We start from the raw sequence: 121,896 nt of genomic DNA, 5'->3' as shown, positions 1-121,896 counted from the left end.
ACATGGCTGGTTTTTCACCAATGATGCAATTTCTAGCTGAAGTGTGTTGGCCTTTATGGTTGGTGCATTTCAATCACACCCCTTTTCAGGAGCTGTACTGATAATTTACAAAAGTTGAGTAAAGAAAGAATTTCTAGATTTTTGAAAACATGCAGTGAAAGGCATAATGGCATTTCTGTACTACAACAGAGGGTAAATGTAGTAAAATTAAAAAAATTGATTCGTGATGAGCAGGGGGAGGCTTAAAATGCATTTAAATAATGGAAAAAGACTCAACTTATAAAAGAAATTTTTATTGGATAAATATAATTTCATAAACTTTAAAAAATTACTGAGAGCTGTACAATAGGTACACATTTACTGACAATGCAGATAATTTTTAAAGATTATATTAGACAGCCACAGTATCTGAGGTCCAAAATTTTAAACTGAGTGTTGCTACAGTATTTCCAGCTACTAATTTCTCATAAAAATCTAACAATCACCATTATTACAAACATATCATTAGTTATGATGTATTTTTTGCAGGAATATCATTCAGGTTATCTCACATAAATAGCATTTTAATAATGCTCTATTTTTGTGAAAACAGGTTACTCATTTCAGGATAGAAAAATATCTCTAAAGGGGGGACCAAAATTAACAGAACATGTTTTACATAACTCTTTGGTGTTTAAGTTTTATTAATACCTGCTTATAAGCGTATCCCAAATTGATCTTTACAGGAAAAACACAAACATGGATGAATTTTTTTTCCCTCAGCCCTCAATAACTTTCCAGAGAAGTGTATTTTTAAAAACTGTCGGTATTAATTGTAAATTTTTTAGTGGCCTTGACTCCTGCCTATCAGATAGGAGTCTCAAGCTTGTAAGTCCAATTTCACAATCTTATGCAGTAAAAATAACCCTGGTCTGAGTAAAGGTATTCCCTAACTGGGTGATTTGCCTCTGTTTAATCTCCTTCCTACTCAGGATAGTGCCAGAGTTTGAATCAGGTCTTTGAAGCCTTTGGCTATCAGGGAGAAGATGACCCAAAGAGGAGAGGCTAGTTAAGAGAAATTCAAACTAAATTCTCCCCTTTTTTCTTGTCAACTCCACAGCAAGCCTGGGGAGCTACAGTTCTTCTGGCCTACACCCTACTCCTCCTAGGGTGAGTTTACTAATGCTTGCTAAAGCTGAGGCAGGGTGCGGAGTCACCTAAAGTGGCTGATGGACGATTCTGAAAACTGACTTGGTGCTTGCTACTTACTATCTCCAAGGCTACAGCCTTCCGGCTAGGCAAAAGCAAGCAAGTGAGGCAAATAGATTTGAGATCACTAATTAACTAGCAATAACACATGTAGCATCGTACCCTGGTTTTGGCAGATAACAGTAAGTTCATTATCAACATCATACTTTCCAAAGAATTTTAAAGAAATACGCAAAGGGGAAAATTTCTGATTACTCATTAGGTAGTAATAGCTTTACAATAAGAATATTAACACTAGAAAATGATTGGAAACTTGAGGATAACACTGTCACTTTCTTAAATAAATAGAAAACCTCTTTCTTGAAATTACAAGATAATCTTCTAAATGGAGCAGGTTTTGAACAGAGTAGGATGAGCATATCAGGGGATGCTATTATCTTTCTTTCAGAGACAAAGTTCTTAAATAAATTCAAATAGTAAATGCAGAAAATTGCATCAATCACATCTTAAGCACCATATAAGCTAGCTGACCCCTCTGCCTTGCTGCAGTTGGTCAGAGACTGCTTGCAGTCCTCTCCTAGTGTTAGCAGTTTAGCTGATGGCAAATAAACACAAGGCAGATGTAATGCAAGGTACTTAATGTCACTTTGTTACATGAACATTTTATAAGACATTCTAAGAAAAAGCAAATTCTGTATTATTTTCCACTAACTACTCTACTGAGTATTTTCTGGAATACTTCCTCTTCTGGAACATGAATTGGTGAGGGTACACATGGTATATTTTATTATTCTGTTAATGTATTTCCAGAATAACAGTAACTTCCTAAACCCAATTTTGGAATGTCCAACTTAAAGAAGAGCTATTAATGAAAATTAGTATTTAGGATGACATTCATAACCTAACATCCTTGCATTATTGAAACATATAAATGTTATATTAGCAAGAAAATAGTTTACCAGTAGACAAAGGTAAGGTCTTAATTCTACCATTCTTTCCCTACCAGCCCAGTTCCAGAAGTCTTATATTCATGAAATGGGAAAGGGGTAGCGGGTTGTGCAATAAATTTACAAAAAGGAATCATATTCTGAAGGAAAAGTGTTGGCAAAACCTTACTGAGCCATTTTCATACAATTTTGAATGTATATGTACACAATTATTACATGCTTAGAGCTGGGTAATAGTTCTTAAACCAATAATCATTTTCAAATTTTAAAACATTACTTTTTATCAAAACAAATAAAAACACTAGATCTACATGATAAATTCAGGATGGAAATCAATTACTGAAGTGCAGTGAGTTAATGGCAGTAATGCATACCCCATTGTTTTTAGCATTTATATGTATTGCAGTCATTACCCATAAAATTTAGCATTTTGGACTTTGTTTCATTTACATTCTATACCCACATCTGAAAATGTACCTTATAATGAGACACTGGGCAGATTTCACTTTACTGTGGTAGTCTGCTATAACTTAGACAACATATACTAACCTAAAAATAACAGGATTCTCATCTGAAATCCTTTATTCTAAAAGCTAGCTTACTGAAAGGCAAGAGCAATTCTAAGCTAGCTATAGAAAGAGGCTCTTCTCAAATTTTACTTAGTTGCCCTAAACTTTTGATTTGTATAATTTAAAGTATTTGCAATATTTAAATACTGTCCAAACTTGCTTTTTATTGATATAGTTGAACTTAACAACAGTATCATAAAATACTATAAACAGAGTCTTCAGATAGAAGAAAAAAAGCAAATTTAAATATATTAACCAGATTAAAGCATGCAAAAGATCCAATAGATAAACACATGAAATAATAATAATAATAATTCACCCACTATAGGTTCTTTATACTGTCACAAAAATAGTAAACATCAATTTGAAATCTGGTGAATGGACTTGATTCCTGATTTATATGTAAGATATGATATATCCTTTGCATGTATATAGTTAGACTTTGTTTCATTTACATTCTATACCCACATCTGAAAACATACCTTATAATGAGACACCGGGCAGACTGTTACAGTACATTTAGAGAAATTTTGGTACCGGTATATACTTACTACCCATAATGCAGGAAATAATGGTTGGAAATGCATTCTCCTAATTTGCTCTGGGAACTTAGAAAGCATTAATGAATTAGCAACATGGGTCACTGAGGGACCAAAATTCCTTACTATTCACATTAACTTTTCCCATGAAAAGCTTCAAATATAACTCTAATAAAAAAATAGAGTTTTCAAGGCAAACTTCAGCATAATTTACAGAAGCAGATTTAAATAGAAGACTCAATAACCAAGCTAATACTAAAAAATACAATTAACCAGGAATTACCTCTTTTTTACCTTGATATTAAAATATAGTGGCCTTAGCAAGAGGCTGAAATGCCATTAGGAGTCCCATAAGCACATGAGACAATCCAGATAAAGAGATGAAAAATGTCTCTTTATTCACAAATTTTAACATGTTCAGATTTAAATTAAAGGGAGCTGAGAGGGGTGCATGTTAATGATTTTTGTTTGCTTGCCATTATAACTTTGAGTGGGTATGAACTATTCCAGAGATGTCAGAAACTAATTCTGCAGAGCTAGTGTGGCCATTACCAGGATGCTCACACTGAGTTTTAGGAAAGGAGTTGAAATGGCTCCCACAAAGTACTACTGCCCCTTTAACAAGTAGATGAGTCCATTGTGGAGAGAGTCAAGATGCTCCTGTCGTTGGTATAGAAAGGATCCGGTGCACTCCATGATCTAAAGTAACAATAAAAGAAAAGTTTGGCTCACCAGGACCTATGTTTTAATTCAGAAAAAAATTTACTGTAAAACTTAGGACCAAAATGCAATTTGAGTATTAAAAAATAATCACTGACTGATTCACTTTTAAATGTTAAAGTTGCATTTTTAAATGCTAGCAGTGAATGACCATTCTATTTATATTATACAAAAACTTGGGAAAAGTAATGCTCTAGTTATCATATGAAATTATTAGCCACAATTCAGACATTCATTAGCATTAAAACAACTTCTATAGATAGTAAAGCATGAGACAATTTTAAAATCTTAACAATTCAATAAGAAACAAGTATGTTATTAAGAGTTATGCACATTCAGTTTTACTGAAAAGCAACTAGGCTGTATTTTGACATTACAGAAGCAAACAAAATCACTTACCAAAAGCTTTGGAATGGAACAGTAGTATGTTCATATTACACTATTATTTCTTTTCAGTTATAAATTCTAAGGTTTTAGCATAATCAGCTTGAATGAAGTAAATGTTTTAATTCAACAGGTATCAAAGACACCTGTAAGTCACTAGGGTTTCCACTTAACTAAGAACAAATGATCCTCTACTGGTCTGGAAAAAGTTAACTACTGTCTTGTCTGAATGTTAAGGCCCATAAGCAATTCATTATACAATATTTTATTTGCAGCTGTATGAATTTCAGCCAAAGTAACTGAAGACTAAAAACAGCCTGTCATGCTTAAAATAGCTTAACCTATTCAAAGGACAGTATTAGGGTTACCAAGTCAAAGGTGGCTTTTTTTTTTTTTTTAGAAGACTAAAAGCACTTAACAATACATACATTTTATGTAACGTTCCCCATCTTTCGTTAAATAAAGATGTTAGAGGATGAGAGTAGCATTTAAAACAGCCTACATTCACTTTTATCAAAAACCTGTTTCCTAGAGACTGTAAAGTTTGTATGTAATTCAAGTTTAAATCGGTTTAAGTGAGCACAGTCACAATGAAGTTTGGAACCTAGAAACTTTACAAAGTTAGCTAAGAGGAAGACAAACAAGCAGAAACCATACCAGAGGTTTACAGGTTCTCTAATAATTTTACCAGTTTCCAAAAATCTTAAACAATATCTACCTTAGTTTAAGAAGGGCTTGTTCAATACCATCTCTCTAGCACCTAGAACTGTGCCTGGTACATAGTAGGCACTCAGTATTCGTAAACTAAATGAATGAAATGAGACTATGAACATTTCTTAGGGTTAAGTATTTATGCAAGGAAAAGTATGTTCAGAAACACACAACAAAACATAACTATAAATACACTAACTATCTGGAGTCAATTTTCCACTCCTCAACTGTCAATATTTATGTTATTTTTTCCTCTTTTCCAACCATTGCTTATGTAGAAGAATCTCATTAGGTAAAGTTTCTTTCATTTTTGATTTTTTCAAAGTACACATGTGCATTCATATTGTTAAATATAATAATTGACAGAAATATTAAACACCTGAACTACATGTGAACTAATAATTCTTACCTATTTAAAAGATAGTTTTGATTAAGATAAAGTAACTGTTGGTAAAATACATTAAAAAAAAAAAAACATTTATTGCTGAAGTACAGCCCTTTAGCATACAACATGGCATATCCCCTACATAATACCATGATGCTACCTTTGAAACTGAGCTTGCAATATGGCATAACCCCTTGACAACATCAATTGATAAAATATAAGTAGAATTTCTGTGCCTAGATGGTAAAACTTCATCAGTAATTTGTCATATGAAAGCATTAGCTATATTTCTCACATGATACCCATTATCTCTTATGTTTAATGTTAATGGAATAAATATTCAAGGGATTCTACATCATGTAATAGTGGTATTAGCCTTGTCTTACCTTTTAAATTAGACATGAAAGAGAAATGTAGAATAGGGGCTGCTCCAAAATCAAAACAGAAATGCCTAACATATTCCACTAATACAATTATATGTAAAAAACAAAAACAAAATTCAACATATCAAAAATGGCCTTTTCAAAGTTTAAATATAATGTTAATGAACTGATGGCAATTTTCATATAGCCCTTTGAAAAGCACTGAGTGGTTTTGCATACTGTATGATTTTATCCACTAAAAAAAGAAAAAAGAAAGAACAAAAGAACAAATCTCAAAAGACTTTTTAGATGATTCATTTGAAGAAAACAGGGAGGTCACGACAGTAGTAACCAATAATATAACCTAAACAATTTTAAGTGAAAAGAAGTGCAGATGAGAACAGACACCTTCAGTAGAACATGCAGAAATAAATCCTATAATTCCTGGGGCAGGTTCAAAAGGAATAATGTGGCATAAAAATGACTATGCAAATAATATTTGCATAATAATAATAAATAGGAATATATTTAAAGCAGAAAAATATTTTGGGCTCACTGAAAATTATTTCTAGTCTTTTTTTTTTAATAGGGAAGATTTATATCGTAACTAAAGAGAACTTCTTGTTGAAAAAGATATTTTAAAAATTCTCTAAAAGTTCTATAGTAGTCTCTTAATCTAACTCTCACCTTAGTTCTGTGCAGTGAAGCTTTCTTAATAAGTAAAAGAATGTTGTAAATTAGATCCTTGTGAACTTCCTTTGGGAAGTTCACTGGCCTGGGTGCATGACAGAACTGCTTTTCTGTAACACATTTTATAATACTATTGTCTAAGTCATAACATATAAGTCCCAATAAATTTAGCTGCTCATGGCAATTCTTATATATGCAATAAAATTACTATAAAATGATGACAACATTATGGAAATATTTTTGATTACATTATAATCAACAAATGGAGGCTGAAACCATAGAAGTTATATTGACATAAGGATGCTCTTTATAAATGCAAGTGTATGGTAAAGAAATGGCCATAAATAAAGGCAAAGTGGGAACTAACTAGTTCACCAGTAAAAGTTACCTGTACTCCATTATACATGAATGATATCATTCTTATCATTTTAAAAACATAAAGCCAACCAAGTATTAAAAATTTTTTTTATCAATAGATAAGAGAATAGTGTCTCCTCTACCCTTTACTCCTCTGGAGTCTTTCTTTCCAACATTTTCCAAGCGATGGAACATGTAGAAAATGATACTATTTACATGGCACACTGTGGACAATCGAAATCACCATCTATCCTTGCTCATCTGTAACCCTTCATGCACACCAGAGCCCTGCTGCTCTGATTTGTGGACTTTAATATCATCACCTAACGTACACCGAAGTATGAAAAAAGTTACTTCTATTCCTTAATATTTCCTAAATAATAATGTCTCTTGGATAACCACATAAAGAACTGAATCAATTTCATTTTTAAATACAATTTAAGTAGTATTTACCAAAAGATGGTATTTTTTTGTTATAATCCACAAAAGCAAATCTAGTTCAAGAAACACATTTGGGAGGGGATAGAAATGTTAAGATTCTTCTAAACCATAATTTAAAGAGCCTGTTCTAACTTACAAACTTTCAATTAGACCACAAATGCCAAGTAAAAAATTAAAAATCATAACTCATTTTAAAATATCATTACATAGATAAAAAGATATAGCAGAGCAGAAATGCAGCCTTATATGTTTATAAATACCTCAAAGTCTCAAATGACTGAGTAGTAAATACGCACAAAGAATAAGAAAAGCAAAAATCTTCTGATTTTACTATTATGTGTAGATTATTTTATAAATACAAAAAAGCAAAAAAATGCAGGAAATAAAACAACAGTATAGGTATAATCAAAAAAAGAAAGTTATAAATACCAACCAAGAGTACCATATACACACTCCTATATTCACATTTGAGAAAGACTGTAAAGCAAAATTTTTGTTCATTAGATGAAACGTCTCTTCAAAGGTGCTTTTTCTTCCTCTGTTAGTGAAAGAACCCTCTACCCTAAAGCCACACAGTGAAATACCGTCAAAGAGTGCTAATAAATGGCACACTTTCTGCTTCAGCTGATAAAACCAGCTGCTGATTTATTAGGTATCTAGAGATGCAGGTTCATCCTGTTCCAGTTTACAGGATACTCAACTGCAGCAAAGGCTACTTAGAGAAATTTCACACCTGCTGACATGGGTTGGACTACATCTTCCGATTACTCGTTCCAGCATTCTTCCAATAGACGCGCACGCTGTTTCTCCTTCTGAGAAACAGCACATGGAGTCCAAGCACTTGATACTTGAATTTGTTTCAGTAAGCTGGAGGAGTTGAAGCAGAAAAATATTATTTATAGGTTTGGAATTCCAGAAAGCATTAAAAAAATTACAACAAGCACTTTAAAAATCAAAAGTAATGTATATAAATGCATGTTTTCTACAATATGGAAGGCTTTAATTAAGAATAATCATACAAAAATATTTAAAAGACACTGTGTCCAAAATTAGAGGCTGACTGAAATAATTATATGAAAACAAATAGCTGAGTATTATATAAATCTGCAAAGATTTTGGATTTTAATATCTTAATAATATATTATGGTCAAAATGATTTACATCAATCACTTAGAATTTAATAAATTCTATTTTTTCTTTAAGCTTTTGTTTAGGTTAAATGCTCCTGCAATTTCAATTAAAAATACCTAGCAATTGAGAAAAGTAGACTGTAAGTTATTTTGAAGACTAGAAATAACCAGGCAGGACCACCTATCTCTAATCTTCAACAATAACAACAACAATAGTAGCAAACACCTTATGTAGTGTTTACCATATGCCAGGTTTTAAATACTATACACACACACACACACACACACACACACACACACATACATACATACACACACTCCATACATTATCCTTGAAAAAAGCATCATTTGCCTTAAATTGCTAAGAAACTATTAAGTGCTAACCATTCCCATAAGCTCATCTTGCTTTTAAAAAATTAACTGATTGTACATTATTAAAATCTATTAAAGTAGTGACTAAGTGACCAGATTAATTTCTGTAAGTATGCAAGACGTACACTGATTCAGGCATAAATAACCTGGCAAGATAACATAAAGCTATAGTACTACTAATTTTAATCCTGTTAAAATAGGGGGAAAAAATGGTATGACCACATAGCCCAATGAATCCCAACCCTGGTTTTGACACAGTCAAGGATACTCCTAAATTTCTCAAGGATTATCATTTTAAACAAACTTACTTTCATTCACTTTCCTTTACATATATAACATATTGCATAACAAATCTTTGAAAGTATGGAGGAAGGAGAACAACAAATACAGATTTTAGAGTGCTGCAATTCAAAGGTTGGGAATCACCAAGTGTCAAGTGTAAGCATGGCAACAGCGGACATTTGTGGAGACACTCACAATGGACAGAAGAGACGGATGTGATGAGACATAAGTAACCTGGCATTCTGAACCTAAGCAACTGGTGAGGTCCTGCAAAATTCCTGCATGGAGTAATTCTGCCAAAATCAAGAAGTGCAAGACAATGCGGTTCCTATTTGGCAACGAACTGATTGCACCTTATGTCCTAGGATCTGCTAAGCACTGAGAAATAGCCAAATTTTACTTGTGCTCTCATTATAATACTCTGGGTTTATGACTGTTTGCATTACTGTTTTTTTAAACTGTGTTTATGAGATATTTACAGATGTTGCATAAAAAAAGTTCTATGGCTAACTTTGAGAAATACTAGTTCAACGAAGGTCTACAAAGACTTCTTGAGTAAAGGACTGTCAATAATCAGGATGTATGGAAGTCTTCAGGGGGAGAGCTAGACAGTGCAATTCTCAAATTTGTTTTTTTGGTACACTCCCCTTCCTTCCATTCCCCCAGGGAACATTACTCAACACCACAAGGAATGTCAATATTCAGAGGGATAGTTTAGGAAATGCTGGTTTAGGTAACAGGATTTCACCAATTTCCCAGTTTTCTCCTTGGGTCACTAGGCTCCAGCTTCCTTTATCTCAAAAATCATCCTCTGTAGGAAGCGGGACTTTAGAGCTCCCACATGCTCAAAGGAGAAAGTACACCACCACAAGGTGGCCTTTAAAGCCCCTTTATAACCTGACCTCAGGCTGCCTTTCTTATTCTAAACGCTCCTAAGTAGTCTCCACACAGCCAACCAGGCAGTGTTCCCTGCCTGTGGGCACTGTCACCAATAAGGGGCAGAATGCTGACCCACAACATCAAGTTCAATTTAAATACCATCATCTCTATAAAACTTCTCTTACCTCTCCAGCTATCAGTAATCTCTCTCTGAATTCTATTCTACTGCTTGTTTGTATCATTTAAATGACAGAAGCACTTACATTCAACTGATGTTTATTGAGCAAGGCTGGTTTCTACTGGGACAGCAACCCTGCCTTTAATCTAGTGAGTTAAGGATAAAGGATGGGAGATAAGTTAGGAATAAATAATAATGGCAGTTATATTAATGGAATGCTTACTACACATGTGCCAGTTACAATGTAAGATGCTCCGCATAGGTTATCTAATTTCTAACCACCTTTTGGGATACACACCATACTCATGCATATTTTACAGATAAGGAAACAGAGAAGTTAAAAACATGTTCAAGCTCATCCAGTTAGGGCTTTAAGTCTTGGTTTTTTTGATTCCAGAGCCCAGACCTCTTTACCATGCCATTATACTGCCTTTTTATAATTATGGGAAGAGGCAGACTTCGAATATCAAAAAAGAGAAGGGAAAGCTCAAACCCAGCTGTTGTCGATATTGGTGGGAGGGCATGAGATATCTGATGAGAAAAATGGCATCTAAAATACATACTGAACACTAGATGGGATTTCAATAGCTGGAGATAGAGGAGAGAGCATTTTAGGCTAAGCAAAGAGAATGAGTAACTGTGGATGGGCAGAAAAGCATGTTGTGTATTCAGCACACGTTTAGCCTAAGTGTGAGAGAGAGTAGTTACTCCTACTCCCTTGCAAAAAGACCAATGCGACTCACAGTATGATCCCTGGATCAGTGTTGTTCCGAAGACACTGTTACTGGCCCATGAGGAGACAAGTATCTGGTCTGTGAGTTTAAGAGATTAGAAAATTTTATGGCAATTTGACAGAATACTTTTGTAACTGTTGAATCTAATAATAATTTTAAAATTAGGGTTTATTTTATGTATCTTTTAAATTTCATTTCCTAATAATTTTTACTTGTATTTTACAAAAGCATTGGTCCATGGTGAACTGGAACTAAAAAACAACAAAACCAGAAAACAACAAACTGGTCCTTCACCACATTCATCTGGGGAGCACTGAACTAGACCAGAAAGAGCAAGGAATTTGTCTGGTACTTCTTAGTTCAATGTGTGCTTTGCACTGGTACTAAACCAACTGACAGGGATTCACTAAAGATGACATCCATAAAATCAGCAGCATTTGAGTGTCCACAGATGTGCAGAACATTGCTTAGGTCTGGACCTGAAATTAGGTAATTACCTTGCTTTGCATTCATCACCTTTCACTTTAAAATCTAAGGACAGGTATTAAACTATGGGCAACTTAACACTGAGAGTAAACATCTTGAAATATCAAGAATATTATAAAGAACTGACTTCTTCAGATCACTTTTTGAACTAAGCAAAATACATTTCCTTTATTTCCCTAAGGAGGAAAAAACCCCATCTGCTTTGAAAATGCTGAATTCTGTTTAACTGTTTCTGTAAATCTATCTATAAAGAGTTCTCTAGCAAATCTCCAAGCTCCACCACTTTCCCATATACCCATCTTTGATCTCATATTTAGAACTAAGACCCCAGCCACAGTACATGTAGTCATAGCTTCTAGTAGAAGTGGGGGTGGAGCATTCAGATCTCATTTCATTTAATCTAAGGAAAGGGAGTCGTTATCTTTTCTTTTTTAAAGACAACTTATAAATACTTAGAAAAACAATACTAGAAAGAAAAAATAAAGTAAGACCCTACCTGGAAGCACCAAAAAGTAACTTCTGATTAATTAGAAATGTTGACTTACTGGTAAGACTCACTTTCTACCACACTTACTTCTCAGGAACAACCACGTAATTTAGAACTAAAAGGGCTGCCAAGCAAAACAACTATGAAGATTCAACATGACTGTGTACAGCTAATAAAAAATTTTCATCTTTACAGAACTTGCATTTTGAAATAAATTCTGGTTCACTGCTCTTACTATTTTCATATTGATGATGGTAAACATTTAGAAGTTTCTCCTGTTGCTTCTACAAAAATCTTCCATAAATCTTTTTTTTTTAAGAGCTAAGACTTTATTTATTTTGCTTTTTTGGGGGGGGGGAGGGTGTAGTTAGGTTTATTTATTTTTAATGGAGGTACTGGGAATTGAAACCAGGGCCTCATGCAAGCTAAGTGTGTGCTCCACCACTAAGCTATATACTCCACCCTCTTCCCCATAAATCTTCTTAGTGTTAGAAAACTGTCATACATTTCTACTTTTTAAAGTCATTCTTACGGCATTTTACCTATCAAATAAAGCTTCTTTAAGTTTAGATAAGAATTATCGAACTATTTTAAACCATATTTTTCTTTTGCACTTAAAACTGTTTTATATACTTGATAATCAAAGTGAGCACCTTGCTCAGCCTTAAAGAGATATTTGGAAATAAGTCTTAAACTATAATTATGAGGGGAAAAAAAAGGTTTGTGTTTAAGGAAATATCTTTCTTTTTAATGTGAGATCAATAGTCATCAAATATTACTGATTTTCAAATTTGGTTAATAACAAAAACCCTAAAACAAGCAATATCTTCATGTCATTATTCAGAACTGGAAGAGGTAGCTGTTTAGTGATGGCATTTAAATAACTGCTTCTCTTACCCAAGGCCTGTTTCTCCAAAACATGCCTCAAACTCACATTTACTGCCCTAGACTCCCTTCCCTCTTTACTTCTCCCCAAGTAAAATAAGCAATTTTGAAAGACAGTCATAATAAATAAAATACCTCTATACTGTCTTTTAGGGATTTCCAGAGAGAAGATTTCTGTACATGCTGCCTAAATTTAAGTATGAAAATAAGCATATAATATGAATTATATTAAAGCTTATTTTAATAAACTGGGCTTATTCTTTGTTTCAAAAAGACTGAAGCCCCTTTATTTTTATGTGGTTACATAAATAAAAACATATGACTAGGAACTTATAGTTTAGGTAAATGAGAGTATGAGTATCTGTGAAAAACAAAATCCCCAATTTTAACTGAGAGGGTAAATCAGACTAGCAATAATTAATTAACTAATCACAGCTGATATTAAGAAATCAGTTTTCTAAGTATCGATCATTCACAGCATGTCACAGGATAATTGTTAGGAATAAAGTCAATACTAGTATTTTCTTCCTTTTGACCTCCAGATGAAAACATTTAAGTCAGCATGGATTTGAAAATAACATAGTTTTGTAAAGTGTCATACTTACCAGATATGCATTCTGCCACTAATGGCAGCCTTATTATTATCAATTTATTAAATGTTTGATTCTATCTGTTTATAGAATTTCATTCATTCAGAAAAGTGTAGCTTTTGGTGGCAAATAACTGAATACAGGCCATTAAGGTTTTCTGTTCCTTTTGTAGTTCAATGCTTTGTTAAATGAGGCAATAGCTGTAAGTATCTTTGTCACACAAGGAGAGGTAGGTGACCTATAGTTGATTGAAATGGCTTCAAATGTTTTTTGTTGGTGGTGGTGGTAGATTTCAGGTCTGGGGCCTAAGCACCTTGATCCATAATGAGAAAGGTCAGTAGCCCTAGCATCCTGTTGGTATCACTACAGTTGCTAAGTACAGCTGCAAAGAGGGCATCCAGAGCAGGGCTAGGAATCCAGAGGGAAAAAAATGACTGAACAATGGAGGCCAAAGAAGCAGGCGCCAGTAGAGGGAGATGACTAGAAGAGCCTAGCCCATGGCCACAGCTAGGGCTCAGCGTAATAGTCCCCCGATTTTGGCAAGGCTGATCAAATTTTGACTAGAGAAACTACTGCTGCCACTTCAGTACAGAAAATATAGAAGATATTATTTAACACATTTTAAAAAAGTGATTTTTATCTCAAACTATATGCCAAAGGCAGAAATATATGAGAAGAGAAATATTCAAGACATATTTCACTGAACCACTTAAAATTCAGTGATAAGCAGGAAAAAAACTGCAGATCAGGGTAACATCCCCCAGCAAGTCTACTAAAATCATATTTTCAGTTTGAGAGTTCTTCTGCTTTCTTGTTTATAGAAAGACCATATGTCACAGGATGGTAAGAAAATTCACTTACCAATCCTTTGTAAAAGTAAGCATAACAAGGCCCCTACTATTTAATAGGAACATTCTAAGAACCCAATTCTCAACTGTACTATACATTTTAATCAACATATTAAAGTAGCACCAGATCCCTGTTTTATGAAATATTCACTTGAACCTTTGGGGAATTTTTATTGCAAAGGACATAATTTCACATTATTAGTAGAGTCAGGTCCCAAGTGGATTATCTGCTTTGTGGATTAACCAGGACATAATATAAATCCTGGCCAGCTACCCCTCTTTACCCAGTGAGCTTTTCAGCTCAATTTTCCTTGCAGCCCAATAAGGGCATGTTTCAAAAACTAAAAATCTGTCTATATTTATCAAAGCAAAATGTAAGATAAATATATTGTAAAGATAATCATATGAAGTAACTCAAAACAAAGTAAGAATTCAGATTCCTTTGAATTTCTTTTCAATTAGTAGTAATGCTGATTAACTTTCAACATTTTCCATTTTGGGCAATATTTTAAATTAGATTCCTATAGTATTAATTCACATAATAATTCACATTTTTTCAAACTATTGCATCTGTTCCATTGTCTGATTTATAGCAGAGTTAAGGGATTTATAATCTTCAAGTAGTTTTGTTTTAAAGTTTCACCATTTATGAGGGTTTACCCCAGATGAAACAGTAACACCTTCTTGACCAGTAATTATAATACACAAAATGGCAAATAGTCCAAGTAAAAATATAACTATTAGTGGTAAGAATTTTTATCCTCCATAATCACTACCAATTAAAATATTTTGTATATCCCAACTAGGTCTAGAAATGGTTGTTAGGGTTTAATTCTCAAGAGGGGAGTGAATCAAGTCCTTATCAATTCATACTTTCTCATTACAAAGATGTAACTGTGAAAGTTTATGAAAAATAAGAACTGAGAGTTCAGTGAATTATCAGTCAACAGGGAATTATTCAGTAACAGGTCCAAGCACCCCTACATTTGACCATTCAATTCAAGAGGTAGACTTAGATAAGTAATTCACTGTCTAACTATATTAACATATATAAAATGATATAAAACTATCAAGTAGGAAAACTGATTTCAGAAATAATAAATAGCACAACATATTTTGAAAAGTGAAAAAGAATAATTTCTTGAATGTAGGGCCACAGGTTTTGAGAATACCTTACTAGGTTAGAACCTGAGGTGATGTAAGATTTAACACTCTAACTCCAAAGGAAGACTAATGAAATATTCAGGTATGGACATATAAAAAAGTGTAAAGATCACAAAAAGGGAAAACAGGTAAACAAAAACAACATGTGAGAAACAGTGAAGGAATTAGTAAAGTAAAAATGGCAATGTCAGGCCAGTTCTCCCATAGCATGCCCCAAGTTTGAGAACTTAGCGGATATGTCCCCAGGAAGGTCCAGCGCAGTACTACCTAGTGCACGCAAGAACTGTCCTGCTGGCTGCAAGCCTCAGCTAGCAGGTGCCTACTGTCCTCCCCTCTGTGCTTGCTTTCAGCAAATTCATATGCTGAGCTGACTGAACCCTTATCTTCTTCCATCTGGAAGGACAGAAAAGCAGTAAGTCTCATATTACAGAACAATACTCTCACTGTATATAAGTTAACAATCAAAACAGCAAGTTGGGGTCCACAATCTATAAGGCACAACTGAATGTTCACACAACACCACATTCATTTACTGTCACAAAAGAGAGCTAATAGTAGCTTCTCAAGGAGCGCACAAAATAAAGCCATGATTTTCCAGTGTACAACATTATGTTAAAACCAGGTTTGTGTTAATAAAACTCAGTGTCTTCTATTAAACAAATTCCTTGTCACCAAGAATTAGGGTTTTTAGCATAAAGGTGTATCTCATTTCGCTTTTCTCATGCTCCCTTCTCAGAAGGCTTCTCTACTGAAACTGGTCTTCGGCAGAGTAGAAGGGTCAATCACATAGCCTCACAAATGTTAGACATATAGGTAAGGAGGGGGCTTTACTTGCCTAATTAAACAAATTATTCTAATCCTTAATTTGAAATATATATTTTTAATGAGTATTAACTAATTTATACAAATTTCTATTCTTTGCTTTTTCTATATCTGTAAGTATTAGAGACCTTCTGAGGAGTATGTGCCCACAGCTGAAGTAATTTTAACCTTTCTTAAATTATTAAAAAAAAAAAAAAGTCCTCAATAAACAGAAAGCAATTCCCCCCCCCCCCATTTCTATGCATTTTCTCAGCTGCAGGACTGATCAATAATTATTTCTATAAATAAATGCTATGATAAATTTCTTACATACATGAAAAATAAAGCAGAAAATTTCTTGGTTTCAAGAGTACAATAAATTTACATAAAGATAACTTATTATTATAGTTTTGCCTATAACAAAGGAGTATAAAATACTCAAAGTGAGTTTTCTTTTATTTAAAACTGTTATTAGTACTGTGTTAAGGGTTCTTAAGAAGTGCTAACCTGATTAACAATTTGTAAGTTCTTGAAGATATATGACATATGCACAGTTTTCCTCTCTGTCACAGCACTAAACAAGCTACTGTGGATCACACCAAGGAATACTGTTCAATGTAGTTCAAAAACAAGATGTACTCCAAATTCATAGGATGCATCAGCAGATGGATGTTTGTGGGCACTCGTTCTTCACGCAGCTATGAACAAATGCCCACCCAGTGGTCACTCACTGCTCACTTAGGCACTGTTATTTCTGCCTGGCCTTTGGTTGAGCATAGTATTTCTTCTTTCTGTTTCTCTCTGATGCTGACAGTAAGTAAACAGACCCCAGTGTGTAAAATGATCATCTGACAGGTGAAGAACCTGGAGGTTCAAAGACGTGAACTAATTTGGTTAGGACATACAGGCAGCAGTGCCAAGGACAGCACTACATTCATGCCCATGCCCACTGTCTCCACAACAGGGCTCTTCTCCCTTTGTTACACCACCTGACTGGGGAGTGACTTGCAGTGAAGATTATGTTACTAATGTATCCTGCTCTCATTGTGCTCTTTCACAGGTGAATACTATGAAATATTTACTCACTACTTAATTACATTATTACAGAATGTGAGATCTCCTTAATTTATGAACTCCTTGCCTGATTCTTTTTTAGTCTATTACTGCTCAAAAAATGTGCTTGATTTAAGCCACTATATGTGAAATTACGATATAATAAAAAAAATTGAGTTTATTCATAATGCAAGTAATCTTCACTTCACAAAAGTGCTAGCCAGAGTGTTCTTTTAAATAACGAGCTCTCCTATTGCCTTAAATAATTAGATGTTTGAAAATGTGATACCCATTGTTTTCAGAAAGGCACATACAGATAAAATGTGATATACATATTTGGCTCAACAAAAGGTGAAGGCAAATGTTCCAGGTTTGTTTTGATTTTAGATCTTGCTTTAAACATAAAATATAGTTGACTACCTCTCAAACACCTATTTGTATATTCATCTACAATTATTATACCTTTGTAATTCAAAGCACTTCAAAAATCCCAATGTTAATAGGAATAATAAAATTAAAAGGTTTGGTAAAACTTTAGAAAAGCTCAAAATTATGAACTCATAGGGTTACATAAGAGGTTATTTAAGCAGTGCTTGTCAAAGCCATTCATTTGATCAAGTGAACACAGGCAGATTAGAAACTCTGAGAATAAAAAAGAACTTAAAAAATATATATGATTAAGAATCCACAAGATACTGATAGGGTGAGAAGTTGAAGGGTGCCAAAACTAAAAAAAAAAAAAAAAAAGTTGTAATACTTTTTCTCTTCAAACCAGACTGGAGTTAAAGTTAATATATAGTTTCGGTATTTTAATATGAAAAGTTCTAGGATTTAAACTTTCATTCTCTCCCATCAAAAGACATCTCTAGACTACTGGTTATTTTTTGTGGAAAGAGAATGGATCTGTATGTGGAGATAAAGCTATATACAAGAAATACAAAATATTTGTTCAATTTATAGATGCACTAAACAGTGCAGGGTATGAAATGTTCCGGCAGTCATTATAGTGTACAAAGACAAATATGCACATGTATTTACAACACAGATTAAGGCAAGATAAAAGAAATGGGCAACTCTCACTTCCAAGTAACTGAAACTTAAAACTTTAAATTTTATGGTGAATTTTGTAGCTTAAATTACTCAACATGCAGGAGCATTCTTAAATATGAATAATATGACAAGCAGAAGCATAAGAATTGTGCTAGGAAAGGTAGTTAAGATGTAAAATATATAACAAGGTACAGATCTCTGTCCTGTTATGCTGAATTTTCATCTGAATTTTATTCTCAAAGAAGAAATGGATTTTTTTTAACATATATATTGATAGAGATCAAATTAGAGACAGAGCTATGCTAACAAAAATGCACCACTCTTAATCCATGCCTCTGCCCATCTTTTGAATATTTTTTAATTGACTTTCAGCATGCAGAAGAGTTAACGAGGTTCTACTCCTCCTACTCTACCTAAGTTTGCTCAGCTGATTCCTTGCCCTCGACAATGGCTGCAGTGCGATGAACTCATCACTTAAAGCGACTGTGTTGGAGTACATCTATAAGTGGACAGAAAAGGGATGGGACATACAAGTCAGTGAGCTGTATTCATCACTTAAGAGACAGACACAGGACAAGCTTTGTAAAGACATTTATTCCTACAAGAGTAGGAAATATACATGATATACATACATGACTGACGTTAGTAGGGCTGTTGGCTTTGCCATCAAAAGAATTTACTCTTAATACGACATTGTTATTCTGGAGAAAAACAAAGCTCAAAACAAATGCTGACCTGACAACTCTTCTTTTAATAGGATTTTTCTTGCTACTTTTGGTAAAAAATGAAGTAAACAGCTGACAACTTTCTAACAATTTTGTCATTTGAAATCAGAGGTGGCAGTCCAAGGCTGAAATAGTAAAGATTAGTGACTAAAGTAAAGGAATAATGTCACACATGGGATTTGAATGACCATACACTGTTTCAACAAAAACAAAACCAAAATCAAAAACCCCTAGCAGGCTAGAAGATCCCTGAGTGGAAGTGAGATTTCCTCTTTAGATTAGACCACAGTAGAACATCCAGTAAAGTAATTTAAAAGGAATTTAGTGGGGCAGAAAGGGAGCTTATGCTGGCTTTCACACACAGAAAAATGATTGATTTTTAATCAATTCCATTTTTTATCAACTTAACCAATGGTAAAAGAACCATAATATATATAAAGTACTTTTAACTTTTTCTTATCTAAGGGACCACCTTAAGGTATCCAATATTTCCTGTGTAATCCTTTAAAAGAGGCTATAAAAGCAGTAATAAGAACTAATATCACTTTTTCATTACCATTAAGAAATCTCTATGAAAATACTTAAGTTTGCAAATGCTCTGCCTAAAGAAGACTTTCTAAGGAAATGCAAACAAATCTGATTATTTACTTTTATAAAGAATTAAGCTTTTAAAGTGATGTCATTAATATATTTTGGTGAAATATAACTTTACATAGCCAAAAGGGCGAGACAAATATGTTCTCCATAATGGTCTAGAAGAAGTATAATAGACGATGTATTAAAAATGGCATTCTCTTACCATAAATATTTATCTCTGAAGATAAGAAAAAAGATAGGCAAATCTTTCTGATATATATTTAAGTAATATATTGCAGAGTGGAAAAGCTTGTCTATAGGCAGACAGAGTAATCAAGATTATGCAAATTTTTTCAACCCCATGTGGAGATCAGTATCACAGAACAACATGCTCATCGCCCTTAAAATTATGTTCTTACTGAGAACTTACTACACACGACCCACGATGAGTTTTTATATTCATTATTTCTAACAATCAGGTAAGGCAGTAATTATTATTCTGATTTTACAGAAGTGGAAATTGAGGTTTAGGGAAGTGACTTAATCAAGGACATACATTTTATAAATGGTTAAAACAGTATTTGAATTAAGTCTGTCAGGCTTCAGAGGCCTATGCTGTTTCTACGGTGTTAAAATGTATACTGACTAGGACTGAGTTATTAAAGCAAATAAATGTTAAAGAAATGTTGATATGATCAACTGAAATTAAAACCAATACACCATTTAGAAAGCCTAACTCAAATTACTAAATACCTGGGGAGCATTTATTCTATTTGTAGCATAAACATGCAACTAAACTTCCAAAATTTAAACAAAATTTGCTTGATGTGTAGCAAACATGCAAAAATAAAATAAAACAAAAAAACACAATCCAGGCAGAACCAAATGATTAATAAACTCTGTTTATAAAGGCTGAAATAAAAGTTGATTAGAATATATTTTTGAGGATATATATTCAATGCTATGGCACTGTTAATAGGACAAATTAAGATAGATTTCTAGTTTATGTACAAGTCAAATATACAAAAAAGACATTCAACGAAACAGCTACCATTTCTTGAGCATCTACTCTGTCTGAATATTATTTCATTCAATACTCATTACAAAGGTAATGAAGTAGACATTTTTGTCAAAATTTTACTCATGAGGAAATGGAGACTTAAAGTCACAGAGCTATCCAGTAGTAGAAGTGAATTTTAACTGACAACTACCAGGCCCTAAAGATCATATTCCTAAACACTACATAACATACTGATAATACCTATTATACTTTAATATTTATTAGTAAGTGTTTAGTGAGAGAATATTTTAAAAATCCATTCTGTAAAAATTAATTAGGTTAAAAAACTTATTTCATACTTTTGTTGAAAATAACATAACCTGAAGAAGTATTACTCAAATTCTAATATTTCTTTTTGTATGTTTGTTGTTTTTTTAAGGGTAGGGGAAATACTTAATATAGGAATAATTTCCTATCTTCTGATATAAGCAAATTATAATGACAGCTATTCATCATTAAAGACTCCTAGTTAAAAAGCTATTGTATATAAAAAGGTTACCTGTGCCTTTTCAATATTTGTAGGATGGACCTGTTGGTCAAATACTTTCTTCATAATATCAAGAAATAGACATGTAACAACCATGAGAATTATGGCAAACCAAGCTGAACCACTTGACAGGAGCTGAATAAATACAAAGTACATATTCTGGGACCCCAAAAATGGCCTGCAAAGAAAGAAAATGGGCTTAATAAAAGTAGAAACTGAAGACAGATTCTTAAGTCAAGATATCAAGTAAATCCAGTATATCTGAAGGTTACAATTTTAAAAATACACCATGAAAATGTACAAAATTTGGAATCACTGAAATTTAATTAATCAACTAACAAAACAAGACGAGATTTAATTGTTAAAAAATAAAATCCAATTTAATTAGTTTCAATGAAAACTGTAATTTTCACAATTAGGAAAAGGCAAGTAGTTGACTAGATCATTCTTAGTGGTACAATATCAAAAGAATTATGTAAAATACAGACTTAAGAGACGAAAATAAAAGCAATAAAAAGTATGTAACAAAATATTTTCTACTAGGCAACTACAAGCTTGATTACCCAAATTTTAGGCTGAAAAGGTCTTAGAAGTTCTTCTCTACAAATATATTTTAAAATAAATGCACTCACGAAAAATATTAGTTCTATATACAAGTAGGTATTGTCAGGATACTCTTTTTGGGGTTTTATACATATCACTTCAAAAGAATATAGGGAAATATATAAAGAAATGATGAGGATTAAAAACAAACATTACAAATGCTATGCATAAGAGTATCCTTATATGATCCTAAATGAAAGTTATTAATGTTTAGCCAACCCAAGTTTTTGCCTACCTTTAAGTTTTTGCCTTATACAGGGATCACAGGCACAGCATGTAAATGTAATATAAATTCTTCAACTGAGAGACTTTAGCTGCCCATCACGTACCAATGACTCTTAGAAGAGGTATTAATTTTTAATCTATCAGAGTAGCTGAATATCTGATTTTTACCAATGAAGATGCAGCATACTATTTACTTAAATTGAGAGAGGAGTTAATGCATTCATGAAAATTTAATGGTTCTGTGCAACTTATTTTATTACATACATTAATAATAATTTAAAGGTAATATTGGTAGTGTAAAGAACGCTACTGAGTAAATCCCAGCTTTGCTTACTTTTCAACCTTTGTGATCTTGGGATTCAGTTTCCAAATAGAAAAAATGGGGTAATAAGATTATGATGATGAATCAATGTCATATCTTAGGTAAAACACCTAGAATGTAGTAAGTATTAAGTAATTGTTAGTTTCTTTTTCCCTACATATCAGTAAGATCAACTGAAAGAACTATATTTTTTATCACAATAGGGTCTCAAAATTATTCTAAGCAGAATTTGTTCATAATTTATCACAATAAATATTTGTTAGAGTTGAATCAATATAATTAAAATATAATTTAGCCACTCACCAGAGAATCCCTCCATAAAACAAAGAAAATACAAAATAGAATAAAATAGATCCCCAGGTAACAAGATGATTGATCCAGGTCCAAAAATGAGTTTCCAAAGCCATCTAAAACAATAAATTGAAAAATCCTGAATATAAATTAATACATCTTTAACTTCTCAGATAAAACTCAAGAATAAAATGTATTAATTATAAGGGACTAAGGTTCCTATGGCGAAGTCCCTCAGAAGGTAAACATTAATGAAAGGATCCTAGAATGGAATTGAACAATTTCAAGTTTAGGTTAATTTTCTTCTGTGAGGAAGCAGCATTAAAATTTCATCAGTACTTTATTCTCAACTCCATGGCCTAACTCCAATTTGTGTTGTCTTACATTATATATAGAGAAGCAGAATTTCAGAGATGAGTATTGTTGGGTTAACCTTTATTTGACCATAAAAATCAGCTAAGGCTTCTTTCCAAAATACTGAATTTTAAAAAGGATTTTTTGACAGAAACTAAAATGAATTATTAAAATAGCGATTATTCATGACTGAAAAAGGAAAAGGGAAAACTATCTGTGGCTAAAAAAATCAAGAAAATTAACAATTACACAGATACAAAATGATCCCATGCTTCTAATTTCCATACCGTACCTTTACTGTGACTGTAATAACCATGACTGTGAAGACCAAGGTGCCAAATGTCCAGTTTCCAAACATCTAAAACAAAGAATAAACCATTATTGTATTATGTGTTAACATGATGCTAAATTAGATGTGAGGCAAAAAGTCACTTTATTTTTACTAAAAATGACTTGCATCATTTACACCAGTCACATTTGAAATCTGTGACTGCAAAGTTAAAGGATTATGAGAAGAAATACCATAAAGCATTATTATGTAAAATGATTCTTTGGATAATATTATCAGATTAGAAACCCAAAGATAGGTTTGGAATTGTGTGGCAAACATGGTTTTTAGTTAGAATGTTAAAATTGTTAGTAACTGCTTTATTCCTGTCACACAGTAAAAATGATAAACAAAACCCTGATCATTCATAATTATTTTCTGAAACCATTTCTAATCAGAAATCACATAGTAACTTATGGTTAAAAAGAATATGAAAACGAATATATGTATGTTCTTATATGACTGAAGTATTGTGCTGTACACCAGAAATTGACACAACATTGCAAACTGACTATACTTTAATAAAAAGATATATATATATGTATATATATAAAAAGAAATCACAGCAGATCAATTGCCACTGTATTTCTAGACACAGCAAAGACAAAGCACATAAAAAGAGATACATACAAAATCAATACCTGAAAGGAAAGATAATGGCCAGTGGAACTAATCCTCAAGTATTCCATGTAAAAATGAAGTTAATGCCAGTCAGATGCTAGTCCCATGGGCTTTACAGCCAAAACTTACTAAGGTTTACTAAAAGTGCGGTATCTCCAAATGTCAGGATTTTATTTCCACAAATAAGAGCACAATCAGAAGTGTATGTTCATTTACTTTACAAAGTAGTCACAGTCTTTACCGTCGGTTTTAAAAAAAATTTTAAAGACTTTTTTAATTACAGATTTCTAACAATTAGCATTTACTTGACAAATTACTTAACCTCTCGATAGCTCACCTTTTTCGTTTGTAAAATGGGGAAAAATCTTATAGGTACCTATAAGAATCAGGGTATGCAAAAAGGAAAAGGTGCCTGGTATACAATTATCAATCAATAAATAATAGCTACTATCATCAGCAATGAAACATCAATTAATATTCATATATTTGAGAGTATCTGGGGAAGTTTGTCATGAGGAGAACAGAAAGGTTGTATTAACTTTTCTTGCTTTTATCATCTCTAGAAATGACCTGAAAATACTGAAAAACCACCAGAGGTCTCACTCAACTCAGCTCTTAAGAGTGCCAGTCTCTTCTTTCAGGGATATGGGGACAGGTATTTGATGCTGTCAGGGAAACTGCCTGGAAGTGCGAACAACTACACACGTCTATCCCTCAGTTATCTGGTTTTACTGGGTGCAAACTGGAGCTAGTTACATGGTATCTTCCTTAGGCGCAGAGGACAATTTAGGGCTCTTTCTTGCATTCAGTGCCCTGGAGGGAGCTGTAGAAAACACATTCACATTGCACCCCCCGCCTTTTTTCTTTGTATAATTAGCAATGTATTTCAATTGTAATCAGTCAGTGAGGACTCCTTCCATTCTGATTTCCTCTTGAGCTAGCTGGTGATGAAGTAAGTGGCAGAGGGAATTTTGAGAATCTGGCTAAACAGAAGTCAAGTTGGACTCATTACATTGGCTTAGGTTAAGTGGGACCTATTTATGTCACTAACAGTCACTTTCACATATACTTAAGTTTGTATTTACAGTTGTATGGCCCTAAAAAAGGGCCTGCCAAAATGTGTAAGGTTTAGACTTGTGGATGAAAAATACTGCCTGCCATATGGGTAAACAAAGGATTTTGGGGCCATCCTTTGTTTGGGATGCAGTGGGGCAGCCACTGCAGCCACCCCCAACTGTTAGCCTGAGGGAAGCCAGGACGGAGAAAAGCAGGATACTGGCTCGAGACAGTTAAGGTGCATATCAAAGGAATGATCTGCCCAGACTCTTGCACCTTCCCATACAAAGAAAAATGCTAAATTCATTAACTTGATATATCTGATTTTCTTTAATTAATAGTAATCTTTTGATGTTCCAACTACCTGGTTTTTGCTGCAAAACTCCTATATAACCTGGCTTCCCTCACCTCTTCAGAGCAGTCCCTCAGAGCTATCTGAGCAGCTATCTTCTGGGCTTAAGTCCTCAGTTTTGTCCATCAAATAAAACATAACTCTCAACTTTAAGGTTGTGGCGGTTTTTTTAGTCGACAGACTACTAAACCTGGATCTGCCCCTGCTAAGAAGAGACAGATGCTCAAAACACTTTCTATTACAATCTGCCTATTTTCTGGATTACTTCTTCTAACTTATTTTGTTACCTAATTATTTAATAAAGCCAAGCGTGTATTCCAAACTAAAAAAGGATCAATCATTATCCATTTGTAATACTCAATAATAGTAACTGAGCACTGAGTCTATGCCAAGCACCATTCCAGGCCTTGGGGAATAAAGCAGTGATAAGTAAAGTTCCTGAGCTGACACACAGTAAGCTTACATGCAGAGGAGACAGAAAATAAATAAATCTAAAAATACATACTTTCAGGTAGAGATTAGTGCTATGAAGAAAAATAAATGTAGAGTAAGGGGTCAGGAAGCGATGGAAGGTGAGGGAGATGGGATTTTACTGGAGTGGGCTAGAAAGGCCTACTCAAGTCAGTGATATCTGAACAGACCTGAATGAATGAGGGAGTCAATTACATGACCATGTGAATAAAAAGCATTCAAGCAGAGAAACAGCAAGTGCAGAAGTCATAAGCCAGAAACAAATTGGACTGAAGAAGCAAGAAAACCAGTGTGGCTGGAGTAGAGTGAATAAAAGGGAGGGTGGTAGAAAATGCAGTCCAAGAGGTAGTCCAAGATCTTATTTTAAAAGATCACCTGGGCTGCTGTGTGGACAATGGATAACAGGAAAGGGAAGAACAGAAACAGAAGCAGGAAGGCAGTTACTATGGTCCCAGAAAGAGATGGTGATGATTTGCATGGTGTGGAGGAGGAAAGAAGTAGAAACGCTCGGGATATGAGCGACACTGAAATCAATGTGACTGCACATAGGCTGTGAGAGAAGTGAAATCAAGGATGATTCCTAGACTTCTGCTTGAGTAGTTGGGTAAAAGGTAGTTCCATTTATTAATACAGAAAGAACTGGAAGGGAAATGGGTTGGCAGAAGACACAAAAAAAGTATTTTTTAAGCAATATTAAGCTTGGGATTCATATGAGACCTAGAAGTAGAGAAAGCAGTTACTTGAATCATGGAGAGACTGCCAAAGATGTAAAATTGGAAGTTCAGCATAAAAGCAGTATTTAAACCATGAGAAGGATGAATTCACCTTGTGTACAGACAAAGGAAAGTTGGCACAGCACTGAGCTCTAGGCTACTTACTGCTCTGTGTAGAACAGTGGTTCTGAAGTTGGGTGGGGAGGGGGGGATTTTGCCTCCCAGGGAACAGCTGGCTGGGTCTGAAGACATTTTTGGTTGTCATAAGAAAAGGGAAAAACAATTAAAAATTAGTCACTAGTTCACAGTTCTCTTAATATATTTTGTTCTCCAGCAACTTGTTAAGGAGTGACAGTGAAGGAATGCTTTTTTTAAATGATGCTCTGAAGGTAAAGATCTGCCCATAGGAAAGCAGTTTATAGACACACACACATAAACAGGTACTCAGACATGTCATATACATTCTTACAGTCTTTTCAAATCTCAGAGAAATTTTCTCTGGATTCTTATATTTTACTATGGGAAAAGAAGACTATTAAAAAGATCTGAGAGGATTATACGAAGAATTAATAGTTCTTTCCTAAGTTAAAGAGAAATTAAGAATGAATGACTACTTTAAAAATTCTGTTGAAAATTAGTAGCTATAATATTCATGGTACTGCTAGGCCTTTACACAAAAGACAGGGATAGAATCTTAATTTTTCCTGAACTGTCCTACCCTGTGTGGACCCCAGACTACTGCAACTCTTTCTCCTGCTCTTCCCTCAGTACCACTTGTTTGTACTGACTTCACCTTTACCTCTAAGTCATTCTTCTTCCCAGTACCTCTCTCCCTAATGTTTTCTACTCTAGGTCCTCAATTGTTTGCGGACTTCTTGGGCATACAAGAATAATAACTGGAAAACAGAAAGCATTCAACCTATTCACGTCTGAACAATGGGAAAGGGACTAGATGTCTAAAAAGATTTTTAGTACAGGGAGATGTTAAGAGGGATCTGGAGCAAAAGGTCTGTGGGCTCAACCCTGAAAAATGGTCATAAGAAAGACTTTGGGAAAAAGAGGCAAGAGCACTCTAGAGATGAAAGAGCAATGGCTTGGAACTAGAAAGGAGCACTGCATGTTCTGAGAGAGACCTGAATGAATAAGGGAGTCAGTAAAAGCAGAGTTTCTGGGAGGAGCAGATCAGACAGGATCTTCAATATAATGATTTGACAGTAATAACAAGTAATATGGCTAGCATTTACTACATAAATATTTTTCCTATATAGTATTTCAAATTTACTATCATGGGCACGTTACCTTTAAAATCAGAAAAAAAAAAAAGTAGTAACTACAAACAAAAGATCTCTTTGACTTCCTTTTCATCTAACGACATCTTTCGCCTTTCTTAACTCTTTCCCCTTCTTTGCTCTTGTCCAGTTTTCAGCCCAATTATCTCAGATGGAAATGGGCACGCTCACTCATATGTCTATATATTTGAAAGTCCTTGTACAGGTGGCAATACTGCACGGAAGGACACTTTGCTAATACTTGCTTTTCAAAGAAATTTAGGATCATGGGTAGGCATATGGGCTTTGAAGTCATACAGATCTGAGTTTAAATACTACTCTAGTAATTTACTTACTGTGTTACCTAAGGCAAATTCCTTAACCTCTCTGAGGTTAATTTTCTAATATGTAAAAAGTAACATACTTTCTTCACCCAGATTGTTATAACGAGTTAATAAGCTAATATATGTAATATACCTGGCACAGAGAAAAAATTCAGTAAGTAGTTACTACTTGGGGAAGCACTGTATCCTTCATGCTACACAAACCAGATTCAAATATTTGGCCAACCCAGGCTAAATATGTCCTCAAAAGTGACATGGTAGTAACATGTATGTTCCTGTTTTACATCCTAAATGGATATGCATGGTTAAATCCTCTCTACAATTGAAACCAATTTCCTTCACTGCATTTGAATGTTTTGTTATTATTTTACTTGCTTATTTTCTGTATCTGTCACAAGACTCTAAGCTCCATGACTGTGTTAGTTATTCTCATATATTCAGAGCCTAGCATAGTTCACAGGAATGGTGGTCCTCAATAAATGTTTGTTGAATAGATAAAACTTCATATTCTCCCAACTTCATATCTTGTATCTCTATGTCTACAAATACATTATGGAATATTTAAGTACTGCCAATGGAAAAGGGAAACTAAAGGTGACAAGCATTTCCAGTCCACCACAAACAACTGCTGTCAATCCCTTTCCTCCTAACCCATCTAGCTAAGCCTAGAAAGAGGCCTAGTTCTGCCAAGAGTCTCTCAACATGAGCAATCCAGTCACGACACAGAAACAATGTACAGTGTGGTACTCTTTCCCAATTTCACGTTTCAGAAAAGTGGCCATTCTAAACAGTAACTTGACATTTTCAGAACTGCTGGTATGCCCTGAAGACTATGGCAACATTTCCTAAGCATACCCAAAAAATAATTCACGCAATTAAAAGCAAAAACCTAACCACTCAGTCCTGGTTTCTCATCTAAAAAGGCCGGGTCATAATCTCTCTCCAACAGTATTATGGTATAGTGAGCGTTAATGGAAATGGGCCATGTAAAGCACTTAGCACAACAGTAAGCACTAAATTAACAGTAGCTATTATTAAAACACAATCCTGAAGTGAACAGCAGGCAGGGGCATGAACATATCCTCTTGTGTGAATTAATCTTTTAACAGCAAAACTGCTTAGGTAACTTGAGTTTCATGTTAAGATTACATTGCATTGCCTTTTTGTTTTAATTTTCATTTGTATGAAATTTTATTAAGAAAAAAGTTCAAACCCTTTTTATACTTGCATTTTAATATCTGCAATTTTATAACTTAAATTGAATTTTACTTTTTATGACAGAAAGGTACAAGAAAAAACCAAACAAAATCAAATTATTAACAAATATTAAAAAAAAAACACTATATATTTTACCTGGCCATTTCCAAGCAGAGATGTATCTTTCCCAATTAGAAAATAGGATCCAAAAAAGAAAATAAAGGCATGACTGAAACCCAAGAGGGTCCAATAAAGAAATGTTTTAATGCTTAGTTGACGGTTTTTACTAATGTCTCTGCAAATTAAAAAGAGAAAGAGAAACACATTAGGACTTATATTTATTATTTACCTACTAAATAATTATTACAATTTGATAATTAAAAAACAAGATGGATTTTTAAAATTTAAGATTGCTTAGAAATTTTTGCAAAACAAATTCTAATTTACAAACCACTGCTTATATCAGGTATCTGTGTAACAGCTTATAGTTCTCATAATACACTTAAATGTTTTCTCATTTGATGAAGAAATATGATACAGACATTATACTTCAGTTTAATTGTGAAAAATTGACTTATCTATATCATATTCTGTTGTAAACATTCTGGAAAAAGTGTTCGTTTTCTCTTTAATGGTCAACAATTATAAACCATTTGACAACTTCCCTTAGTAAAGCTTTAATTACCAAGACACTGCCTAATATATTTGCTTAATTTTAAGGTATTTTTAAAAATTGGCAATTGTAACATTCTACCTGCAGTCAGAAATGTTACAAACATTTAATACTGGAAAATACTTACCGATAGAGGGTAGGCTTGTTCTGTAATACATGAGGGTCTATATGTTGTTCTAATAGACTATATATCAGAATAGGTAGGGATGTAAAACAAATATTATATAAAGTCAGGTACACGCTGTCATACAGTGTCTAGAAAGAGAAATTGGTAGGAACTTTGAGACTTTAAACTATACATTACTATTATACTTAAGCATTTAATCATAATAAAGAAGCATATTAAAAACATAAAAATACAGTTTTTTCAATTTACACAAAATCCATTTTAATAATTCCAATTTGTTTCTTATAGAGACACAAAGATAATATTACTAGATTTATATTCTTTGTGGAAATTGAAACATTTTGTTATGTCAAGTGTTTCTAGAATTCTAGTGAATTGGATCTGTATGTCACTGTGATGCAATTCTACACAATTCTCCTACATGCATCTTAGGCTTGTTATTATCCCTTTGATATGCTATACACGTAGTTTTGCTTTCATGGCTTTGTCTTCCCATCTAACCGCTGTACTTCCTTTAATCCATGATCCAGGAAACTTAAAATCATTGGCTCAAATTCTTGATGATAGCTTCCTTTTCTAAACAGTCATACGTGCTACTGCTTGTACTAATGGCTTAGCACTTGGCCTACACTTCATATATTGTTTCTGTTGATTTTGATACTGTCTCTCAAACTATACTATGAACTTGAAAACCTAATCAAAATAGGTTAAGTCTCCTTGTCACATACTCTTACAGCATTCTTTTTTTCACCTAAGTAAGCAAACATTTTACTGGCAATCAATGTCCAAGCAAATATTAGAAATTTAGGGTAACAAGTTTGTAAACAGAGGAGAAAATGGTGATTATGGGTAGAAACAACTCATAAAAAACCTAAAATAATTAAGCTCTTGTCATTTCAATAAATTAACACAAATGTCTCGATCAATTAGATATGTGGAATGTGGTATGTGAAAATGGTGCTCAGTTACTCAGAAGCAGTAGGTCCAAGGATGATTTAGTTACTAACTTAGCTATGAGATCTTGGGCTAGTTACTTAATCTCCATGGATTTCAATCTCCTTTTTTTATGGGACATATGTACAATAAAAGATCCACCATGTGTGCATCACAGCTACTGCTAACTTATCACATAGTTTTCCCTCTGAACCTATAGCTTCAAGAACTCTTTTCAATATAGCTCTCCTGGGGCCTCTAACAATTTTATTTAGTTACCTTCTGAGATAAAACCTATAGGTCACCCCTAGACTCAATCACTAAGGTTCCTTCTAAATCTAAAAAAAATTTTGAGTCAAAAAATAAATAATGAAGTAATCCCCCAATAGTTATCTGGCCTGGCTTCATATGGATTTTTACAGAAATATTACATATCATATGAGTTGAATTCATAAACCATTCAAGAGTTCAAAAAATTCATAAACTATTACGAGTTAACATCCATTTTTAAAAAAAGCATCCAGAATTAAAATATACTTTGGTATTAACATTCACTTTGGAGGGGAGGGTATAGCTCAAGTGGCAGAGTGCATGCTTAGCATGCATGGGATCTTGAGTTCAATCCCTAGTACCTCCTCTAAGAATAAATAAATAAACCTAATTACCTACCCCCACCAAAAAAAAAAAAAAAAAAAAAGTAATCTTAAAAAACAAACAAAAAAAGATGCACTTTGAACTGAAAATTAGAGTGAATGAATATAAATATTATACTAATTAAATATACTAATTAGAAAAGTTCTGTTTAGTTATCTGTAGGACTAGGAAAAACGGAAAAAATCCCTTTAAGTATCTATCAAAAACTAAACATACAAACTTTATTCTGAAAGGATAAAAGAAAAGCTTCTATTTACCTACCTGTTGAGAAAACAAACAGTAGAACTGATACAAAAATTGGGGTGTGATAAAGCACACATTCTGAAAAAAAAAAAAAAAGAATGGAAATAATTAAAATATTTAGGTCAAAAGAGAAATAATTTCTAAAACCGGCTATTAAAGAGTCCAACAATCTCAGCTGACATGTTAAGTAGAAGATCTGCCCATAAGAACTTGTCCATATACAATGGAAAATTAGGATTCCCATTTTACTGAAGAAAAATCTAAAAGTTGTCTAAGCAGCACTGCAAATGTCAGCATGAAAATACCCTTGACTGCTAATACTGCCAAGCAATACCATAATTTTGAGTTTACAATCTGCCAACTGTTTTTCAGTATTTTTCATATCTAGGACAGTAGGTAAGGTTTACTTATACTTTTAGGGCTAAAATTGCTTTAAAATGTAAAAATACAACAAATGGGACTATCAACCATCCTTCCATTCTAACAGACTTATGTCACAGCAAAAGCTATGGTAACAGCTAGAAAAAAATCTGCCATTGGCGTCTATTAGCATCATGCGATCTACCTGTGCCCTTTCATTGGGTTTTAGCTATTATTTAATTACAGGAATATATGCAATATAGGACAAACACTGTGATGTATTTAATGTCTTGGTACTCAGGGGCTTTTTTAACATTGGTTCCACAGAACCCTAAGTTTGACCCAAAGGGTCAAGAGAGAACAGTATTTCAACATAATTGGTTTCCTTGTAAACCTATGGATTTTATTTTATGCATCTAAAATTCCTATACTGAATAGTTTATACGTTTCTATCAGATGACCAAATGGTAATTCATGGCCCCAAAAAGATTAACATCTGCTTGAAATCATCATATTAGAGTTAAAATTAAGACTTACTACTGGCTCAGGACAAAATAACACTGAAGAAATCAAATTAACTGCGTTCTAATTTGCATAGAATAAAACATACCAATTTTAAGTGTGAATTTTGATGTGTTCTGACAAATTTATATACCCATGTAACTACCACCGCAATCAAATTAGAGAACTTCTCTGTCACGCAAAGTTCTCTTACATCCTTTTCCAGTCAATTCTATCACCTGTACCCTTGTCCTCAGGCAACCACTGATTAGCTTTCTGTGAGTACACATTAGATTTATGACAAAATAATAGAAGTATATCCATAGACTGTTATTTTTATTTATAGAAATAATTTTTAAGAATAATTTATACAGTAATAGCATTCCTTAAGTTCAAACCTCAAATACTGTATCAGTAATAGATTCTAAAATATCTCCATAAAACTCACCTTATAAAAAAAATACTGTACAAGAGTAGCTATTCTAATATAGTAAAAATGACCATGAACAAAAAGCAATTTGGAGAGGAATTTAAATCTAGCTATTGCATAGTCACTGTTCCTGGCAGCTTGTCTTCCTTCTTTACCCATGATTCCTGCAATAAAGGGGACAAAAAGGCAAATTCATTCATAACTGGTAAGTGTAATTTTCATGATATCTCTGCAAATATCTTAATTATCTACAGAAGTTAAACCTGAACTTAGGATCACTATGTCCTAAAATACAGCAGACAGATCACCAAAAAGTTGTTCTACTTAAATCAAATATGTAACTAATACAAAGCCACAATAAATACCAAGGATGTAACATCAATTTTCAAAGTATTAGAATAAAATAAAATACAATTAATATGAAAATAAAATTAAAAGTTCAGGATCTAAGGAGAACAACTATTTTTAGATTAACAAGCACAAAGTACTAGTTAATATATTTCTAATGAAGAGAACACTTTTAACAGCTTTAACTTCACTATTTCCAATGAATATAAAAAATACACAAATTGAGTAATTTGCACCAAGCAAAAATGATCATGCTGAACTGTTTTTTGGGTTTTTTTAAATTTATTTTTTTTATTGAAATACAGTTGATATACAATATTGTGTTACTTTCTGGTGTACAGCAAAGTGATTCAGTTATAGATATAAATGCATATTCTTTTCCATTATGCTTTATTACAGGGTATTGAGTATAGTTCCCTGTATGATACAGTAGAACCTGTTGTTCATCTGTTTTATATAGAGTAGTTTGTATCTGCTAATCCCAAACTCTGAATTTATCTCTCTCCCATCCCCTTTCCCCTTTGGTAACCATAACTTTGTTCTCCAAGTCTGTGAGTTTGTCTCATAAATAAGTTCATTTGTGTCATATTTTAGATTCCACATATGATATCATATGGTATTTGTCTTTTTCTTTCTGGCTTACTTAGTATGATAATCTCTCGATCCATCCATGTCACATCAAATGGTATTATTTCATTCTTTTTATGGCTGAGTAGTATTCCACTGTGCATATGTACCACATATTCTTTATCCACTCACTTGCTGATGGACATTTAGGTTGCTTCTACATCTTGGCTACTGTAAATAGTGCTGCTATGAACACTCGGGTGTACGTATCTTTTTTGAATTACAGTCTTCTCTGGATATATGGCCAGGAGTGGAATTGCTGCATCATATGGTAGGTCTATTTTTAATTTTTTAAGGATACTGTTCTCCAAAGTGGCTGCACCAAATTACATTCTCATCAACAGTGTAGGGGAGAGTTCCCTTTTCTCCACCTCTCTATTTGTTATTTGTAGACTTTTTAATGATGGCCATTCTGACCAGTGTGAGGTGGTACCTCACTACAGTTTTGATTTGCATTTCTCTAATAATTACATGCTTAACTTTTAAAACTTTTATGCATAAGTCAAAGTGTACCTTTTTAAAAAGAAAAATGTACAATATTTCAGATCAGCACATAATTTTATCTGATAAACATGCATACTTTTTTTTAGGTTACAATAATCCTTTAGGTTTCAAAAGAATTACTACCACGTTTGGTTATTCAATGTAGAAGAAGCTTTGATAAAATCATTTTTTCAAAATTAAAAATTTTAATTTTTGTCGTAAAAAGATCAAAATGTTCCAAAATGTAAAGACAACCACCTATAGTCACAACTCCTAGAGAAAAATCACTATTTCTGATCTACATCCTTTTAGAATTTTTTCTTCTGCATATTTCATGTGTGTATATCTAATACATATACAAACAAGTGCATAAACGTGGGATTATTTGTTCTGTAATCTGCTTTTGTCACTACATTATTGACATTGTTTATATCATAATCATTTATCTTCTTAAAAGAAATTCTTAGATGCATAATTGCTAGATCAATAGGTATACACCTAAAAATGTTATACATAATAACACAGGGTGTACCAATTTACATTCCCACTAACAACATACACGAGCACTTGCTAATCTATACTTTTGCAAATTCCAGGCTTTATCAATCTTTGTAATTTTTACCAATCTCACAGGCAATTTTAACTTACATTCTTTTGATTACTAGTGAGACTGAACACTTTTTTCATGCATTTAGTATTCACTTTAGATTTTTCCTTTTTGTGACAATTGATGGTTCACATCATTCAACATATCTCTACTTGGGTGTTTTTCTTATTCTTCTGAATTTGATAAGACCTCACATATTAAGGAATATTAAGACTTTGTCATCTATTTTGCAAATATTCTTTCCTGGTTTGTCTTCACAATTTGTTTATGTGGAGTGTTTACTTCTGCCACACATACTGATCTTTTCCTTTTTAGTTCCTTGTTTTGTCTGGTTTTGTACTTAAAGGATCCTTCCACATCTCAAATAACAGGATTATTTATTAAAATTTCCTATCACCTTTTATTATTGCTAAAAATTATTTAAATCTTTAATCCATCTGGAATTGGTTTTGCTATAAGCAATCTAAAAGAACTCACTTCTTTCTTTTCCAAATAATTAACTAGTTATATCAGTATTTTTTAAATCAAATAATTTGTTTCCCTATTTATTTGAAACATCTCCTTTGTTATATCTAAATTTCCAGATGTTTGAATCGATTCTATTCACTAGTCTGGCTGTTACCATATTAGAATCAAACAGTTATAAATACTGTAGATTTCTGTGGTCTAACAAATGGTATACGGAAGTTATCAAATTGTTATGAAGATCTAAGGGAAAACAACAGTATACATAGTGGAAAGATAATGCAGTTTTCAAAATGAAGAGTTAATTATCCCAAAGAGGAAGAAGCTAATTTGAGAGATACACTAGAAATATTAGACCTGATAACCACCTATCACAGGATAAAAGCAATTCCAGGGTGAGGACTATTTTCTTTTCTAATTCTGAAATTTTATCCTTCAACAAAATCTCATACTTTTCTCTTTTGCTTCTGTATTTGTATAATAAAATTAGTGGGGCAGAAAGGTCAGAATATGGTTTAAATATGAAATGACTGATAATTCAAATATAATAAAGTCATATTAGTATTCTGCATCCAATGAAAACTTTAGGCAAAAATAGTATAGAAATCAGAATAAAGGTTACTAAATTAGAAAATTATTAAAAAATTTAATTTTTATATTATAGTTTGTTGTAATTTCCTGTCTCTAAAACCATCTTTCAAATAAGTTTCAGAATCTTCAGACTGACAAATAAATAATAACAATGTCTAAAACAGGAATTTAAAATCATAAGGGCAATTATGTAAATCACAAACTCAGAGTTTAAAAATGATTTTAAAAAAGCATGAATATACAAAATGGCATGTAAAAATAACGTCATTTCATTAGGAAGGAGAATTACCAAAGATAAAATTTACTAATGTGGTATTTATTTTCTTGAAAATTTGGAATTAAAATACCCTAAATATTCAGCTTAATTATAATAGTTTTCTGATGGGGATACAATGAGATATATTACTCTGTTGCACTTAGTTTTCATTTGTATATTTGATAATTGTGCTTTAGTCTACAAAAGGAAAATTCAAAATCACCAAATAATTATACCAACTTTAAAAGTTCAGAAAAAAAATCAATCACCTATGCCAACATGTGCTTCTTGTATCATGCTTACATCATTAGCACCATCACCAACAGCCAGTGTTATAGGTTTCTCAGGTGAGATTTTTATCAGTCTTATTACCTGAAAGACATACAATTAATTAGTTACAATAAAATTTCAATTTTCTTATATTTATATAAGAAATAAATGTCAGTTATCTGAAATGACTCTGTTGTAAGAAGAGTAGAAATAAAAAAAATTAATTTTGTTATATAATAATATGCACTGGGGTTCATTTTTTGAGGGGTGTCTCCATTAAGTATTAGGAATGTCTTTTAGAAATGACACAGCAAAACAGAGTACTATTTTTGGATTTTATGATGAGAAGCAAGAATCTTTTAAATACAGTTCCATTTATAAAAAGCTTAATAATAATTAAGTTTGTAAAAAGATAATTATACTTAATTGAACTTTGTCAGGCAAAATTTTTTCTTTCCCAAGAAAATATTCTTTTCATTTGACACAGAGGAAAGATAATTATTTTCCCTTATAATAAAATTTTTTTTAATTGAAAAAGCAATCAAGATTAAATTCAATAAAATCAAAAGAAAGGTTTCTTTGGAATACTTGAATGTACTTTTATAAAGAACCTAGGCATTTGCTCTGTTTGGTCACTAGTTTTAGTCTCTATAAATTGGGGTACATGGATTATAATAATTAAAATATAGACATTGTAACAAAATTCCATGAAGCTAAAAACAACTAATGCATAATTTATTAGATCTATATGAGAAACAATCAGTGTTCCAACATGCATTTCAAAGGACATCCTTGCGTAGAATACAGTTATAAAGTTATCTGTATAGGCGTCTAATTGAATCATAGTTAGATGAAATTAAAATATTTTCTATATGCAGCTTCATATCACAAGTTAACTGGTTTTACAACTTTTTACTGAAGCTCTACTTATCACTTAATAGCCATTTTTAACAAAGAATTATCACTTCATGAGAATGCAAGAATAAGTAAAGATCAACAGAACCACCTGAAGATGCAGAAGAACTTAAGTCTTACAGGCTCCCTCACTAGTTAAGTAACTAACTTGCAAAACTTTGGTTATCACAATTCAATTTTGTGTCTCAGGAAAATCACTGCTACCCATCACATGGACATTTTTAGCCACAGTGACTTATTTCTAGGTCATTATGAATAGTTGAAACTTCAATATTCACTCTGAAATTTCCAAAGGCCTAATGTACAAGGGTTAAAATTCGTAATATGAATTACTGCCTTCGAGTCAGATTCATATATTGCATACCACCAAATGGAATCAGATAAGGCATTAACCTTAAAGAATACTTTTAGATCTAAATATCTTTATGGGACTTTTTATAGCATAAACATACCTTTGCTTTCTGCAGTGGTGCCATACGACAGCACAGTACAGCTGAACAGTTTCTGCAAACTTCCATGAATAGTTTTTCATGCTCCCTGAGTGCAAGAGACAGACTGGTCCCATCTACCACCAGACCATGCTGAATCACATGATCCTCTGTAATTCTAAAAAGGAAAATAATTATATTTTCTATAAGATACTTTGAAGCCATATTATTTACACTCATTTAGTAAACAAAAGATTCTTACTGAAAGATGGACCATTCATTCACTCACAGACTTCACTGTTACAAAACTAGTATCTCAAGGAAGAACTAAGTTGTATTACCTGAAAGTTAAGATTAAGCAGAACTGAGACTAGTATGATGAGTAAAACAGATGATAATCAATTTTGCAATGAACTGGTATTTAGATAGTTATGAAATATGGAAAAACACCTCACAGTTCTAGCACCTACTAGGTAGCAACTGCTCATCTCTGTAGCTTCATGTCTCAATACTTCCCACACCTGTTCCCATCTATCCATTCTCTAGTTATACTTAACTACTATCAAGTCATCAAATGAGTCTTTTTCTCAGCTCTGGGAATTTGCATACACTGTTCCCTTTGCTTCTTGGTGTTACTCTCTGACCAGTTCACATTTCATCTCAGGAGACAACAGTCATGAATTCTTCCATAGAGGTAGAGCTTAGCTGTGTAGGCTAAGCTTCCTTCTTCTATCCACTGACAGCCCTCTGTTCTTGCCTCAGTTGTGAGAAGTCTATACAATATATTTACTTCTATTTTTCCTACACACTGTAAGTATTCTGAGAGTAAACAATACATTTCATATGACTCCGTTCTGAATGCCTAGATAGGTGACAATTAATAATGCTTGTGGAGGAATGGATATACATACTAAGCTTTCAAAGGTAAGGAATTCTTTCCTCTACCCAAGATTTTTAGACTAGATAACTTCCTGAAAAGTCTGTAAATAAGAATCCAATTGACTTACGTGTATAACTCAGAAAACACATTCCACCAAAAAGATGGTATCTCTAAAATATAATATAAATTTCACATAGCAAGCCTAAAATTCATTTTAAGATACAACCCTCAATTTATAATACAGCTTTTGCACAAAAAGAGAAATGAACAATATCCATGATCTTAACACTCACTAAAAGCACACATACAGAAGATTAAAAAAAATTCTAAAATATGTAAATATACATAAAATAGATATACAAGTTTATACTGTATAGCACAGGAATTATATTCAATATCTTTTAGTAACTTATGGTGAAAAAGAATATGAAAATGAATATATGTATGTTTCTTTTTTTTATATGTATGTTTCTATATGACCGAAGTACTGTGCTGTACACCAGAAATGGACACATTGTAAACTGACTACACTTCAATTAAAAAATATACATAAATAATAATTATCTTTAGATGGTTGTATTATATCATTAAGCATCATATCTTCTTTATAACTGTCAGTATTTTTAAATGAACATTATTTTTATAATCAGGAATAGTATTTTAAAAGGCACATATAAAGTAAATAATTCTCAGCAATTAATGCCTATGTTTTAGGGAGTTCCTGACATTATCATACTTAAAATTTTAAGTAGCCACAACAGTGATGACACTGCTCCAAAACTGTAGTATAATAATCTAGATAAATCACCTTTATGAACTCAAGCAAATACTCCTCTCAGAGTTGTAATGTCTCTTTAAGACATTCTTCAAATAAGTTTTTCTTTGATGAAATCCAGAGTTTAACACCACATCAATGCCTGCATAATAAATGTAAATAAAGCTCTGAATGTACATTGAGAACTCTGGTATTGTCTTTTTGGGTTTTTTTCTGCGTTAATGTCATAAGACTGCAAAGACAGGAACCTACAGGACATCTAAGGTGCCTACATACAAGCAACCCTGATGCTTACATTGAAGCACTCCTAATTTACTGTGAAAAATTAGACTCTGTTAAATGGGGGGCTCCTAGATAAGACTGCTCTCCCTATAAAAAGAAGATTCAGAGAAAAAGAGAATTAAGATAATAAATGCTTATGAAATTTTCTTTGAACAGTAAAATGTAGATTAATTTCCCAGTTCGGCCATGTGAACTGTATCAGGGGTTGGCACATGTTTTCAGTAAAGTGTCAGAAGTAAATATTTCAAGTTTTGAGAGCTAAGAGGCTAAAATTGAGGGTATTAGGTAGGCACTTACACTATAAAAGAGGAAACAAACTTTTTCAAGTAAAAAATATAGTAAGAATAAGTATAAGTTTTTAAAATAATAGAAATCTACTAATGAAAACAGAAATCTTTTTTATGTAGAGGGAAGAACATTTTGATTAACTGGGGTTTAAAGTTAATTTCTCTTCCTTATCATCAAAATCAATTGCAAATGACCATCTGTTAATGCTGATCTGTAATGAGACTTTATATTTCATTTTTGATTGTCTTTCAAAGAGGTAGCATATTAAAGCATATTATCACTGAATAATAAACAAAATGCTTTGCCATCTAATTTGATAATAAAATAATCAACACTCCACTGTGCCTCAAGAACATGACATTAAAAGTCCATTTTTCTTTTCATGCTTGCACATGATAAGTAAATACTGGTAATAAAAATATCCTAAAATGTCAGTCATATGGCAATATGTGTGGCACTCAAAACAAGTTATAACTGTGTCGCTGTAATTTGTAATGTATCAAGCAGCAGTGAGAAATAATAAAAGTGTTCATAAGGTCTCTGTTGCAATTACTCAACTGTGCTGTTATAGTGCAAAAGCCTTCCCTGATGATATATAAACAAATGTGGCTTTGTTCCAATAAAACTTTGTTTACAGGCATTGAACTTTGAATTTCATATAAATTTCACATCACAAAATATTACTCTTCTTTGAATTCTTTTTCATTCATCAAAAAGTGTAAAAATTATTTTAAGCTCATAGGCTGTAAACAAAGGGCAGTGGGCCATATTTGGGACCATGGGCCATAGCTTGCCGCCCCCTGAACTCCATGATCTGGATAATTATTCTTACCTTCTGGCAAGCTGTCTCAATTGTTCAGCACATTCACTGTCTGATTTCTGGTTTATAAGTTCAAGGATGTTCATGGTTCTGTGAAAATGTCCACATGATAAACTCACACTAACAGCTGTCTCATGTTTATCTCCAGTAAGTACCCATACTTTGATACCAGCCATTCTCAATGCTTCAATCGTTTCTCGAACTTTATCTTGTAGTCTGAAAATAAACAAAATTAGTAGTAGAGAATACTTTTTTGACTGCATTTTAAGTATAAAGCACATAGTACAAGTAAGTAAGGAGTTCTGGACTCCTTAACTTGGGAATATTATAGTACAATAATATAACTGAAAATTTTTTTCCCCATTAGGGAAGAAATAGGAATAACCAGATTGGTGATTGACTAACATAAAATGTACAACTTCAGATTTTAAGAGTGTATCTTCAAAGTTGATTTTTATAGAACCAACTAACTATATAGTCTTTACAAACTCTTATTTTAGTAGAAAGTCTTAAGTTTCAAATTAGAAGATTTCTCTTTTTTTTTTTTTTCTGATAAGAAAATCTCTCATCTCAGTAGTTCAAAAATCAGACCATGGACAATAAAGAACTATAAAACCTCAGTTGAGTCAGAAACCTCATGAGGACAACTGAAAAGTTGTCCTAGATTTTGTAAAATGCAAGCACCCTTAGATCCAGGGGATAGAGAAAAATATAACAATAGGCTTAATTTGTAGAATTCAATTTAGTTCAAGAAACTATGAAACACACATTGGGAGTGATGCTGGGGAACAAAGGCAAAGAATAAACAGACCTCAAGAAATTCACAGGCTAACAGAGGAAAAAAGTCTTTAAATAAATAATTATACTGTTAAAAGGACAAGAACAGAACTACTTACAACACAGACTTAACAATGAAGAGAATTTTTAATCTATTATGGGCTAGGAAAGGTCTTCCTGAAATAGGGGTACTATATGGAGTAAATTTTATGAATAGGTATTCACAAATGGATAAGGGAAGAATGATCCAGGCAGAAGGCACAGCTTTGCCAGAGAACAAAGGCACAAAATACAATAGTTTTAACTATAGTTGTTGTTCAGAGGGGCACTATAGACAGTTTGGCACTGCTGAAAATGTAAAGAGGAAGTGGGCAGTGGTAGGAGGTGAGTGAGGACTAGGCAGGTGTTTCAAGTCTCTGTACAGCACACTGAGGAGCACAACTATACACAGCTGGATTCTTTCAACAATTTCAGATGTCTGGCTAGAATAAAAATTGTATATATGGACTGGGAAAAATTAAGGATTTAACTCTATTTTTATTTTAAATATGTTGTCATTATAAAATGTTAATAAATGGAATCTGTCAAATTCAAAACACCTAGCTAGAAAAATTCTTATGAGAAAAAAATGACATTGCCTGCTTATCTGGTACTTACTTGTCTTCTACTGCAGTAGCTCCCAGTAATATCAGGTCTTTCTCTATGAACTGGAAGACATCTGCCAATTTCTCTTCCCGCTGCTGCAAGGCAGTCCTGGCTTCAAACAGGCGTCTATCTATTTCCTCATACTCTTTAGATGTAAACTGTCTATAGGCCATACATAGAGTTCTTAGCCCTTTCTGAAAAGAAAAATTAAAGACAAAAATTGAACAAAACTTACTAAATTAAAGACAAAAATTGAACAAAACTTACTAACGGGGAACCAGGAAGTCACTGAAACAAACTGAGGACCCTATTACCAAAAGTCAATTGAAAAAAAGTACTATTATCTAGTGATAGGAAATACATAAACCATCATAAAACCCTAGTCATCTAAGTTATGGGTCACATATCATAGCTCTTCCAATTTCTGATGAGTTCTTAAAAAGTTGCTCAAAATAATTAAGATTTCTGAATTGTAGAATATTAGCGCCTAGACAGGATCATAAAGACAATCTATCTGTGATTTTAAAACTGTTCTACCTGGAAAGCCAGAAAGTTCCACAGTGGTACCTTCAGGATTGCCAAGAGATAGGCAGCCCCAGGTTCTACTCTCCTGTTTTAATCACTGCAAGCTCATTTTTATCTACTTTGTAAGAATTTTTTTAAGCAAAGGGGACTATAATATCCTGAGGGTTTATGGTACGACAAATTCACAATTTAAATAAAGAAGCCTGTAAGGTGGACATTATCAACAATACTTTCTAAAGTCACTGAATGAATGATTTTAAATTATATTATAACATCTTTACTAGTGAACTGGAATTACACAAAACTTAGGAATACATACTTGATTATCTGATTCTACTGGGTGCAAATTTTCCTTATGGTGTGAATATCTGAAAGTTGACATCCAAATCTGAAAGCTTATGAAAGTTCTTTTCCCTAAAACACATTTTCCTCAGAAAAACCTAAAATAAATGTTCTAATAACAGAACTTGGAAAGGGTAGGTTTTAAAATACTGTATGACACTATTTAGAAGATTTCTAAGTACTGGCATTCCTTTATTTACAAGTGATCCAACTTACGAACACCTATTTTTCTTAAATAAATAGTTAAAGGACCATGAGAGTTATTAATGTATGAAATTAATCAATTCATTCTACAACAAACAATTACTGAGTGACAACTACATGTCAGCTTTCTTCCGGATACTAAAATGATATAGACCATAAACAATTAAGAGACAAGTAATGGGAGAAAAGAAACCATAAGTAAAGGAGGCAGGTGAGCAGTGGTAAGTATGGAGCATACATTTCAGAAATTCAGAAATGAGAGATTATGAAGCCCTAAGACTGAGAGAACTGCTTAATAATTTTCCTCTTCACATAAACTGTGGCATTTTGTTTTTGTGAGATTACCAGATTCTTCTATATTCTTTCATTAAGAAGGACATAATTCTGGATATAAGCCTAGGAGTGGGATTCCTGGGTCATATAGTAAGTCTACTTCAGGATGACACCTGCACCCCAATGTTCATAGCAGCATTATTTATAATAGCCAAGACATGGAAACAGCCTAAATGTCCATCAACAGGTGACTGGATAAAGAAGGTGTGGTATATTTATACAATGGAATACTACTCAGCCATAAAAACTGACAACATAACACCATTTGCAGCAACATGGATGCTCCTGGAGAATGTCATTCTAAGTGAAGTAAGCCAGAAAGAGAAAGAAAAATACCATATGAGATCGCTCATATGTGGAATCTAAAAACAAACAAACAAACAAAGCATAAATACAGAACAGAAATAGACTCATAGACATAGAATACAGACTTGTGGTTGCCAAGAGGGTGGGGGGTGGGAAGAGATAGACTGGGATTTCAAAACTGTAGAATAAAGAAGATTATACTGTATAGCACAGGGAAATACATACAAGATCTTATGGTAGCTCACAGAGAAAGGAATGTGACAATGAATATATGTATGTTCATGTATAATTGAAAAATTGTGCTCTACACTGGAATTTGACACAACATTGTAAAATGATTATAAATCAAAAAAAAAGTTAAAAATAAATAAATAAATAAATCGGATTTCTACTTTAAAAAAAAGGACATAATTCATATATCATAAAATTCACTCCTTTTAAGAGTATATATTTAGTGGTTTTCAGTGTACTCAAAAGTTGTGCAGTCATTATTCCTATATAATTCCAGACATTTTCATCACTTGCTAAAGGAATCCCATATCTATTAGCATACACTTCCCTTTGACCCCTTCCTCCAGCTCCTGGCAACCACTAATCTGCTTTCTGGCCCTATGAATTTGCTTCTTCTGGGTATTTCATACAAATGGAAATAATGGCCTTTTGTGACTAGCTTCTTTCACTTAGCAATCTTTCCAAGGTTCACCTATGATGCAACATATATCAATACTTCATTTCTTTTAATGGCCAAATAACATTCCACTATATAGCTATAAGACTGTTAAATCCATTCATCAGTTGATGAACATTTGGGTGTTTCCACTTTTTGGCTATTAGGAATAATGCTGCTAAGAACATCTGGCCACAAGTTTTTGTATGGACATATGTTTTCAACTCTCAGGTGTGTACTTAGGAGTGAAACTACTGGGTCATATAGTAACTCTGTATTACTCTATGTTCTATGAGAAACTGTCAAACTATTTTCTAAAGTGGCTGTAGCATTTATAGTCCCACCAGCAATGAATGGGTGTTCTAGTTTCTCTATGTCTGTGGGATTTTTGTAAATCTCCCTTTTTAATATAGCAATTGGGACTGGTCCTTGCAGTCGTAAGGGCTCTGACTGTAATGGGTTCAAAGAGAAGACATATTTTAGCAGGTTAAAAATCAATTTTTAACCAAACAATGAGGAGCCAACACATAATGTAATAGAACTGTAGAATTTCTATAATTTTTGATAAAACGTTAATGAAAAAATGAAATCCCAAATCTTTCTGAGAGTTTTTTAAGTAAGAGAATTTGCACTCACCAAAGCAAATTCATCTACATGAATTCTGGTTTTTTCTATTTCTCCACCTATACATTCAGGGAGAATCGATGATTCAGCTCCTTTAACAAATAAAAGCTTCTCACCTAAAAAGAAAAATGAGTTATTAAGCTCTTAAAATTAGATACAAAAAAATTCATAAAAGTTTAGATTGGTTACCTGAAGGTGCCTGAACAATTACACTCATTCTTCTACGATCTGAATCAAATTCCAGAACATGAAGCAGTTTGTACCTAAGGGAGAAAAAATAAGAAAGGCAAAATCTTTACTTTTTGAATAAGTGAGTATTTGGAAAGAATCCCTATAGATAAAATGGTTAATTCAGAACAAGAAATTAATCTCAACTACGTTTCTCAAGATGATGGATTATGAGTCTTTAATAAAAATACAAGATAGAAAAAGAAGGAACTGACATTTATTAAGTTCTCACCAAATACCGTATGTACTTTACACACCTTATGTCAATATCCGTGAAAACCAAACGCAGTAGGTCTTCTACCATTTTACAGATAAGGACTGCTAAACTCAGAAAGATATACTAATTTGCCTAAAGTCAAATAAGCTTGTGAGTGGCAGCACAAGGATTGGAATCCAGATCAGTCCAGCTCCATGTTGTCCTCACTAAAAAAGGTGACTGATTCTCAACCCTTTTTTCTGCCCAAACATACTTGAGAAATACAAACAAATTAGTAACAGAGGCTCATTATAGCAGTGATTCTGAACCTAGGACTGGGCACGTAGGGGGAACAAATGCCTCTCTAAAGGGCTGTAAAAGACTGTGTAGATGGGTTAGGTACGGCTTGAAAAGTCTTCTGGATGAATTTATACAACCATGTACATAAGGCATGTTTTGTACATCTCAAAGAAAAACACTGAGTAGAATGATGGCTTATAAGTAGATAAAATGAGCTATGCAGGCTCCAAGATAAAAGAAGCCAAAGATTGGGCACTATTAGTTCAGAAAATCATAGTTTGGAAAAGCACAGATGTAGCTGAGATGTGGTCAGAATTGATAAAACCATGAAAGGTACGAATAATAACAATGGACTAGTTTATCACAGTGGAAATACTGGAAATAAGAGAGAAGTTCTTTAAAGGCTAAAAGATAAAATTACAGGAAAGACCTCATGCACGTTAAGTGTGTGCTCTAGCACTTGAGCTATACTCTCCCCCAAGGAAGTTTTTTAGTGAGTAGAAACTTATGAAACTTATAACTCCAAGAGTGGTAAAAATAAACACATCAATAAATTCGAGAAACATCTAAAATGCAGACGAAAGACTCAGAGCATAATATTGTTATTACTCTGATGAGATACAATATTATATTGACATCATTCTAGAGCAAGGATCAGTAAACTTTTTTTAAAGGGGCTAGATAGTAACTATTTTAAGCTTTGAAGGCCACAGATGGTCTCTGTTGCATTTGGTGGGGGAAAACACTTTAAAAATGTAATGTAGTTTGTAGGCTCTACAAAAACAGACTGTAAGCCAGATTTGGCTTGTGGGTATGCTTTACTGATTCTTGATCTATAGTAAATAATGAATATATAGAAAATTACAATAAAGAAAAAAATTACCGTTCCAGTTTTCCAAGTGTCTTAACTTCCATAGTTTCTTCAGAACTGCCAATAAATACAATGCCAAATCTAGGGATCAAAAAAAGAAGAAGTATTACGATTTAAAGGATGTTTCACAATATAACTTAGCTTGAATAAAAATATGTAAAATATAAGTTTAAGATGTATTTTAAAGTATTTCCTTTGAATATAGCATTATTTTTAAGAACCATTACTGGGGTTCGCCCTAACAAACTAATAGCCCTAGGTAATGCCTAATCTCACAATAGCTCAGGCTGGTTTGTCTCAGCCCAACCACTGCCCTTCACAGACTCTAAACTCCTCACCTCACCCACAGCCAATTAGAGACTTGTGTACAAGATCAGGCACCTTGTGATCCTACCTTACAAAAGACCCCAACAACCAACCCTCAGGGCTCACACAGGCACCTCTTGCCTGTGTGGCCCGCTATTGTCTATGGCAGCATAAACTTTTCTATTCTCAAAAAAAAAAAAAAAAAAAAAAAAAAAAAAAAGAGAGAGAGAACTTGAAAGATCAGAGTAGGTCTAAAACAATACATACACAAGTATTTCTCGCAAATTATATTATTCTTATTTTGTACTAACCAGATTTTTAAAGAGATCGCTTCAAAATATGACTTAATGCAAGTTTAACAACAAAATTAATGACACATTTCAAATTCACATATAAAATACCTTAATGTGTTATGAATTTTGTCTGATAATTTAAAATTATTTTCTAGTATTTTCACATTTTTTATTTAAAAGTATTTTTCTGAAGATTTAAAAGTTAGACTCAAACTACCTTGCAGCAGCTTCCACTAGAGCTTTTTCATCTGGTGAAGATGCATAGTATTCCAACTGGGAAGGTGCAAGGTTGGATTGCCAGGGACCATCGCCAATGCCATCAGTCTGAACATTGCTAATCTGCACAGTGTGACAGAGACTGACTGCTTTAAAGAAGAGGTCATGTTCTTTAATCTGTAGAAACATAATTAATACTCGTAATAAAAATACCAATACCAAATAACATTTAAGAAACCAAAAACAAAATTCTAAAAAAGTCAATAAATACAGTTAATAATTTGGTAAACTAAGATGTAGAATAAGACTGCTACAATCTTAAATTGCATAAATAATAGCTGGCTGCACCTCAGAAGATGACATATTACTTCTAAAGAGTAAAATGTCACATTTGCTTATGACCCTTCAAAGTGAGTATTTTTTTAGGAGGCATAACCAAATTGCCAGTAAAGATGGAAACTCTTTTATGGAAGAATTGAGATCTCAAAAGGTATTAAATAAATTTAAGCTCTATTCCTTAGTAAAATCTTCTTTACTTCAAGGCAGAAAGGGCTTTCCTTAATCCCATGAAAAAACCCAGAGAACTAAAGTAGATACATACGAAGTGATAACTACAAATTCTCAGTGCTGAATCAAAGGATAAATATTTCAAATGTATATTCCTTGCCTACTAACACTTAAACTTTTTCTTCTACAAATCACCAACTACCAAAGAGTTACTATTTCAAAGGAAACTCCTATTTATTAATTTAAAAATTACTTACTAGTTCAGTTTCATTTTCAGGACTGGTTCTAAAAGAGGAGCTAGTTGCAAGATGGGATAAGTTGTTAAGACGAGAAAAACTACTAAGATAAGGTAAGTTTCCTTCTGAAGAGTCTGGTGTTGGTCCTTCAGATACAAGTCTACCATTGATTTCTTGGTATTTTACACCATTAATTGAACATTCTCGAAACTGCATCTCATTTTCTGTCAATGTACCAGTTTTATCTGTAAACACGTACTCCACCTAGAGATACAAAACAAAAGAAAACAAACCTTTGTATTCAGGGTCTTATGTTAAACAAAAAAACTTCGTCCTCTGTCTCCTGAAGTCCTTTACCTATTAACATTGATACAGTGATGCTGAGTCTTATAAAACAAGCACAATCAAATAATTATAGATGCCATGGAAACAAACAGGGTGACAAAATATTCTAAATCTATATACACTTTGAAGTTTGTGGAATCTTTAAGTTCACGTTCATCTACAGAGTTGACTGATATTGTGGCATTAGTACTTCTTTTCTACCCTCTGGATAAGGCATTTTTAAATAGTAGGACTAAGAATGAACTTTGAACAAGGGTAGAAGGGATGCTTAATAAGCTAAAATATGAAATAATTAATTTTAATTATTCTTCGAGGCTAATTTTAGGAAAATAACCCTAAAATAAGATAGGTCCTCAAAGAGAAAGATAAAATAGTCAAATCTTCATGTAACTAGGATTATAGTAAGGATTTGATTATTGCAATAATGATCTGAGAAAGAAGTCATTTACAAAGGGAAGCAGATATCATAAGGGGAAAAAAAAACCCCACAGTCAGTATCTTTTATGAAAATACAAACAGAACAAATCCAAAAAGATATAAAAAGGATTACACATCATGACATGTGGGATTTAACCCTGGAATACAAGATTAGTTAAATACAAAAATCAAATCAATGAAACCCACCATTATAACAGAACAATACTTGTCCTTTATTCTATTAATAAAATGATCATCTCCATAGATGCAGAAAAAGCATATGGCAAAATTCAATACCCTTTCATGTAAAAGCACTCAACAAATTAGGGACAGGAGGGTACTCAATCTGATAAAATGTATCTATAAAAAACCTATAGCAAGGATCATACCTTAATGCAGAAAAACTGAATGCTTTCCCCTTAAGTTCAAGAATAAGACAAAAATGTCCGCTCTTGTCACTTTTATTTAACATTCTACTGAATATTCTAGCCAAGGTAGTTAGGCAAGAAAAAAGAAATAAAAGGTATTCACATTGGGAAAAAGATAAAAACTAATCTATTTCCTTTTTTATAGCAAATTTGAATGAATACATCAAAAAACTAATAGAACTAATAAATGAGTTCAGCAAGATTGCAAAAACAAAAGATCAATATACAAAAAGGGAGGTAAAGTTAATGTTGGGAAAAAAACCCTCACACGGTCAGCAGCTATCATCAAAAAGAATACAAATAACAAACACTGGCAAAGATGTGGAGAAAAGACAGCCCTCGTACACTGCTCATGGGGATGTGAACTGGTGCAGCCACTATGGAAAACAGTGGAGTTTTCTCAAAAAACTAAAAATAGAACTACCATATGACCCAGCAATTCCACTCCTGGGTATATATACAAAAAACAAACAAACAAACAAAAAACCCTAAAAAAACTGATTTGCAAGGACACATGCTAATGTTCATAGTAGCATTATTTACAATTACTACGATATGACAGCAACCTAAGTGTCCATCAACAGATGCATGGATAAAGAAGATATGGTGTATACACACAGTGGAATACCACTAAGCCATTAAGAGAATGAAATTTTGCCATCTGCAGCAACATCAATGAACTTGGAGGGCATTATGTTAAGCAAAATAAATCAGACTGAGGAAAACAAATACTGTATAGTATCACTTATATGCGGGATCTAAAAAACACAACAAACTAGTAAATATAACAAAAAAGAAGTAGACTCAGATACAGAGAACAAACTGGTGGTTGTGAATGAGGGGTCATATAGAAGTAGGGGATTAATAAGTGCAAATTATTAGGTATAAAATAAGCTATAAGGATATATTGTACAACACGGAGAATATAGCCAATATTTTATAATAACTATAAATGGAGTATAACCTTTGAAAACTGAATCACTATATTGTACATATGTAAGTTATATAATATTGCACATAACCATACTTCAATAATAAGAAAGATTAAATGGTAGTGATGAGTATATAAATTAACTTTTATTTGAAAATACATAAAATCAAGAAGTTAAATCTTTTAACTTTGGTGAAAGAGGTCACTGGATACCTTTATAAGAGAGTTTCTTGGATAGTAAGGAAATGAAAGGACATAGAAGAGTGTGAAATAAAGTAGATTTCATTAACATAAAAACAGAAAAGTTACAGTAGCACAAACAAAAACACACCTGTAGGCTTAAAAGTAAAGAAACTGATGAATTAGAAACTGAAGACCATTATCATTTATAGTTTCTTAAAGAGAATGCAGATATGAATATCTGAGCATACAGTGTGTGGTTCCAGAAAAACGATAATCTATCATCATAAAGGAATGAGGAGGAGGAAATAGGGATAGAAAAAGTCAAAGAAAAAAATAGGGAAAAAATGTGTTCCTGAGAAGCAGTAAAAACAGGCTGTTTTTAGGTCTTAAATATGTAATACATAATTCAAAAAATGTGACATGAATTAATATTTAGTGTTAAGTTATTAAAGCCTCCTAAATGCTATTAAAAATAAATGGATCAACTTCTGGTTAAAAATGGCAGGCTGAACAAATGCAATTAATTATCTCTGTTCCTCTTCAAACTTCACCAAAATAAGAGTAAAAGAATAAAAAAAAGAACAGAAACAATGACAGAAGAGACAACATGAAAAGGGGAATTTTCCAAGTTTGGAAAAGAGATGAATCAATGGTAAGTGACTTAGCAGAACTTAGAACATGAAACCTAAGCAATGGGGGAAACCCTATTCCCAGAAACTCTCAGAAAGTAGATGTACTAACTATCACTGAATGTGGGAGTAAAGGATGAGACAGAAAATGGAGGTATCAAGAGCAGTTTGAATCCTGAAATCCCTTTATAACTTTGCAAATTTGATACTGACCCCCTTCTATCAGAGCAATAGCTGACAGGGTTTATTCTCTAAGGAGGCTGAACCAGAGAGAATCTGGACCCTGTGGAAAGCTGAAAATGGGTGAGCAGTGCACTAAAAACAGGTTTCTACTGGACAGCTCCAACAATCACAAGCAGAAGAAATACCAACCGCAGTTATTCTCTCTGGGGAAACTGAAGAAAGATCAATTATCGATATTGGGAACACCCCAAAAAACAGCTGGGCTGCCAGGCTTTTCTAGAGGAAACTTTTAGACTTGTAAAGAAAACCAAACATTAGTATTCATTTGAGGATATCCACTTACATAAAAAGGTAGAGTCTAAAACAAATTATAGGAAATTCTGCTAAAACACTGTCTTAAAAGGACAAGAATTTATTACAATAAGATTGATACATAAGGACACAATTTGAGCTTAATATGAGCACAGTTTGGTTATGTACAATTTCATCTATGAGAAATGGTAGGTGAATGGAGAAAACTGCACCTAGAATACATGAAATGTACAAACAGCTAGCAGCTACCACAGGTCACCATATATAAGCCGCACCCATCCACATATGATACAACTTTCCTTCTGTTTTCTGATAACCTTCCTTTCAATACTTCACAGTAATATATAAGTTGGAATATTTCAGATGGCCATTTCCACAAGTAAACGTCAGAGTTTTTCCAAAATAAACTGCCATATTTATTGCAGTATTTATCTATTTCTTAATAATTCAGCAAGCCCTGTTTTTATCAGGCTCCTATCTTTTCATTTTAAATGTGTTACTGACAAAGTTTTATTGTACACCTATCTCATTTTCCCATAATAAGCCCTGTGGTTTTTACTAAGCAATTTTGTATAGAACACTGATTTTTAGGGATGCGTGTCACATTACAGCAGAACTGACGTATTGAAAAAGGAACTCTGTACAAACAGAAAATGCAGGGAGCAGAAGACTTTAAAAAAAACTGTCATTAATATCCTCAGAGAGGTAAAAGAATAAAGTATATTCAGGAAACAAGAATAAGATGTAATTAAGAGAAGGCTATTCAGATATACTAGAATTATTAGAAATTTAAAATATTACAATAGATATAAAAGAAATCAAAAGAAAGGGGGAAATACAAAGTTCACAAATTCTCCCAAAAAGCAGATTATAAAAACAAGGAAATGAAAATTGAAAGTCAAAAAGAATTAGAGAATCAAGATAAATGATCTGACATCCAAACTAATAAATTTCTACAAAAAAAAAAACCCCACAAAACATAAAAAGACATGTTTATCAAATTAAGAAAAATTCCTAGAATTGAAGAATATGTGTTTCCAGACTAAAAGTGTTCAGTGTTCACTGCCCAATGAAAGAAAAAAAAAAGAAAGAAAACAAAAACAAAAAACTCACACCAAGGCATACTATCATAAAATTTCAGAACTATTGCAGAAAGAAAAGATTCTTAAACCCTAAATACTTTCAGAGATAAAACAACAAACTACATAGAGAACCGGGAATCAGAATGGCACTAGACTTCTTAACAGAAACACTAGAAGCTAGGGGGAAAAAAACAAAAATGGAGAAATGTTTTTGAATTTTTGAGGAAAAATAATTTCCAGCCTGGAACGTGTTACCCAGCTGAATTATTAATCAAGTGTAAAAAGGGAATCAAGATATTTTCAGACTTTCAAAGCTCAAAATATTTTTCTTACGCACCCCCTTTCAGAAGTTATTAGAAGAAATAAGAGAGTAAGTCACAGGTGGGAAGACATAGAATCTAGAAGACAAGAAATCCAAAACAGGCGGTAGACAAAGGAACTGCCAAGGTGATGATAAAGGAAGTCTAGGGTGACGGCTGAGAAGCTGGCCCAGAAAGAAGTCTGAATTGAAGCAGGAAGATAAAAGGCTTCAAAAGAGAGTGAGGGAGAGAGCAATAAAGATTAAAGAAGTCCTAGATTACCTGATGTGTTTGAATACGTAGAGATGTTTCATGTATTTGTCAGAGATTTGTTTTTGGTATATGGAAATTAAAAAATGAAAATACAGAGCAATTAACTCTAGCAAAAACATCTAAGAAAGAAAATGTAATTATAGTATTATAGGGCACACATAAATAACTAGGAGTTAGTGAACGACTCTAAAAGTCATAATAATGTCAATAAGTGAATATTTATTAAATCTCAAATTGTGATTTAACAATATTGGGACCATGGGGCAGTAAAGTGGGTATGTGTCTGTTTGCATAGGTTGTGAAAGGAGTAGTATAAGAGCCATATCTTTATATTCCATGGTAAATAATGTCTCAAATTGAAAAACAACAAAGAATACTATATACAAACACAGTGCTAAATAGTGAAAGAAATGGCTTAATATTTAAAACTGTGAAATAAGAAATTAGGTATGGAGCAAAGTAGTGATTTTTTTGGTATAAGCCTCATAATATTTTTGTTTCATTTATCTTTGTACACGTATAATTTTGATAAAAATAACAAATTAGAAAAACAAAACGATCATCATTACCTGTCCAAGTTCTTCATTTAGATCAGAAGTATTGACTTGAGCTTTCTGATCTGATTCTTCATGATAGAGATCAAGATCCCAGCCAATAAAAAATGACCCAAGAAACTTCTGCATTTCGACTGTCACATATAACGAAATTGGAATGATGAAATTGTAGAGTACCAAAAAAGCAAGGAAGTCTGAAATAAATTTCAGAATCTAGGAGGGAAAATGATTGTTTGGTAAGAGAAAATACATGAGAATTTCTTAATTATCAGATATTTAAGAAAACTGTAAGACAGTTTCATATCAAAACAGACCATCAACTACATTCTGAAGCAGAATAGTCTCATGAATTGAAATTCATTTATTGAATTGTCTTTTTAACACATTTCCTTTGGCTATTTTATTGCTCATTAGAATCCTGAACACAGTAAAAGAAGAAAAGGTTAAATTCAAATTACTTTATTTGTTACTTTTTATAGAAGCTACCAAAAACGTTTTGCGACTAAAAACTACCTGTGGCAAAACTATAATAAAAACCTCTGGGGTATATTTACTATTCTACTTCTAGTCTTCAAAATCAGATAATTAAAAATTGACTGTAATTTAAAAAATTTAAAATAATAGCTAGGCTAGAACTATTAGAAACTGAAATTCTTAATTATTGACCATACAGGAATAGCCTACTTCAATGGCAGAGCAACTCCACATGTGTTCTGGGAAAGGTAAAATATTTAATTGTGATTGATACTGAAAAAACGTTCCTGTCATTATCTGCTCTGTGGTCTCCTGAGATCCAAACTTGTCTTCCAATATTTGTATTCTGATCTAAAGTGAAATTTGGAGAACAATTATTTACTAAAATTGCAGGTTAACTTCTCCTGGTAGTCCACACTCAACCAGTTTAAACTTTTATGACATAATTTGATTTGTTACTTCATACATGAATACACTGATAGTAAGACTCCTAGATTTATTCTGATAAAACTGAAAATAAATCAACTTACTCTTTAACTCAATAACATACATAAATGGAGTAAAAAATTCAACTTGTAGTACTGATGTGGAATGCTAATATAGACGATTTAAATTTTGTTATCTCTTTTAACTACTCAAGTCATGCCAAAAAGATAATTGCTTATGGCCTACAATGCAAAAAGCAAACCAGCACAAACATGTTGGTTACTCTTCACTTGCAATGTCCTTTTGCACCCTTCAAAAGTAATGGTTTTACAGGATGACAGTGGTCACACATATCAGAAGTCACCACCAAAGCATTAACGGTGCCAAAGAATAAAGTTTCCTATACAACAGAGTCAAGAACACCATAAAATACCTTACTACTATTTCTTTGATGTTCTGTTTTTTGGTTATACCAAGGTTCATCCCACTTTTCTTCAGCTTGCCATGTATATTTCAAGATAGTACTGATGATGGCTTCAGAAATAAGGATTATTAAATAAACTATCAAAAATGTATTCATTGACCTGAAATGAGAAAAAGAGACTATAAAATGTATCAATTATGTATTACTATGCTCATCTACTTGGAAATTAATACTGGTGTTAAATAAGAAACTAAATATATAAGGTATTGTAGCAGCTATTTAAAGGACACAGTCTTTGTTTTTAAGAAATGATCATTTAATAGAATCTATTTACTAGAAATAAAAGAACAGGTATGTAAGATTACAAGCACATTTACTATAGGTAAGCTACTGTTCAAATGCTTAGACAAGTTGGTTGATATGAGAGAAGTTTTATAAAGTCTTAATGCTGTACAAATGTTAGTTATGTTTGCAATTAAAATTAGTTCCTAAAAATGTAGAAAATCTTAGAATAATTACTTACGACAAAAATATCTGGCCAAAACTGTCATTTACTATAAGCATTTGAAATCAAAACCACAATAAGATACTACCTCACACCTGCCAGAATAGCTATCTTCAAAAACAGAACAAATGACAAGTGTTGGTAAGGATGTGGAGAAAAGGAAATCCTAGCACACAATCAGTGACAATGTAAATTAGTACAGCCACCATGGAAAATAGTATGGAGGTTCCTCAAAAAAGTTAAACTAGAACTGCCATATGATCCCACAATTTCACTTCTGGGTATTTACTCAAAGAAAACAAAAACACTAGTTAAAAAAGATATATGTACCCAATGTTGACTGCAGAGTTATTTACAATTGCCAAGGTATGGAAACAACCTTAGTATCCATCAACAGATGACTGGATAAAGAAGATGTGATATATATACATACACACACACATATATACACAATGGACTATTACTCACCCTTTAAAAAAATGAAATCTTGCCACCTGTGACAACATGGAGGGATCTAAAGGGTATTATGCTAAGTGAAGAAACTCAGAGAAAGACAAATACTGTATGATCTCCCTTACATGTGGAATCAAAAAAACAAAACAACAAAATAAAAAGAGACTCATAGATACAAAGAAAAAATGGGCAGTTGCTTGCTGGGGTTTGGGGATGGATAAAATTGTGAAGGGGATTAAGAGGTACAAACCTCTGGTTATAAAATAAATAATCCACAAGTATGTAATATACAGCATAAGGAATATGGTCAATAATATTGCAAAAACTTTGTATGGATCACTAGACTTATTGTGATGATCACGTCATAATGTATGCAGATGTCAAATCATTATGTAGTACACCTGAAACTAACACAATGTTGTACATCAGCTTTATTTCAATAACTTAAAAAATTAGTAAGTAAAAGAGACACCATCCCTAACCTCAAGAATAACAACTTTTGTTGACTTGAAATATTTTTATGCCCATATTTTACACATATATAATATACATATCCATAATAGTATTTATGTGTGAATAAATGAAAATAGTTTTCTTACTTTTCTACTGCAGATCGTTTCTGTGACTTGCTCTTGTAATTTAATGCCATCTTAGTTTCCATTCCGGTATATACAGCAACACCTGTAAAATGAAACAAAACAGTCTTTTAAAATAATCCTCTACTATGTTCACAAAAGAAATGTACTCAGTAGCATGAAAACATCTAAGAAAATATATTGTCTGACAGCTGTCAGAATTTGGCTCTAAGTTTTTCTGGAGTTTAAAAAAGGCTTTCCAAGATCAATTTTGGGGACCTTCAGTCACTGAGTCTGCTGGACGAGAAAGGCATGTAGGTTCTGTTCCTGAGTTGTAACTGAGATATCTGAATGAAAGAGATATTATTTGAGTTGAAATTGATGGAGGAAAAGAATGTGAAAAGATAAAGATGGCAGGGAAGGCCATTATAGATAGTGCAAAGACCAAAATGGAAAAGAGTTTTCTGTTAGGTTCTAACAATGGATTGGGGTCAGAGCTTGAAAGGCATTGAATGCCGTATTGGTAATCTAGAAATAATCTTATAAGCACTGGAAAGATAATATGGAAATCGGTCAAAGTAAATGAAGTAAACACAAGAAAAGTGCTATTTAAAAAATTTGTCTATGTGAATGACTCTGAGATGAGAGAGAATGACAGTAATAATGGAACTAAAACTGGGCAGTGAATAAAATTAGGTAAGATCTGTCTTATCAAAAAAAAAAACAAACTTGGGTTTGAGTTAGAGCTTGGTTTGAATGCTAGCTCTGCCACTTACTAGTTCTGTGACCTTGAGCAAGTTATTTAATCTCTCTGAGTTTCAATTTCCCTATTTTTAAATGGGGAAAAAAAATACCTCATACAACTGTTGTTGAGAGTTATGTAACAAATTAGCAATACACCTAGAAACAGAAAGATGATCAATAAAAGTTAATGCCTACCCCTAAATACTAAAATTTGAGAAGCAATATAGGACTCATCATGCTCTCTTCCTTAAGATCTGTCCTGGAATTTTCACTATCAGAATTATTCTTTAAAGGCAGGGATTACAACTCAAATGACAAAGGACACCAAAATTATAGAAATGTGAGAAATCAGTCAGAATGATACAAGAGAAAAGTGGTGCTGAGGAAAACAACAAGGAACCCATCTAAAGGTATTCGAATACGTATGTTCTTTCAAGAGAATGAAAGGTATTACTGCTAAAGAGATGTGTTAAAATACACAGCACTACATGAGAGGGTCTAAAAGCTATAGAGGCTGTCTCTGACTTCTGCCATCAAAAATTACAGTTTTCCTTTTTTAAATTGTGGTAAAATACACATAATATACAGCTTACCATTTTAATCATTTTAAAGTGTACAATTCGGTGGCACTTAGTACATTCACAGTGTTGTGCAATCATTCTCACTAACTTGAGAATATTTTCATTACCCTTAATGAAAAGTCTGTACCCATTAAGTAATTTTTCCCCCAATCCCCTCCACTCCCCAGCCCCTGGGGACCACTAAGCTACTTTATGTCTCAATGAGTTTGCCTATTTGGGATATTTCAAATAAGTGGAATCAAAAAATATGTGGTCCTTTTGTGTCTGATGTCTTTCGCTTAGTATGTTTTTCAAGTTTTACCCATGTTGCAGCATGCATTAGTACTTCATTTTCTATGGGTAAATAATATTCCATTATATGGATATCACATATGTTTATCCGTTCATTAGTTGATAGAACTTGAGCACTTTCTCTCCTTTGACTATTGTGAACAGTGCTGCTATGAACATTCTAATACAAGCCTTTGTTTGAACATATGTTTTCAATTCTTTAGGTTATATATCTAGAAGTAGAATTGCTGGGTGATATGATAATTCTATGTTTAACTTATTGAGGAACTGCCAGACTGTCTTCCATAGCAGCTGCATACTCCCACCAGCAATATATAAGGGTTCCAATTTCTTCACATTTTTGCTGTACTCCTTATTTCTGTTTTTAAAAGTATATGGATTTCTTTATCAGAGAGCCTAATACTGAGAGATAAGATACACTACAGTTAACAGGAAATAAGAGAATGAGAAAGAGGACCTCAAAAGCTATAACTGTTCAGTGAATAACATAAGCTGGGCAGTATATGAGGGGCCATTCCTGAAAGGGGAGTAGCTAGATGACAGCTAAAGATTATCACTGACTTTACAATTTGCCTTGAGTTGAGTCAGAGCCTAGTGAATTAATTTAGATCTCTAACGCAAGAGTACTATTGAGTATTCCAACAGTATATGGTATATAGCTACAGATCAGTAAGAATTTGTTGAATCAATAAATGGATGAAAAAATGAGTCAGCAGTTTCATTAATCAAATCTAAGAACAATCATGATAAAATTAGACGAGTAATTTACTGGATCATGGTGCCAGATTTTATAGTTCTCATCTACCATTAGTGGAAGTCCCAGAATTATCTTCCTAGCACTCAATTTCACCAGGTAGCCACAATGAAAATATAAGAGCGAGGTTCCAGTCTGTTACTTAAAAATAGGAATTAACAACAACAAAAAACCCCACAAAATTATATTAACCAACCTGTGAAAGAAAATGATCACAGAAACATTTGACTAATAATAACATTCCCTAACCAAAAGACCACAAATGCTGTGCCTGTAAAAATACTTCATATAAAGTATCAACATGAATCTATAATTAAAAATGTTTGATATATACCAACCAAAAATTTCTTTTGTGTTTTTTAATCTGGCTCCACGAAGCAAGAGACTCTCTGGCCCCAGAGGCCTAGGGGAAAAAAATAACCAAAAGCACTGAATATATTAAAAATTGAATTAAATTCTACAATGGCATCTTTAGCAGAAAGTACTTGAGCTATACTTACAACGATGCTTTTATATATAAAACCAAAATCTCAGCTGCTATAAAGCTGTCTAGGCCAATCATGATGTTAGTTACTGTAATAACAAATACCTGCTTTAGCATTTCAGTCATTTTAAGATCAATGGCTCAGAAATAAAATTACGCCTATAAATAAACTCACAAAGCCATCTATTTCAGAAGTTTAAACATGGAACACAACAAAACCAAAAATAAAGCAATGATTTTAAAATGTTTTACAGAAGATGAAATTTTAAAATTCTGAGCAAAGTTAAGTTTTCAAAGGGAAAATACAAAATTAAAATGTAATGTAAACATAAATTGTAGTATGCTTTGTGTATAAATGCATAAGTTCTGCACAATTAAAATTACACTAGATATAAAACAGAAAAAATAGTAAGTGAGTTAGTAGTTTTTCCAGGCAAGATCAACACTACAACTTGACTACTTGCATACTTCTTGGAGCACGCGTCTTCTTGCTGTTTGAATTTCTCTCCATAAAGGAGATATAAAACGAGAAGGAATAACTAGAAAGGAAAATTGTATTTTCTTAGTGATAGCAAATGATAAGACTCTATTATGGACATGTAAAAAAAGCCTTAATTTTGTTGATATTCCTTATCATAAGGCTTTTCTGAATCATACATACAGTTATCCAAATCAAAAAGAATGTGAACCAATTCTGAAGATGTCTGCAAACCCAAACACTAAAAAATCCAATGAACTGAGCAGGGGCCAGGTGTTTGGGACATGGTAAACAAGTATGGTTTTATCAGATCGTCATATTTGGAGCACACTCAATGGATATTCCAAAATCAATTATCCAGGAGCCATATTAGAGCTTTTTTTTTCATTTGGTATTGGTTTCAACAATGAATAGAAAAACTCTGAGCTCACACTGGGATATGAAATTGGAATATAATGATAAAAAGCTTCAAATTTAAAAGATAATTCATCAGCTCACTCAGGTTGCTTCAATAAATAATATGGCTCTTTTTTTCCCCCCAAACCATTCTAGTGGCTAAGGTAACATAATTGATTTTCTCCTTTAAATTCAGACTACGTATCCACACATGCATCCCACTATGACACTACAGAAATCAAAATGTAAACCCATTGTTACTGTTTTTCAGTCATTGTTATTCAGCAGGGGCCCTACACTTAAAAGACTTTGTTACACAGAGTTTATTGAATGTGCTCCAGTGTTAATGTTTATTAAAAATGTGAATCTGTGCTGATGCATATTTTTGGTGGCTTGTTTTAAGGATTTCATTTAAAATGTTCTCAGTTCTCTATATTAGTGACTTATTTCATGCAGCCAGTATAAATTGAACATGTCTCCAGAAAAGAGGTGGAGTGCTAGTTTGATTAGAAGTTCAAGGGCTGATTCCTACGTAAGTTTATTCTAAATTCAGCTTCGTGGTCATGAGTAACAATGTAATCGCATCCTATCAGCAAGTGCTGAAATGAACCAAAGCTTTTCATACAGGTGCCAGAAATTAACCTCAATACTGAGGGAACACAAACCAAAACAACTAAACAAACAAATAACCAATCAGAAGAGTAAATAAGAAGTTCTGGATTGGCCGATAAATACCCTAGTTTGTGCTGAATGATTCTGACATGGAGACCATAACATTTTTACTTGTTACATGTTACATAAAACATTTTTTGTACTCTAAGACTTTAAGTGGTGCTGGGTTTAAATGTGTAAGGATTTAAACAGGAACTGCTATGTTTCCTTTATGTTACTAAGTTATATTATTAGGAAACAAATATGTAAGAATACAAATAATCTTACTAAATTATTTTGGTATTATTTCATGGGATTTGTTTCATCCTCATCTCATTTGCTGCTGCAAGAATTTACTATAAGATGAAATGCTAAACGTTTTAAAATTAACCCTTTCTCATAATACACTGCTTACTTATCTAATCTCCCTTTAACTTGATTTTAGCCCTCCAGTAAACAATTCTCACTTAAAAGTAACTAGATAATGCAAATTTATTCTTACCTTACAATTTCTTCCATTTGTTGAGTTATTATCATTCGTCCCATGAATCTATCAAAGATGTCAACATGTCAAAAAAAAAAAAAAAGATACATTACTTATGATATCAATGGGTGGAAAATTTTAGATAGTTTTGGTACTATTCTTATACATGAAACAAATTCAGTCTTTTGCATAGATAAGTGAGTGGCCAATATTCATGTTAGAAATTATAAAAGTAAATACTTATCAGTCATTAAGCTTTAAAAAATGTAATATTCTTGCCTTCTCTACTCCAGCTATGAATAAGTTAATGAATGAAAAGAAAATGTTTTCAAGATAGCAATGCAAATGTTATACATTATGACATATATTATCAGCTTGGTCATGATGAGAATTTATACTTGCTACACAAAGATGCATATACATTATTTAGCCAAAAATGAATGCTCATACATTTCATCAGTTTACTAAACAAAGACTCCTGTAACCAGAATCACTGACTCATTCATTTACTTTTTTATGCACTCATTTATCCAACAAATATTCACTGAGCAACTACTATGTGTGAATTATGTGGTGAAGTTAGTGTAGTAAGCAAAAAACTATTAGTGACCGCCAGAGCTTTTTAAACTTTTGGTTTCCTGAAATTTAGAGTGAGTGGCCTGTTGTTACAATGAATCTTCATACCCTGACTTTTCAGTTCCAGCTTCCACTACCAAAACAGCTCTGTAGCAGAGAGTCAACTCAAGTGTAAAATTACTTTCTACTATAGTGAGAAGTAAATTCTAAGTTGAAGCAAATTCTAAGCAGAGCTTCATGTTAATCATTTAACATGGCAAAGAACTATTCAGCATTCCCTTCCAGATGTCCCCTATTATCCCTCCTGTTTCTAGGGCACCGATGCTTTACCCTTTGTGGACTCCAGCTTCATTGTTTCTTACTAATCTCTTACCTCTACTTCGTTCAGCTTCCTGTTTCAGGGAGCAGCACTTAAAAAGAAAAAAAATCATCTCCATTTAATGGAATTTTATGTAGCTCTGGTTTGAGCCTCAACTTTGGATTTAGATTCAAAGAATCAACTCAGCTGATGTCTCCTTGGCACTTTTCAGAGATGATGTGTGGTCAGTTTTTATTTTCCTAAGCTAAATTCCAAGAGACCTGTTTTCCTTTATTTCATCTATCCTATTATCCTTGATTTTAAGGCATTTCTTGTATCTGTTCATGCCAGTTCCATGCTGGATTAACTCTTGTTGCACTTTCCTTAGTCCTTTCTCCAAACTCACACTTTGATTTGTTTCCAAATGGAAAGAACTGTATTCTCTTTTCTGATTTATAAAGACTAAATACACATTTTATAAATGATTCTGAAAATATGAAAAGACATCAAAGGGGGAAATAACAACCACCGGTAATTCCATTACTCAAATAAAACTGTTAACATTTTAAGGTATGTTTTCTAGGCTTTTTTTTCATATGCATATAGGTAAATACTTATATATCTCATGTATAAAAATGGAATCATACCATAAATACGGTTGGTAACACCCCCCCCAATGTGCTCTGTCAAAAACAACTACATCATTATTTTTAATGGCCACATATAGTATTGTATTTTGGAGTTATTACATGATGTATTTAAGTAATTCGCTACTGATGGAAGTTTAAGTTTTTTCCAATTTATGGATAGTCTAAACAATGCAGCCCTGAACAACCCTCTGTACATATGTTTTCACATTTTCATTAAGGTAAATTCCTAGAAGTAGAATTTCATTATTTCGTTAGGAAAACCTCCTAGAAGTGGAAGTGATGAGTCAGAGGCTTAAAAAAAAAAAAAAAAAAGTGGAAAGAATAAAAAGAAAGAACAAAAAGAGCAAAGGAGCATAAAAAAGAGAAAATGGAGAATACTGTGAAAAAGGCACCTGTAGAACCTGTTTTTATTTCATCTAATGGTTTGACAGAGATAATTTCTTACCATGCTCTAGCCTCTCCTCAAATAGGTATTTAAGTTCTTTAAAAAGATAATGTAACCCAAGTTAACAAACAGGTAATTGGGAAGGAACTGACAATGTTCAAGGGAGAAAAATTAATAAACACAGAAAAATGTTTAGCCTTTCTAATAAAAAAGCAAATTAAAACTAGGTTTAAAACTATAAAACTATTATCTACAAAATTAGCAAAAATTTCAAAACTATAATACTTAATAGCAGTAAAATTCTGAAACAATACTTTGCTCATGGCAATAAAAAATAATTCAATGTTTCCATAAAGTAATGTGTCAGTATGTTTATCAAAGGCCAAACTCAATTAGGGTTTTAATCCACTAACTCCATTTTTGCAGCTGTTTGTTCTTAGGGAATAATCGAATATTGGACTATAAACTCTGAGAGTCAGGAGCTATCGCTGCTTCTTTACTGTTGTATTCCCAGTGTCAAGCACTATGCCTCAGTTATTGGAGGCACTATCTGATGAATAAATGGGCAATAAAAACGTTCTCACATACTTTGATCAAGTAACACTTTGGAACTCTTTATCATTCATCCACTCAATCAACAGTTAATTACTGAGTGTCTGCTATGTGCCTGACACTGTTCTAGGTACTTCAATTCAATAGCTAAGTGAACTATATACACACAAATCTTGCTTGCACATATCACAGAGAAATTATTCAATAAAAGGGAAAATTTAAGTGTAAAAAATTAAGTACATAATATATTTATTCTTTTCTATTGTCAACAAACATGTAGTAGTGACTCCAATATGCCAGATCTGTTCAGGTGTTTGAGATACATCAGTGAACAGAACACACATACATCAGTGAACAGAACACACAAAGATGCCTGTCCTTGAGTTTACATTTTAGTTGGAGAGGGAAATAATAAGCAATAAATACAAGTAATTTACATAGTATACTAAAAGGTATTATGTGCTATAGAAAAAGAAAAGCAGAACAGAGTAAGAATTAGGTCCCAGTATTACACAGTCAAAGTAAGCCTCACTGAGGAGGTGATTTAAGCAAAGAGTAGAAGGTGGTAAAGAAGCTAGATAAGGAACAGTTAGTGAAAAGGTGGGAGTGGGTATGGCATATTCAAGGGAAAATAAGAAAGCCAATGTAGCTGGAGGGTGAGGCAAAAGGGAGAAGGGCCAAAAACTAGGTCAGAGAGGAAATACTGGAGATGGGGGAAATCAGTAAGGTCGTATAGATCATTATAAAGATAAGAGCTTTAACTTGGAGTGAGATAGAAAAGTCACTGCAGCGTTTGAGCAGAGAAATGACATAATCTGGCTTACATTTAAAAAGGATCACTCTGGCTACTTTTGTGAGAACAAACTGACTGCAGGGAAAAGAAGGGTAAAAACAGAAAAAACAGTAAGGATGCCTCTGACAGCAATAATCCAAGGAGGAGATGATGCTGGTTTGGACCAAGTCAGTAGCAGTGAAACTGGTGAAAGATGGTCAGATTTTGGATATATTAAAGAAGGTAAACCAATAAGACATTCTGACAGATTGAAATGAGATGTGGGTGAGGAGGTGAGAAGAAGTGAGTAGTTAGGGTATGTGAAGAGTCATTGCTGACTCCAAGGTTTTGACCCTGAACAACTGAGAGGATGGACTGTCATCAACTGAGTTGGGAAAGGCTGTTAGCATAAAAAGTTTCAGAGGGAAGGTCAGGAGTTCAGCTTTCAATATGATTACGTTTGAGATTTCTACTAAATATCCAAGTGGAATTGTGGAACAGGAATTTGGATGTAAGAATTCGAAGCTTGGGAAAGAAGTCTGGGATGGAGATATAAATTTGAAATCAACAGCATGTAGATGGTCTTTAAAGTCAAGAGCTTGGATGAGATCACAAAGGAGTGACCATACATAGTATAGGTAGAGTATAGGTAGAGAAGGGAAGAGGACTGAGAATAGTCCTGGAGCACGCTAACATCAAGAAGTCAGAACTAGTGAAATTAGAGGAAAATCAAGAGGGGAGTGTCCCAGAAGGCAAGGGAACAAACTGTATCAAAGAGGAGGGAATAATGAACTATCCAACTACTGGATTTTGAATTGGAGAACTTAAGTGTAATAAGGTGCCATGCAGTATTTGTTAACAGCAAAATAATGGAAGAATCAGGTATTCAAAGACTGCAGAATGGTTAGATTCTAGTACCTTTACTAAGACTATTAGGCAGCCATTAAAAATGATCATGGGAGACGGAGAAGATGGCGGAGTAAAAGGACGCTCGCAGGTCACCCTCTCCCACAAATACACCAAGACCCACGTCTACAGACCCACTCAGCCAACCAGAGCACCTGCGGAACTCTGACAGAACATCGCCCTCTTCAAAAGATAAAGACGCCAAAAATCTGGTAGAAGAAAAGGAAAAAAGAAAGAACAAAAGGCAAAGCAGCGCAAGACGGGTCCCGCGGGGGAGGGAGTGGCAAAGGAGGACTGGCACTCGCTCGCTGGGTCTCCCCTCTCCAACCGAGAGGCCAGCAGGACGGAGGGGGTGCCTCTGAGGCTCGGATCTGTACAGAGCAGCCCTTGATTAACAGAACTAAGTTAAAAGGGGCACAGAGCGTCCCCCCAACACCCAGCGTGAGAGCGGGCCGGCAGCGGCGGGCAGGGCCAGGCTGCACAAGCCGGGTGGAGGACGGGGGCGGCTGCACAGAGGCAGGCCCGGGGTTCTGTAAGGGACTGCACGCTGTGACTGTGGGTGCACAGGGCAGAACAACCTGGGCCCTCCATAAAACAGCAAGGTTGATGTGCTCTCGGGGGAAGGGTGCACACCCCCATCTCTGAAAACCCGCGGAAAGTTTTCGGGGGAAGAGAGGCGGGGCTCAGGCACAGCCGCCATATCCTCTGCGCTGAGCACCCAGGCGGGGGCGGGGCGAAACCTGCATCCATACGGAAGGGCTGGGCAGCCTCAAAGGCCAGACTGACACTGGCCTGCAGCCCGGGGCAGATAGGATCCTTCCATTGGTCCCTCAGAGAACTTGTTCCACAAAGACAAACAAGGAGCTGGGTTTTCGCTGGGAGCAGGGACAGGGCTGTCCCTCAGTCTTCCCTGAGCCCACCTGCGGAGCGCCGACCAGGACAGAGCGCGCAGCCGCACAGAGAGCGGAGCTACCGGCGCAGGTAGAGGGAGAGCGGCCCCCCCGCCTTTCGGGCAAGAACACAGCCCCTGACCGAGGTGCTGGGAGGGGGCAAGACCCACCCTCCTACTCGGCCAGTCTGCAACATCTGACTGAGGCATCTGGAGGGGCAGCGACCCGCCCGCCCACAGCAGAGAGCTGCACCTGACCCAGTGTTAGGAGGAGGCGCGATCGGCTTGCCGACAGGTGCTGGGAGTAGCACAGAAGAGGGCGCCAACGGAGGGCCTCTGAAAACGGCAAGCTGAGCTTCCAAAACAGGACGAAGACAGAAAGACTTCACATTAAAAACACACAGACTCCAGGAGAACACCGACAACCCCCCCCCCTTTTTTTAAATCTGTTTTTACCTGTTCTATTTTCTATTACTCTCTTAATTTTTACTTCTTAATTCATTTCTATTTCTCTTGGGTTTTGATGTCCTGCTATTGATTAGACACAGGTTTCAAATACATCTATTCATCTCCCCCCCCCCTTTTTTGTAAAGGTTTTAAAAGGACGTCTCAACCCAATTAATACTCTGCTTCAACTCACTCTTCTATTATTCATTATACACTGTTTTCAAACCCTCTTTCTCCCTTCTTTTAAAATTCTTTCTCTCTCTCTATTTTTTTTTTCTTTTTTTCCTAAGTTCTATTCCTAAATAGGCATTAGATAGATAAAATCCTTAAGGACCAAAATAAACAACTGATACTCCATAAACCACAGTGCCAAAGAGGTATGAGCAAGATGAAGAAGCAGAAAAACCTTTCCCAATTAAAAGAACAAGAGAAATCCCCTGAAAGAAAGATAAACGAAATAGACATCGATAGCCTACTAGATTAAGATTTCAAAAAAGGAGTGATCAAATTGCTGAAGGAATTAAAAGAGATAGTGTTTATAGAGATATAAAATATGTCAAAATGAAATTGAAGCTATAAAGAAGAGCCAAGTAGAATAGGTAAACTCACTGACAGAGATGAGGAATGATCTAATAGCTGTGCAAAGCCGACTAGATAATGCAGAGGAACGAATTAGTGATCTAGAAGACAGGGCAATAGAAAGCACCCATTCAGAAGAACTACAAGATAAGCAAATAAAAAATAATGAAAATAGCATAAGGGACCTATGGGATAATATAAAGCGTCCCAATCTTCGCATAATAGGGGTCCCAGAAGGAGAAGAAAGATCAAAGGGGATTGAAAAGGTTTTTGAAGAAATCATGACTGAAAACTTCCCAAACTTAAAGAAGGAATCAGATATCCAAGTACAGGAAGCTCAGAGGGTCCCAAACAGGAAGAATCCAAATAGACCCACACCAAGACATATCATAATCAAGATGGCCAGAGTCAAGGATAAAGAAATGATTCTAAAGGCAGCAAGAGAAAAGCAAAGAGTAAGTTACAAGGGAACCCCCATAAGGCTCTCAGCTGATTTCTCCACACAAACACTACAGGCCAGAAGGGAGTGGCAAGATATATTCAAAGCCCTGAATGAAAAAAAGATGCAGCCTAGGATCCTTTATCCAGCAAGGCTATCCTTGAGGATAGAAGGAGAAATAAAGAGTTTCACAGACAAAAAAAAAGCTGCAGGAGTTTAGCAACACTAAACCCATGCTAAAAGAAATATTGAAAGGGCTATTCTAAATAGAAAAGCAGCAGGATGCTACAGAAATGAGAAACACACAACTGGAAAGGTGATAACACATGAATTACAAATAAAGTAAACATGAAATTATAAAAGAAGACATACAAATTACTGAGAGTGGGAGAGGGAGGCAGGGAAATATAGAATATTTTTTTTCTTTCTTTTTTAAATTTTTTTAACAGTAGGATGGGTTTGAGATCATGTTACTATCAGTTTAATAAAAACAGTTATAGTAATGGGTTGATAGATTTACAAAAAAGGGTAACCACAAGCCAAAAATTTACAAAGGAGTCACAAAAATTAAATAAAATCCATGATAATACAAAGGAAAATTACCAAACCACAAAAGGAAGAAGAAAGGAACAAAGAGGATATACCAATTCAACTGCAAAGATAAGTTCAAAATGGCAATAAACACACATCTATCATTAATTACTGTAAATGTTAATGGACTAAATGCTCCAGTCAAAAGACACAAGTGGCAGACTGGATATAAAGCAAGAACCTTCAATATGCTGCATACAAGAGACCCACTTTAGGGAGAAGGACACATATAGATTGAGAGTGAAAGGATGGAAAAGGATATTCCATGCAAATGGAAAAGCCAAAAAAGCAGGTGTTGCAGTACTGATTTCAGACAAAATAGACTTTAAAACAAAGGCCATAAAGAAAGATAAAGAAGGACATTTTATAATGATTAAAGGAGTGATACAAGATGAGGATATTACACTCGTTAATATATATGCACCCAATATAGGAGCACCTAAGTACATACAAGAATTACTAACAGAGATAAAGGGGGATATTGATGGGAATACAATCATAGTTGGAGATTTTAACACTGCATTAACATCATTAGACAGATCTTCCAGACAGAAAATAAACAAGGCAACAGAGAAATTAAATACTACAATAGAAAAACTAGATTTGGTGGATATTTTCAGAATATTACACCCCCAAAAAATAGGATACACATTCTTTTCAAGTGCACATGGAACATTTTCCAGGATCGATCATGTACTTGGGCACAAAAGAAACCTCAACAATTTTAAGAAGATAGAAATTATCTCAAGCATCTTTACTGACCACAATGCCATGAAACTGGAAATCAACAACAGAGAAACAAAGGAGAAAAAAAGGAAAGCATGGAGATTAAACAATATGCTATTGAAAAAACAATGGATCAATGAGGAAATCAAAGCTGAAATTAAAAAATACCGTGAGACAAATGATAATGAAAGCACAACCACTCAAAACCTATGGGACAAAGCAAAAGCAGTGCTAAGAGGGAAGTTTATAGCGATACAGGCCTTCCTCAAAAAAGAAGAACAATCTCAAGTAAACAATTTAACCCACCACCTGAATGAATTAGAAAAAGAAGAACAAAAAGCCCCAAAAAGCAGCAGAAGGAAGGAAATAATAAAGATCAGAGAGGAATTAAATACAATAGAGATTAACAAGACCATAGAAAAAAATCAACCAAACCAAAAGCTGGTTTTTTGAAAAAGTAAATAAAATCGACAAACCTCTGGCCAAACTCACAAAGAAGAAAAGAGAGCACAAATTAGCAAAATAAGAAAGGAAAATGGAGAAATTACAACAAACAAAATAGAAATACAGAATATCATACGAGAATATTATGAAAAACTGTATGGAACCAAACTGGATAACCTAGAGGAGATGGACAAGTTTCTGGAAACATACTGTCCACCAAAACTGAAGCAAGAAGAATCTGAACAGTTGAATAATCCGATCACTAGAAAGGAAATAGAAATAGCAATTAAAAACCTCCCTACAAATAAAAGTCCAGGACCGGACGGCTTCACCAGGGAATTCTACCAAACATACAAAGAAGAACTCATACCAGTCCTTCTCAAACTCTTCCAGACGATTGAAAAGGAAGGAATACTCCCAAACTCATTCTATGAAGCCACCATCACCCTGATACCAAAACCAGGCAAAGACACTACAAAAAAAGAGAATTATAGGCCAATATCACTGATGAACATAGACGCCAAAATCCTCACCAAAATTTTAGCAAATAGAATCCAACAACACATAAAAAAGATTATACATCATGACCAAGTGGGGTTCATCCCAGGGACACAAGGCTGGTTCAACATACGCAAATCAATCAGTGTAATACATCACATCAACAAGAGAAAGGACAAAAACCACATGATCATCTCCATCGATGCAGAAAAAGCATTTGATAAAATTCAACACCCATTTATGATAAAAACTCTCGCCAAAGTGGGTATAGAGGGAACATATCTCAACATAATAAAAGCTATATATGACAAACCTACAGCCAGCATAGTACTCAACGGTGAAAAACTCAAAAGCTTCCCACTAAAATCTGGGGCAAGACAAGGATGCCCACTATCACCACTCCTATTCAACATAGTCCTGGAAGTCCTAGCCACAGCAGTCAGGCAAGAGAAAGAAATAAAAGGGATCCAAATTGGAAAAGAAGAGGTAAAAGTGTCATTATATGCTGATGACATGCTACTATATATAGAAAACCCTAAAAGGTCCACACAAAAGCTACTAGAGCTGATTGAAGAATTCAGCAAGGTAGCAGGTTACAAAATTAACGTTCAAAAATCAGTTGCATTTCTTTACACTAACGATAAATCAACAGAAGAAGAAAGTAAAGAAACAATCCCCTTTAAAATAGCACCCAAAGTAATAAAATATCTGGGAATAAATCTAACCAAGGAGGTGAAAGAATTATACACAGAAAACTATAAACCATTGATGAAGGAAATTAAAGAAGACTTTAAAAAATGGAAAGATATTCCATGCTCTTGGATTGGAAGAATCAATATTGTTAAAATGGTCACACTGCCCAAGGCAATCTACAGATTTAATGCAATCCCTATCCAATTACCCAGGACATATTTCACAGAACTAGAAAAAATCATAATAAAATTCATATGGAACCATCAAAGACCTAGAATTGCCAAAGCATTACTGAAGAGAAAGAAAGAGGCTGGAGGAATAACTCTCCCAGACTTCAGACAATACTATAGAGCTACAATCATCAAGACAGCATGGTATTGGTACCAAAACAGACATATAGACCAATGGAACAGAATAGAGAGCCCAGAAACGAACCCACAAACTTTTGGTCAACTCATCTTCGACAAAGGAGGCAAGAATATACGTTGGAATAAAGACAGTCTCTTCAGCAAATGGTGTTGGGGAAACTGGACAGCAGCATGTAAAACAATGAAGCTAGAACACTCCCTTACACCATATACAAAAATCAACTCAAAATGGATTAAAGACTTAAACATAAGACAAGATACAATAAACCTCCTAGAGGAAAACATAGGCAAAACATTATCTGACATACATTTCAAAAATTTTCTCCTAGAAGAAATAAAAGCAAGAATAAACAAATGGGACCTAATGAAACTTACAAGCTTCTGCACAGCAAAGGAAACCAGAAATAATACAAGAAGAAAACCTACGGAATGGGAGAAAATTTTTGCAAGTGAAACCGACAAAGGCTTGATCTCCAGAATATATAAGCAGCTCATACGACTCAATAAGAAAAAAATAAACAACCCAATCCAAAAATGGGCAGAAGACCTAAACAAGCAATTCTCCAAGGAAGACATACAAATGATCAAAAAGCACATGAAAAAATGCTCAATATCACTAATTATCAGAGAAATGCAAATCAAAACTACAATGAGGTATCACCTCACACCAGTCAGAATGGTCGTCACTCAAAAATCCACAAATGACAAATGCTGGAGAGGCTGTGGAGAAAGGGGAACCCTCCTACACTGCTGGTGGGAATGCAGTTTGGTGCAGCCACTATGGAAAACAGTGTGGAGATTCCTCAAAAGACTAGGAATAGACTCACCATATGACCCAGGAATCCCACTCCTGGGCTTGTATCCAGAGGGAAATCTACTTCAGGATGACACCTGCACCCCAATGTTCATAGCAGCACTATTTACAATAGCCAAAACATGGAAACAGCCTAAATGTCCAACAGGTGACTGGATAAAGAAGAAGTGGTATATTTATACAATGGAATACTACTCAGCCATAAAAACCGACAACATAATGCCATTTGCAGCAACATGGATGCTCCTGGAGAATGTCATTCTAAGTGAAGTAAGCCAGAAAGAGAAAGAAAAATACCATATGAGATCGCTCATATGTGGAATCTAAAAAACAAAAACAAAAACAAACAAACAAACAAAAACAAAGCGTAAATACAGGACAGAAATAGACTCACAGACAGAGAATACAGACTTGTGGTTACCAGGGGGGTGGAGGGTGGGAAGGGATAGACTGGGATTTCAAAATTGTAGAATAGACTACACTGTATAGCACAGGGAAATATACACAAAATGTTATGATAACTCACAGAGAAAAAAATGTGACAATGAGTGTGTATATGTCCATGAATAACTGAAAAATTGTGCTGAACACTGGAATTTGACACAACATTGTAAAATGATTATAAATCAATAAAAAATGTTAAAAAAAATGATCATGAAGAATACTGTGCAGTAAGATGTAAAATATTTCAATGATAAAAACAACCCATATTCTTTCAAGAAATATTAAAAAAATTAGGAGAATAAAAAAGGTAATTAAAAGGCAGCTGAAATCCTAACACCAAGAAACAACTAGTAACATTCTGACAAGTAATTCTTCCAAGTTTCTCTCTATACCTATATATTTTTTCTATCTTCCTAACTACCTACCCATCAAATACATACACATTTCTTTTCATATAATTGGGATCATATGAAACCACAACTCTTATTTTATTTAATATTATATTTTAGTATGTACCTTTGTCATTAAATTCTCTGAAAGCATCATTTTTATTATCTGCATATTTCATCTTCTATCTGTACCATATACCCATTTAAGCATTCTCCTACTTGGACACTGAAAATGCTTTCAATGCTTCCCTCATATATAACATATAATAAAGTGAAAAAATATAATTTAATATATTATATATAATATCTTTGAGTATATTTATTATATATAAAATACCTTGAGTTCCTCAAGGACAGAAACTATGCTTACTCATCTTATTTATCACCTATCATAATGAGCACATAGGTGCTCAACAATAATTTGTTAAATAAATGAATAAAAATAGCTGTAAAATTTTTGAAATAATGGCATAATTACGAATTATCTTTCTATTCTAACAGTCTTCCGTAATAGTTATGTTACGTTAATATTTAAAAGAAAATACACACTTTTATTAAGGAAGAGGAAAAGAAAAAATAATAAGGAAGACCTTATATTTAACAGTAATTAAAAAGTTTTAAAAAATTTTCTCCCCATTTTCCAAATAATGTAAAAACCACCCACCAAAGCGTTAGTCATATTTGATCTCATATTAATCTTATGCTTGCTTAATGCTGCATCATTTTCTAGTTTTTAATAATCTTATAATTTACCCTTGCCTGGCACTTGGAAATAACAGCAATATAGAACTCATAAAGTACTAAATTTTTCCATTAACTCTATTTTATAGTTACAATGCTCTTAAAGCACAAGACTCCAAACTTTTACAGTTAACTGGAAAACTCTATACTGCATTTGACTTTGATGAAAATGCAAGACTTAGAACATCACATAGAGAAAACTCCATTATAAATATATGGTTCCAGAACAAAGATGAGATTTGAAAAAGCCAATGACTAATGATAAGATTTTGAAACACTTCAACCAACAGAGGGAGATACGTGACAAAAAACTGAGGGTAATTTTAACAATATGGCTGTAATTTATATTCTATCACCAATTATTGAGTAAAAATAAGTTTAATTTGTAAGTCTTTAATAATAAAAAGTTGTTTCTATTCCATAGTCCACAATAAGCAGCGTATCGTTGAAAGATGACTTACATTTTATTTAATGAATTGTAATATTAAAAGGGAATTAGTTCCTAGTGAACAAAAAGACATGCCTTCATGAAGTACACACACAGACACACACCCTCATTAGATTATTTTCTTCTAAGGAAATAATCTTATTTCTGTTATAGTTACTATTATAAAGTTTAAAAATATTTTTTTTATTGAGTTATAGTCAGTTTACAAAAATAGTTATAGTTATCTTTTTCTTTCTTTTTTTTTTTTGTGTGTGTGTAGGGGGGAAGGTAATTAGGTTTATTTATTTTTAGGGGAGGCCCTGGGGATTGAACCCAGGTCCTTGTGCATGCTAAGCATGCACTCTATCACTTGAGCTATACATTCCCCGTATTATAAAGTTTACTGTTATTGTTATAAAACCAGTTCATGCCAAAAAAGAAGGTAAATGGAATAAAAGTAGTACTTTTGAATCAACTTTAACTTAGAATTCTGGTAAATTCTGCCTTTACCATTTTCCCCCATTAATTGATCTCCTGCCTTGCTCACTCCAATAATGTCTTCAATAAGCTAAAGATTTCATCACTCATTTATGATCGTAAAAACAAGATCTGTAAATAGGACTTAAAATGAGTATGGTAATCACACCATACCTGTACAAGTCCGCTTCTGGTTGCTGACATTCTATCACAGCTACAAGAGTGTCCAAATTAGCAACTGTCTGTAATATTGCTGTTTCTGGAACTGCCACATGTGTCTGAAAAAAATTAAATTGTAGTTTCAAGATCCAAATGGGACCTTAAATATCATCTAATTTAAATAACATCTCTTTTACAGATGAATTCATAGCATTCTCTACTTGAGACTACTTAGACAGCAGAGGAGAGAAGAATGTAAAATAACAAGTAACAAAAGAAGCTACTGTGATTACCTGTCCACAGAGGCAATTTGCATATAAGGAAATTAAGTCTGTGTTAATAGTCACTACTGTTCAAAATTTATTGTAAACAACTTAATAGTAAAAAAAAAAAAAAGTGAATCAAGTACAACCCTTGATTGTACTCTGAAAATTGAGAAAAATTTAAATGTGTCTCCCATCTGAATAAGTACCAAAATATTGAAAGATCATATTTTCCCTAAAAATAGTTCTCATTTTAAACTTTAAACCACATGGGGCTATCCTTGAAATAAATACCTAATAATATTATTTAAGAAAAAAAAATTTTTTTCAGTAATTTAAAACATCTTTTATGAAGTCAAACTTTATCACCTTAAGCGAAAGAAAGTATCACTATAATCCAAAGGCATTTTGTTTACCAAAAGCAACACACATATACATATACAAACCTTCAGGTTAGTTTCTCCATCCAAACTAGCAGTTGTAACGTGACAAGAACCATCAAGTCGATCTGAGGACAGAAGCACCAAATCTGCAGGGAAAATTTCATCTTTGGCTATTCGAACAATATCACCCACCTATAAAGAATTTTGGGGAAAAGGGAATATACAGATTTTAAAAGGCCAGATCTTATTTTCATTCAGTGCTAAACAAGTGGGCTACCCTAATATTTTAATGTAGGAAAGAAGGCTTCTAATTAAAATATAATTTACATTAGAATTTGTGATACCAAGATAAAACTGATCTTTTTTTTTTTAATGAAATGCATACCCGGATGTTTTTTGATCTAGTTTTTACAAGGCCTCCACTTCGAACAACATAAACAGGAGCTCCATTTACTTCATTATCTGAGTTATGTCGTAACCAATCTTCATATCCCTGTAAACATCAAAAAAATAACAAGTGCACCTTTTAGTATAATTAGAAGATACTTTTATCAAATGAAAAAAAGAAACATAAAAACTTCTCCCAAAGCATTTCATTCATTAGAATTACGTTAAGCTATTTTGATGCATATATCATAGGTATTTGACATTCATTACTACTAGAAACACTTCTCTTGGTTTTCATTACACACGTTTCTGGTTTTCACAGTACCTCTCTAGTTACTCCTCAGTTTCCTCATGGGAGGTTCCTTCTATGTCATCTTAATGGGCCTTTTTTCATCCTTCACTTCTTACAAGATTTTCCTATCCCTGTATGTTCTAAAACTTTTAAAATTATATCTTTAGTCCATGTCTCTCTTCTTGAGTCTAAGTTGAACATCCAACTGCATTCTTAATATCTCCATTTTAATGTTTCACAAATACATTAAACATTTCAAAAGTAAATTGATGATGTTATCCCCCAAGTTTGCTGCATTTCCAGTGTTTCCCATCTTGACAAATGATCTCACCATCTACTGAGTTGCTCCTACCAGAATCTGGGGAGTCACTCTTGATTTCTACCTTTTCTAACATCTATTCATTTAATAAGTTCTATTGCTTCTATGTACAAATGATACTTTAATCATAGAACATAAATTCACAGGGCATTATTACGACAATAAATAGGAAAAAATAAACAGATTTTGAAACCGAGGTTGAGTTTTCACTCTCTTAAACAACAGACCAACAAAATTATAATTTGTACTTCAAAATAAATATGGTAGGCTATACAGATCACCATCAAAAAGGGAAACAAGCATTTCACAAAGAATCCTTTGATTAAATGTTAAAGAGTGGCATTTTTTTTTTAAGTAGAAAAAAACTTGTGCTATTTTAGGGAAAATTCAAGAATTCAGAGGTAAAGGATAAGTATAGATAACGGAATGATATCTAGGAGATAGCATTAAGTGATAAAAGTAAGGTACAGAACATGTTATATTCTATGCTATCATTTGTGAAAAATATATGCTTGCTGTAAATGACATCTGCAAAACCAAATAAATATGTAATTGCATGAAGTAATCTGGGTGCTTACTAACTTACACAAATTCTAGTCTGCAACAGAATAGTGAAGAAAGGGAAATCAAACTTAGTGAGGACAGTAGCATTGATACTGACACATCAGAAAAAGAATGTACTGTTAAATCTATAGATTCCCCTTATCTCATGTAAGTAACAAAGAATATACTACATCCCAGAATTATAAAATGTTTGTCAATTTGTTTCTAAGTCAATTTAAATCTTATCTTGAAATCTTATAAAATGAAAATTTATCACACTTACACAATAAAATTCAAATTAACTCTTTCTCAGGTGCAAAGGATCAACTCTGTATAACTGAGCCTCTGACAAGACTTTCTGAGAAGTGGTAGCTATACAAACATGACATTTCTAGGAATTTTTAAATTTCTTACTTGCCATGTTTACCCAAGAATCCTATTTTTCTATACCTAGATTTTAATATCAATTCAAAAGTCGGTTAGAGCTATTTCCCCTAGGACACTACTTTACATAAAAATCAACATCACCAGAGAAGGTGTAAAAAGTAGGAAAGCACTACACAATTTTTCTTCAGAAATGTTCACACCAGAAGCACAAGCTTCACTTCCTATAAATATATCCCCTTTGAATTATATTTCCTTGAAATACTGCCAAATTCTACAAAGATCATTATTATAATTAACCTGTTTCATATATGAATTGGTTTGTACCTATGAAATGTTTGCTTTTGGATGCTTCCTAGGTGTGTCAAAGGAACAGCATATTTTAACAACTGTAATCATCCCATGAGTCACCAGGTACCTAAAGTATAACAGGGTGGCTTAACGCAGTTTAATTTTACTGTATGCAAAATCAAACTAATTTACTTCTTTCTTATGAAAATTATTTTCACAACAATTAATTTTACTTTGGAGTGCAAATACTAAGCAACTTCTGAATAACTTGGGGAAGAAAAAAAACAATAGAAAGTAATTCATACCTGCTTTATGGCAGTAACTGTTATCACAAAGAACAATGGAAGTCCACTGGTAATTGGACTGGTAGGTGTATCAATCATAAGCTGGATTTTAAAAAAGAATGCAGAATATTATATTTTATATTGTACATATCACACTATTAACATCTAAAATCTCATATTTATTGGGAATTCAGAGAACATCATACAAAATATGGATCATGGTCCAGAGTGAAAAAGTTCATAGTTTTTCACAAGCTCACTTGGTTGGCTATTATATGGGGTTAGTAAAATATCTAAATCTATTGCATCCCCACAAATACTGCTAGGATGGACTCAGTCACTCAGCTTTCTTAGCACACACAGTACTTAAGATCTTCCTCAATATTTGCCTTGAAGTAGAGTTACAGTTGCTCAAAATCTCATTTAACATTCTTTGCCCATCCTGAGAAATGCTGAAAAGTCAATTTTTACCCTGGGATCCAGAATAAACTCACCACTTAGGGAGAGAACAAGAAATGGGACTAGAGAAAGGGTTTTCTCTACAAGTGATTTTGTTACAACTAGCAGACCCAGAGGGCTACAGCTTGTAAAATGATGCTATAAATACAATCTAAATCATACAACTGATTTAGATTAGATTTAGATTTCAATATATTGCTGGAGAATTAAAGAAAATACTTGCAGTAATTATGTTTGGTTACTTGGGATGTGGGTCTAATGATTTATTAATGTTCCTTTACTCTGGATAGGCTAATTAAATTTGTTCTATTCCACAGACAAGGTGAATTCCTGATCCTGGCTAGTAATTTCACAAATTCATGCATTATATCAATGTGGTTAGTATAAATTTCTTATTTTTCTGACCAAACCCAAGCTGATGTTGATTAAAAAAAAAAAAATCAGAAGTTCTTTTTCTGTTCATGAAAGAAAGCAATATAAAAAAATTTCCTGAGTTTTAAAGTGATTACTTGACAAGTTTTTTTTTTCCTTTTGAAAGCCCAGGTTCTATAGAGAGAACGGTTCAAAGTTTATACAAAAAAAAATTCAATGCCACATTGAAAGAGACTGCTGATCAGAAAAGAATATGATCAGAAAGAATGATCAGAAAAGAACACGATCAGAAAAGAATAACCTCTTCAAAAGAAAATGACAATTACTAATTTTGAATCTTGACTTTATACTCAAGTTTTGTAAGCTGTTCTCTTGATATCTTGATATTAGAAAAAAAAAGTACAATGTGAAAATTAAGAAACTGTCAAACAGCTTATATAAACACAGATTTAAGTTAAGAAAATAACCTCGTGGATAAAAATCTACATAGTGATTCTTAAAAATTATAATTAAAAAATTGTTTTAATAAAAGTAAAATTTAAATTAAAAAAAAGAAAAGCTAAAGAAAAATTTACTTTGTACAAAGATGAGGCCAAAAACAAGTGCTGTATGTTAGAAGACAAATGTTTATTTTCTGAGGCAGAGCATCTAAAAGAATGATGTTATTTTCTTGGGTTTGATTATAATTGTCAGCACCACAGCACATCAGTGATAAAACAAAATACAATTAATCTTAAAATTCATAGGCTATTTTTTAGACATCTACATGTGGTTTAAATCATTGTACTCACTGAATACAATGAGTAAGCTCTGCAGAAAAAAATAAAAGGCCCCAAAGTCAAATGATTTAAAACACAATGCAACTTTTCTCTAAAGATATATTCTTAGAAATCATATCTATAAACTTAAAAATTTATGAAGCGATAAAGCTTACCTGAACCAAAAATATAATAAGAAAATAAAAGTTTGCCACTCTTCTGAATTGTTCAAATAAATTTTTTGGAACAAAATTCCACACAGTATACTAAAAAAAAATAAAGGAGAGGGGAGAGATGAATGAATTAATATTTCAAAATAATATATACTACATACATGTAATAAGAAAAGTAATATCAGATTAACTAAGCCCTTAGCTAAATTCATGTAACTCTTGATGCTATAAAACTATCTGGTTTTTAGAGTTTCAGGACTTTTATTCAACTTTTTATCTTTCTTTTAGTATTTATTGGTAATTTTAGTATAATTTTTAAAAATGAGATAAACCAGAATCTATTAATTTTGCTATTAAGTCCTTAATTTTTTGTAAGTTGGAAATGGCAGATCTAAAATAATATTTTAATAATTTATTTTGGATTTTGTTTACACAAAACTAAATCTAATGTTAAAGATGAATAAGAGCTGATAGAAATGCTAACACTAGATTCAATTCAATTTATTTCACGTTTTATTTAGCTCAGTGTCAGAAACAGAGGAAATGGTATAATTATTCAATTATTTCTCATTAAGCATAGGCTGCAGAAAAATAACCTAAAATGTGAAAAAAGATTTAAAAATACTTTAGTTTGAGATTTTTGTTTCCTGAGGTAAGCTTGTATCACTATAAATTTCCCTCTTAGAACTGCTTTTGTTGTATTCCATAGGTTTTGGATCTTCATTTTCATTTGTTTCTAGGTATTTTTTTGAATTCCTCTTTGATTTCTACATGATTCACTGGTTGCTTAGTAGCATGCTGTTTAGCCCCCATGTATTTGTGTTTCATGTTGTTTTTTTCTTGTAGTTGCTTTCCAGTCTCATTGAGTTGTGGTCAGAAAAGATGCCTGATATGACTTCAATTTTCTTAAATTTCCTGAGGCTTGTTTTGTGGCCTAGCATTTGTCCTATCCTGGAGAATGTTCCATATGCACTTGAAAAGAACGTGTATTCTGCTGCTTTTGGATGAAATGATCTATACTCACGAATTAAGTCCATCAGGTCTAATGTGTCATTTAAGGCCAGTGTTTCCTTATTGATTTTCTGTCTGGATGATCTGTTCATTGATGTAAGTCAGGTATTAAAGTCCCTACTATTGTTGTGTTACTGTTGATTTCTCTCTTTATGTCCATTAATATTTGCCTTATATATTTAGGTGCTCCTATGTTGGGTGCATAATATATATTTATAATTGTTACATCTTCTTGGATTGACCCCTTAATCATCATGTAGTATGCTTCTTTGTCTTTTGTAACAGTCTTTATTTAAAAGTATATTTTGTCTGATACAAGTACTGCTACTCTGGCTTTCTTCTGATTTCCACTGCATGGCATACCTTTTCCCATCCCCTCACTTTAAGTCTGTGTCTCTAGATCTGAAGTAAGTCTCTTGTAGGCAGCCTATATATAGGCCTTGTTTATGTATCCATTCAGCCACTCCATGTCTTTTAGTTGGGGCATGTAGTCCATTTACATTTAAAGTAATTATCAATATGTATGTTCGTATTGCCATTTTCTTCAAATTGGATTTATTTCAGAAAAATCTTGAAACAACCTAATCTTACACCTAAAGGAACTAGAGAAAGAACACACAAAACCCCTGGTATAAGGAAAGAAATCATAAATACCAGAGCAAAAATAAATGAAGTAGAGACTAAATAAACAATAGAGAAGATCAATGAAACTAAAAGCTGGTTCTTTGGAAAGACAGACAAAGTTGGATAAACTTTTAGCCAAACCTTCAAGAAAAAAAGGCCCATATCAATAAAATCAGAACTGAAAAAGAAGTTACAACTGACACCACAGAAATACAAAGGATCATTAACAGAAAACTACGAACAACTACATGCCAATAAAATGGACAACCTAAAAGAAATGGACAAATTCTTAGAAAGGTACAATCTCCCAAGACTGAACCAGGAAGAAATAGAAAATACGAACATAACAATTATCACTAATGAAATTAAATCAGTAATTTAAAAACTCCCCCAAAACGAAAGTCCAAGGACCAGATAGCTTCACAGGTGAATTCTACCAAACACTGAATGAAGAGTTAATACCTATCCTTCTAAAACTATTCCAAAAAACTGCAGTGTAAGGAACTTGAGAACTACTTCTATGAGGGCAGCATCACCCTGATCTCATACCTGGCTATCACCAAAAAGAACACAAATAACAAATGTTGGTGAGGATGTGGAGAAAAGGGAATCCTCCCATACTGCTGGTGGAATGTAAATTCGTGCAGCCACTGTGGAAAACAATACAGAAGTTTCTCAAAAAAACTAAAAATAAAGCTACCCTATGACCCAGCAATTTGACTCCTGGATATATATACAAAACAGTAACAAAAACAAAACCCCCCACTAATTTGAAAAGATACATTTTGCCAAGGTAGGAAAACAACCTAAGTGTCCATCAACAGATGACTGGATAAAAAGATGTGAGATAAATACACACACACACACACACACACACACACACACACAAACACACACACACACTGGAGTATTACTCAGCCATAAAAATAATGAAATTTTGCCATTTGCAGCAACATGGATGGACTTGGAGGGCCTTATGCTAAGTGAAATAAGTCAGAGAGAGAAAGACAAACAATATATGATATCACTGTGGGATCTAAAAAATACAACTAGTGAATTTAACAAAAAGAAGCAGACTCACAGATATAGAGAACAAACTAGTGGTTACCAGTGAGGAGAGGGAAGGAGGGCAGGGAAACATAAGAGTAGGAGGGAAATAAAGGATTATTAAACAAGGACCTACTGTATAGCACAAGAACTATATTCAATATCTTGTAATAACCTATAATGGAAAAGAGTCTGAAAAAGAATATATACACACATATATATGTGTGTATATAATTGACTCACTTTGCTGTACACCTGAAACACTGTAAATCAACTATAAATCATCATAAAAAATCAACTATAATGGAAAAGAGATTGAGAAAGAATATACACACACACATATATATGTTTAGTATATAACTGACTCACTTTGCTGTACACCTGAAACACTATAAATCAACTAAAAAAGGAGTTATTATGGGATTATATGAAATCATCTGTGTGAAACTTTTGAAAATTATAAAGCACTACAGAATTTAAAGACTCATTCATTAAAAAGCCTTTAGATAAGTGATCACTGGTATAACCACCAAGAAAATCTCATAAAGGACACAAAAATCTGTCACAATGTCAATTTTCAAAGTAAGACATTAGAATATCATGCTCACAAACAAAGATGGTAAGGGGTTAAACTGCTTTGCTCTAAATCCTTAATCCAAGGTCACTGAATGTCCTTGGACCTAATCTTTCTGTACCCCACTCTGTGCCTCTACAAAATGAGGACAATAATAATTACACTGTATAGGATTATTAAATATGCTAATATACTTATGAAGAACTTGGGGCAGAATCTGGCTTATGCTAATTGCTATACACATATCTGTTATATTATTAATCAGTTTATAAGCCTGTAATGCTATATTATGTGGGCAAGGTAATTCAGTACAAATTTTCCTTGTGCCTTTCACTACTCACAACACAACTTTATGAAACAGGGAAACTTTATAGCACTGTTACATTCTACTGGGAGAATGTAAATGGGGTAAAGTAAGATCCCTGAGGCTAGGGACATTGCTTTATTTGCTGCTCTACCTCTAGTACTTACACTAGTACTTGGCACACAGGAATCAAAACTGTAGCAGGATAGATAGATAAATTAATAAATACGATTGGAAATAAATTTTTTTTTCAGATAACTCTTCTCATGTCAGGCAATGAATGCAGCCTTACTGGTTATTGACCAATTCAAGATTTTTAAAGAGATAGTTTACTTAGTTTTACCTGGTGCAACATAAGATGGTTCTAATTTTATGTCAGAAATTTGTTTCTTAATTAGTTATTTGATACATGAAACATCCTTTTCCATATGAATAATTTTATAAATAGGGTTAGGTTCCAGAAGAGCCCACAAAAGCCTATCTGTCCTAAGGGTATAAAAAGAGTAGAGTACAGAATCTAAGATCCTGCCTTTCTTAGGTGAAACAACATTTTCATTTCTAACCTGGCATTCCTGAAACATAACTCCCTGTGGTGGTCACAGCACCAGTGCTCTAGAATCTGGGGTTGGGAACTATGTTCAGGGCTCTATAGAGAAGAGAAGTAGACACTTCTTAGAACCAAAACAAGTCACTGCTCAATATGCACATATTAGATGTTAATTCTGGGTCAAATCATTACTAGCTGATCTTAACTACAGTAAAAAGACAGTTGTCCCTACAGGGGTCATAGTATTTCCATGCAACTTCCTCAGTCACCAGATCAAATGGGTAAAACTTCATAAGAATTAAGTTGGCTATGTTCAGTGTTTACATCAATCTATTTAAATTACAATAGTGACAATATATTTCGTCTTCCAGAATCTTGAAAAGAGCAACTGTATAAACTGACAAAATGGCAACTGGTTGCAGGATTTCTTTGGCTAGCTCAAAAATACAATGGAAAAACTCAGATGGTACATAACAATTTCTCATGAAAGTTAGTTTACAAATGTTACGAATTGTTGTTTTCAGGTTTTCTGAAATATAAACAAATTAACAGATTGAATGAGTCCAAATTCTGTGCTTATCCTGCCAGAGAGGTGGCATTTAAGTAAATATTAAAACACATGAAAATACTTCTAAGAAAAATAGTAAATGATTGTTTTAAAATGCTTTTAATTATGTAACAATGGCCAAGAAAAATGAATTCAAAGTTTACCTTCTGCAGATCAGTTGCTAGTGCTAGAGGTGAGGAAGAGGGGGACTGGCTACTAGCTTTCTGGAGTGACAAATATATTCAATATCTTGATTGTGGTAGCGGTTACATGATGTTATACATTTGTGAAAACTTATCAAATTATATACTTAAAACTAGTGAATTTTATTGTATATACATATACCAAAGTTTAAAATAAAACACTTAAAATTCTTATGGACATTTCTTGCATCATTTACTAAGAACTGTGTTATCAATCTAGAACTCTCTATTACCCTAGATTTTGGTATTTCCCCTTCCTGCCTTCTACTTGAGAACCACTGTCCAAAATGAGATGTCACTAATAGGTGTGTTGCAAAAATAAATAACGTGAAAGTTGTAAAAAAGGAACAGGACAAAGGAACCACTGGCCTAAGACAGTATCTTTCAGAAAAATGAGATCAGGATTAGACAGAAAATTTTAGTTGCCCTGGAAGGGAGGGAAAGAGCAAGACAAAGATGCTTCTTAAGATGGCCTATTATGCAACAGGTATGCTCAAAGGAGAACTTGACCCTCAGTCTCTGACTCACATTCTCTATAATTGACCTTTCCAATACAGTAGCCACTAGTTGCATGTAGCTATTAACACTTAATTTTACGTATATTAAAATTAAATTAAAAATTAAGTTCCTCAATTACATTACCACATTTCAAGACAAATAGCCCCATGTGGCTAATGACTATCATATTAGCATCGATAATAGCACGGATAACATTTCAATCATGAGGGAAGAGTCTATAAGATAGCATTACTCTATAATATTCAGTTTCAAGTTAAACTTTAAACACCTTAAAAATGTCATGGGAAAAAAAATGAAACAAGGAAGAATATATAAGAGTGAAGCAGTACTTTTGTACTATAAAATGTTTACACAAGAGTCATAAAATTGGAGGAAGTCAGGCTTTAAAGTCACACAGAATTGAGTTTAAATTCTTATCTCATCCCTAGGGTAAATTATTTTCCAGCACTTTAACTGAAGAAACGGATGTAAAATGAGTATAACAACAATTTTGTGAAAGCTATCTTAAAGTTGTTGTAAGGGTTAAATAATATGGAAAGCACCAAATACAGTGCCTAGCACATGATATAAATATTAGTTCCTCGGTTTAATTGCGACTAAGGATAATTTTTGGCATGTTGGCTACCTGATATTAGCAACTAGCAACTCCTTTTAGTTTACAGTTCATAATTTTGGTTAAGATAAATCTACCAATCACCATTTCCTGGAATTTTTAAGGATATAAATGTATACTAGAATACATAAACAAATCACTTTTTTTTGAAACAAAACAGTACACAACCACAGTTTTAATTATGAAAGTGTTAATTCTTACCTTAGATGAAATGATCCGGTTATCTATAAATTTCTGAGGTGTGTAAAGGCCATTTTGAGGAAACCTATTGGCTATATAAATAGTTCTTGTGTCACTCTGATGAGGTGGGTCAAAACCCTAAGGTCAAGCAAAAGAAAAATAATGGTCAACAAGGTTAGCTGCTATGATTTCTTTACTAATGGTTCTATTTAATTGATCATATTATATGTACCATTACTGACCCTAAACTGCATATAGGCTCAATCTATTTAATTATTAGGAGAGTTGAGTCATATTTTTTTTTCACAAGTAAACAAATAAACATTATCTTCAGGTATAAACTAACCAGGTAATAACATCTGGTAATGAAAAACAGTCCATATTCTGTCAGAATATTTTCACAAGAAAAGAATAATCATATAGAAGACCTACAGAAGCATTTGAAGACAAGGCTTCTTTCCTTCCCTTTCATTCCTGGGGTTCTTTGTTTTTTTTCTTAGGATAGATTCCTATTCAGTGATGTGGAAGTCCTGTGTAGCAAAGGCCTAGTCAGGACCTACCACATTAGATGAAAGGTTTACACTTCATTTCTTTTACACCCAAATCAACTCGGTTTCAAAGAGGTTTGTTCCCAAAGGACTTAACAAGGCATTGGATAACCCAGATTCATTCCACACAAGCACTTCTCTGTGCTGGTTACATTATCAATCAACTTCCTAAAATATGGACATATGTAATAATTCTAGCCTCAAATTTAGAAGACCATTTATTAAGGTATGTTTAGTAACGATCTCTAGTGGAAAATTTTTCCCTGGTGACAAGAATACTGATAATTTATTCCTACAGTATTATACTCTTTTCCAGGGTGGCAAGTGAAACTTCTAGACTCCTTTGGTAGATCCTGGGGACCCTCTGACAGGCTGAAAGCAATCACCAAATACAAGACTTCTTCTAACAGACAATGAATCAAATTTTCTTAGATTTTTATGTTTTTCATGGTGGTCAAGGGCTATCTACTAGCACTACTAAGTTATTAAGAGATTGATTAAACTTGGTATTCATAAACTACAGTGATCCATTTTTATATATTAAGGACTCTAAGTTAGCAATCTACTAAGAAAGTACTGCAACTGCCCTTCCAATGCTTAGCATCCCTGTAAAATTTCTATCAAGCACAGACATAAACAGATAGTGGAAATTTCCATATAACCTAGAGGGTTATTTTATTTAGCACATCAGGATATTAGCAATGCTATGCATGGTTTTCAACTGCTTTTATTTGTGATTTTAAAAAATTTATTTTGTGATCTTAGAAACAGGTGGTATAGGGGTGTGCAAATTAAATGAATTTGTATGCTCCATTAAAAAAGTGAAGTTTTATTTTATTTGTTTATGCTACTTACAGTGATGGTCACATTTTATGGATAAGAATGTGCCATGATATGTCTAATTTCAAAATTAGTTTCTTCAAGGATTAAATGTGGCATGCATGCTTATCTTCCTCATAAATTTTCTTTTAAACATTTCACAATTGTGCCCTGTAACAACTCATGGGGGGAAAAGAGCAGGTTTCAAAATCAGAGCTGGAACTCATTGCTCTATCTGGAATATCATAATCATTTTAAAGATATATTCCATTTATTCAATCAATAAATATTTATTGGGTTTAAGTACTACAGGAAGCCATGAAGGATTATGTGATTTGTTATATATGAAAGCAAACCGTAACACGCTCCAACTCAATAAATAAATAAATGTACAAACAGAGTTTGAATGCTACTGTAGTCTATGGCTGTATTTCTCAAAGAGGATCTGCAGGAAGTTTGCCTGTAGAGTTCATAAAACTGAGAGGGACGTGAAGGTAACTGAAGCAGTAGACTGCATGCAACATATTTATTCTGCATTCACTTTGAAACCATCTTAACATAACACTAAGTTGTACCGATACCTGTAAATTTCTGGGATAAATTAAAGAAAAAAGAAAGTAAATTTGAGTTTGAAAGAATACATAAGTCTTTAAGACGTCAAGACAACTGAGACTGAGAATCAGTGATACAAAGACCCTCCCCCAAATATATTATGATACATATATACTATATCCTCTCATTCATGACTAGAATATGCTACACAGAAATGCATGCACTTTCCAGGAAGCAAATGCTCATCATTCTCCATTCATCTCTACTGTATGAACCAGCTATCACATACTAAAGTTTTGGGACTCCTGAGATTTCTACAATTATTTCAAGGAGATATTCTGAAATGTTCCAAAAAATGAAATCAGTTTTAAATTAAACTGAATTTTAAATTCAGTATCACCATATTCCAAGAAATCATGATTTAAAATATGATAATTCTGAAAGAATAATGATAATCCATTTTTCCTTATTCCCAAAGATGTTACAACATCCAGTTTAAGCATTTTGAGTTGTTTTTCCAGTGATTAATTCAAATGATCTTAACCAATCATAATCAATGGCATCCATATACATACAGCTGTGTGTCACTTTTTTTCACACAGAAAATGGTTAAATTTTCTATTTGTGACTGTAGTATAAGTACAGCTAAGTGTCCCTTATGGAAATTAAACCTGAAACTTCAATTCATTATCTTCTGCGCAACAATTCATTGTCTTCTGTGCAACAAATTCAAGCCCCGAATTAAATAAAAATAAAACTGTCCAAAAAATGAAAAGAAGTGACTTAGAGCAGGACTTCAGGACTGTGAATATCTGAAATTGTATGCAAATTTGGATATACTTGCATTTTCCTAATGACAGTGAGCATAGCTTTCATCAGATTTTCATGACGAAAAGAAAGTTAAAACCCCTTATTTCAAGTCTCACTTTTATAATCAGTTTCCTATCTCAATATTCCATATTTTAAAAATGACAGAGAATCTGTTTCAACAGCACCTCTACTTTCTTTAACAGGAATCAAAACAAGATCTGTTATCAAAATTAATTTTATAACTATACCGTCAGTGTGAAGTTCAACTAGTTTCACACGATTTCTAGCAAGCATTCTCAGCAATTCTATGGCACTGTCAAATCTGAACTTCCTAATCACTAGGCCAGGGTTCAGAAACCTGTGGCATGTATTACACCTTCTGTTGTCATCCTAGACTACCCATTCACACTCTGAACTCCTTGATGGCTTGCCTGCTCCTTTCTTCTCTGATTTCATATTGTCCTGGGCAAAGGAACTGAGACAGATTAAAGCCATTTTAGCCACCCTGATTTTAATTTAATCCCTGCTAATAATAAGTACAGTACAGCTGACCCGTGAGCAACTTGGGGGTTAGGGGAGCCCACCCTCCACACAGCTGAAAACCCAAGTATAATTTTAGAGCTGGTTACTGCATCCTTGGATTCAGTCAACTGACAATCATGCAGTACTGCAGTATTTACCACTGAAAAAAATTCAAATATACAGGGACCTTCACAGTTCAAACCTGTGTTTTTCAAGGGTCAACTATATAGGCTTTTGGAAGCACACAAACTTAAACTATTTAAAAATAAAAACTCTCATACCCTAAAAAAGTTATGAAATTAAAAACCTTTTTTTCTTCCATCTGAATTTGTTAACACATGTAAAAACCACTGGTATTAAAAAAAAAAGTGGACGAGTATTTAAGGTGGAAAAAAATCTCATGGTGGCATTTAGGGGAAGAACTGACAACACATGGGACTGATCTGAAAGAGACTCCTTTTGTAGCAGCAAACTGATGAAGCCTAGGGAAACCAAATTAGAAAAAAGCTTTCTAATTTTTAGAAGTTGGTCTTTGGCAAAAAGCAGTATTTGGAAATGAATCATAACATTTTATATTTTCATACTAAATATACCAGCTTCTGTACTATTCTTAAAATCCCAAAGATTTTATGAAAACAACAAGCATTATAAATAACAGCTAAGAAGAAACTAAAACCATAGTCCTGTAATTAGTGTTACACTTCTTTAAAATAACTAAGAAAACATTATCTTTAGAGTTCATGGTGATGAAAGTAAATTTGTGTATTTAATCATTCTTATATGTAATCTATTTCCTGCATAATAGAAAAGCTACAAAATAAATGAAAAAATGCAAAAACAACAGGAAAAAGAAGCTTCAGAGTCAAAACTGCAATAGCACTATTATTAAAATAAATGAAGAGAGGTTTATTTAGGTCATACGTTTTATATAACAAAAAGTGAGTTTTGTTGGCTACATGTTCCAATGTACACAGGCACATGAAAAATGGCCTAGGAAAAATACGTTTCTGGGGAAGAATGATTTAATATATTTTACGAAATCTACAAACTTAATTGTGAACTACTGTTTTCTGGACATAAACTTTAAATAAAATATACTTACATGAAGGTATTATAAGGGCAAGATAATTTTACACTGTTAGCAGACCAAAGCAAGGTGATAGGGAATAACTTAAAATGCCCATGATGTAAACACAATAATTTAATTTTAGCCTTTTGTGTCATGTTACATAATTTTCATTTTAGGATTTAAGGTAGTTTTTGCCATCTATCAGAGCAGTCTGGGCTTCCAAGAACTTTGCCTTAATGCAAAGGTGGCTTGGGACTTTCCACAGTCTAGACATCCTTTCATCTCACCACAATTATAAACATTTTCAATGTTTCCCAAAATCCATAACACTCTTGCTCTTATATAGAAATGAAAGTAAATGCTATTCTTGTTACCAGATAGGTACAATGTAATACCAAGCATTTATGTTTAGAAAAATCAACCAAAATAATACTGTCACTGAAATAATGTTTCTGAATGACCATATACTTTGCTCTAGAGGCTTTTTTACTCACCAGTTTTCTGATTGGTTGCTTAATTGTGTTTCCCTATTCTTACTATATAGTACATAGAGATCTATATATAATTTCTCTACTACAGCTAAGAGATTACTCGCCTTAAAGTCAGAACTCCTTTTGGGGAAAGAGCCTAAGGGAAGGATCAAACAATGATTTGGGAGGGTGGTGTCTAGTGGTATTTATGAGATGAGTGGATGGCTAGGGCAGAGATTATCAGATATTCTTCAATCAACTGTAGAGTCCTGCCAACAAAGAAATGTCCTGTGAACCAGATAACTTTCAAATGCCCTGCCTGATACTCACACTGGTAAAAATCTCTTCAGAAAAATGTGAACTTCCTATTTAAAAACAAACACAAAATGTTTTATATAGATTTACGAGTGTTTCAGGAATGGAACTATCATGTAAAATGAAGATAATAATTTGTCAGAACTTTATAAAGTATTTACTGTTTCAGAAAATTACATCACCAATGGAAATGTCACTTGTACCTGAATCACCAATATACTACACTTCCAGTAGCCTGCATTTAGTAGCCATGCATTCACACTGATTACAGCATCTGAATACTCATTATCTCTAGCGCAGCTACAATTGAGCATTTCCATATGGAAGTAGATATTATTTAATATATTTATTTATTTTTATTCATATGAAAACTAGGGTTTTAATGTTAATTTTTAAAAGAATCAAGTTATATATGTAGCAGGTTATATGTTTAAATTTTATTTCAGGATAAGAATGGAAAGAGCATTTTTGAAATATGTTAGAAATAGAGGGCAGTGGGCCCAACAGGGCTGAAAAGTAACCATGTACTTGGATGGCCAAAATCTAAGTAATATTACAAGTAATCACTATCTTGGGTCTACAATAGACTTTCTCAAATTGGAAGCTGCTGCTTATACCATAAGCAGAATACCAGTATTCAAACCAGGAAACTACAACAAATATTTCCAAGTAGAGATTTAAACAGGCTTATGTGTTAGGTAAAAAATTCTAAACAGTAACAACATAAAAATATATTGAAGTCAGAAAACAGACATAATGAGTGAAACCTATTTAATAAGTTAGATAAGAACTAAAACAAAAGGTAGAAAAAAGTAAGGTGGAAGGAAGATACACAATTATCTTATTAATTTTATATTCTGGGAACCTGAGACATGCTTCAGAAGAAAGTAAAACATGTTAAAAAAGGTTAAAAAAAGAAAAGAACTCAGCAGATCTTAAACGATTGCTACGAAAATTTGAAAACTGAACTTTAAACACAGAAATGATTATTTAGCAACACTGGGTCAAACCCACATAATTCTGAAAATGTATTATAAAAAAACACAAAGGAATATTTTAGCTTATTATCAGTTCTTTCAATAAGCAATTCATTTACCCTGTGTAATGACTATTAAAATTGTACCACTGACTGAAAATTCTTGCTTTCTGGTATCTTCCTAAATGTAATAAAAAAAATTTATTTCAGCAAACAATCAAAGAGTATTTACTGAGAACTTACTAAGGGCTTCTCTGTGTGCTAAGGACCAGTGATGATAAAAAGGAATATGTGACTTAGTCCCTAACCACTTGGAGTTGATTTAGGTCTTATTTACCTTAGATATCATTTAATTTCCTATTTCCTCTCATATATTTAAGATCAAACTAGAATTATTTTCTGGTTTGAATGTGGTAAACTCAAAAAGGATACCTAGTAAACAACTGGATATGCTTGTTTAGAGTTTAGGAATGAGGGTTGGGCTTGAGATTAAAACTGGGCAAGCATAATGATGGTGGTTAAAGTCAAAAGTATGTAGGAGACTGCCTACTAAAAGTGTACAGAAGAGAATAAGGGTTAAGAGATGGAATTCTCAGGGCTGTCATTTGAGATATCTGTGGAAGAAAGGGAGTAAGCAGAGGAAAAGATCATTACAGCAGAAGAAAAACAAGAAGAGCAGTGTGGCAGAAACCCAGGAAGAAGTTGCAAAAAGGAATTATTATATGCTGCAAAGAAAAAAGACAACTGTAATAATTAGGAAATCACTGGTGGCTTTTGCCAACACAGTTTGAGTAAAGTAAAAAGGGCTACATTGGATTGATGAATGGAGGTGGGGAGGAGGGTGGGAAGTGGGAATAGCAGTTAACTAATGAAAAACTGGATCAAGTGAAAATATTTACTGTAAACAAACCATAAGCTTATTTTCAGGTTTGAAATGAAGGATCTGGTAAAGAGGAAGAAAAAGTTATGGGAAGGAAAAATTATTGAAGGATTAAGGAAGAAGAGAAAATGATCAAGAGCCAAAAAGGTGTAAAACATTAACTTTGGAAACTGACAGGATCTCTCATTTGAAATGGAATTTTTTTTTTATTTGAACATGAAAAATGAAGAAAGCTGAAATCATATACTATCACATTTTCTATTTTGATAATTTTAAGAAATACCTTTGTGATGATCTGATACAGTCATCAACTGAGTGACTGAGTTCAGTTTTTCAGTGTCTGTTTACAGACTTCATACCTTCCTACGGCTTTTTGTATAACTCAAATCTAATGGAACCTCAGATGGCTGTCACAAATTAGACCAGCAGTTCCTCTCTATAAGATTCAATTAACACTAAACTTCATATTCACTTTTTTTTTTTTTATTACTAATAGATACTTCTTTTACAGCAAAAATAAAACATAAGTAGGATCTTGGAGATTCTAATTACATATGGTCATCACACTGATTTCTGATAACCAAAGGCACTGGTTCTCACAGTTCTGGATTTCACAGACCAGCAAAAAAAATTTTAATTGGAAAACTAACACAAAGTTACCAACTATAAATTTTTCTAAGCAAGAATATTAACAAAAAAGAAAGTAAGGAAAACAAGCTAAGACTTAGCTCTCCTGTAAAGTCTGAGAAACTGTCACAGCCCAGTGAAGCCTAAGAACACAGGAAAACCAAATGTAATATGTTATCCCAGATGAGATTTTGAGCCAGAAAAAGAATATCAGTGAAAACCACAATGAGATATCATACTTGCTAGAATGGCTATTATAAAAAAGACAAGATGGTCCTTCCTCTTTGCTCTCAAACAGACAAGCTAATAAGCAGTGGGGACATATCTAGGATCTACAGACTATTTCTGCAGTTTCTATTTTCTAAATCCCAAGTTATTCTTCAGTTTTATAGAGCAGTTTTTCAATTGTTGAGGATCTTTCTGAGAAACGTAATTTGATTTCTATCCTTGGCTTTTTGATGTTATGTTCAATCACCACTTTTTGTTCCAGGAAAAAATGAACTGATGCTTCTGAATAAATGTGGCAATATTTAATTAAAAAAAAAACAAGAGATAATAAGTATCGGTGAAGATGTGGAGAAAAGGGAACCCTTGTGCACTGATGGTGGGAATGTAAATTGGAGCAGCCACTATGGAAAATAGAACTGAGGCTCCTCAAAGAATTAAAAATAGAACTACCATACGATCCAGCAATTCCACTTCTGGGTATTTACCCAAAGAAAATAAAAACATTAATTTGAAAGATATATGCACCCCAATGTTCACTGTAGCATTATTTACAATAGCCAAGGTATGGGGGAAAAAGGTATCAAGGTATGTTGAAAAAAAAACTGTTGATCAACATATGAGTGGCTAAAGAAAAAAGCTATGTACCTTTAAATACGTATAAAACCTCCAAAGAGATAACAGAATAGTATCTTGAAGGAAAAAGAAGAACAAACTATTACAAGATGAATCAGGCAGATAGGCATCAAGAACAGATAGAAATGAAAGACGTCCAACGGTAACTTCTGAAACAGAAAAACAGTTAATTAGATTAAAAATTCAGAAGAATGAATGAACTCTAGATTGAACACAAGTGAGAGAATTGGTGACTAGGAGCTAGAACTAAGGAATTCACACAGAAAGCAGCAAAGACAGAAGACAGATGAGAAATATGAACAAGAAGTTCAAGAGCATAGGTTAATACCAAGCAAGAGTTCTAAAGTAAGAAAAAGGCTGAGAAGCAATATTTAAAGGAAAAAAACAGTGGAAAATTTTCTGAACTGTTGAAATGAGAGCTTTCAGATTGAAAGTACACACAAGTGTAGAGCAGGAAAAACAAAACTCACATGAAAAAATATGAGGGACACAGCATAGTAAAATAACAAAATATCAAGGACAAAGAGATAATCTTAAAAACAATGTGAAAGATATTATCAACAAAATCATGACAATTAGATTAAAAGCATATTTTACACCAGCAATAAACGTCAGAAAGCAATGGAATAAGTAGTATTTTCAGTATGTTGAGTGAAAGTAACTGTTAATCTAGAATTCTGAATCTACCTAAATTAGTATTCAATAGTAATTATGAAATAAAGACACTTTAAGCCATGAAAGCTAAGAAAGTTTACAAAACATGAAGCCTTGCTTAAAAATAACTGAACAATGTATTTCAGCAAGAATAAAGGTAAATATAGAGGGAAAAGGTGGTATGCAAGAAACAATGGTGAGTAAAAGAAATCACTAAATCCCTGTAGTAATAAATCAAAATATGGAACAGTTAAAAAGTTAGGAAATGTTTTGAGTTTAAAAAGAAGTAGAACTACAACACACATTATGGGAAAAAACATTTGCAAGTCACATATCTGATAAGGGTCTTCCACCCAGAACATATAAAGAACTCTTACAACTCAGTTTAAAAAAAGACAACTCAAAAATGGGCAAAAAGATCTGAATAAGCATTTCACTCTCTCTCTCTCTCTCTCTCTCTCTCTCTCTCTCACACACACACACACACACACACACACACCCCACAACAAACAAACAAAAAAACGGCCGATAAGGGACATGAAAAGATATAGAAATCATCAATCATTAGGGAAATACAAATCAAAACAACAGGTTACCCATTCATACCCAAGACCACGGCTAGAATTAGAAAGACAAAAACAAGTACTGACAAGGATATGAAGACACTGGAACTCACAGATTACTGGTGGGAATGTAAAATGGCACATTCACTTTGGAAAACAGTTTGGCAATTCCTCAAAAAGTTAAAAACAGCGCTACCATATAACCCAGTAATTCTACTCCTTAGGTATTCACCCAAGAGAAATGAAAATATACATCCACAAAAAACTTACACATGAATGTTCAAAGCAGCATTATTTCTAATAGCCTAAAGGTAGAAACAAACTAAATGTCCATTAATCAATGAATGGATAAACAAAATGTTGTATATCTATACAATGGAACATTATTTGGTAATTTAAAGGAATGAAGTACTGATACAGAGATCAACACAGACAAACCCTAAAAACATTATGCCAGGTGAAAGAATACAGTCACAAAATACCACATGTTGTATGATGTCATTTATACAAAGTGTCTAGAGTAGGCAAATTTATATAGACAGTAGATTAGTGACTGATTAGGGCAGGCGGCTAGTGGTTTGGGGTAATGGAGAATGAGAGTTAATTGGTAGGGAATCTCTTTTAGGGGGTATAAAAAAATGTTCTAAAATTGGAGTGTGGTTGATGGCTGCACAACTGCATATATTGAAAAAACTGAGTTGTGCACTTTAATGAATAAATTGTATGGTCTATGAGTTATATCTCAACAAAGCTGGTAAAAGAAAAAATAGAGCTAAACTATTATAACAGTAATGTGGAAGGTGAGAGAGGGAATACTGGAGTCAAAATCTTTTAAACCCCTACGTTATTTGTACCTAGAGATAATTAATACATAAGCATAGCTAGAAAACAAATACAATGCATAGCTTCCACATGATCCAAAGGGGAAAATAGAAATAGAATAGAAATGTTAACAATTTCAATGCAAAGTAAATCAAAATCCTAGAAAGATTTTTCACAGAATTAGACAAAGTGATTATAAATAGCATATGAAGAGTAAAGCTCCAAAGCAATTCTGAAAGGGAAAAAAAGGATTGGGGGTTCTGCCTAGCCAGATATCAAGACATATAAAGTACATAAAAGTGAAGCAGCCAGTTGATAACTGGGGGAAGTACTATAAGTAAGACAGTGCGTTATTGGTGCACCAACTGGACAACAGATGAATGAAACAGAATAGAGAACCTAGATACAGAACACGGTATATGACAGAGAAGGCAAACAACACAGGTTAGTGGGGAATGGCTTATTCAATAAATCACATTGGGACAAATAACTTCTCATATGGGAGAAAATTAATTACCTACTTTATTCCATATACAAAAATAAATCCCAGGTATATTAAAGATCTAAATGTTGTAAAACTAAATGTTAAGACAACTTGAAGAAAATGCTAGAAAAATAGCTTTATGACCCTGGTAGAGGAAAAGAATTTCTAAACAAGTAATAAAAAGCAGAAATCATTCACCTAATAAATTTACCTACAAACAAATTTACAATATCAAAAAAGATACCATCAACAAACTTAAATACAAGGGACAGACTGGAAGAAGATATTTACAACATATACAACAAAGAACTGGCATCTGGACTATAGAAGATACTAATAAGGAAAAGACAAACCACCCAACAGGAAAACAGGTAATCTACTCACATGAATGAAATACAGGACACCAGAATCTCTCTAGCAATTAGGAAAATGCAAACTAGAACAAAAGGAGATACCTTTCACACTCATCAGATGGGTAAATTTTTTCAAGTCTGACAGTACAAAGTGTTGACCAAGATGTACGGAAAGGGGAACTCTCTCATGTTTTGGAAAATAATTTGGCAATATCTAGTAGTAGTCATAACGTGCACACCCAATGACCCAGCAATTCCATTTCTAAGTATTCCAATTAAAACAAACAAACAAGAGTGGTCTCTGCAAAATTTTTTTTTTTTTAACAAGAAAAAGCTGACAGTAATTCAAATATCCATTAGTCTGATATTGCCCTGGCTAGGGCAGGGGATGCTTAATTTTGGTAGTTCCAGAGCCTAGCAGTATGCTATCACAGTGTACATGTTCAGAAATGTTTGACTGAATGAATAAATAAATGGGAAAGAAATAGTGTTACCTAAAAATGGATGTAGAGTTGAGAAACAGCTTTTATTACATGGAGAATAAAAACAAAACAGACAAAAATCCGCACCTTCATGATATGAAAGAGACAAATATGTACAGAAAATGTTAAATAGTGGTAAGTGCTAAGAGAAATAAAAAGTAGGGAAGGGGGATAGGGAAGTATGGGTGGGGGAAGATACAATTTTATACTGAATGGCTCAAAAAGGCCTCATTGATAAGGTACATCTGAAAAAAGATGAAGGGAAGCGGCCAGCAGATAACTGGGAGAACATTACAGGCAGAGGTAACAGGCAGGGCAAAAATTCCAAGATTGAAGTACGCCTGGCACTTCTGATGAATCACAAGGTCTGTGTGGATAAAGCAAAGTGAGTGAAGAATGATGGGGGATGAGAAGTGGTTTGGGGAGGTGGGTGGTTACAGAGCCAGCAGAGACTCTGGCTTTTACTCTGGGCAAGAAGGCAAATCCTCAGAAGGTTTTAAATGCAGGAATTACATCATGTAACTTGTGTTTTAATAAGATCACTCTGGCTGCTATGTTGACAACAGACTGCAGGGATAGAAGGGATATTTAATGACGAGAGTAGCAATCACAAGGTTCTTTGGAGGATTTGGGCAAGGTCCCTACTTCAGTGCTGCTAGGACACGTGGGATTCCACTAATGCCTGACTTCTCCAAAAAAATGAAAAACTGAGTATCTAAGAACATATATATGAACATGAGAAAAAAAAAGCAAATATTCAAAGATCTAGGATCTTAAACATTAATTTCTGAGGTTAAAATTTACTCAGCCACGGCAAAATAATATTACCATAGGCCAGTGCTTCCTTTTCCTATTCCTCATTCGTTCCTTGAGAGAAAGGCAAAGAACACAGGTACTTTCAAACTGATGCTAAAACAAATCTGATACTCATTTATTTATTCAACCAACATTTGGTGGGTGAATACCTAACAGTGGGCCAACTGCTATCTTGAGTGCAAGGGAGACATAAAGACAAAAAAAATATGGCCCCTGCCCTAAGATACTAACAGTCTAGTCTAGTACGTGAAAGTAACTAGACTTAGATAACGTGCTGTATAGAAACATGATCTCACTTAAAAAAAAATATATATATATATATATGTATATATATATATTATTTATTTTTGGAAAGGGAGGTAATTACGTTTACTTATTTATTTTATTTTCAGAGGTACTGGGGATTGAACCCAGGACTTTGTGTATGCTAAGCATGTACTCTACCACTTGAGCTATACCCTCCTCCAACATGAGCTCACTTTTAATGCTATATAGCAGCAACAGCAGAAATATAGCATAAGCCACAAATGCAAGCCACATATGAAATTTAAACACTTCTAGTAACTACACTTTTTTAAAAGGTAAAAAGAAACAGGTAAAATTAGTTATATTTCACTTTACCCAATATATCCAAAATATTATTTCAACATGTGACCAATACAAAAAATTGAAGTATTTTATATTCTTTTTTTATCCTGTTTTTGAAATCCTATGTGTACTTTACACTTAAGCAAATTTCAATTTGAACTAGCCACATTACAAATGTACTACATTAGCACAGTTATGCAGGATACAGCTATTTTTTAGAAAATTGAAAAGAATTAGACACAGCTACAGGACAAAGTAAATTAGTGTAGGGAGGCCTGAACATGTTCACAGCTTAAAGAAAAAGAGTAAGATTAAACATACAATAGATAATTGATGGGGACTATGGAGAGCAGGATGAAAGAGCACAAGTGGATTGGTTTAGAAAAGGACAGTCAAACCTTCCTTTGTGACAAGAGGAAAGGGAAGAATTAAGTACAGATATAATCAAGTTTGGCAAGTCTAAGTGGGTGAGAGAGTAGAAAGTTGAGAGTTTAGGCAAAGAGCTTCCCATTTTCTCAGTGAATTAGAAGACAATCTTACTAGACTCCTTCCACCATTGCCAATTCAAATCTAAAGGGACTATATTTATGGAACAATTTAAGAAACTGTATCCTAGAATGACAATATTAAGTTGTATTTTTGTAAAATTACAGTAATTTTCTAGCTTTCTTCTGGACTGGTCAATCTTGAATTTTGTCACTTTAAACACAGAAGCAATACCATGGACTAATTCTTTTTTTCTCACCTATTCATTTATTCAGCAAACATGTACCTAGTGCCTGCTCTGTCAAGTATTGTGTGAGACACTGAGCACACAGAGATAAACAAGGCCCTTGTGACCTACATTTGAGTCTCCAGTATTTAGCACTTCATGTCTGCAAACAGTAAGTACTTTAAAAACATAGCATTACCTTGCCCTGTAAAGAAATATTACATATCAACTAAAATATGAATTGACAAAGACTTTCATTTAATTCTAAATTAGCACTGTGCAATTGAATTTTCTGTAATAATGAAAATGTTCTACTCTGAATTATCCAATATGGTATCACATGGATTTTTTAGTTAATTAGAATTTTAATTGCCAATGTGGTTAATGGGCACCATACAAATCTAAATATTAAAATACAGCGAGTAGTTAATGGCATTTTCACTATCATAATCAAGGTGCTGTCATCTCTGAGTTAACATACATAATATGATGCTAGAAATAAGCACACTATAAATAATACTAATTGTAGAGAAAGACATCATAAGAAAAAAATTTTTACTGTAAAATAACTTTAGCATTGTGAGACCCAAAAGAAAGAAAGAACATAAGAGAAAGAAAAAGAAAAGGAAAGAGTATTCCAATCTTTTCAGTCTACTTCCCCAAAGGAAAACATCAACTTCTGACAATGGCCTAATTTTTCTCACTATGTCAAGAAGTGAAAATACTTCGTGGAGATTTAAGGAGTCAAACTTTTTTTAATTAGAGAAAAATTACTAGAACATAGGGGTCGTCTCTGTAATAAAATGACAACAAACTTTTCTTTTGGCTAGACAACTTAAGGTGTTGAAAATCAGGATTTTTATAATGAATAAAGTGTGTTTAAAACTCCAGAAACACACCTGTCTTTGTGATCTGCTTATTTTCCCAAATTTGTCCCATATATCTGAAATTTTTAAATGAACCTATTGCTAAAAGGCTCAATCTACTGAGCAAATGGAAGTTTGTGTGATTTAAACTAGACTTTGAGTTGAATAATTCCTGGTGTAGTAACTAGAATGGCTGTTTACGACTGGAATGGTAAAATATACTTCCATTACTCTGTGTATCCACCTGTCCTCAATGTATAATTTAAGTGACTATACAAACTTAATCAGAGAGACAAAGTCCTACATTGGCATAGGTCTTATTACATACTTGAAAGATCTGATAACTTAAAAGTAAAACCAGCGAGGTGAGCAACCAATGTCAGAGATAGCATTTTTTATGCACAGCAACTTGCTCAACTTGTTAACCACCCCATAATGCAGTTGTCTTGTAAATTAACCACACAACTTCCTGCCCTTCCTTTTAGTTGTGTTCATTCTAAGCCATTTTAAAAAACATTATCAGACTGTCTTGGAGATGAGAATGGTTATACAATCAGGACTTTATTCAGGTTAACAAAAATACCTAACACTAAGAAGAGGTGTCTTAATCTACTAGAACAAACTTTAAGAGAATTACTTTAAAATGATCTTCCTAGCACACAAAACACCATCAGTTAAGTCTTCCATACATGGCGATGGGCAAATCAAAAGCATGAGATCATGAGATTATTTACCTGTAATAATTAACTTCCAGAGTCAAGTTACCAAGCTGCAGCTTACTGCAACAAAGCCAAAGTATTGCAACAATATGGTATTATAATGACATCATTAGCTTGGTTTCCTAACAAGGCATATATCTGGGATATCTGAATTTACACTTAGCTAAAAATAGAGAGCCAACATTTGTTTGAAGGAGTGGTAGACAGTCCTAGTTTTACGTGTTAGTTTTTTTTTTTTTTTTTTTTTGAGAATGATGCCCACTGCAAAATGAATTAACAGAAGGCTGGCTCTGAAACAGCATGAACATAACATTTCAGCCTCAACATAAAAATGTTGTTCTAGAGCGGGGAAAAAGAGGTATCAACGCTTTAGTCCCACAAAAGTCGTTTCTGCTTCACCGCCTTTTGAATTAGTAAATGAGAACACGGAACTGTAGAAGCATTTATTTACTAATGCGATTTAGAAATTAAGCAGCAGCCAGAAACAGACCTCATCATGGAGATAAGGTTAGGCTTCCCCAGCCAGGAGCAATTTATGTCTTAATTATCAATATTCCCTTAAGTTCTGTATTTTGGATGCTGTAGTTGCCAGCCGACAAGACAGATTTTTCTCTGTGAATTAATTCTGAGACAGGTGGCGCTTTTTAGATGCCTTAAATCATCCTTTTCTAAGATTCCTTTTTTCCTCCAGATGTTCCAGTAAAACTGAAAAGTCAATCATTGGTTCCAACAGGTCTCACTCAAACTGCCTCGAGGAGAACGGAAAAACGTATAAGGTTCGCATTCCAAAAGTTTCACTTGGGGTGGGGTGAGGACAAGGTAGTAAGGAAAACAGTCCTTCATAACTATCGTACTAATCTTTTGCGAAACTAGACGGGGTGTTGAAATATTCTTTCTTTCCCTAACCCAGTCCTCGAGTAAAATTTGTTTCATTGAGAGGGGTAGACTAGATAAGGTCCCCTTCTCCTAGATAATCAACTGCAACCTTGAAAACAGCGAGGAGAGGGGGCAGAAGACTAGTCCTCCCCCTCCCCTTCACTCAAACGTGTCCCAAATTGTTAGAGGAAAGAAAAACAAGCCTGTTTTTTCTCCCCAGACCAACTCTTTCCGTTCCCTCGCCCTATATCCTCGGGGTGGGGGGACGCCGACCCGGCTCCAGACCCCACTTCTGGCCGCAGCCGCCTAGGAGGAGGGAGTAACCAAGAAGCGCTGCAGGAACGGCCGCCTCCCGCCGCCGACCTCCGTGAGCCGGGCCAGAGGCGAGACGTGTGCCGGGGCTGCGAGGGGCTTCTCCCGCGAGCGCCTCCGCTGCGGCCTAGCCCAGAGCCTGCGCCGGGGCCTCGCGGCTCCGCGCCGCCGGCCTTTCCCTGCCACCCGCGCCCGGGAGGTGAGGGGCGGAGGTACCTACCAGCTGCTGCCGGACCCAACGCCACATGCCCCCGCCGTCGCCGTCCCTGTCCCGCAGGACGCGGGGGCCGAGGGGCTGCAGGCGGAGGCCGACGAGCCAGAGGGGGAAGAGGGAGAGACCCTCTGACTGAAGTTTCGCTCGCAGCCGCCGCCGCCGCCGCCGCCTCACTCCCCGCGCCGGGGCCCCATCTCGCCGCGCCGGTCCCGAAGTCCTACAGGCGCGGCCCCGGCGCCGCCCCCGCCCGGCGCAGCTGAGCTTGCTGCCGCGCCGCAGCCACCTTCATTATTGACCGTTGTCACCCGAAGTACCACCAAAACCCCACCCCCGACCCCGGGCTCCACCCCCGGAGCCCCGCCCCGCCCCGCCCCCGGACGTGACGAAAGGGGCTGCGCCGACCGAGGGGCCCAGCGCACCCCGCCGCTGTTCTAAGCCGGGCTCAGCCTTGTGGGCGGGACCGGCGGCCAGCGTGGAGAGCTGCGGGTTCACGATCGCCCCGTATGTGCTCTGCTCCTCCTCTCATTTCTGGGATACGATGAAATAGGGTCTGAGAGTTTCACACGGAGTCTGCGGCTTCTAGCCGACTCCTCTGTTTCTACCTCCTGTTGCAGGTGTGTTTCTGGCTCTCTGCCTTTGGTTTTCCCAGTCGCCCAGCACGCATACGCACGATCTGGAGAGTAATGACTGAAAGTTAATCCCCAGAGATCTCCAGTTTCGGTTCAATTAAATTGTGGAAGCCTTTGTCTCAACGTTTAACGCAGCTCTCTTTAGCAAACGACTGAGCTGGAGTAGGAGAACCTTGATCACTTCCTTTATGGAATTTTGAAAGGGGATGCAACTCCCCTGTGCCTGGTTCAGTCTGGACCAGTGTTCCGGTAGAATGGACGAGATATTCTGTTTTGCATTATTTAAAAAGTAAGGGGGAAAATATTTCCTGTGGGAAGGTGGCTGTTTTCTGTTAACTGCTGAACTCCTGCAATCAAAAACACCCCATAAGTAGCAAGACCTAGGCAAGATAAGGGTGTGGATAAGTGGAGGTAAGAAGGGGTATAAAAGCAACTGCAACTGGACTTTGACTTGGAACGCTGAAATGAAGCGCCGGGTCTCGCTTTGTTCAAAACCAGGCCCGTATACATCTTGATTGTTATGTATGTGTATTGTGTGCAGTATTTTGCTGAATTAAAGCACACTTCACCATTCAACATACAAGAGTTTAAAAAGATTTTTTTAATAAGCGAAAACAGAAACCTAAATGAGATTTGAAAAACTAAGCAAGTCTTTGCAAGACATACACACAGTCTTTTAGTTTCAATAAATATTCCTTATTATACAATGATTATCCAGCACCACAAATAGAGCCTTTCCTTTGGTGTATTTATTATCTGAAAAAACCAGAAATGGAATTTTACATTATAAATAATCCAACTACAAGAATTACTTAGACATGTAAAGAGAAAAAGTAATCTCACTTTTGTTCTTATGACTGAACCTTGCTTCATGATCCTAAAAGGAATTTTGAGATACATTTACTTACCTGCTACAGTGATAAAACATTATTTCCATTCATGGAGCACTTATGTGTCCCAGGCCCTGTAATAAGCTCTTTACTTGCAAGGTCTAATTTAACCCCCATCAATCCTTTGAACTTGATACTATTATTCCCATTGCATGGATGCAGAAATGGAGGCCCAGGTTAATAACGTTCTCAGGTTATGTAACTTGGCAGAGCTGGGAATCAGATTCTGGATGGTCAGACAATAAGAGCTCATGCTCTTCAGATATTGTAAAGAAACAAAAATACGAACATAACTACTTTTATTCATCTGCAAGTGGTCTGGTTAAAATTAGGCTGGGAAATTTTTATTTATGTGCGACTAAAGTTTGTCAATACAACATAAGAAATAGAAATCTAGAGGACACTTTTTGTATTATTATTTAACTATGTCCCAAATTTCAAAAAGTAGAAGTGGGAGGAGTTGATTCTAAATGCCATGGTGGAATATGGTAAGAAGTTATCTCAGGGTAACTGTATAAAGATCATAACTGTAGTTCAAATTTTCAGGAACAGAATAAGCACTCAAGGTAGTGTTTTGGTCTAAGCATTTTTCAAGAGCAACATTATATACCTCATATTAATCCAAGGAGTGTAATATAGAGTATATATTCTATATAACTCTTTAGTGTTGATGGAATCAATTTAGTGTGTCATGATCAGTGTTTCTAAAAAACAGAATAGAAAATATTAGAATGTATTATGCAGTGTAAATAATATGTATTGTTTTCTGAAACATTTGTTTCAGCAGGTACACACACACACATGCACATCAGATCACAATATAAAAATAATTTATTTTTATTGGTTGTGGTTGGAAAGGTTTGAAAACATTGAGGTTGGAATACATAGGACTTACTGCAAGCACCAGCTGCAAACGAAAGAAAGTGCATTTGGAGTCAGTGGTAGTTCACTAATTCCACAGCTATTTCTTAAATGTATTGAACACCAAATATATGCCTAACAACTGACTAAAAGTAGGAGGAGACACAAATGCAACTTTAAGGTGAGCCCCTTTTCTCTGGGGAGAGTTTACAATCTAGTTGGAAAGAGAAGTTGCAGAGAGGAATCAATTAAATAACAGTCAAATGTAGTATGGGATTAAGTTCTAAAAACTAAACTGATAATAATCACTAATTTCAGAAAATGGATGTGGGCAATAGCAGCTGGGAAGAGTTCAGAGGAAAGGATCTGAATTTGAATTGAACTTGAAATGAAGGTGGGAGGGAAAGGCTTTCCAACTGGAAGAATTGCAGAAACCTCAAAATGTTTGAGGTACAACTAATTTGGAGTAGTAAGAGGTGAGGTTGAGTGAGTAAAGGCATGGTGTTAGGAGAGTTTCTGGCTAGTCACAGGAGTTTACCAGAAATGGTCAATCCCTGGAATTTTCTGAACAATGAAGTGACAAGATGAAATTAGAGTGTTAGTCCATAGACATTATATGTGATAGAGTGAAGAGAGAAGAAAGGGCAGATAGGAAATTATTGCTAGGGTGAAGCATCAAGTTTAGAAGTACTGGACTGTTGAAGAGCCAGAAGTAAAGCATATTCTAGGAAGTTGTGCTCTGGTGACAGACGAGGAAACCTGAAACTTAAGTCATTTCAAGTGAGGTGACAGACCTTTCCAAGAGAATAACAGCATCACACAACAGCCACTGAATTAATGGTATGGTTCTTTTTCTTGAGTAAACTTGTTAATATAATTCTGTGATAGTTATACCTGTGAGATGTTTTTTTTCCCAGGGTGAGACGGGAAATCTCCTGGTTTGCTGTTAATAGAGATTCTTAGGTATAACAAAGACAAACAAAGAGGGATATTTTTCTTGATCAGAACATCTTGGACTATCAATAGAAAGCACAGACTGTGTGCTTGTTAACACCAAGATTCCTGGCTCATTCATTTTGGAACCCATAGTGTCTAAAAGGTACTCAACAGATGTTTCTTAAATGAATCAATAAGTTAATGCCAATACCTAAGTAGTTAGGGAAAAAATACCTTGTTCAGGAATAGCAAAGTGATATAAAGCAAAGTATACTGAATGATTTCAGTGGATCCTAAGCTATGCAGTAAGACCACTGATCACCATCTTTTAGACTCAGGGCGCTCTCTGTTTTGTGCCTGTCAGAACTCTTCAAGGTTCAGTCTGATTGGAGGACAGTGAGCCTTGCGAATCTGCTGCCTTAATTATTTCTACATCGATGGAGGAGCCATCAGTTGGGCCCTAGAATCTTCTCTCATTTTTAAAAGGACAGCTTTCTACTTTTTCAAAATCATAAGTCTAGTAATTATAAATTATTATACTTAAAAAGCAGTTTCCTTCTGGTTAACTATCATTCCAGAATTTCCAGACCAGACTTTAGGCGAAGAAAAAAGACATAAGGCAAGCTTTTCCAGTACCGACCAGGATTACATATTTTATCACCTTATGAAAAAATTCATTAGGAACATTATCACATTACATATTTGCAACTGCTCTTGAAATTTTTTCAAACAGGTGTCAGTGGTAGACTAAGTTATATATATGAATGCAGTTTTAGTTTGGCTATTTATGCTGATACAGAACTGAAACTCAAAGCCACTGTGAGAGTTAGGGTCCATAAAAATGATCTCTTTCTTGAAAAGTCAAAATATGTAAAGCATAAATATATTCTGAGCTGTACACTGACAAATGATTAGGATGATAAATCTTAGATGTGTATTTATCATAATAAAAAATGGGGGAAAAAAAGGCTGCACAGGGAGGTTTGTTAACAGCTGCTTCATAGATTTTCTAGGCTAAACCAACACAGTTGTGTTCAACGGCAAAAATCTTAGCATTTGCCCCTTTATCTGTATTAGAATAGATCTAAAATTCTTTTCTGAGGAAAATCTTGGCTTAGCTTGCAAATATTTTCTCAGTTCTCCTCCGTTTCCTTAACTTTTATAAAACAACGTCCCCGATTCTGCTGAGTACTAATGGAAATGAATAGGGCCTAAATTGTCAACACGCTTGTCTGCTTTGCAGCTATCAGAAATGCTCAGTTGGGAGAAGTAATGTTAATGGAGGATTTCCTGAGGACTCTACACTCTCTTCTGGTGTTGGAAATTTTATCTTTAGATTAAAGAAAAATGATCAGAAATCTGCCTTTAGATAGTCTTGTTTTGGCTCTTGCTGTGGTTCCTGTTACTGAACCGCAGTTTAGGATCACATGAACAGCTTAAGTCTAGAGACATAGGAGAAGCAGCCTCCGAAATCCCACGACTGCTTTCGCCATGGAGCTGCAGCTGAGGACATCACACTGTGTTCTTTTGATCAGAGCCCGCAGAAATTCATTACCACAAATGACTCGGCTTCTCTTGAGCAACTCGTTTGTTTTATAACCTCCTGAGTGTTTTCAATTATGTAATTGAATGTGCTTCCTTCTACTGTTGTGTTGGTCATTTAAAAATTTAGGGGCTCATGGCAAGTGCCCACGCACTACCATGTACATTTTATGAATTACTTTTACCTTGACTTCTTATTTTGTCTACTCTTAGTTTCCCTTTGGCTGGTTACTCCACCTCCTTTCTATCTTCTTATATCAATTATTTTGTTAAGTTATCTTCAGTCTTTTCTGAATAGAAGGAATAAAGGAAAATATAAGCTAATCATTCATTATTATAAGTCATAAAGATTAATTTTAAGATAACAATAAGCCCTGAGTAATCTAATCTGAAGATTATGTGATTTCCTTTACCTCCACACAATTACATATGTATTTTCATTGCTTTACAATGAGTATAAATGTTAATTTGTGTGAGTAGGAGATTGGGAGGAAACAATGAGTAAAGGCTGAAGCCAGGTTAGGCAGTATGTGAAAGGAGGAAAAAACTGTGAGCAAGAAGAAAACAGGCTGAATCAAAGGGAGAGAAATCAAGAACTGTGTTTGTTAAGGTTGTAAGAAGTAGAATGGGTTGGAAGTTGAGTCTTGAGAAATACTAATTCACAGAGACTTCTGTATGGGAAACAGGAAGAAAGTGGCTACTTGTTCAAGAGGTTTTTGGTAACAGCTTACCACTAAGGAAGGATGTGGGAAATTCACAGTAATACCAGCAAGGGGATATCAGAGAGCAGGTGAGGGTGGAGTGGAGCAGACCCCTGGGTAATCCTGGATAACAGATTTAAAGCCTGTTGCTCCCTTGGTGCTCAGGGAGGCTGAGAAGGGCCCTGGGATGTACTGAAGACAGTGGCTGGGTTTTTGGGGGGTTAGGATGCTGAGACAGAAACAGAATGAAGCCAGGAGGAGAAGTCACACTTCTCAGGTGAGTCAGGTGAGAACAAGATCTCAACTGGAGAGAGCGGAGATCTGGGGCTGGACCTACAAGAACCCAGAGCAGGAGATCCTTGAGCATTCCCAGCATTTAACCTAGGGCCTGGCACACAGTATGTGTTCAGAAATTTTTTCATTACATAAATAAAGCTGTACCAAATTGAACCTGTCTGATTTTTTTGTTTGTTTGGGGGTTTTGTTTGTTTGTTTTTGAAGGGGGAGGTAATTAGGTTTACTTATTTATTTATTTTTGATGGAGGTACTGGGGATTGAACTGAGGACCTTGTGCATGCTAGGCATGCACTCTACCACTGAGCTATACCCTCTTCCCCCCTGAAGTCTGTATCTGTGTTACTGTGATTACCCACTTGCCTGTGGTTGATATCCTGACGTAGCTCTCATGGCAAGACGGCCATTTGTTGTGCAGATATGACAGGATCTGGATGAATCAGCCTTTGGAAATGATTCCCTAAAGAGGAGAAGAAAGAGATGAATTGGGCTGTGGTCTTGGCCACTTTTGGGTCCTTTCACATGCTGTATGCACCTCTGGAAATCTCTTCTGATATCCTCTACCTTGGTTAATTTTTCATCATTTAAGTCTCAGCTTAGAAGTTACCCTTCAGAGAAGGTTTGGTTCCCTTGCAGAGCTGGGTTAAGACATTTGCAAACTCTAAGCACTTAAAAGATCCTAGTGGCTACCCCACCACCAACCTAAATATGAATTGAAACACACAAAAAATGTGTGAAACTTTTAGCTGTCTTTGAAATGACATACTACAAAATGTACACCTATCCTGGATAACTTCTTTCTGGATTTTCTTCTGATTAAAGTCATCTCCCTCTGTCTCTCTTGCTCACACATGCTGCCCTATTCTTTCTCTGTCTCTCTGTTTCTTTTTTTCCTGAGCCTCTGCTAGTGCCCCAAGCAATTGCTGAGTCAACTGTCTGCGCTCTCCCTATTAAGCATTCCCAGTGTTCCATTGCTCTCCAAGTACTTCGCACACTGGTAATCATGTAATTGTTTGCTGCCATCTGTTTAATGTCCATCTTCCCTGTGACACTGTATTCTTCTGTAGAACAAGGTCTCAGTTTGTGAAGTTTAGGAGCTCAAATTTTGGTTCCTTGAACAGCTGTTCTGTAAAATGTAAACAACATTTAAGTGACTAATGAATAAATCAGGGAATCTTGTAGAGTGATAAATTGGACTTTTAAAGAGGGGATAAAAGAAGATGATGATCTACTAGGTGAGAAAAACAAATGAAATTAAGAGGTACTTTCTTCTACTATACTAATTTACTCAGAGACCTCACAGACTATTTAATGTTGCTATTCTGGTGAGGTAAATTGATTTCCTCTAATAATTCCTAGTCAAATATATCATAAATCTGCCATTACAGTCAATATGTAACTGATAGTTTTATAAGACCCATTTATAAAGTCTTACTAAGGACTCTCCTATTCTGGCCCAGATGCTTCATTCTAGCTCTCTCCCTCCACCCTTACCTCTTCTGCCACTGTTCAGTTATTTAACAAATGTTTTTGAGCATTAAGTAGGTGCTAGCCATTGTGCTAGGTGCCTGGGCTAATATTCCCACACATCTTGCACTCAAGGGGTTCACAGTTTAGGCCTGGAGCACTGTCTTAGCATTAAGTTATTAACAGTTAAACATTTTTACATCAGTCATCTTAAATATAGTAAAAATATTATGTGAAAGTATTCAGAAATGTACTAACTTGTACCTATGTACGAAATTACAGGTACATGGAGTAAAGAAGGTCCAAAGGAAGGTAAAGTTTAAAAATGTCTTAGTTCTATCACCTCCAACTTCAGACCTGCTTGTTCACCGACCAGATCCTTAGTGATTCAACTGGGACGTGGTAACTTTTTCACATGAGGCAATGTTTCTTGCCAATCAGCACGCACACACTTGGTGACCTTGCATGAAGAAACATCCTGTCTGCGGAAAAGGAGGTTGCGCCTCATCTACATAAAGCGGGGCTGATGGTGTTGACAGTATATGCATATTTATGTATATATATGTGTATAAGTATGTGCTAAGAGGGGAAGATACGAGGAGGTGATATGTGCAGGTTTTATTTCTTAGCTCATTTGATTTTCATCCAGAGTTATCGACGAGTGTAAAGTTGTAGGCTCAATCCTCAGAGGTGATTGTTAGCTTTACAAGGAAGAGAACTTTATCCTATGACCATAGCTTGTACCGCCAGCCCCAAAATAGGACAGAGAGAGCAGGTAGCTTAGTGGAATCACCAACATGACCAGAAATTCAATTCAGTCATATAATGGCCGGTCAATATTATCATTGTACATAAAGGGGAGGGTTGGGGTGGGTATGGCTCAGTGGTAGACCATGTGTTTAGCATGTGAGGTCCTGGGTTCAATCCCCAGTATCTCCATTAAAAAAAAAGATTCTCATCACAAGTAAATAAAGGGGAGGAGATTACTGTTAGATGCATCTGTCTGTGACTTTCCTTTGTCCTGTGGAAAAAAGAGGGAAAAAAACCTCATAATCACAATAGGAAAGGTAAACAATGTGTCAAACACACACATATGTATATGTTTTCCTCTATATTATTTTATGTATGCTGTTTTTATTAATTTACCTGTACAGAAAGATGTAAATCTAGTTTAACCTTGAATAATATAATAATACATGTGGATTCTAATGACTAGGCCTTAGTCCAATCAGTAATTAATGACAACTTCAGTGAATGTGAGTGCTCCACATGGGTGCATTCGAATTCTGAATGGCATCCTGTTTTTACTTTTTTGAATTGTTTTGATATGTCAGACAAGAAAATGCAACTTTTCTCCTGTTATTTAATTAAATTGTATGTTGAGAGAGATGCCAGAGTTTAAGTTGCATCCATCCATTTTAGCTCCATCTGTCGCGTTTTATCCAGTTGCTATTTAAACTCTGATACAGTACTTCATTTGTAGTTTTGATATTGTCCCTACTATCTTCCCTAAAATGAATCCTCCATTACTGACCCCTAAACATGCTCTTTTGCTCCTCAGCATCAGGGGGGGTGTGCTGGTCCAGTACCAGAAAGAACCTCTTCTTACCTGAGGCCAGCATTTGCTGCTATTGAGCACCTGTTTTAATATAACTTTGATGCTTTATTCATGTTAATATTAATTTAATATTATTAAGAATTAATATAATTATCAGAGGTGAACAAAATAAAGCCTGTGCTTGTTCCTCTTTATTCACCTGTCTCAAATTTCTATTGATTAATTGTTACATGGAGAGTAAAAGTATGCTTAATTAGATTAAATTTGCCTAATTATAGAAAGATGCAGTTTAACTGTAATGCAGTAATCACACTAACACGTACCTTCTTGTAACTAACAGATAAGTTTTCTTCATAACAAATTTAATTATTCATGAACGAAGAGATCTTCTCAATATGGTGCTCAGGGAAAATAACTGTGGAGTAAAAGACGTCTTTTGTAAAAATACAGTGCTGACAGGCTCAAAGACTGTTACTTCTTTGTATTTCTTCTCCAACAACATCATCTCAGTGGATAATAGAGGATCTTCCATAGTGCTCTTACCTATGTTTCTTCTCTGTATCCCCAGTTAGTTTCAGCTTCCTTCTCTGTAAGCAATTTCCTTTATTTCATCATTCAGATAGACTGAGTCTTTGGAAAGCTAGTACATCAACAGAAGCCAGAAAATTATGTATCACACTGTGTATTTAATAACGGTGTACAACCTGATTACTGAGTACACTTTTTAAAAGTTTTCTGTTTAAACAGCTTATACGATAGGAACCTTTGTTCCCTCAGGATTACTTGAGTAGAAAAATCCCTTTAAGGCTATGACAGAACTCATGGTATAATATTGAATAATCAGTAATGCAAACTAGCTTTGAGCTTACCAGCAAAGCTCAAAGAAGGAGAAAAAACTGAATCAAAACTGAAAGTAAGACCCTCAGTTCTGGCTCTGGGTGTCCTTAGGTGATTGGTTGATGCCCTTAGACACAAAGTCCCTCACAGCAATGGTGATGATTGCTGCCTGATGGAGTAAAATAAAATAATGTGTTGACCTTTCCTACTGTATCTGAAATAAAGTTCCTAAGAAGAAAATAATGTTCTTTTTAAAAGCTGTAGATAAGTTCAGTAGAATTTCACTTCATCTTACCTACATTTTCCAAACCACTAGACCACTAACTGTTCAATGGAGACTTTAAGGTCATTGTAAAATGAGATGGCAGTTTGGTAATTAATTGATTTAATATTGAGTGTCAGGACACAATTGAGGCTCAAAGCCCACAAAACCCACATCCATTGAATTATCTTGTTTTGAATGTACTCTTAAGGAAAAACAAGCAAGTGATTTTAAAATAGCTATTTCATTTTGTATAACTGTAGTCTGAGGAAATGTTAAATTGTGTAGTCTGAGGAAGCTTTCAGAAGACTCTCAAGATGTGAACTGATGTATTTCATTAAGGAAAAATCATTACCTGCTTGCTAACTTAGCCAAAAATATGATTTATCTCTAACACAAACTACCAGAATGAAAAAATATACCATTGGATTTTAACTTATCAATAACAATTAATCAAGATTCAAGTTACTTTAAGGATGCAAGAACTGATTTATTTTGTCACTTCCCTTTTATTGTGCCTTCTCTGGACTTACAGTCAACAATTTGTCAGATGCAATTATATTTATAAATGTAATTTTCTTTTGCACTATTTGACAAACTAGGTATATTCCCAGATTATAAAATGTTTTATAGGAGTTACTTTTCGTTTTTCTTAAAATTATTCCCTAGTTTTCATATTATTTCCCACAGTCTTATGAGTACAAGTAATCACTTAGTAGCTAGAAAAGCTGTGATATATGCAATATTTGCTTGGCCCTGATTGGTCTTTTAATCCACCCACACAATTTGGTATTCAGCCTTACCAAGAATTTCAGTTTACAAAAGTAACATTTTTATATACTTTTAAACTCGGCTTACTTTTATATAATTTTAACGTCTAAAATCCAAATACCAGATGTTGAAAATTCTTGGCATTATATTTTGCTTCTCTACTTCTGTGTCTCGTCTCTTTGTCTTCCTATCCATTTCTGATAAAAAGCTAGCCTCCAATTTAGCATACATCAATGCTCAGGTCACCAACACAACCCCATGTCACATACACAACCCCATCCTTAGTAGTAAAGGAAATTCAAATGCTACTATTACAGTGCTGTGTATCTTTTACAGGCTGTTACTTAGCACCCACACATAAATCAACAAATTTGCCAACTACAAAGTTCACTCTCATTTAACAAAGTGCAATAAGCCCCCTAGGATGCGATATCCCTCACCCCTGTGCCAAAGCAGGAAAATTTGATTAGGGGAAAAGCAGAAATGCCCTGGACGTGGTGAGAGAAGCAGTACATTTTGTCCATTTTTTACACTTGGAAAGAGAATAAGCCGGAAGACCTTTGGAAGACCCATATGTGTAGCATCCGGGGCCCGGCCAAGGTGTCTTAATGGAGGTTCTAGTCTGGCTCTTTTTCTGGGACAGCAGCCTGTGCCCATCTCTTCCTGGTCTATTCAAGTCTGCAGTGGGGCTTTTGGCTCTATCTGAACCCTGTGGGACCAGCTGAGGTGCCAGCCTGCAGCAGCACCAAGCAACGTCAGCAGCAGGGGTGAGAGACCCACCTGGTATCTCTCCTAGGCTCTGAGTAACACCTGTGGCCCTAAGGCTGTGGCCCCACAGCTCTCTGGTGGTAGGTAATCCTGGGAATTAACAACAGCATTTAGGAAGGGATGCAGCCTGCCCCACCATCAACTTTCTGCAGGTTCAAGGTGGCAGTAGGCAAGATCTGACCTCAAAGAGTTGTAGGAACAACACCTGAAACTGGAGCTTTTCCTCACCATTCCACCCAGAGAGGTCAGGATTGGTAGGGAGCAGTCAAAGCAGGCACTACTGTGGTCACTGAGACTGCAGCAAGGAGAGGTGGGAATGCCCTGGGACCCCAATGGAAGACAGAAGGGACCTGGATGGGGAGAGCTGAATCGCTAGCGAGTACGCTGGACAGGCCCTCAGCTGGTGATGACCATGTGATCTTCATTTCTTTGCACTGTTTTTCCCCCTGGGAACCTGAGAAGTGTCTGTTTAAAAAAAGTCACCCAAGTTGTGGGAAGTTCTGTTGTGTTTAGGGCCACAGTCAGATTACATTGTCCAGTCATACATAGTCATGAAAATACTCCCAGAATGGTGAATTTCCTCCTTATCCTTTGTGAAAAACCATGAAACATGCACAAGAGCAGTCATCATTTCAACATATAGTTATTGAGGACCTACTATGTGCCACAAGCTCTATTTGCTACCATATAGATCAAGGGAGGTGGGACAAGGGAGGCCTGTGTCACCTGAAGGAGACAGAAAAGGAAGTCAACTTCTGGATGTCATCCCTGTGCATCCACCATTCTGTCTGCATTCAGCAGATCACCTGGAGTGCACTGTGCTCACTAGTAAGGGTGTAGACAATTTGGAATAGAAAAGGTTTGCCTGATACATCAATGCAGAGGGGATTACCTGAGGAAGACTTGGAAAATTTACTATTCCACAGAGTCAGCTCCAGACATCACAGGTTAGAAAATGTTTCATCAGAATATTTTGAAGTTGATCAGACTGGGGATGTTCAATTTAGCAAAGCTCTCAAAAGACTGACATATGAAATCAGAAAGGTATTTTATTAATTTACAGTGAGAAGTAAAATCTTCAGGGATTGGAGGGCCCTTTTTTTTTTTTCCCTTTCATTCTCTGAATGGAAACCCCATAAGAAGCCAAACAATCAGAAGATACCTTGAGGATCATAGGCTTAGAAAGGAGGTATTTATGAGAGACTTATATTTACTGGCATCATATTAAGATAGCCCAATGCACACATTTCTGCTCTAAGGAAATACCTACCAGGCAGTCCAGATACTAAGTAGAAGCTGTCTGGGTTCCCTTTTTTCAAGACACAAATTAACTGGGCTCTGCCAGTATTTACACTGTGAATCTCCTTTTCCTATATTTTTGTGGCAGACCAGGTCTCACTACCATTTTCACCTTCACTCTCTTAATTAGGTGGCAGGCTATTTTATTTCATTAAGGGGCATCTCAGTGTTGATTTTTGTTTTAAAACCCAGAGGGCAATCTTATTTCTCATTCTTCCAGTTTACCTCCTTATCGAATGTAATATGACTTACAAGAGTGATTACTAAACTTTTAGCTATTAATTATTTTAACATCATTTCCAGTTTTACGTTAGTTTCAGAAATGGAAGAAATAGCATAGAAATAGAGTGCATCATTAACAAGCTAGGTTTAAAATTAGGGTTTTCTAATGCCTAATCCTTTGATAAATTCACTAGTTTTTGAAAGTTAATTATATGTTATTATTACTCTTTTAATTAGCACGCTTACTATTTAATTGGGCACTAAGGTGCCAATTAAAAGAAGAAAAGTCTATTGTATACTAGGGAAAACAGTTGATTAAATTTCCTAGAAGTAAAACCCATGGGAGATATAAAATGTTCTGTAAAATCATTGTCAACTGGGCATTCTCTCACTATGACTGTGTCTCTGGGTTAAGAAAACTGCTAAGGCCAGCAAACTGTTCAAAGTGGATAAGCAAAAATCCTTGTCAGTTTTAAATCAGCTCAAGTTAGTTTGTTTGCTTAACACTGAGCACGCTGACTGGTACACAAGATCTAGCCTAGCACCAGGTCAGGTAAGTGCTCTGTAAGTGCTCTCTCCAGAGTCTTCTCCACCTCTTGATTACTTCTATGGATTAGGCCAGAGCTACTGTTTGGCTTGGAAAGTCACCTTCCCAGGGGAGCAGGCAGTACATTGACTTGTATCTGGATGGTCACAGGATTGGTTGTTAAATCCACTAGGCTTTCCAATGGGGGTAAAAAAAGGGAGGTGATATTATCATATATTTAAACCCTCAGGGAATCTTCCTTCCCCAAATAGTACCCTCTGCTCCCATCCTTAAGAAACCCAATGTATTAGTTAAAATTTGCTAAATTGACTTTTTTCAGAACTGTTTTTTTTAAATTTTTCATTTTATATCTACCCCACTTTTTTCTTAATAGGAATATATAAAGGTGAATAGTTTTGTTTTTTCAGTATAAATTTCTGATCCCAAGTTCAAGGATATAACTGAATGTAAGAAGATTCAGGGTTGATCTTGGATTAACATTTTTTTTTGTAATGCTAAATTCATATTTTAAAGTCATACTTTTAAAAATACTTAAAATAATGATTGGATATATTCTTTTTCCATAAGAATTTAAGTTATGTAAACTCACTGAATTTTCTGAATAGCCTTCTACTGTGGTTAAAGTATAATCAGCTCAACTTTACAAAAAAGGAAATGAAAACCAGAAATATTTATATCCATTTCTTGTAAGCCAGTCTGTGAAAACTGTGAATTAATCAGATTCTGAAATTCCCTGTCCCCATTATATAGTTATGTTGTTCAGACAGGACTTTTAATAGTTCAAGAAAAATCTCTCTTCTACCTGAGGAAATATAGTTAAATAAACAAATACGTGGGAAAAAAATGTTCATCCATGATAGTAGTCAAAAGAATGCAGATGAAAACAACTTGAAAATACCATTTTTATATCTATAAAACAGCAAAAAAAAGTATAGCTTCTTATTATAACAATTGTCAATGTTGAAGTGAAAGTGTGTGCTCGTTCTTGATGGCACTGTAAACTAATACCATCCTTTTGGAAAGGAATATGGCAACGAAGAACATTAGACATAAATATAATCAAGTTCTTTGCTCCGTTAATTTTACTTTGAGGAATTTATCCCAAACAAATAATTCAGAAGAAACAAGAAAGTATATACATGAATACAGTCATTACCTCTTTATTCATAATAATAAGACATTGGTATAAAGTAAATAACCAATACTAAGGGTATAGATTAAGACTTTGGTTGATCATCTTTGCAAACTAGGTACCCTGTTCCTTCATCAATCATAATCAAAAATAAGCATTTATTTTATGATATAAATGCATAGTACAGAGACTACTGACAGAATCCGGAAGCTGACAGTGGTGAGAAATGATTGACTCACAATGTAATGTCAAACATGAAAGTTAATTACTAAAATTTTAATGAAAGTATAGTTTCAATAGCTAAGGATCCTATTATGACCTGTACTTCAGAAGAGCCTAATAGTCATGAAGGAAAGTTTCTCTTTTATACTATTACAGCCAATAAATTAGCAAGAAATAATAGAATTAGAATGTCACTACATAGGTATTGCTCAATAGTGGCTGCTTGCATCCCAAGGAGACAACCAGACATGTACCTTCTAATGGAAGTTTATAAACATCTATGAGGTGATTTTGTCCTCCATCAAAAAAAAAACAAAAAAAAACCTAATATATAATCAAGTCTCAAGATTTTAATTGATAGAAAATACACGGGCTAGAGGAATATGTTTAATGAGTCCCTGGATGTTCAATCAGCAAAATCTAGGCAGTGAGGACTTCTGCAGGACTATGACCTTTTTCTTCAATAAAAGTGAAAGTTAAAAAAAAAAGAGAGACCCAAGGAGAAACTTAAAGATTAAAGAAGAAAGCCCTCAAAATCTGTATCAATAAATAACAACATATGGGCTATATTTAGATTTGAACAAACTGTTTTAAGAAATTTTTATAATTCCAATAAGGAAAATGTGAGCACTGGGTATCAGCAGTATTTAGGAATTTTTCCTAACTTTAGAGAAAGTGATAGTATTGTAGCTTTTTAAAAAGGGAAGTCCTTAAAAAAGATGCATATTGAAATATATATAGAATGAATGACATTATATCTTGAATTTGCTTCAGAACAATCTGGGGTTTCTTAAATAGAACTCACATCAATTTTGTTATGTAACTGAAGCCCACAGAATGTTGCACATGTGCTCCAGACCTTTCCATTTACAAATTTATGTATTCCTTTGAAGGAATGTATCTTTTTTCACCAGAGCCTATTTAGGGCTTATTTCTGCTTCATGGATTTTGTCTAGCTTCCCCCACTACTTCAATAACATATGAACTATTTGCCACATTTGTTTCTTTAAAAAAACACAAGCACAAATTCTGCTATTGAGCGTTCTCGTCATAAAAGGAAAGTCGTAGAATCTGAGACCAGTTAAACCTATAAATATTTATCAGATGCACATGATGGATTAGGCATGGAGGGTGAATGAGACAGGTTAAAAATAAATTCTGTCTTGAGAAATTGACCATCAACTGGGGAGAAAACCATGTGGAAATAATTATAACAATTACTAACATTTATTGACTTCTTACTACGTGCCCAGTACTAGCTAAGGGCTTTACATGCGTTTAATTTTAATCCTCACAATGACTCCATGAAATAGGTATTAATGTTCTTCCTAAAATACAAATGAAAAAATTGAAATGTGCAAACTACATACCTTGCTCAGTGTCATACAGAGAGCAGATCAGCATAGAAGGGCCTGGAACCCAGGCCTCTGTGAAGCAGAAGCCCATGCTATGCACAATCACCCAAAACTAGCCATAATCTACTCAATCCAGATTTACTCCAAACCTTCATTGTGCAGAGCGATATATAGTGAACAGGCCTATACAGATACTTGCCACATGAATGTTTTAATGGTTAACTGTATGTGCTAACTTGACTGGGCCATAGGATGACCACATATTTGGTCAAATATTATTCTGGATGTTTTTGCACAGGGGTTTTTGGATGAGATTAACAATTTAATTGGTAATCAGATTGCCCTTCAAATTGTGAGTGGGCTTTATCCAATTAGCTGAAGGCCTGAATGGAGCAAAAAGGCTGACCCTTCTCCAAATAAGAGGGAGTTCCTCCAGCAGACTAACTGCCTTTGGATTTTATCTGCACAGTCAGCTCTCCTGGGTCTCTGCCTGCTGGCCCACACTGCAGATTTGGACTTGCCAGTCTCCATAGTCAGATGGGCCAATTCCTCATAATAAGTCTCTCTCTCTCTGTATATATTTAGTTCTGTTTCTCTGGAGAAGCCTGACTAATGCATATGTATTTCAAATAGAAAGAAGCAGTGTTTAAATTACCACTAAATTCTGCAACACTGACACAGTAATTTTATGTGAAAGTGCCTTGTCTTCCCATGAATCATATTCCTGAAAAAATGTGCTTCTAAAAGCCATAAGCAGACGATCCTACCTGCTATATTTATCTTAGAGAAAGGACCAAAGGAAACAAGTTTTAGTTGTCATCACCAATGTTTTTCCAAATCGTTCTGTTGATAGAAATGACCTTATATTGGTATTATACTACGACTTCATGGCATAAAACTAATAATTAATTCAATACATATTGGCAGGCCCCATGCTGGTCACTGAAAAACCACAGAAAAAACAGTCCATGACTCAAAGTAGTTAATAATCTTAGTTTGAGCCAGATAAACTAAAGCTATGACAATATAACAATACCTGCTGAATTGGACATATGTCCCAACTGCAGTGGGTACAAAGAGGTAGTGTCTAAATCTACAGGAGAGTCAGGAAGACATCCCAGAATAACAATTTTAATATTAAAAAAAATGTATTATGTTAGGTCATCATGGACTGATTTTCCTTTCAGATTGTCACTGAAGACAAGCGCCACATTTTATCAACAGTACAGGAATCCTGATCCTATTTTTTCCCTTATTGATTGGCCTTCTGGAGCTAGTTCTACATTTAATAAGGAAGCTACCTTAATTCCCATGAGGAACTCATGTTTTCCTAGGCAATTTCATTTTTTCTCTTTCTTTCTTATACGGAGTCCTGGAATATGGGTTTCAGAGCAACATTGTGCTGAGTGAAATGACGCATGTTCAAAATGGAGCCACATCCCTTTTTCTCTTAAAAACTCCAGATCAGCAATGTCAGCCTTTGACTCCAGGCCCCCAGACAGAAAAAGGATTCATTTTCCCACACTCAAATACAATAAGGATTTTGAAATTGTTCAAAATAATTAACAATAAGCTCTCCTACTTTTCTCCCTTCCTTGGATTAGTTTTCCCTATGAGCCATCTCTGGGAACTCATATTTGGGAGTTTGATCTTCTTTGACATTAATGAGACTAATGCTACCTTACAAGCAGCCCCTGTATGCCTATTTGCTCGATCAAAACCAAATTTAAACAGTGCATTGCATGCTGTGACTTAAACATTGCTTTCAAATTAGACTCTTTGCCAACTTGTGCCTCCTAGTAGCTTTCTTCGTCTAAACAGAATCTTGATATAGAATAGATGTTCACATCTATTGACTAGTGAGTAGAAAATAATGGTCAGATTTTAGTCATACCTCTGTAATTTAAAGCTGACAATTTTATATATATATATATTTTTCTGTAGCAATAGAGTATTTACAATTCTTTATGAGATGCTTATTATTATTTTTAAAAATTTCATTGAAGTATGGTTGATTTACAATGTTAGTTTCAGGTATATAGCAAAGTGATTCAGTTATATATATATACATACATACATATGTATTTTTTCTTTTTAATTTCTTTTCCATTATATGTTATTACAAGAAATTGAATATAGTTCCCTGTGCTATACAGTAGGTCATTGTTGTTTATCTATTTTATATATAGTAATGTGTGTGTGTTAATCCCTAACCCCTAATTTATCCCTCCCTGCCCTT

At 34.2% G+C, this 121,896-nt stretch overlaps 1 protein-coding gene across 9 annotated transcripts; it reads right to left on the bottom strand.

The window, feature by feature from the left end:
* Positions 1 to 272: 272 nt before the first annotated feature.
* Positions 273 to 103,669, bottom strand: ATP11B (ATPase phospholipid transporting 11B (putative)). Of its 9 annotated transcripts, none has more exons than XM_031451884.2 (31): positions 103,371 to 103,668; positions 86,476 to 86,592; positions 80,289 to 80,378; positions 78,545 to 78,625; positions 76,409 to 76,516; positions 76,087 to 76,215; positions 75,393 to 75,496; positions 62,132 to 62,179; positions 59,959 to 60,023; positions 57,275 to 57,356; positions 55,727 to 55,877; positions 54,409 to 54,606; positions 48,779 to 49,021; positions 48,016 to 48,191; positions 47,212 to 47,280; positions 45,794 to 45,867; positions 45,617 to 45,720; positions 42,616 to 42,797; positions 41,194 to 41,397; positions 38,161 to 38,314; positions 36,793 to 36,895; positions 33,165 to 33,310; positions 31,874 to 31,933; positions 30,026 to 30,153; positions 29,382 to 29,520; positions 23,168 to 23,233; positions 22,534 to 22,637; positions 21,093 to 21,258; positions 18,646 to 18,731; positions 8,027 to 8,160; positions 273 to 3,942 (listed from the first exon to the last, which is right to left on the bottom strand). In XM_031451884.2, exons 1-30 carry the CDS (start codon positions 103,395 to 103,397, stop codon positions 8,058 to 8,060), a joined length of 3,507 nt encoding a protein of 1,168 aa, XP_031307744.2. In that variant the 5' UTR covers positions 103,398 to 103,668; the 3' UTR covers positions 273 to 3,942; positions 8,027 to 8,057. The 9 variants fall into 9 exon arrangements, 8 of the variants coding, with proteins under 8 accessions (XP_031307744.2, XP_031307733.2, XP_031307780.2 ...); XM_031451904.2 differs by lacking the exon at positions 273 to 3,942 and adding an exon at positions 10,878 to 10,946 and having other exon boundaries at positions 8,026 to 8,160; positions 103,371 to 103,669; XM_031451894.2 differs by lacking the exon at positions 273 to 3,942 and adding an exon at positions 15,596 to 15,721 and having other exon boundaries at positions 8,032 to 8,160; positions 103,371 to 103,669.
* Positions 103,670 to 121,896: the final 18,227 nt, after the last annotated feature.

The sequence above is a fragment of the Camelus dromedarius genome, chromosome 2, assembly GCF_036321535.1.
Source record: "Camelus dromedarius isolate mCamDro1 chromosome 2, mCamDro1.pat, whole genome shotgun sequence".
NCBI classification, from domain to species: domain Eukaryota; kingdom Metazoa; phylum Chordata; class Mammalia; order Artiodactyla; family Camelidae; genus Camelus; species Camelus dromedarius.
This window is presented reverse-complemented; position numbering and strand designations above follow the sequence as displayed.

Excerpts from the sequence above, each read along its gene's own strand:
- ATP11B (XM_031451873.2), bottom strand. The coding sequence starts at position 103,397 with ATGTGGCGTTGGGTCCGGCAGCAGCTG. Across the intron at positions 78,626-80,288 it reads TTATTATATTTTTGGTTCAG|CTTATGATTGATACACCTAC; the intron begins GTAAGCTTTATC and ends TTTAAAATCCAG. Across the intron at positions 3,943-8,026 it reads AGTCCAACCCATGTCAGCAG|ATCATGGAGTGCACCGGATC; the intron begins GTGTGAAATTTC and ends TTGTTACTTTAG.